This window comes from Eucyclogobius newberryi, unplaced genomic scaffold (assembly GCF_026437365.1).
Source record: "Eucyclogobius newberryi isolate DKJ021-1_F unplaced genomic scaffold, fEucNew1.0.hap1 SCAF_13, whole genome shotgun sequence".
NCBI lineage: Eukaryota > Metazoa > Chordata > Actinopteri > Gobiiformes > Gobiidae > Eucyclogobius > Eucyclogobius newberryi.
Window position 1 is genome coordinate 6,782,569 of NW_027315757.1, and position 126,179 is coordinate 6,908,747.

General features: G+C 44.0%; 5 protein-coding genes and 1 long non-coding RNA gene across 7 annotated transcripts in view; 4 read left to right on the plus strand and 2 right to left on the minus strand.

Annotated features, from left to right (window-relative positions):
• Window positions 1–4,766: 4,766 nt before the first annotated feature.
• LOC140357893 (uncharacterized) lies at window positions 4,767–55,940 on the plus strand. Its single transcript, XR_011926680.1, has 3 exons — window positions 4,767–4,937; window positions 55,735–55,766; window positions 55,810–55,940. It is a non-coding gene; the product is annotated as an uncharacterized lncRNA (long non-coding RNA).
• On the plus strand, window positions 5,058–35,105 carry LOC140357765 (myosin heavy chain, embryonic smooth muscle isoform-like). The gene is made up of 12 exons (XM_072442282.1): window positions 5,058–5,138; window positions 6,668–6,883; window positions 17,196–17,408; window positions 22,997–23,206; window positions 28,339–28,500; window positions 29,657–29,785; window positions 30,129–30,217; window positions 30,595–30,718; window positions 33,194–33,402; window positions 33,475–33,582; window positions 33,850–34,023; window positions 34,914–35,105. The coding sequence occupies exons 1-12, from the start codon at window positions 5,058–5,060 to the stop codon at window positions 35,071–35,073; spliced, it is 1,875 nt and encodes a 624-aa protein (XP_072298383.1). The 3' UTR covers window positions 35,074–35,105.
• Window positions 41,489–53,275, minus strand: LOC140357766 (uncharacterized). The gene is made up of 7 exons (XM_072442284.1): window positions 53,080–53,275; window positions 50,980–51,684; window positions 50,750–50,887; window positions 42,930–43,554; window positions 42,359–42,686; window positions 42,033–42,246; window positions 41,489–41,941 (listed from the first exon to the last, which is right to left on the minus strand). Exons 1-7 carry the CDS (start codon window positions 53,273–53,275, stop codon window positions 41,628–41,630), a joined length of 2,520 nt encoding a protein of 839 aa, XP_072298385.1. The 3' UTR covers window positions 41,489–41,627.
• A 1,714-nt stretch (window positions 55,941–57,654) lies between the features above and the next one.
• LOC140357794 (myosin heavy chain, embryonic smooth muscle isoform-like) lies at window positions 57,655–77,798 on the plus strand. Its single transcript, XM_072442310.1, is given in 12 exon segments — window positions 57,655–57,660; window positions 60,245–60,493; window positions 61,282–61,494; window positions 62,164–62,376; window positions 63,472–63,633; window positions 67,753–67,878; window positions 69,750–69,838; window positions 70,238–70,361; window positions 71,284–71,492; window positions 71,565–71,672; window positions 71,945–72,118; window positions 77,316–77,798. Coding segments are annotated over 12 exon segments (1,833 nt in total). The 3' UTR covers window positions 77,476–77,798.
• Window positions 77,799–84,968: 7,170 nt separating this feature from the next.
• On the plus strand, window positions 84,969–90,442 carry LOC140357886 (serotonin N-acetyltransferase-like). Of its 2 annotated transcripts, XM_072442435.1 has the most exons (4): window positions 84,969–85,079; window positions 85,421–85,652; window positions 89,203–89,357; window positions 89,746–90,442. In XM_072442435.1, exons 2-4 carry the CDS (start codon window positions 85,499–85,501, stop codon window positions 90,154–90,156), a joined length of 720 nt encoding a protein of 239 aa, XP_072298536.1. In that variant the 5' UTR covers window positions 84,969–85,079; window positions 85,421–85,498; the 3' UTR covers window positions 90,157–90,442. The 2 variants fall into 2 exon arrangements, with proteins under 2 accessions (XP_072298536.1, XP_072298535.1); XM_072442434.1 differs by lacking the exon at window positions 84,969–85,079 and having other exon boundaries at window positions 85,278–85,652.
• A 2,617-nt stretch (window positions 90,443–93,059) lies between these two features.
• The window catches only part of LOC140357887 (envoplakin-like), a 34,821-nt gene continuing 1,701 nt past the window's right edge, over window positions 93,060–126,179 (minus strand). Inside the window, exons 2-22 of the mRNA XM_072442436.1 lie at window positions 119,797–119,896; window positions 114,509–114,663; window positions 113,746–113,869; window positions 110,807–110,938; window positions 110,014–110,055; window positions 108,950–109,111; window positions 108,119–108,226; window positions 105,769–105,864; window positions 105,491–105,601; window positions 103,776–103,922; window positions 103,438–103,592; window positions 103,231–103,328; window positions 102,482–102,654; window positions 101,617–101,795; window positions 100,573–100,711; window positions 99,395–99,588; window positions 98,484–98,634; window positions 98,325–98,408; window positions 97,664–97,807; window positions 96,829–96,921; window positions 93,060–96,745 (exon numbers count right to left, since the gene is read on the minus strand). Of these exons, the coding sequence (XP_072298537.1) occupies window positions 93,194–96,745; window positions 96,829–96,921; window positions 97,664–97,807; window positions 98,325–98,408; window positions 98,484–98,634; window positions 99,395–99,588; window positions 100,573–100,711; window positions 101,617–101,795; window positions 102,482–102,654; window positions 103,231–103,328; window positions 103,438–103,592; window positions 103,776–103,922; window positions 105,491–105,601; window positions 105,769–105,864; window positions 108,119–108,226; window positions 108,950–109,111; window positions 110,014–110,055; window positions 110,807–110,938; window positions 113,746–113,869; window positions 114,509–114,663; window positions 119,797–119,896 (6,139 nt within the window). The 3' untranslated portion in view covers window positions 93,060–93,193. The remainder of the gene's footprint in view (window positions 96,746–96,828; window positions 96,922–97,663; window positions 97,808–98,324; window positions 98,409–98,483; window positions 98,635–99,394; window positions 99,589–100,572; window positions 100,712–101,616; window positions 101,796–102,481; window positions 102,655–103,230; window positions 103,329–103,437; window positions 103,593–103,775; window positions 103,923–105,490; window positions 105,602–105,768; window positions 105,865–108,118; window positions 108,227–108,949; window positions 109,112–110,013; window positions 110,056–110,806; window positions 110,939–113,745; window positions 113,870–114,508; window positions 114,664–119,796; window positions 119,897–126,179) is intronic.

Consider the following 126,179-nt stretch of genomic DNA (forward strand, 5'->3'; position numbering starts at 1 on the left):
TAATGGTGAGTCCAGCAGTCTGGATTTTCCCCTGGACAGTTTTGAGATGCAGAAGATGGTTCCCAAGTTTCGCTGTAGATCACAACATCAAGATAGGCAGCAGCAAAACTGGAACATTCCTGGAGAACAATATCCATTAATCTCTGAAAGGTTGCAGGTGACCCATGCAAGCCAAAAGGCATAACTGTGTACAGGAAAAGTCCCAACCCTGGAATCTGGAAAGCAGTGTAGGGTCAAGTGGGACCTGCCCGCAATGTTGTGCCTGAACGCGTTCATTGAACGAAAGTTCATGAACGCGTTCATAATTTTGGTGAACGTGAACTGAACCAACGGTATTACTGCTGACGAACGATAATATGAACGCGTTCATTCTGGTGTCTGTGAACGGTACCTTTGTTCTTTTTATTTTCTTTCAATAAAGTGTCAGATTTCTAGAGACTTCCAGGTGAATAACACACCGTTAAGTTGCCCAAAAAGAGCCTGTGTCTGGCAAGTGTGAGAGCTCCAGAGTTGTAGAGGCGATAGATTGCGGAGACAGACAGATTTCGCGTGTCTCACTGCGCATGCGCATCAAAACAAAAAGCAGCATTGACGGGACCGCGACGTGTAGTCAACAGAGCAGCAGGAGTCGCCCTGCTACGACCATTTACGTGAGTTTTATGATGAGGTTGGTGAGGATGGGAACAACCTAACATTTATGTGCAAACTTTGCCCAGCAAGTTTTCCCTCATGTTTTTGAGAATACACTGTGGGGCTGAAAGCTGCAACTGCTGCTAGTGTGGTGCTGAGTGGACAGCAACAAATAGAGGAAGGCTGTCTCTTCAATGTGAATGTAAATCCTGGTTGGGTAAGGATTCAAAATTGGATATGAAGATGAAATCTGACACACAGTTTCAGCATTAAACTAATACAATAATTGCTGCCTGTGGTTGTATTTGGACTGTGGAAATAATTTAGAAAAAATATTGCATGATATTGAAAAAAATAACTGAACTAGCTGTGAACTTAGTTAAAAATTTTGAATTATGAACTGAACTAGTTCATTTTAAAATTTGTGAATTATGAACTCAACTAGTTCATGTAGAAAGTGAACTTTCCCAACACTGCCTACCCGTATCCTTTACAGAGGTCCAAGGTGGTGATATATTTTGCTTTGCCTAATCTTTCCAAGAGCTCATCAATACGAGGCATAGGATATGAGTCAAAACATGAAATACTATTGTGCTTTCTCATGTCCGGACAGAATCATAGCTGAGGTGAGTCCTTCTTGGTCACTAAAACAATTGGATTAGACCATTCACTTTTTGATGGCTCGATGACCCCCATATCTAGCATTGCTTGTACCTCTTGCTTCAGTGGTTCCACCAGCCGCTCTGGAATCCTGTAGGGCCTCAAACGCACAGATTTATTTTCTTTTAGCACAAATATGAGATGAGATCAGTTCTACCCGGTCTTTCTTGGAATAGTGAAGAAAATGAATGCTTTTCCTCTGCCACCTGAATTTGTTGCTCTGGGCTCAAGTGCAGTGGGAACTCTTGAGGATTACCTCCTTCCCTCTGGAGTGTCAGGTCAAATCCATCAGTTCCATCAGCCTCTGCCTCAGTTTCTGGGATGTTTCTGATTAACAGAATTTGCGAGCTTGGAGACTCTTGCTCTTTCTCCAAATACAGCTTTAGCAGATTCACATGAAGAATCTGCTTCTTCTGTTTATCAGGACAAGAAATCTCATACGTTACAGGTCCTATTTTCCTATCCACAGTATATGGCCCCTGCCACTTAGCAAGCAGTTTGCTTGGTCCTGTAGGAAGCAATATCAACACTTTCTGTCCAGGTTGCAAGTCTCTCTCTCTGGCATGTTTATCGTACCATACCTTTTACTTACTCTGACTTTCCTCCATGTGCTTCTTTGCCATCTCTCTGTAGTTCTCCAACTTGTCTCACATCTGAAGGATGTAGGAAACGATGCTGTGTGTTGTTGCCTCTCCAGCCACCCAGTTCTCCTTAAACATGTCAAGGGGTCCACGTATCTGCCTACCATAAAGTCAACTCAAAAGGAGAAAAAACAGTTGAGGCCTGTGGCACCTCTCGGTAAGCAAATAACAGGAAAGGCAACCATTTATACCAATCTTTACCTGTCTCATGAATGAACTTCCTCAGCATTTGTTTTAAAATACCATTGAATCTTTCAACTAGACCATCGGTTTCAGGATGGTAAGGAGTGGTTCTTATACCTTTAACTCCAAGCTGGGTATACAGGGTTTTCATCAGGTGAGACATGAAGTTCGTGACCTGGTCCGTCAAGATCTTTCGGAATCCCAACTCTGGAAAACAACTCAACCAAGCACCGAAGCCCAAATTTCACCTGGATAGAACGGAGAAGATAAACATCAGGATACCTGGTTGCATAATCACAGATTACAAGAGCATACTTGCATCCTGAGCTACTCTTTGGTAATGGACCAATAATGTCCATGGCTATCTTCTCGTAGGGAACACTCATTATGGGTAATGGTTGTAAATAACCCCTGTCAGACTTTCGGGCTGGAGCAACAAGTTGACAAGCATCACACATTTTACAGTATTCTTGTACGTCCTTGTACAGACCTGACCAATAGAATCGCTGACTGACTCTGTCATAGGTCTTTGCCTGTCTTAGATGTCCTGCTGTGTGTCTTAAATAGAGAATGAGCTGCCGGTACACTGTAGGAATAATTAACCTAGGTGTTGCTATGTCAGAGATATACAACAGATCATCTTTTAGCATAAATGGATCTCCAGTAACTCCTGACAAACAATTCTTACCCTCCACTGGCACACCATCAACCTCAAAGACTTTCTCAAACAGTGACTTCAAGGTTGGATCATTACTTCGATGCTCTCTGAAATTGTCAGGAATCTGCCTCTCATTATCAATCACTGGGCACCAGTCTGCATTGGTAGTTTGACACTAACAGACACCTTGTTCTTCTCCTGTCTACGCTGATGTCAATTTCAAGGTATGGGTGTGGACTATCGTATATACACCTCAATTATGTCCAATGTCTAGATACTAATTAAATGTACAAAAAACTTAAATTCTCACTTACTGGCAACCCCCTCTGACCTAAAAATACACATTTAAATGGCAAGCGGAATCCCTTAGATATTTAGGTGTGGTGCATAGAGACCTACCAACAATTCTGGAGAAAATTATAATCCTCTTTTTAAAAACAGAAAAAATTATCTTGAAAAATGTAATCTTATCCCATACTTAAATATAAGTCAAAAGATTGAAACTATAAAAACAAATGTTTTGCCCGGATTTCTCTATCTATTCCAGACTCTCCCGATTTCCATCCCCAACCGGCTGTTTGAAGAGTGGAATAAGACAATCTCAAGATTTGTATGGCAAGGCAAACCCAGGAAACCCCGAATCCGAAACGCTACAATTATCAAAAGAAAAAGGAGGTTGGGGTTTACCTTGTCTGAACGATTACTTTGTTTCAGCTCAAATCAGAACGTTGCTGTACTGGTGTGATCCAGAATATAAAGCTCAATGGAAAAATATTGAGATTAGTGTTGTGCCGGGGGTTCCTGCACAGGCCTTGCTGGCAGGTGACATACAGTTGAGTCATTTGGAGGAAGTTAAGAATCCCTGAGTAAAATCTGTGTTTACAACATGGAAGGAGTTAATCGAGAAATATTAACTAAACAAAGATGTTAAAATCTTTAACTGGTTGGCTTATGACCAAGATTTGGTACCAAATAGATCTGACCTGAGATTCAAGGTTTGGATTACAAAAAGTATAAATGTTTTTTAACAGATTGTAAAAGATAATCAAATAGATTAGAACATGCTGAAATAATCCTTTGGCTTGGAGAAACAATAGGTTTTTACCTATATATATACTATACTATATATATATATATATATATATATATATATATATATATATATATATATATATATATATATATATATATATTAAAAAGATATGGGAAGGAGAGAGTGGTCTTGTTTTGACAGACAAACAGGGGGAAATGTTTGTACATCCCAGTGGAAGACTACAAAATCACATGTTTGGAGAGAGTTTTGTTGGAAGAAAGTATCACGTTTGTCATAACACCATGTCATGTTATTCACAGGGAGGTACAGACTGTTGGAGGAATTGTGGCAGCAAGGAGGCAAACCACTACCATGTGTTTTGGGACTGTCCTGTTGTTCAGAAGTTTTGGACTGAAATTTAAAATGCACTGCAGACAGTTTTGGACACGACATTCCACTAAATTTTTTAACTATGTACTTGGGCCTAAAATCTCCTGTCATGGACACAGTGAATAGATACATTTGGAATGTGCTGAAAAAAAGGACTGGACAGACTTGATAAAAGGAATTAGACTAATGGAAAAAAATAACATTTGAACTTAATTTGGAAAAAGACAAATTTGACAGACTCTGGACTTGTTGAGACTGTTTTTTTACTTGTTTAAATGTTTAGTTGATGTTTGTTTTTGTGTTTTATTTTGAAAAAATCAAAAAAATCAGATATCAACAAAACTTTCTGCACAATCTGTCAAAATCTTGTTTGTATTGATTGTACAGTTTGGTGTGTCTAGGTGTTTTTTAAGGTCCTTATCTTGATGTCTCTGTGGGAGAAAAATACTTTTGGAGAAAACAGCCTTTGAAGTTAACGTCCCATATAAACCTGTGGATGCAAAGGATTAAAAAAGTTGTTTTGCCCAATACATTGGCACAATCATGTCTATTCGGATTTGGTTACAGTTCAAGGCCAACCTGGAGAAGACCAAGCAGAGCCAGGAGAGCGCCAACAAGGAGCTGTGTGTGGAGGTGAAGAGTCTGCAGCAGGCCAAAGGAGAGTTTTTGCACAAGAGGAAGAAGCTGGAGGGACAACTGCAAGAGCTGACGGCCCGAGCTGCAGAGGGAGAGCGGGCCAGGGGTGAGCTGGCTGAAAAAAAACACAAACTACAGGTAAGACACTTTAGACTTCTTAGATCAAGTCATTCTTACTCACTGAATAAGAATGAATGAGTCTTCTTGTTGCAGACAGAGTTGGACAATGCTGGAGGACGCAGAGAGGAACAGGATTAAGACAGCCAAGGACGTGGCTGGGCTGGAGGGTCAGCTGCAGGACACTCAGGTAATGGATCACAAGTGTCAGTGGGAATAGATGGGAGGGGAGTCAAAACTGTGTACTGTTACTTGAAAATTGCATTACTCAATTGAAAGGGTTAAAATTAAAACATTGAAATTCAGCTCTGAGTCCATTATTACTTCTAAATTTGTTACTTTGTTTACAGATTTTAGAGAGAGGGACTGAGGTGATTGCTAACACTTTGTTTCTGTGGGACAAAGACGATGATTTCGGTCTTGAGTTCCGTTGGAGAAAGTTGTTTTGCATCCACACACTGATCCGTTGAGGGCAGTGACAGAGTGAATCGACTGGTCCATATTCACCTGCCGTCAGTGACACATAGATCTGTGTCGTCTGCATAATTGTGATAGGACACACCACTGTTTTGTATAAACTGTCCCAACGGCAGCATGTACAGATTGGTCCAAGGATTGACCCTTGGGGCACCCCACAGGTCAATGCCAAGCTCTCAGAGACACAGTCACCAATCTCAACAAAGTATTTCCTGTTTTCAAGGTAGGACTTCAACCAATTTAATGTTTTAAATGGGGTTGGCTTGAAAACAGTGATTGTAAGGACAAAATGGTAATTATTATTCATTTTTTTCTTACCTAGCTCTGACATTCATTGAATGACACAGAATGTACACAATAAAAAATAATTTAACCATAATTTCCGGCCTTCTATGTTCAACTACTGTTGTTGTGTTACTTTTAATGGCAGTTGTCAGCCAACTGAAAAGGTGCATTTACTGCCACCTTTTGTAGTTGTACGTCTTCCGTAGTTGTAAGTCTTCAAAGTATGTGTTTTACGCTATGCTGAGAAAAAGAGAGAAAGCGCCTTCATAGCTTCTTCATAGCATACATCATTTTGTTGTTCTTCTTCTTCTTTGGTGTTTGATGGCAGTTGGCATCCAAGTGTTACATTACCGCGACCCACTGTAGTTAGACTTTAGACTTCATTCTTTGGAATTCATTCTTTGGACTTCATTCTTTAGACTTCACTCTTTACTTTCTTCTTATAAGTTGTGTTGTTGTTGTTGCCTTTAGCGGCTGCTCATGTTGTTGTTGTTTTTGTTGTTGTTGTTGTTGTTGTTGTTTTATGGCGGTTGGCCGCTCATGAGACGATATAAAGCATATGCCAAAAGAATGTGTTTGCATTTGATTCCTTTCCGCTTTGTAATATAAAGCGTATATATATAAAGTATATGCGTATGCTCCGTGCAGAAAGCAGTCTGTGTGTGAAGTTCATGAACCCGCAGTGGTAAAAGTGATCCACAGTGACGAGAAGTAACGTCAGTGCGTCTTCTCCTTGAAACACTGTATTTACCTCAGTGAAGTGTCAATTCTGCTCGGCCCCAGAGGCTGTGGGGGGCGTGCATACTTTTTTTTGGTTGTCATTTAGAGGTGTTTTTGAATCTTATTTAGTATTTGAGAAAACTAGATCTTACTGAAAATCAGTAAGCTAAACACACTTACAGTCCTGCTTTAAATGGGGTTGACTTGACATCACTTGTCATTTGTCCTGTCTTTTAGCTGTGCGAGAGCAAGAAGAAAGACGACGTAGGAACTATCGAGGCTTTGGAAGAGTGCAAGAAGAAGCTGCAGAAGGATTTGGAGATGTCCAACCTGTGCCTGGAGGAGAAGACCATGGCCTTTGAGAAGATGGAGCTAGAGGACATAACTGTGGACCTGGACCACCAGAGACAGATCGTGTCCAACCTGGAGAAGAAGCAGGAGATGTTTGACCAGGTACAACACTAGGGCAGGACGAGATGGCTTAACAATTTTTATCTCACGGTATAAGAGAGAAAATCTATGATAATGATTTAAGTTACAACAAACAGACTGGCTTAATATGGCTTTTATAATATTTGTCATTTTTATCATAATGTTCCTAATTTTATATCATCCCCAAATAGAACACATTATTAACCCAGCGATATGATATGACCCAGCCCTTTACAGTACCCTACACTTACACCATCACTTTGGGAACATTTAAAAGTGCTACTTAAATGTTAATGTATTGTTTCACTAGCAAGGACCACAACCCCAGCTACGATGCAAAGTGTTTATTGGCAGGCGAAAAACATGAACAACACAAATGTACAGAAGTTGATGCCGTTTTGGGGCTTCTTGCGATGAGGGCTGAAGGCTCCCGGGCCTCGATACCCCCAGTGTTGGGAAAGTTCATTTTCTACATGAACTAGTTCAGTTCATAGTTCACACATTTTAAAATGAACTATTTCAGTTCATAATTAAAAATGTTGAACTAAGTTCACAGCTCAGCTCAACGAGTTCAGTTATTTTTTTCAATATTATGCAATAATTGTTCTAAATTATTTCCACAGCCCAAATACAACCACAGGCAGCAATTATTTTATTAGTTTAATGCTGAAAATGTGTCAGATTTCATCTTCATATCCAATTTTGAATCCTTTCCCATGTGTTGCTGTCCATTCAGCACCACACTAGCAGCAGTTGCAGCTTTCAACCCCACATTATATTCTCAAAAACATGAGGGAAAACTTGCTGGGCAAAGTTTGCACAGAAATGTTAGATTGTTCCCATCCTCACCGACCTTATCATAAAACTCACGTTAATGGTCGTAGCAGGGCGACTCCTGCTGCTCTGTTGCTGCTTTTTGTTTTGATGCGCATGCGCAGCGCGGTGCGACACGCGGAATCTCTGTCGCCGCGATCTATTGCCTCTACAACTTCGGAGCTCTCACACTTGCCAGATATAGTCTCTTTTTGGGCAACTTAATGGTGTGTTTTTCACCTGGAAATCTCTAGAAATCTGACACCCTATTGAAAGAAAATAAAAATAACGAAGGTGCCGTTCACAGACACCAGAATGAACTCGTTCATATTATCGTTCGTCAGCAGTAATACCGTTCGTTCAGTTTGCGTTCACCAAAATTATGAACGCTTTCATTGAACGAAAGTTCATGAACGCACATTAGGCACAACACTGGATACCCCCATCTTAGAGATGAATTAGAATAATTAGAACAATTTAAAAGAGGGTGGGAGGGAGGGGCACGAAAATCATGAACTTAGGTGTATGTGATCTGGATGATTAACGGCGCAATGGACGATTTTTCGGCGATTTGAGAACGCAGGCGGCACTTCCCTGTGCGGACTGATACAATACACACGTGCGTTTGTTTATTAGCGCGACGGATCGCATCACATCTCTCGTCTCCCGTAGATTTCCGTCTTCTTCTGCGTCAGCTCGAACAGTCTTTCTCCGTCTTCATTTTGTCCCGTACACTGAGGGAACTATATTATGATAGATCAATGCGCTTGGACACGCGGAAACTTGGGGACGATTCGCACGCGGCTGCAGGTGAGCGGTAGGTGCGTTTTATGATTGATACGTGGCAGGACTAATCGGCAGTCCACGCCACGAGGAAACAAGACTCAGATTTGGGCCAAAAAAATCGTCCATTCAACCTTTAAGTAGTGTAGCCGCAGGAAGGGGCGAGATTTGGGGCTTGTCACAAGGGGATGATCTGCATGGTAAAGTTGGGATGACCAAGCTGCTGTTTGGAGTATGAGGAGAAGGTTCCTTGGACGAAAGCCCCAGTCTGGGAACTCCCAGAACATGACAGGACCAGCATCCCGGTGCCCGAAGAGGTGGCATCCCGATGCCCAAAGAGGGAAGACGCAGCATCCCGGTGCCCGAAGAGGGAAGACGCAGCATCCCGGTGCCCGAAGAGGCGGCATCCTGGTGCCCGAAGAGGCGGCATCCCGGTGCCGAAGGGGCGGCATCCCTGTACAGTGACTCTGTGACGTTTCCAAAACTGACTAAAAACCAGAAAGACCAGGCTGTTTCTTGGAACAAACTTGGTGCAAAGCCTAAACGATACAAAGATAACGTAAAGTCACCTAAAATACAGCTCACAAACAGATTTTTACCACTTTCAGAGGCGGAATTAAATGAAAAAAGGAAAATTTACGTGGCCAAAATACAGCAAGGAGGATCTGTGCTAAGCGTCAAGGTCAGACGGGGCGATAAGTCACGTGACGCATGAAAAGATAAACACATTTTCTTTTACAAGCGCCACTGTTTCTGAGATAACGTCACTCCTTCCAAATGTTATGGCTAAGCATGGAGGAGCTAAACAGTTTATTGTGCACGTGGGTGCAGTGGACATGCGGCGGGAACAGACTGAGGTTTTGAAAAAAGATTTGATAAAGTGGAAATCAAAACATTCATAAGTGGACCTCTACCAAACATCGACATCGATGAACAAATTTCAGCTGAACACATGGCTGTCCAAAGAGTGTGCACCGAGAGGACTACATTACATTGAGAACTTCTATCTATTCTGGAAACAAGAGGACCTGTTTAAGAGAAATGGCCCCCACCTATGCAGAGGTGGAGTGAGGGTGCTGACAGAGAACCCTGGACAGGGTCCTGAGCAGATAGTTAGAGAAGAGAGGAATGAGAGAAGAATTCCTGCTCCAACAGCCAGAGACCGAGCCAATGTTTCAACATCAACAGCACCACAACCACAGCCTCCACCAAAGGATTCATCAGCAGCCGCTCCACCACCACCAGCAAAGGATTCAGCTCCAGCTGCTCCACATTCACATCCACCGCCTCCAGCGAAGGACTCATCAGCAACAGCACCACAACAATCTTCAAAGGCCTTGGACCCATCTGTGACAGGCCCAACAACATCCCTGTCATCGCCCCTGCCTTCAGACCAGCCCTGGGTTCCCCCTACAACATCAACTCCCACTAGAGATTCCTCATTCTCCTTCTCATCTCCACTCTCACCCATGGGCCTTCCCAGCCATTTTGAATGTCTGATCAAATCAGGCCTTAAGATGGCTCCACTCACGCCCAATATAGCAAGATCAAGGGCTATGTCAATACTTATCAACTCTTCCCCGCACAAGCCGACTGCACCAACAAAAGCCCCACCACCCACCCCACCTCGCCTTTCACCTGGTATCTCCCATAAATAGGATGCACTGGGTCTCAGCGTTGCCGGGACTTATTGTCATATTAGAAATCAAACCAATGGCCCTATGTAAAAATAGCCCCCCCTAGTGCTATTTCTGTAGTCACATCACACAGATGGAAAAACAAAATGCGAGTCAGGCCCAATCTGAGAAATTTGATTAATATTCCCAGTGAAGAGATAAAACCCAGTCCCACTGAAACTAGTCTGAAACTTGCTGTGCTAAATGTCAGATCCTTATGTAACAAATCAATCCTAATTAATAATTTTATTTCTTCTTATAATCTTGATTTTATGTTTTTAACTGAAACATGGCTTGACAAAAACACAGGAAATGTAGTTCTGATAGAATCTGCCCCACCCAACTTTAAGTTTGAATCTGAAATATGTCGGTGTAATCCCTCATTCGTCCAGGCGTGTTCCATAGTAGAAAAAGCTTCAGTTGTAGTCATCTGGACTCAGTTTGAAAAAATAGACGTTTCGACTCTCATCCAAGAGTCATTGTCAATAACAGAATTTAGGTCGAGAACTCCGATATTAATACTGTTCTGTGGTAAGACCCGCCCAATGGGAGGAGCCTTCCTGAAGTAGAAAGAGTTGTTTGTTTCAACAGAAACTCCCCCTTGTATCTACCGAGCTAGCCTATTCAGAATCTTAATGGGCTGTTAAAACCTCTTTGTCTTTGTGAGACCCTGGCTCAACCACCCTGAGTACCTGATTAGCATCTGAATGTCCTTTACCTTTCCAGGGGTTCAGAATCCCATTATAAATAACAGGAAGATGAAACCTAAGCCCTCCATTTCTGTTGGCATAGCTCCAAAACTGTGGCTCCGCTATGTCGATGATACTTTTGTAACAATTAAGAAACAAGAGCTGGAAACCTTCTCTGATCACATCAATGCGGTGGACCCACATATTAGGTTTACAAGAGAAGACGCTAAGGAGAATCGCTTGGCCTTTCTTGATTGTTCCACGATCAGAGGAGAGGACGGGAAACTCCAAATAGAAGTATATAGGAAACCTACACACACGGACCAGTATTTGCTCTTTGGTTCCAACCACCCACTACAGCATAAGCTGGGGGTGATCAGAACCTTACAACACAGAGCTCAAGGTGTGCCCACCAGCTCAGAGGGCAAGAAGAAAGAGGAAAAACATGTCCGAAATGCCCTCTCAGCCTGTGGTTACCCCGCTTGGGCTCTCAACAGAGTGAAGAGAACCAAGAAGCAGGACAAAAGGGAAACTGAACAGAGAAGGAAGGGTGTTTCTATCCCTTATGTGTCTGGCCTGTCGGAAAAACTGCAGAGAATTTTTAGACAACACGAAGTCCCTGTTTATTTTAAACCAGGAAACACTTTAAGACAAAAACTGGTTCACCCAAAGGACAAGTTGCCGACTCAAAAACAGCAATGTAGTTTATTCGATCCAATGCAGTGAAGAAAGTTGTAAAGAACGTTACATAGGTGAGACGAAACAGCCTCTACACAAGAGGCTTTATCAGCACAGAAGAAATACTAGTTCAGGACCACAGAGCACTGTGCATCTCCATCTTGAAGCCTCTAATCACTCGTTTGAAGACGGTGAGGTGAAGGTTTTAAGCAGGGAGAAAAGATGGTTTGAAAGAGGAGTCAAGGAAGCTATTTTTGTTAAAAAAGAAAGACCTTCTTTAAACAGAAATGGAGGGCTTAGGTTTCATCTTCCTGTTATTTATAATGGGATTCTGAACCCCTGGAAAGGTAAAGGACATTCAGATGCTAATCAGGTACTCAGGGTGGTTAAGCCAGGGTCTCACAAAGACAAAGAGGTTTCTAATAGCCCATTAAGATTCTGAATAGGCTAGCTCGGTAGATACAAGGGGAAGTTTCTGTTGAAACAAACAACTCTTTCTACTTCAGGAAGGCTCCTCCCATTGGGCGGGTCTTACCACAGAACAGTATTAATATCGGAGTTCTCGACCTAAATTCTGTTATTGACAATAACTCTTGGATGAGTGTCGAAACGTCTATTTTTTCAAACTGAGTCCAGATGACTACAACTGAAGCTTTTTCTACTTTGAATCTGAAACACGAGAAAACAAAAAAGGGGGTGGAGTCTGTGCTGTCTTTAGAGATGAAATAATTACCCGCAGGTTGTCTTTTGGGGTGTTTTCATCATTTGAGTATGTATCCTTTAAAATGGAGCTAAAACGGTCTCCATCCATTCTCTTCATTGTTTTATACAAGGCTCCTCAGCACTGCCAAAGTTTTATTGATGATTTTACTGAGATGCTTTCAGTCGTGTGCACAGACTTTGATGGTTTGGTCATTACAGGTGGTTTCAATGTGCATGTTGATAATATTTGTGACAGAAAAGCTAAAGAGCTTGATGCTGTCCTTGAAACCTTCAGTCTTACTCAGCATGTGAGAGGCCCCACCCACAGCAGAGCCTTCCTGAAGTAGAAAGAGTTGTTTGTTTCAACAGAAACTCCCCCTTGTATCTACCGAGCTAGCCTATTCAGAATCTTAATGGGCTATTAGAAACCTCTTTGTCTTTGTGAGACCCTGGCTCAACCACCCTGAGTACCTGATTAGCATCTGAATGTCCTTTACCTTTCCAGGGGTTCAGAATCCCATTATAAATAACAGGAAGATGAAACCTAAGCCCTCCATTTCTGTTGGCATAGCTCCAAAACTGTGGCTCCGCTATGTCGATGATACTTTTGTAACAATTAAGAAACAAGAGCTGGAAACCTTCTCTGATCACATCAATGCGGTGGACCCACATATTAGGTTTACAAGAGAAGACGCTAAGGAGAATCGCTTGGCCTTTCTTGATTGTTCCACGATCAGAGGAGAGGACGGGAAACTCCAAATAGAAGTATATAGGAAACCTACACACACGGACCAGTATTTGCTCTTTGGTTCCAACCACCCACTACAGCATAAGCTGGGGGTGATCAGAACCTTACAACACAGAGCTCAAGGTGTGCCCACCAGCTCAGAGGGCAAGAAGAAAGAGGAAAAACATGTCCGAAATGCCCTCTCAGCCTGTGGTTACCCCGCTTGGGCTCTCAACAGAGTGAAGAGAACCAAGAAGCAGGACAAAAGGGAAACTGAACAGAGAAGGAAGGGTGTTTCTATCCCTTATGTGTCTGGCCTGTCGGAAAAACTGCAGAGAATTTTTAGACAACACGAAGTCCCTGTTTATTTTAAACCAGGAAACACTTTAAGACAAAAACTGGTTCACCCAAAGGACAAGTTGCCGACTCAAAAACAGAGCAATGTAGTTTATTCGATCCAATGCAGTGAAGAAAGTTGTAAAGAACGTTACATAGGTGAGACGAAACAGCCTCTACACAAGAGGCTTTATCAGCACAGAAGAAATACTAGTTCAGGACCACAGAGCACTGTGCATCTCCATCTTGAAGCCTCTAATCACTCGTTTGAAGACGGTGAGGTGAAGGTTTTAAGCAGGGAGAAAAGATGGTTTGAAAGAGGAGTCAAGGAAGCTATTTTTGTTAAAAAAGAAAGACCTTCTTTAAACAGAAATGGAGGGCTTAGGTTTCATCTTCCTGTTATTTATAATGGGATTCTGAACCCCTGGAAAGGTAAAGGACATTCAGATGCTAATCAGGTACTCAGGGTGGTTGAGCCAGGGTCTCACAAAGACAAAGAGGTTTCTAATAGCCCATTAAGATTCTGAATAGGCTAGCTCGGTAGATACAAGGGGAAGTTTCTGTTGAAACAAACAACTCTTTCTACTTCAGGAAGGCTCCTCCCATTGGGCGGGTCTTACCACAGAACAGTATTAATATCGGAGTTCTCGACCTAAATTCTGTTATTGACAATAACTCTTGGATGAGAGTCGAAACGTCTATTTTTTCAAACTGAGTCCAGATGACTACAACTGAAGCTTTTTCTACTTTGAATCTGAAACACGAGAAAACAAAAAAGGGGGTGGAGTCTGTGCTGTCTTTAGAGATGAAATAATTACCCGCAGGTTGTCTTTTGGGGTGTTTTCATCATTTGAGTATGTATCCTTTAAAATGGAGCTAAAACGGTCTCCATCCATTCTCTTCATTGTTTTATACAAGGCTCCTCAGCACTGCCAAAGTTTTATTGATGATTTTACTGAGATGCTTTCAGTCGTGTGCACAGACTTTGATGGTTTGGTCATTACAGGTGGTTTCAATGTGCATGTTGATAATATTTGTGACAGAAAAGCTAAAGAGCTTGATGCTGTCCTTGAAACCTTCAGTCTTACTCAGCATGTGAGAGGCCCCACCCACAGCAGAGAGGCCCCACCCACAGCAGAGAGCACACGCTAGATCTCATAATTACAAAGGGGGTAAATATTTCAAATGAAAGGTGGTCGATGCTGCTCTGTCTGATCATTTCTGTGTCTTCTTTGACCTGTCTGTTTTTCCCAAACCACCAGCTGGTCCTGCAGTTGTTCAGAGGAGACACATAAATGATGGCACAAGGTGCACTGTTTATGGAAATGATAAACTTTGAAAATGTCTCATGTTCTAATGTAAATGATTTGTTGAACTCTGTTACATCTAGTGTTTTGAATGTTCTGGACACCATTGCCCCTATGAAGGCTAAAATGGTTAAAAAATAAGCAGAAGGCGCCGTGGAGAAATGATGATTCGGTCAGGGCACAGAAAAGGGAGTGCCGCAGGGCCGAACGGAAATGGGGCAAGTCAAAGCTCCAGGTTCAAAAAGAGATTTACAAAGAGAAGCTGAACATGTACAACCTCATTTTATGTAGAACTAGGGAAAGATATTTCTCTGAAATTATTACAGATTAACAAACCCTCCAGCTCAGCTGCCCTTAGAACTAATTTCCACATCCAAGTGTAATGAGTTTGCATTATTCTTTAATGACAAAGTTCAGGGCATTAAGAATGCTATAAATCCCACAGGGACTGGGTGGGCATCACTGGCACTGCCCTAAACTGGCTAAGGTCCTATCTGGAAGACAGGAAGTACTTTGTTGAAATTGGTAGCGGTGTCTCAGACCACATGACCCTGACCTGTGGAGTGCCCCAAGGGTCAGTCCTGGGTCCCCTTCTGTTCAACCTTTACATGCTGCCGTTAGGTCAGTTGATACGCAGTGAAAATGTGTCCTATCACAATTATGCAGACGACACTCAGATCTATGTTTCACTGTCGGCAGGTGAATATGGACCAGTGGATTCACTCTGTCACTGCATCCAACAGATCAGTTTGTGGATGCAAAACAACTTTCTCCAGCTGAACTCAGACAAGACTGAAATAATCGTTTTTGGCCCACAGAAACAAAGAGAAAGTGTTAGCGTCACCTCCAGAGTCTCGCTCTAAAACCTACAAACCAAGTTAGAAATCTGGGGTAATAATGGACTCAGACTTGAACTTTAACAGGCACATCAAATCAATAACATCAGCAGCTTTTTACCATTAATCAAACATTGCCAAAAATATAGTGTCTAAACCAGATTTGGAGAGACTTATCCACGCATTTGTCTCCAGTAGATTAGACTACTATAACGGCTTGCTCACTGGCCTCTCCAAACGAGCTTCAAAACAGCTGCAGTTCATCCAGAACGCTGCTGCTCGGGTCCTGACCAGAACCAGGAAGTATGATCACATTAGTCTTGTTCTCAGGTCTCTGCACTGCCCCCTGTGGCTCAGAGAATAGACTTTAAAGCAGCTCTGCTTGTGTACAAGTCTCTCCATGGCCTAGCACCAAAGTACATCTTGGACATGTTAGTGCCATATGAACCATCTCGCACTCTAAGGACCTCAGGGACCGGCCTCCTGCTGGTGCCCAGAGTCAGGACAAAACATGGACCGGCCTCCTGATGGTGCCAGAGTCAGGACTAAACATGGGGAATCTGCATTTCAGTTTAATGCAGCTAAAATCTGGAACAGTCTTCGTGAAGATGTGAGACAGGTTCTACTCTGACAATGTTCAAATCGTAGCTAAAAACAGTTTTGTTTAGCTGCACATATGACTGAAAGGATTTTTCCTTGATTTAATTAGTTTAAACAATCAGTTGGATTGATTTAAAAGGGAGTTGGACTCCGAAACACGTTGGACGTGTAAAAGTATGTACAATCAGTTGGACTGATTTAAAAAGGAGTTGGACTTCGAAAACACGTTACCCTCTGTGGCTAGTTTTTTTTTTTTTTTTTTTTCTATTTAGTTAATTTTATTGTATTTCTGTTTTTGTCATTTCTTTGTGATTTTAATGCATGTTTCCTGTTGTGTGAAGCACTTTGAATTGCCTTGTGTATGAAATGTGCTCTACAAATAAACTTGCCTTGCCTCTCCTGTGCTGGGCGGGGTGAGGCCTGGGTCGGGCCGATGCATCGGAAAGAACGAGGTTGAGCTAATCCATAGAAAGGTAAGGAACAGTGTGTTTTCGAGCGAGGGCTCCCGCCGCCGTGGAGCGTGTGCACGAAAACCATGAACACAGGTGTATGTGATCTGGATGATTAAGTAGTGTAGCCGCAGGAAGGGGCGTGGTCCTGCTCCCGAACTTAAGATAACAAACTTATCTTCATATCGATGTTTTAAATTCTGCTGTGTTGAATTATGTATTTCAATAATCACTCATAGTATTGTACAGTCTTACCAGTATTGGGTGTAACTTAGTACTGTAATTAAATTACAATTTTAAGTTACTATGTAAGTTGTGAAAGGAATGTAACCTTCCTCTGCAACAAGCGTCTGATACAGTCTAAACAAGGAGCAGATTGAAAGTGCTAAAAGTGTCAAACCCACAGATATGACTTGTACTTCTACTGTGAGGCGAAGCTCAGAGGCTGAGAAAAGCAGAATATATTTCCCATTCTAATGATGATCCTAGTGTTATGTCATTTCACACACTTTAAACAACTAATTTGTTGTGTGTCTCTGTGGTTTCTACCATCATGGCACCTCGACCATTTGCCAAATGTCACTTTCCTCTCTCTCCCCATTTCACGCTGGAGCTGTCTAATCTATTCATGCCTTTGGGACAGAAATCTCTTCTATGTTTATCTGTAGTATCTGTGTCATGAATGCAGTGGTGTAGAGTGTGTCTAAAAGAGTTGGCCGTGCTTCTGTCTTGTGCAGATGCTGGCTGAGGAGAAGAGCATCTCGGCGCGGTACGCAGAGGAGAGGGACCGCGCAGAGGCTGAGGCCCGAGAGAAGGAGACCAAAGCCCTGTCCATGACCCGAGCACTGGACGAGGCTCTGGAGGCCAAGGACGAGCTGGAGAGGCTCAACAAGCAGCTGAGGGCCGAGATGGAGGACCTGATGAACTCCAAGGACGACGTGGGCAAGAACGTGAGTCTGGAAAAGGCACTTTTTACAGATGTGGATTAGAGGCCGTTTCTACTTTTCCCTCTTATTGTTCCTACATTGGGCATATGTTTATGAATTACAGACACCTGTCTGCCCCAATGTGGTCCTGTTATTTCAAAAGATGCAAAAGACATTTGTCATTGTATTTCTTGGTAAGACAAACATTTTTGAAACAAACCTATGAACTATGAACTATTTTAAATACTTCTCATGCATATACTGTGGAAGTGTCCCTGGCTAGGACCCTACACTCTCCATTTCCATCAAGGAATGTGATTAGAGCTGTATTCAATATCTGCTTTACTTACTTTACTTAAGTAAAGTTGATTTAGCATAACATGTCTCCTTGAAGAATATAAATCTTACTTATTCAGAAAAAGCCAGTGTGGTGCCGGAGATTGATTCTTGAGGTGCGTTGAGTCGAAGAAGAAGGAAAACTCGCTGACACTTTGTATTTTAGAAGATGCTTTAATCACAGAAAGCAGCATCAATTTACAGACAGCCGGCATGTGCCTGGGAACTTCAGTTTGGCCGAGATAGAAGAACCCTGAACAAAGCTTTCACCAGATATTTATAAACCTTTAACCCAAAGAAACACCCCTCAAAACTGACCTTTGATCCAAATGAGCTTGACGATGAGCCCCCAATCTTCCTAACCGTGCCCAATATACGCCATTCTTTTGCACAGCTCTTTCCTGCATAAACAATGGACCCGCTGCAACTGTATTCCGGTCTTAAAAACAAGTTGCCCCAATCTTGCCTAACCATGTAGGAATGTACGCCCTCAACTCGACTCCTCAGCGCACACACATAAGCATCCCTGTAGCATGTTCTTAGAGGCCCTCCGCCGAATACATTGTCAGAACATTACAGAGCGGAAACCCACATTCCTTTGCAATGACAGATGAAACACATCGTGTAGTTTAATATACCTCACCAGTGTTACAACCATCACATTAAAGATATATATATTGACAAGTTTTATATAGAACTGACTGCTATCACTCTTGTAATGGCTGATTTTACAATGTGTTATGGTATTTAGTAGACAAACATAATTCTAGGAGATATGGTCATGTATTTCTCAATTTCAATTTATTTTTGTAAGGCCCAAAATCACAACAACAGTTGCCTCTGAGGGCCGAATCAACAATGTCTGTGGTGCGATGGAGTCAGACAATGTCTGTGGTGGCGAGGGACAATGTCCCAGGGTCCTCTGTCCTTAGACTCTCCTTCTCGGCCAGGAAAAACTACAAAAAAAACCTCTTTGGGAAAAAAGCGTAGAAACCTGGAGGAGTTCCAGTGAAGGAGAGATCCGACTCTCACAGACGGACAGACGGACACGAGGGAGACTGGAGCTGGACCCACTCTTCAGGCAGATGAGGGACCGACTGAGGCGAACTGGACCCACTCTTCAGGCGGATGAGGGACCGACTGAGGCGAACTGGACCCACTCTTCAGGCAGATGAGGGACCGACTGAGTCGAACTGGACCCACTCTTCAGGCAGATGAGGGACCGTCTGAGGCGAGCTGGACCCACTCTTCAGGCAGATGAGGGACCGACTGAGGCGAACTGGACCCACTCTTCAGGCAGATGAGGGACCGACTGAGTCGAACTGGACCCACTCTTCAGGCAGATGAGGGACCGTCTGAGGCGAGCTGGACCCACTCTTCAGGCAGATGAGGGACCGTCGGAGGCGAGCTGGACCCACTCTTCAGGCAGATGAGGGACCGTCCACACAGGGCAGGGACCACTTCACCAGGGGAGGGGCATCTGGGTCCACAGGTCCTCAGGAGTGAGAGAAAGAAAAAGAAGGCGGTGAACAGTTTGCAAGTGGAATCAAAAAATAAATATTGTTTGATAGCATAAGTAGTCAGAAGAAGAAGAGGATAGTGCTCAAGCTGTCATACTTCCCCCAGCATAGTTACTCCTAGGGCAGCGTAGCTAAAGCTGTGGGTTTATGTTTCTGTTCCTAACTAGTCTGACCATAAGCGATTTCGAAGAGGAACGTTTTAAGCCTGGACTTAAATGAAGAGACTGTGTCAGCATATTTAACATGGGTCGGGAGCTGATTCCATAACACAGGGGCTTGGTAGCTAAACGCTCTACCTCCTACAGTACTTTTAGAGACTCTTGGCACCACCAGAAGGCCGGCATTCTGAGAGCGAAGAGCTCTGTTTGGATGATATGGTTCTATAGCATCTTTGAGGTAGGATGGGGCCATGTCATTTATGGCTTTGTAGGTCAAGAGTAGAATTTTGAATTTGATTCTAGACTCGACGGGGAGCCAGTGAAGAGACTTCAGCACTGGCGTAATGTGCTCTCTTCTTTTTGTTCCTGTTAGTAATCTTGCTGCTGCATTTTGAACCAGTTGAAAGCTTTTTATGGAGCTTTTAGGACACTCTGCAAGCAGGGAGTTACAGTAGTCTAATCTAGTCGTTACAAATGCATGGATAAGTTTTTCGGCATCACTTTTAGGCAGGATTCTTCTGATTTTGGCTCTTGTTGCGCAAATGGAAATAGGCTGTTTTACAAGCTTGATTTATATGAGCTTTAAATGAGAGCTCCTGGTCAAATAAGACTCCAAGGTTTCTTACAGTAGAACTGGAGGCTACACTGACATTGTCCAGTGTGGCTATCTGCTCAGATAAAGCGTCTCGTAGATGCTTAGGGCCAAGCACAATGACCTCGGTTTTTTCAGGGTTAAGAAGCAGGTAGTTTAGTGTCATCCAGGTTTTTATCTCCTTCACACAAGTACTAAGTCTGTCTACTTGATCGCTCTGATCAGGTTTCATTGATAAATACAGCTGAGTGTCATCTGCATAGCAGTGGAAGTTAATGTCATGCTTTCTGATAATGTTGCCTAATGGCAGCATATAAAGAGTAAACAGAATTGGACCGAGTACCGAACCCTGTGGCACACCGTAAATTACTTTAGAGCATGGTGAGGAGCTCTGGTTTACATTAACAAATTGGAACCTATCAGATAGATAGGATTTAAACCAGCTGAGGGCTGTTCCTCCAACACCTACATCACATTCTAACCTCTGCAGTAGAATGTTGTGGTCGATGGTGTCAAACGCTGCGCTGAGGTCCAACAGAACCAGGATTGAGACCAGTCCATCGTCAGCGGCTAATAACAAATCATTTGTGACTTTAACTAGTGCAGTTTCAGTGCTGTGGTGGGCTCTGAACCCTGACTGGAAAACTTCAAATAAGTTATTGTCCTGCAGGTGGCGACAAAGCTGTTTTACTACAACTTTTTCAAGGATTTTAGAGACAAAGGGAAGATTTGAAATAGGTCTGTAGTTTACCAATAGGTCGGGATCTAGATTAGGCTTTTTCAGAAGAGGTTTAATGACTGCATGTTTGAAGGACTGTGGAACATAGCCACTTTCGATTGAAGTATTTATTATATTAAGAATAGGGTCTATAATTAGGGGAAGAATGTCTTTGAGGAGTCTGCTTGGGATGGGGTCTAGGACACAAGTTGAGCTTTTAGAGGACATAATGGCTGAAGTTATCTCTGCTTGATCAACAGCTGTGAACCTTTCTAAGTTTACAGGTGGATTTATATGGGACGTTAGATTTACAGCTTGGGCTAGTTCAGGGCTAATAGAGGGGGTAATTTCATCTAATTTATCTCTGATTGTTTTTATTTTATTGTTAAAAAATAGGAGGAAATCATCAGAGCTGAGTGTAGCTGGGAGTGAGGGCTCTACTGCACTGTGACAGTTTGTTAGCCTAGCTACAGTGCTGAAAAGGAATTTAGTGTTACTTTTGTTGACTTCTATTAGACTTGAATAATATCTGGTTTGGGCCTTACGCAGAGCCTGCTTATAGGACAGCAGGCAACTTTTCCATGCTTTTAGGGATTCTTCTGTGTGAGAGCGACGAAATAATCCCTCTAACTTTCTAACTCTTTGTTTATGTGAACGCAGTTCTTGGTTGTACCATGGGGAGGCGCGCTTTGGCCTAATGACCTTCTGTTTTAACGGCGCGACAACGTCAAGAGCAGACTTCAGAGAATTCATGGTCAAGTCGACACATTGATCACTTAAACTGGGACTAAAGCTGTTCTCAGCAGGATCACATGACGTGATCACATGACGTGATCACATGACGTGATCACATGACGTGATCACATGACATGTCACTGAATATTGGCTCTATTATTTCTTTGAATTTTGAGATAGATTTTTCAGATATTGTCCTTTTCATTATAACTTTATTTTGTGGGACTGGATGATCTTTAAGAATAAACTGAAAGGTAATTAGGAAATGATCTGACAATATAGGGTTTTGAGGGAGGACAATGAGGTCACTAATCTCTGTTCCATACGTTAGGACAAGATCCAGAGTGTTCTTGTGAGTGTGAGTCGGTTTATTTACATTCTGAGTGAAACCAATGCTGTCTAACAAGGCGCTGAAGGCATTACTGAGAGCGTCATCACTCATGTTCACGTGGATATTAAAGTCTCCAACTATAACTATTTTATCCCAGGCTAACACTAAGTTTGATATAAAGTCAGAAAACTCTGTTAAAAACTCTGAGTAGGGACCAGGGGGTCGGTAGATAACTATGAACAAAACTCCTTTTTGGTTTTTCATATTTGGACATGTGATCGACAGCATAAGGCTTTCAAATGAGTGAAATGCATTGTTAGTTTTAGGGCTCATGAGTAGGCTTGAGTGGGAGATCACTGCCACACCACCACCTCGGCCTGTGCTCCTGGCAGTCTGAAAGTTAACATGGCTGGGTGGGGTGGACTCATTTAGTCTGACGTAGTCGTCTTGTTGAAGCCACGTTTCAGTTAGAGCTAGAAGATCTATGTTATAGTCACTAATTAATTCATTAACTAAGAGCGATTTGGAGGAAATTGCTCTAATGTTTAGCAGTCCACATTTTAGGTGTTTATTCATTTGTGTATTTGTGATTGTTATTTTCCTTAAGTTATTTGGTCTGACGCCTGAAATATTTTTTCTGAGATGTGAGTTTTTGGCATTATTTGTACGAGGGACACGAGGGACACGAGGGACACACACAGTCTCTATCTGTCTTGAATCTGAACACTTCACATGTAACAGAACGGGCGAGAGTTCAGCGACAGAGGAGCGTCTTGAACTGCTGCTCTGCGCCCGGGGCTCATCCCTAGATGGTCACTTAACACGACTAAGACTATCGGTCAAATTCCGAACTAATCGGGATGTACCCTCCGAAGTCGGATGGATGCCATCCCTGCGTATGAGCCCGGGCTTTCCCCAAAACGCACTCCAGTTATCAATAAAGACAACATTGTTTTGAGGGCACCATCTGGATAACCAGTTGTTGAATGCTGAGAGACGGCTGTACAATTCAGCATTGATCCGATTGGGCAGGGGACCAGAAAATATTACAGTGTCCGACATCGACTTCGCTAGGTCACACACCGCGGCTACAATTTCTCTCTCCTTTTTTTTACTTGACATTTTGAACCAATCCAGTTTCCATTTTCCTAACCTAATTATAAAATCACTTTGTTTAACCTCTCAATAATCTCAAGACATTGTCCCCCGTGTCCTCGGGTAGGTGGACAAGCTGCAGAAGTCGAAACACATCCTGAAGCAACAGCTGGAGGAGATGGAGACTCAGGTGGAGGAGCTGGAGGATGAGCTGCAGGCCACGGAGGACGCCAAGCTGAGGCTGGAGGTCAACATGCAGGCTCTGAAGGCCCAGTACGAGAGGGACCTGCAGGGGAGGGACGAGCAGAGCGACGAGAAGACAGCACTCCTCAAACAGGTGCTTACTGTCATGAAATCACTTATTCATGGGAGTCGACTTAAATGTCTTTTATTGCGAGGATTAAAAGAGCATTAGACAGAACTGAGTAATCTGTGTACATTTTGGTTAAAGGGTGCTACTTCTTATGTCAACAAGCAGCGACAAGCTTCAACACAAAACAGTGGTGCCTCCTAGTGGAGCTCATAGTAATCATTAAATCACATTAAATCACACACTCTTTAGCTGATTCCCAAAAAAACTGCGTAAACATGGGAAACTTTTGTATATAATCCCAAAAGAAGAAATTGTGATTAAACTTCTAATATAGTCCAAGCCGTGTTATTTAGTACCATTTAGTAAACACCATCAGAACATTTGAAAACGATGACAATTGGATTGGCTTTTTTTATTTTTTAACTTTCCAATAACTTTAACTAAAGGTTTGTACTGTTAAACAGCAAAAGACATTTCAATTTAAAACATAGTCCTTACACCTAGTAGTTGGCTTAAGAACTTGACCAGTGGAGGATCTCTTTGGGGAGGAACCTGAACTGGGAATAGTAGGAACACCGGGCACAGGTGCATTAGTGGCAGCAGGCACGCCACCTGGCTCAGGCACTTCTTGTAAATGCCTCCTGTTCCTACGAGCAACAGTTCCTTGGTCAGTTTGGACAATGTAGGATCTGGGCTCTGCTGCTGTTGCAATGACTTTCGCTGGTATTTTCCAACCCTTTTCCCCGTCCAACTTCACTGTAACACTCTGGCCTAGCTGCAGTGTTGACAAAGGCCTGGCTGAATGACGCTTGTCGTAGAAGAAGCGGTGGGCAGATTTAGTCTGTTGGTCTTTCAGTCTTACTGCTTGGTGATCAACTGCAGTTTGACGAAGCTGATCCCACAGCCAAGCATGAGCTGAGCTGGGCTGTGACCTGTTTGGAGTGATTGGAGTAGCTCTGTAGCTCAGCAGGGCGAGCTGTGGGTCTGGTTGTTGCAGAATTCTCTTGGCGATGGCAACGCTCCTTTTAGCCGCTCCGTTCACTTGCGGGTAGTGAGGACTGGACGCCGTGTGCTGGAAGTTGAGGGTCACTAGCTCTAGCGGAATACCCCACCTCGCAAACATGCACTTTAGTTTTGAAACTAATTGGTAACTGCTTGTGGTAGAATGTGGAATCTCAACGTAGCGTGAATAATAATAATAAGTTAGTTGCTACTAAATAGGTTTTACTGTCCTGCATAAACAAGTCAGCTGCTTTTTTCTGCCAAGCACCTTGCGGTAGGGGTGTGGTAATCAGTGGCTCTTTTCGTTGAGTTGGTATATTCCTCATGCAAAACTTGCATGAGTTGACTAGCGCAGCAATGTCTTTCCCGACACCTGGCCACCACACTGACATGTTCGCTCTTTTCCAGCACTTTGAGAGTCCCTGATAACCCACATGTATTTGTGATAGTAGTCTTTTGCATTGAAAGGGGAATAACAATGCGGTCATCATGCATTAAAAGTCCACTGACTTCTGACAGGTGAGCTCTAACTGTATAGTATCTGAGTAGGTTGTGAGGCAAGTGCGACAAATCGGAGGGCCAGCCTTTATTTGTGTAACGAATCACTGTTTGCAGAACGTCATCATTGCTTGTGGCCTCTCTTATTTTCTTTAGTCTGTCTTTAGTAATTGGCCTTGTTTCAATCACTGCCTGAACATAAGCTTTTACCTCGTGCTCAGTGTCTGAAACAGTACAGTCCTGCAGGGGGTTACGAGACAAAGTGTCAGCCACAACAAGCTGCTTTCCGGAACATGAACAGCTTCTGGGTTGAACTTCATCAAGCGCATCAAAAGTCTCCGACACCTAACCGGGCTTGTGATCAGTTTGTCATACAAATCTGTCCATGCTCTGCAAATATCTCCAAAACCGCTCACAGGCTCACAGGCTTTTTCTATCTGAGAGTACCTGCATTCAGTCTATGTCAGTGTCCTTGAGCAAAAGGCGACCGGGCGGAATCCCTCGTCTTGTTCCTGCAGAAGTGCGCCTCCTAAGCCATAACTACTTGCGTACGCACTTACAGTGGTCGGTCTCTTTGCATCGTAGTATGCTAAAACAGGTGCTGTAGTCAACATGTCTTTTACTTTTTTGAAAGCTCTCTCTTGTGCGTCTCCCCATGTCCACAACGTTTCACTCTTCAGCAGAGAGTTTTTGGGGTGCATTATTGTTGAAAGGTCAGGAATTTCCCAAAGTAGTTGATAATCCCAATCCTCTGCCGCAGTTCATCTATGTTTGTTGGGCTGGGAAGCTCTGCGATGGCTCTTACTTTCTCAGTGTCCGGTTTGATGCCATCCTTCCCAATGATGTGTCCAAAATAGTTGATCTCAGATTTGCGAACTTCAGACGATCAGAAACTTCAAACAATCAGAGCCGGAAGCTCTGATCGTTTGCATCATGGTTCGAAGATCCTGGTCATGGTCCTTCTTGTCTTTTCCATAGACCAGGATGTCGTCCATCACCACCGTCGTGCCAGTGTGATCTTTGAGAAGTGTGCTCATTTTCTGATGAAATATTTCTGGAGCAGCCCCCTGGGGGCGCGGCGCCAGGCCGTGTGGATCCACGCGGTAAGCTCCATTTTATTGGAGTTCGGGCCGAGCTGATCGCGTCTATGTCCCCATGTGTGACATTCATCGATGTTCAGGGGTCAAAAATGCCAGAGTATGAACATGAAGAATAGGAATAATAGGAATAAGAAACCAGGGGAAGAACAATAGACTCGAGCATTCCATGGAATGAACATTCCATTCCATGGCTCGAGCCTAACAAGAATAAAGTCTTTACTACACACATGTAGTACTTTTACGCAAGAATGCAGACACTCGCAATGGCTTCAGCCATTGCACATTATCTAGTTAATTTTCATATTTATATTTAAAAGGGGCACCATCTGAAGCTTGTTCAGCAAAACATTAATACCTACTTAGTCTCATTCTCTGAAGGGGAGTACACGATTCATTGACTGACAATTTTATAAAGATCAATACAAAGGCTCTATAAACCAGGATGATTTTGTGTGGTTTAATTAACAAAGATATAAAAGCAATTAATCATATATTTGGTTACACAGGCTGTGCCTGGGCTCAACTTAGTTAAAAGAAATGCTGATATTAAGAATTAAGTTTTGATTAATTCCAGTAAAATAATTGAAGGAAACCTGACTTTAATGCCATTCTGCCAGTATCAGCCACTCTCAGGTCTTACCTGTCCAAGGAAGGCTCAGATGTGGATCAAGGCCTCCTCAGAGCTCTTTGGATCCTCAGAGCTCTTTGGGTCTGTATGGGTTCTTTGATGAAGATGTAGCTTCAGCCTTTGCTGAAAACAAGCAGAAGTTCAGATCAAGAAGCCGAAAAGGAAGAGAGGGAGGCAGAGGCTCTCCTGGTCTTTTATCTGACCTCGGAGGTGTGGCCTAGAGTGGGAGTGACTTATTCTCAATTTGGACAAATTTTAACTGAAACCAGCAAAATGACATGTAACTATAACAAATGCTGCAACATCGTCAATGAGCACACATCATTAGCAGGTGATGTGGAAGTACATTAAGTACGACATGAACACATTTCAAACACAGTTCTTATGGCAAACTAAACTAAAACATGATTTAGTTACAAGTTTAGATCACACAGTAAGCATTAAGTCAGTTTAGGTGTGAAATATAGTAATTAAGTCAAGTCAATTAATCCTGAGAAACTTTCCATCCTGTCCTTTATCAGAGGTGTTGACCCAAAGGGGGTAGGGCTCTGGTGAAGACAGTGTGCTAGTCCATGGGAGGGGTGGGTAACATTCCTTTAGTCAGTCAACATTTTGCTTGTTTATTGTCTTTCAAAGGTCTTTTGGGGACATAATGGGTCCCCTACAACAGGATATACTGAGCTACAGTATTTCTACTAAGTCCTCATATTTCAAGCTTTCCTTTTTATTAATTTTGGCTTGAAGTGCATGTGGCAGGTTTTCTTGCCTCATTACATGACTTTGTTTGATATGTTTTTCTTTTTATAAATGGGATCCGTGCACAACAACAGTTGGCTAAGCTAACCACAGCTAATGGTAACTTTTATCGAAGATTGAAATATAAAATAAACAACTAATTCAATTAAAGACCTATAAACTCAGAGTTCTGAAATGTTGCCCGTTATTTCAAGTAGGAATTCCGAGATGTAGAGCAGTACAAGAGTGTTTCCGTGTGAATTTACATCTCCGGGATGACTGGAACAAAAAACAGGATCAAAACACAAAATTCTATCCAAAATGCACATGGAACAGGTTTTTCTGAACGTTTGAACTTTAAAATTGAACAAACTTTAAGCTAGGATAAACTAGATAAAATGTTCAACATTATAATAATGTTGACAATATTTTAACTAGATTGATTGTCTAAACTTTAATTTGTGCTCTTTGTGTCAGTATGAAAACTAGAGCTGGGGTTTCCAAACCCAAATCCTTTTCAGGCCAGGCCCCTAAAAATGACCGAACATCTGAGCCTTCCTTGCTATTTGAAATTGCCATCTTAGATCATTTAGGTTTGTTTGAGTGGCTTCTTGTTATTTTATTTATTTATTGTTGTTTGGTCAAAACAAAAAGTTCTCATCATCCCAAGCACAAAAAATAAATAGATATAACAGATTTATTATTTGACCAGGTGTAGGCAGAAGCCAAGGCCTTATTTCACTAAAATGTACTGTTTCCAATAAAAATATGTATCATGTGCATTGTCATTTTAAAATGACATCTTCCAAGTCATCTCGTGACCCCCAACTCTTGGGACCCCCACTTAAGTAAGACATGTATACAATATTTTGGCTGAACACATTTTTTTATCTATAAGGGACATTTCTGTTACACAGGAGTCTTGGGTATTACAATAAATATTCAAATCAAATCAAATCAATTTATTTTTGTAAGGCCCAAAATCACAACAACAGTTGCCTCTGAGGGCCACAGGGAGAAATGAATCAACAATGTCTGTGGTGGCGATGAAGTCAGACAATGTCTGTGGTGGCGATGAAGTCAGACAATGTCTGTGGTGGCGAGGGACGATGTCCCAGGGTCCTCTGTCCTTAGACTCTCCTTCTCGGCCTGCAATAACAGTAACGTGGTCTTGGTGAATGTGTGTGGGTCAGGTGCGGGAGTTGGAGGCGGAGCTGGAGGATGAGAGGAAGCAGAAGGCTCTGGCTGTTGCAGCCAAGAAGAAACTGGAGATGGACCTGAAGGATGTGGATGGCCACATCCAAGGAGCCACCAAGGCCCGCGACGAGGCCATCAAACAGCTGCGCAAGATACAGGTATGCACCTGGACTACCCGCTACTGCAATCCTGTCAGCTGCTTTTGAACAAAGGAACAGTAAGCCGCACAGGTGGCCACCTATTGTTTACACTGAGATTGAATTTACACAGTTATTTCAGATGCTTTTTTTACTCAGTAGTACGTCGGTGTAATCACTCATTTGTCCCTGGTACTACACTCAAAAATAGTATGAAAAACATGCATTCTTCCTGTAATATTGCACATTCTTGTTGTGTCATTGTACCACTTCAACCTGAATATATGTGTGTTAGGGTTACGGTTAGGGGTGCTTTGTGGTGGTCAGAGAGGTCTAGGTTTGAACCTACTTTCGTTTTTTTGTTGCTTTGAAGCTTCAATACATCGTTGTGGCAGTAATTGTTTTGAAATGGTAAAAAACTCTCAGCAACGAGCATTAGGGCAACATTAGGCGGCGAGTGCGTGCGCGGAGCACGGCGGGTGCGTGCGGGGGAGCACGGCGCACCGTGGCCAAAACCTCTGGAACTCTTGATATAAATCTGCTGCGTCCCAGTCAATTTTCGGATGGTCAAACTTAATCATCATGGCTACGCAGGTACTTTCTGTACTTGACAGTTTTCTGACACCATGTAAAATACTTGTATTGTATGTTTAGCCGAGCCAGGTACGAGGCGAGAGTGTTTATTGAACATGTGCAGGAACTCCGGAAGTACCGGTACGGACTGCCGTAGGGACATAATACGCGATTGCGCAATACATTACACACTGCACCCACGTGCACAATCAGCTGTTTAACTCCTCGATGTTTGGCCAAAACCTTAGGAATGAGTGACGTTATCTCCGAAACAGTGGCACTGGGAAAATATTGTATTTTGATTTTTTCATGCTCAAAACTCTCTGCATCAAATGCTCAAAATGCACTTCCTGGACGCACCTCCACATAGTCTTTGAATGTAAACTGGACGCTTTGACGCTGAGGTTTGAACACTTTCGGATAATTCTGTTCTGCTCCAAAGTGAACCAGTGGAAATATGTCAATAGACACAGAATGCAAGCCATGTTTGTCTAGTGGCCCACCACAAAATGCTTAGCTCCAAATGTTATATTAATCCAATGCACTTTTAAATTGTTATTATTTAGACTGGAAGCATCTGATGATCATTTCCTCATGTGTTCAGGCTCAGCTGAAGGAATACCAGAGGGAGCTGGAGGACACCAGAGCTTCTCGAGATGATATCTTCTCCATGGCCAAAGAGAACGAGAATAAGTTCAAGAGCCATGAGGCCGAGGTCATGCAGCTCCATGAGGTTGGAGGGCTTTTTCAAAAGAGGATATTTTTTATGCAGTCGTCAAGACTTTGTACCAACATATCTGGTTGCCGTAAACATTAAGGTTTTCAAAAACATGGACTGTTAATAATAGGATTTTCTATTCTTTCGTTCTGCTTATTAAAGTACTTTTGAACACCTTAACATTGGAATTCAAAATGTTTAACTAAATAAACATGACTACACTGCTTAGAAAAACAGCTCAGACATGCCCTCTGCTGGCAACAGTGAAGAGTGTGACGCTCTTTAAATGATGCAGAATACAGTTGCTGTGTGGAAGCTGGTCATTACAGATGTATAATTCTGCCCTCGCCCTGTTTAGGACTTGGCTGCATCTGAGCGAGGAAGACGTCACGCAGAGCAGGAACGAGACGAGCTCCAGGACGAAATCTCCAACAGCACCTCTGGAAAGTACGCAGCAAATTCCTTCTTTATCTGTGCATTGAAAAGACTTTGGATGGATAAAAAGGGTTTCACTCAACATACATTTTATACAAACTTTTTTTTTGTTCAATGAAGAGCAGCAGCCAGTTTTATATAAAAGTTCCCTTAGTTTTTTTTTTTTGTGACGGTTATAAAAGATAGATGATATGATATACCAATTGACTTTAATATGTGGTGTTTCTTTATCATTAGATTTCTCAAAGTTCTATTTAGATTGATTTGTGCATATTTGAGGAAATCCTGCATTGTCCTCAAACTGAGACTCGAGTGCTCCGAAAATTCTTTGATCACCTACCCCCTATCAAACCCAAACAGCAATTATTCTGCTTCCTGATTGTTGGCAGGTTGGCTCTGTTGAAGGAGAAGCTGTGTCTAGAGGATCGTATCGTTCAGCTGGAGGAGGAGCTGGAAGAGGAGCAGGCCAACATGGAGCTGCTGAATGACCGCTTCAGGAAGACGACCTTGCAGGTCAGTAGTCAGTATTATGTCTGTGGCTCCTACAGCAATACAAGCTTTAGTGTTTTTACTGTGTTTAACAAAGGTTGATTTGTCGTTTGGTTTAGTATTACAGTAAAGGGCACATTTTAAATACCCAGACCAGTTCCCCGGCATTAAAGTCCTTTCCTTTGGCTCTGATGTCAAAGTTCATTTTCTACTGTATTCCCGCCTTCTGCAGATGGTCACGTGCAAAGGCATGAGCTGTCTCAATCTGGTCCTGAAGCCTCCTTGCATATTCTGGACCCGGTGGGACTGCTGGCGTGTCAGGGGGTCTACCAAAACACATTTCTGCTGGCGTCCGCAGCTCTCGGCCCAGTATGAGTAGGGCAGGGGTGCACAATGTGGAGTCCTGGGCCGAAGATCTGTAGGCCAGTAAAACAAGGAGAAGATGGATGTTCCAATCTCTCTGATCTGATCTGCAGTGATGATGGCGAATTGTTTTACCAGAGTTCTGTTAAGACACTCAACTAGCCCATCACTTTAAGGATGAAGTGGGGTAATCATTCCCATCCGGATCACACATAGCAGAGAAAACATCAGACTCAAAGTTTCTTCCCTGGTCACTGTGGATGACCTCAGCTGCCCCAAACCTGGAAAGCATCCCCCCCACCAGGGCGTCTGCCACAGTTTCTACTTCCTGGTCTGGAATGGTGAAAGCTTCCGCAGATTTTGTAAAATAGTCCATGGCAAAAAGAACATAACAATTGCCCTTATCAGTGGAGGTGGCCCATTATGTCTACTGCCACCCTCTCCATAGGGGCCCCCACAGCTAACTGCTGAAGCTTGGCACAGGACTGACCAGGGGGACCCTTGTATGCGGCACAGAGGTCCTCTACGTCCCTTCTAAGTTGGCCCCAGTAAAACCCTTGCCGGAGCCTGCAAAGGGTTTTTGTGATTCCAAAGTGTCCTGCACCAATAGATCCATGACAAGCCTTAAGTAAACTTGTTGAATATGTCTTTACTTGCTTAAAATTAAAGTTGTCTGAGGAGCTACAGCTAAAAATCAAATGAAACTGTGTTGAAAAGATGAGCCTAGTCTAAAAGTCTCTCCAAACACTCTCTTGTCATCAGCTTAATTTAGTGCATGTTTTGGTGACAGTTGGTGTACCTGAAGTCGGTGTCCAGTGGATTACATTTCATTGTGTCTTTGAGCAAGTCAGTCCACCTGCCATGGCCCCAGTGTCTGTGTTCACTGATTTATAAATGTGGTTCCTTGATTTCCAACCATCCATCCATCTTCCGCTTATCTGGAGCCGGGACGCAGGGGCAGCGGTCTAAGCAGGGACTCCCAGGTTTCCCTCTCCCCAGACATTTCTTCCAACTCCCCCGGGGGATCCCGAGGCATTCCCAGGCCAGCTGAGAGACATAGTCCCTCCAGCGTGTCCTGGGTCTTCCTCGGGTCCTCTTCTCGGTGGGACAGGCCCGAAACACCTCCCCAGGGAGGCGCTCAGGAGCGCCTCCCTGGCCACCTCAGCTGGCTCCTCTCGACGTGGAGCAGCGGCTCTACTCCGAGCTCCTCCGGTGTGACTGAGCTCCTCACCCTATCTCTAAGGGAGCGCCCAGCCACCCGGCGGAGAAAACTCATTTTGACCGCTTCTATCCGCGATCTTGTCCTTTTGGTCATTACCCAAAGCTCATGACCATAGGTGAGGGAGGAACGTAGATTGACCGGTAATTCGAGAGCTCAGACTCAGCTCCTTCTTCACCCCAGCAGAAGATGCAGCGACCGCATCACTGCAGCCGCTGCACCGATCCGCCTGTCAATCTCACATTCCATCCTTCCCTCACTCGTGAACAAGACCCCGAGATACTTGAACTCCTCCACTTGGGGACTCCCCACCCACCTGGAGAGGGCAAGCCACCTTTTTCCGGTTGCGAACCATGGCCTCGGATTTGGAGGTGCTGATTCTCAGCCCAGCCACTTCACACTCGGCTGCAAACCGTCCCAGTGCATGCTGCAGGTCCGGGTTTGATGGAGCCATCAGGACAACATCGTCGGCAAACAGCAGATATGAGATCCTGTGGTCCCCAAACCGGACACCCTCCGACCCCTGACTGCGCCTAGAAATTCTGTCCAGAAAAACTATGAACAGAACCGGTGACAAAGGGCAGCCCTGGCGGAGTCCAACATGCACTGGGAACAGGTCTGACTTACTGCCGGCAATGCAAACACAGCTCCTGCTCCGGTCATACAGGGACCGGACAGCCCTGAGCAAAGGGCCCCGGACCCCGTACTCCCGGAGTACCCCCAAAGAGACACGGTCGGTAGCCTTTTCAAGATCCACAAAGTAAATGTGGAGTGGTTGGGAAAACTCTCATGAACCCTCGAGCACCCGATGAAGAGTATTGAGCTGGTCCAGTGGTTCCTTGATGTAAAGAGATTTAGTTGTAGAAAAGTGACATGACAATCAAAAGTAAATGATGTGGTTTGCCCGGTGGCTGCAGGTGGACTCACTGATCAAAGACCTGAGCGCAGAGCGCAGCAGTTCCCAGAAGAGCGAGAACGCCCGACAGCAGCTGGAGCGGCAGAACAAGGAGCTGAAGGCCAAACTGAGCGAGCTGGAGGGAGCAATCAAGACCCGCTTCAAAGCCTCCATCACAGCCCTGGAGCTGAAGATTGGACAGCTAGAGGAGCAGCTGGAGCAGGAGGCCAAGTCAGAGCCGTTATCACCAGTCTAGTATATGTGTGTGTGTGGGACAGGCGTGTAACAGGCGTGTGCTTACAGGGAGAGATCAGCCGCCAACAAGATGGTGAGGAGATCTGATAAAAGGCTGAAGGAGGTGTGCATGCAGTTGTATGACGAGCGACGCCATGGAGACCAGTACAAGGAGCAGGTCTGACCACTGCACAAACTACCATTCTGTTTCAATTATTACGTTGTAGTGTTTATGATCGTAAAGCCATAGTAAACTACATTTCAACAATGAGTACCGTTGTAACCTTTCCTAAAATCAGTCACATCAAAATTCATCCGTCGATACTTGTGATTATTTAGAGTATTATTATTCAAGTGACCGACATTTATCCCACAAACTGTTTCTAGTTTGTGATCACATTACCTCACATCATGCTATGTTACTGATGCATTTGCTTGTGTGTCGCTGGAGAAGGCGAACTCCTGGCTGAAACAGCTGAAGAGGCAGCTGGAGGAGGCGGAAGAGGAGGCCACTCGATCCAATGTGTCCTGGAGAAATGTGCAGAGAGAGCTGGACAATGCCACGGAAGCCAGCGACGGGCTGACCCGAGAAGTGCACACAATCAAGAACATGCTCAGGTACGACTCATGCTGTTAACACGTCCCACAGCATGAGCAAGAGAGGACAGGTCAAATGCTCAACATAAAGGAGATGTCAAAAGTGTGTTTAAAGGTCCCTTATCATGCAAAATCGACTTTTCAGAGCGTTTAACCTTCTTACAGTACTATTGGTTCCTCATATGTGTGCCCAAAGTGGTTTTTGGATTGATTCCGGCAGTTTTTGTCTAGAGAAAAGTCCTTTCCCTCAGATGAGCACACCGACCTACCTACAGGATGAGTCATCCTGTGGGTGCAGCAGCACCTGTTTCAGTCCATCCTCCAGGAAGCACTCTGTACCTGACTTTATTTTATTTATTTATTCATTCTTTTTTATGTATATATGTTTTCTTATAATTTATGAACACATAAAAACAAACACAGACAAAGAAAAACAAGACCAGAGACATGAAGCAAAAACAGTGGACATCAAACCAATAAAAAAAAAGATGAAATCATTGCTCACAAAACCCAAAGAAATTATCCCATTTTGTTTAATGTCTGCCAAATGTATAAATTTTCAAATTAAGTCATGTAATCTTTTCCATTTTCTGAATGTCTATTTGTATCTTAAAAAACAAAATAAAATTGCCTTTTTGGAATGTCATGAACATGAACTATAACTAATTACAGACTTTGAATCTGTGCCATTTAATACATAAAATAATTACATTTCTTCCTTTAAAGTCTAACTTGTGTTCCAAACCACATGATTTACTGAGGATTGTGGACTCTTCATTCAAAAACCCCAAGAATATCATTGAAGATTAGACATGGCTGCATCTCAAACTCTCAATTTTTCAATTCATTGCCCATCCTTAGCTAATGCTAATGCTAATGCTAATTATAAAGGTAATGCTTCTGTTGTCCAGGCGTGGAGGCCCCATCTCCTTCTCCAGCAGTCGCTCTGGCCGCCGGCAGCTGCAAGTAGAAGGCACCTCTCTGGAGCTGCTCTCAGATGAAGAGCTGGAGAACAAGACCTCAGACAACAACGCCAACGAAACCCCTGCTACCCAGCCCACCCCAGAGTAACCCCGGCGACCCATCCCACTCTGGAGTGACCCATCCCACTCTGGAGCGACCCATCCCCCCCCAGCTTTACTTTCCTTTCCCTCTGCATGACTCCAGGAGTGATGGAGAAGAGAAGCATTTACTGTTGCCTTAAGGTTCAGATTCAACTTTCATTTGAGCCAGTTTCCTGCTTGGATCGTTTCAGTAGTTGCTACGGGTTACGGCCTGTGGACACACACCTGCACGAGATGCAAAGTGGACGCCTCCAGTGGACCAGTGTTTTAGGGGTTTAGCCCTTAGTGGTACGGCACATGTCGCCATGGCATCATTTGTTAACCTTTAAAAAGAAATGTATTAATTTGAATTACACTTACACATTATTTAGTACAAAATAAAAGTATAAGTGTAAGTGAAACTCATTATTTTCTGTAACCATTCCGCTCTTCTGTTATTGCATGTGTATAAAAATGACTAGAATGAATTAATGGGTACTTGACGTCATTCCGTTAGGACTTTAAATTACTTTTTAAATAAGGCTTTCCCTGAAAGGGGCGGTACCCTTTCCATGAAACACTTTGCACGGTGCCAAAGGCGGTTAGCGCTTTTGCCTCTCAAGAAGGAGGTCATGGGTTCGATTCCCGGACCAGACCAACATGATCTCTCTGGGTGGAGTCTGCATGTCCTCCCCGTGTTATTGTGGGTTCTCTCCGGGTTCTCCGGCTTTCTCCCACCGTCCAAAGACATGCATGTGTTAGGTAAAATTGTTAACTCTAAATTGGCCCTAGTTAATGAATGGTTGTCTGTAATGTCTCTGTGTTGGACCTGCGACGAGTTGTCCACTGCCCATTGTCCAGGGTTTAGGGTCTTTGTTTTTTAGGTTTTTTTTTTTAACAAAAACACTCAAATGTCTTGCGGTGTGTAACACTTTTCTTTTAAATATGCTAGAATGAGTCCCTTTTGTTAGAGACAGAGGTGCTGTACCTAGGGATGCAGACCTAAACCCACGTTCAGGTTCAAGTCCGGATTCGAATCCAGAGGTTCAGGTTCAGGTCCGGACCTAATGAGTCCGGCTGAACTCATGCCATTTTTGCATAATGTTATAACAGCATAACACAAGCTACTTCGCTAAATTAAGTTGAAGACACTTGAACAAGGACGACTATCAAACACAAGGCTTAACTGCAGACTGAAATAAACTCAATTTATCTGGTTTATTCACTGCTTATTAACAGAAGTTACAACTTACAAATCACAAGCTGCTAGCTGCTAACACACATTCATGTGTTTTACGAGAGGAACAACTCCTGAACAAGAGCATGTTGAGTATTAGTATTAGGGCAGCTGTTTCAGCTGATACTATGTTTGTCAAGTGTGTTACTGGTTTGACTGGGCTGTTCCCCACACTTGAAGTTTAATGCCTTTAGATACATTTCCACTCTTTAATTTTGCAGATCCATTGGCATCAAAGTCATTGCAGTATCATAAATAGAATATGAAAATATTTTACACTACACACAATACATCATATTAACAGCATTAAACACAAGACCATATTTAACAACTGTAGAATACAAATACTATTACAAAATATAAGCTACAATTAATGAATCCAGCAATTAAACAATATTACTTTGACTTAGTATTTACTTAGATGTATAAATATGTATATTGCACATTAACCCACTGAAATAAATGCTACACCACAACATAACAGTTATTTTATTCATATTGTAGCGACCCTAGTCTCTAGTGCGTGCGGTCTCTGGGGCGGAGCTAAGAGCGGCTCAGGAGACGAGGTGGTTTTTGATGTTCCTGTTCCATCGCCATGGTTACGGCCAACAGTAACCAACTCTGTTCAAGAAATAAAGTGACAACTTGTGAGCACTAAACCAGCATTACTGACCTGAGCGAGAAGTTACAATATTTACACCCAAACCAAAGCACAACCCGCTCCTTTAACGTCTTAAACCAACTCACGGAGCGGCACAAGCGGCGACGCACGCGGCGGCTTAAAACGCTTCAATTAAGCCAGCGATCTTCCCGAATGTTCGGTCTCTCGCGTCTTTAAACTCATTGCGCCGGCTTCAACTTCTGCCGCGCGGAAGACGCGTGCGTCGCTGATGCTCCGGGCCATTGACAGCGATGTCAGTGTTTACGTCTTTTCTAGCGTGAATTTCGCGATCTATGGAAGGTTTAGGATGGTTTCGATTCTCGCACATAAAGGATATAGAATGTGAGTGGTAGATTTTTAATGAGTCCAGAACGAATCACCGGGGTTTCGTTTTTCTGGACCTGAACCGAAACGTTTTTATAAGTCCGAATCCGGTCCGTCGTAGCGGTACGCATCCCTAGCTGTACATGATTTTTACTGTTTTGAAACGTGAACAAATTTTAAACTTTTCACAGCTCCACTTGTATCGCTCTCTTACCTAATGCATTCCCAGCATCCGAAATATTCAACATGAGTTTAAAAGCACTTTTTAAGACACTGAGCTAAGGAGTTTACTGTAAAGCTAACAAACATTAGCATGCTAAGTTGCTTTTCCTGCTTCTCAGAGAATAAAGTGCTGTGGTCTTATTTTCATACAAATAGATGTTTTACAATATCTGTCCTGGGGCAAAGCAGATTTTACTTTATTACATGCAAAGAATCAGGTTCATAAACTAGTTCTGTTTCTAAACGGTGAAAGTCAGCTACAGCGCCTTTAAATAAGGCTTTTAGCCCCCCACGCACATGCGCAACCTCTCACAACCTGCGTGTTTGGCACTGACATTATTCCTCTGTCATGTTTCATTCATAACAAACCCACATGTGCCGCGCGCGGAGGCGCGGCTCTGTCCGCGCTGCTGTTTCGTTTACTTTGCTGCATATTTTGGAGTACTTTGATACACTGATTTTAAACAACGCCGTGACTCTTGTCTGCCGCGATCTCACAACCTGCGTGTTTGGCACTGACGTCATTACTCTGTCATGTTTCATTCATAGAAATTATACAATCATCATTTATTGTTTGTATTATTTTTATTGTAATTTTTTTTTCCTTGTTAAGAATATAGGAGGTTTTGTTTATAAGAGTGTTTCTATTAAGAGTGTTTTTAAAGCTTTCTATAAGTTATGTTCTTTTACTTCTGTATCTACTTGTGTTATAATGTCCCCATTGTGTGTGGCATACTTACAAGTGCATTTATTGGTTGTTTAGCTATTCTCATAATTAATAAAACACAGTTTAAATAAATATGACTAATTAGAGAGCAAAAAGAAATAGGGGGAGATAAAAGCAGTTCATCAGAGGAGGAGAAATCATTTGCCTTGACCCCATCAGCTAAAGTAAACACACGGGAGAAGAGGAGAAGTGTGATTCACGGTGGCCTTTCCTCAGAAGTGTGATTGACAGTGGCCCCCCTCAGTTAAAGTAAACACTGATGCATCAAACTGAGAGCAGAACAATGAACGGGAGAAGAGGAGAAGTGTGATTCATGGTGGCCTTTCCCCAGAGGTGTCATTGACATTGCCCGTGTGTGCCCAACTGAACAATGGACAGGAGAACAGAAGTGTGAACAAATGGACTTGGTTTAATTCCAAACACAGTGAAAGTACCTCACACCTCACACAACAAGACAGAAAACCCAGGTTCAATGCAGTACGTACAGTACATACAGTATTTACAGGTGAAGAAAATAGCCCAATATATTCAATTCCCCAAAAAATTAAAGCGTTATATACAATATTTACAAGTGCGTTATATACAATATTTACAAGTGCGTTATATACAATATTTACAAGTAAGATAAGATAAGATAAGATATTCCTTTATTGTCCCACATGGGGAAATTTCATTGGTGCAACGCAGGTAGATACAGAGATAGATCCAGAAGAACAGATCATTTATAGGAAGTCTGAAAAACACTTTCAGTAGAAGATCTCCTATAAATAAATAAAAACTCCCATAGACAAATAAATAAATAAATACATAAATACCATTGCATGTAACGCAAAGTGCGTTATATACAATATTTACAAGTGCGTTATATACAAAATTTACAAGTGCGTTATATACAATATTTACAAGTGTGGGACCCCCCTAACTATTTGGGTGGGTTTCTTAGACGGTCCTTGAGGCGCCACTGCTCAGCCCACCACTGTTCCACAGTTTGGCCCCCAGAAAAACTGGCACAAAAATCTACCTTGCCATTGAAGCTGTGCCCAAATGCCTTTGTTTTAGACTGCCCACACTTTGAGCACGTGTTAAAGGCAACTTTTCTGACATATCGTCTTTTAAAGTCCCCCCCTAGCTTCTGCTTCAGCCTTGCGTCGCCTCTTACGCTGTGTGAAGCGGGACACAGTCAGAGGAGGATCTCCTGCAGCACTGGGCGCAGCACTGGGCGCGGGCGCTGCTGAGGGCGCTGCTGAGGGCGCTGTTGAGGGTGCTGTTGGGGGTCCAGCAGCCGAAGGGCCAGCACACAGGTTAAGTGACAGGAGTTGTGCCGGCACTGGTAGAGGAGCTGGTGCTGAAGTGTTGGGCTGTACAGCTGTGGCACTGGCAAGTCGTTTTGCCGGCCCCGGCCTCAGTTTAGGAGCCTGTCCCACTCTGTTCGAAGGGAGAGCAAACCCATGACGGGGCCGAGATGTGGAGGGAGCCTCGTCCAGCCTGTCCTGATGTGCAGGCAGCTGTGAGCTGGACTCAACAATGCGCTTCTCTGCCACGCCCTGTTGGAGGACACAACATTCCTGGGTTTGCTCCCTCTTTTGAAACCTGCAATCACAACATAACATCCTGAGTACTCATGCACTGTACTTTGACCCAAATCTAAAACTGCTGGACTTACCACTGACGAAGTGTCCTCTGGCTTATAACAAACAGCTGCAGAGTGGTGGTCTCCATCACCGTCGGGCAGTTCAGCATCAGATCCTTGATGTGGGTGCAGTCGTCAATTATTTTTTCCCACCGAGGTGTGTACACTCCACGCCTCTTCGTTGGGGACCTGTGCAGTGCACACAGTTTGATGCACAGGGCCTCAACCAATCGGCTGGTGCTGGGCCACTGGGCCGGCCCCCCCAGTTGAGCGACGAAACAGCTCTTCACGCTCTCCACACCCGGTGTTGCGCTGCTGCCCTTGGGGGCCTTGAAGCGTCCCCGGGCCAGCCTGTCCTGGTGTCTGGGCTGGTAGCTGATCCTACTCTTGTCTCCATCAGAGAGAGAAGCCCACAGGCGGATAGTGTTTGTAACCTGCTGCTTGTCCAGGTACGCCGCCCCAATCAGGGACATCAGGTGCTCCGCAAGATCCTGGACCTTATCCCAGCCAGCAGCACCATCAGGCCCAAGAACTGGAGCCTGTAAATGCAGACAATACAATATACTAACATTTAGTTTACTACTTCACATCCTGTCCCGCTTCAAAAAGAGGTGTAAAATGAGACTTTAATAAATGTACTTTATGTGTACATAGGTTGAATAAATGCTGTTGTGTGAGGGTCGTCTAGTATTCTTAACTATAAATATTCTTAACTATAAATGAAGTACTCACTGAAGGCTGGTCTCCCACACTGGACTCCGGTGAGGATGGATCCTGGGCAGGAGACTCCGGTGAGGATGGAGGTGAGGCGCTGACTCCCTCTGCCTGGTTGGATGTGGAGGGCTGTGGCAAGGCTGTCCTGATGTAGGAAGCTGGGGGTCCAAGGCTTGGTCCTCCGGCTCAAACAGGACAGGCACCGTGAAGTCCTCTGTGTCCTCCTCCACAAAGCCTTGGTCCTGTGCCACCTGCTCGTCCTGCAGCCGGTCCACGAGCATGTCCTCCTCTGCAGGGGTCTCCACAGTCAGAGACTGAGAGACAGAGACACCTGTCTGGCTATACAGGTACTCTATACCCAGCAGCTCGCCTGCACAAAACATGCCCATAACAGCAGTTAAATTACATTCAAGACATCAATAATATACATCACTATACATGAAATATACATTATCGTGGTAGCAATTACAAAAAAAGTTTAAGAGCTTTAATACATATTTTCTCCATGCATCGTTTCCTCAGTGTCTTACCTGTGTAAGCCCCAGGAGGACAGTGGTTATCAACCAGGGACATCCCCAGGACCATTCGGCTGAGCCTCTCCAGAGCTTCCTTCTAGGTGCTGTTGTAGGTCCACAGGCTCTGTCTCTCCCCCCTCAAGGGGTTCTCCATCCGGTCCTCGTTCCAGCTCATCAGGCCTTCCGGGAGATAGGCCTGGAAGTGGACGTCGCTGGCACTTGTCCCTTGTTAAAACAAACAAAGAACATTTACATCATCAATTCAGATTGAAAATAAGAGCAGACTTTGCCTAAAAGTGATGCCCCACCGGGAATGAAGCGGTTCAGGTGGAGGTGGAAGGACTCCAGGGAGGTGGAGCCGCGGGAGCAGCGATATGTGTTGAGCTCCACACCTCCCTTCTTCAGGGTGCCCGTCCTGGATACAGGCAATGTGCCTCCGCTGGTCCTTCCACATCTGCTGGATGCGCTCATGGTTCAGCAGTGGAACGCCCAGCGTGTCCCGCCCTGCATCACCGTCCAGCTCATCGATGAGCGCCTTGATCTCCCTGGCGGTCACCTCCACTCCCCTCGTCCTCCTCCGGCAGTGCAGTGCCAGCTCCCTCCTGCCGATCCGCTTATTGATGGCCTTCTCCGACACAGCTCCCATCCCCGCGGCCAGGAGCTCCCCCTGCTTAGCCCGGCGCAGAGCTGCCACATCCTCCAGGTCCCACTCGAAGATGCAGCTCGAGAGCCGAGCCATGAAAATTCCATAGAGCTGATGAGTCCTGTGTTGACTCCAGCGGCGAAACGCAGCATGAAGTGCCAGATGTCTAGGCGGATTTGGAGCTCATCCCACTCCAGGAACATGGCTCTGATCTGGGACCGATCTGTTTTGTGTTGCATTGAACAATCAAGACAAGTTCCTTTGTTTTTTAATTTTGTTCATTGACAATGGAAATAAACATATTGTGGACTGACCGTGTGGGCTGCAGCAGTCTCTGTCCACGTACATAATGTCAGGGGGATTCACTCCTGCCTCCCTGTAGCGCCGCATGAGCCCCGCTGCCATGGGCCACAGTCTGTGCCCCTCTGCCACAGTGAGCACCGAGCACAGAACCTGGCCGTACTCGTTCCCCACGCTGGTGCACCAGGCTGCGGTATTTGCGGCTGCTCCAGCCAGCTTTTTGGTCACCTGAAATGCAAAAGAAAAAGAAAATATTAGAGTTACAAGTGTAATTATGAGTCATTCTTATGCGTGTTTACACCAATAACACATTTCACAGCAAGAATGAAATGAGTCTTACCTTCTTGGTGGAGTCCATCTTTAGGACGGCGCCAAACACAGAGGTGATACTTGCTTTGACCTCATCCAGCCGGGTCAGCACGTCCCTGCAGTAGACGTTCAGCAGCCACTTAGGTTTGGGGAGGGCAGGGAGGGGCGGAGGTTCAGAGAAGGCCGGATGCTCCACAAGGTCAGAGCAGACGAACGGTTCGCACGCCCTGAGGTACTGCAGCGCGTGGTCAACCCACACCTCGCTGTGCTCCTCGTTGAGCTTCTTATAAAGCTGCGTCACACTGTTGCCCTGGGTCCTCTCCTGCATCATCCGGACCACACGCATGTCACACGTGTACCTGCAGAAAGTTAACACATTGGATTTAATGTCATACATTCATAAAGACAGCTAGAGTATTTATTGTGTGAGTGTGAGCTCGTCTTTGTGGGGTTTTAGTATTTAATGATGTATTCTTAATGTTACTCACTGAATGGACAGAACTTTTTGTTGTTGTAAATGTTGAAATTACAATAAAGTTTGTAAAAGTAGTGCAATGCATTGTGTTTACTAGTTTATATTCTAATGATAAAAGGTGTCATACCTGTAGGTCAGGATGGCGGGAAACATGTAGCGGTGCCCCATGTCCAGCTGCTTCAGGACCTCCTCAGACCAGCCCGGGTACTTCTTTTTGCACCGCTTGCACTCCAGATACTCTGTGGCCATGTTGTACCACCCGTCTATGTCCAGGACCCGGCGCACCGTGCGGTACAGACCGGCCGCGGTCAGCCTGTGATTACCACAGTTGGGCTGGACACAGACGAGTGGAATGGACCACATTTTCAAAGGCATCCAGAGGAACAGCGGGCGGCAGAAGAAGATGTCCGCAGAGGCAGGAGGCTGCATGTGGATCGGCGGTGCCTGAGGAGGGTGCCACCAGAGCTTCAGCGGGGTAACGAGCTCTCGCCTCCCTGTTCTGGGGTTGGCTCTGAACAGAGACTTCCTGATCCAGTCGTGCTGGAACGGGGGAAGCTGCTCAGCCCAGCGGGAAGGAAGCTCTGGAGTTGGATGGGGCACAGTAGATGGTGCCCGAGGAGCGGGCACAGGAGGTGGTGCCTGAGGAGAAAGCACAGGTCGTGGTGCCCGAGGAGCGGGCACAGGAGGAGGTGCCCGAGGAGGGGGCACAGGAGGTGGTGCCCGAGGAGCGGGCACAGGAGGTGGAACAGGATCTAAAAAGAGGGAACAGGCAATTAGTTTAGGCTACGTGAAGATGCTCAGCGCTCACTATTCATTAAGCACTGGACAGCTCCTAAACAGTGACCACAGCATGAATCATAGTTAGGCAGGATGATGAAATGAGTCCCATATTGATGTTATGAAGCACCACTGGTGAAGGGTCATTACAACTATGCAGAAATGAAAGAGAAAGTGAATTAAGAATGTTAGACATTCTATTGACAACATTCTGCCATCACACTCATTCCAGGGAAAGTGAATTAAGATGGATGTGCAGCTGTTAGGCCATCTAATGACAACATTCTGCCACCACACTCTTTCCAGGGGTCCAAAGGATGTGGGAAATAAACACTTGTAGTATAGTGTAGTGTACTACACCTGTAGTTTTCCTTTTTGTTTGGAAGAAATGCACTCAAGGAACGCATGTAGTTCAACACTTGTCCATTTCTCTGTGTTGTGAAATAAAAGACCATTTTATGAATTCATATCAGTTATTATACCACAGAAATGTTAGTGAAGCATTTGTGTTAAATACCACACCTTTAGGGAGTTGTTCCTCAGCCTGTGGCCTGGGCCTGTCTTCAGGCAGATGAGGGACCGCCCATACGGGGCAGGGACCACTTCACCAGAAGAGGGGCATCTGGGTCCACAGGTCCTCAGGAGTGAGAAAAAGAAAAAGAAGGCGGTGAACAGTTTGCAAGTGGAATTAAAAATTAAGTATTGTTTGATAGAATAAGTAGTCAGAAGAAGAGGATAGTGCTCAAGCTGTCATACTTCCCCCAGCATAGTTACTCCTAGGGCAGCATAGCTAAAGCTGTGGGTTTATATTTCTGTTCCTAACTGGTCTGACCATAAGCGATTTCAAAGAGGAACGTTTTAAGCCTGGACTTAAATGAAGAGACTGTGTCAGCATATTTAACATGGGTCGGGAGCTGATTCCATAACACAGGAGCTTGGTAGCTAAACGCTCTACCTCCTACAGTACTTTTAGAGACTCTTGGGACCACCAGAAGGCCGGCATTCTGAGAGCGAAGAGCTCTGTTTGGATGATATGGTTCTATAGCATCTTTGAGGTAGGATGGGGCCATGTCATTTATGGCTTTGTAAGAGTAGAATTTTAAATTTGATTCTGAACTCGACAGGGAGCCAGCCTCCACTCCTTTGATAATGGTAACATTAAATTTATGAATACATTTGTTTTCAAATAGTAGGTTATTATCCAATTGAATCAATCTTTAATCGCTACTGTGTGAGGATATTCACGTCACCGCACAACCTATACATCAACACATGATTATCACTAAAACATCAACACACGAACGCATCACTTATTTCAACAATTTACCTATTCAACCAATTTATTTATTTCAACCTCTTAACATTCTCTCATAACTTTTCACCACTCCTCTCAGCGATGATATGTTGTCTTCAAAGGTGTTGATATGTTGTGATGTTTGGTTCAACGTTCTCCTTTGATATCCTCAATGTCCACTCCAGTTATCGTCCATGTTCATTGTCCCTTTTAACAGCATTTCGGCGGCGTCCTGGGAACAAAAATATCTGACCAGTATCTTGCAAATTTTCATGTAAAAACATCCTCCAAAAAGTGATTATATATTTTTTTATGTGAAACAGAATATAGATATATGAATGTGATAACATAATGTCTGTCTCTGATTGAACCACGGGATTAAACATTTACTTTTCAGACAAGACAACTCTGCTTTATTATTTTATTAAGAGATCTTTTCCACAACAACAGCTAAACCAAACAGTTTTTAGCTTGGATTTGAACATTGTCAGAGTAGAAGCCTGTTTCACATCTACAGGAAGACTGTTCCAGATTTTAGCTGCATAAAACTGAAACGCAAATTCCCCATGTTTAGTCCTGACTCTGGGCACCAGCAGGAGGCCGGTCCCTGAGGTCCTCAGAATCCGAGATGGTTCATATGGCACTAACATGTCCGAGATGTATTTTGGTGCTAGGCCATGAAGAGACTTGTACACAAGCAGAGCTGCTTTAAAGTCTCTTCTCTGAGCCACAGGGGCCAGTGCAGAGACCTGAGAACAGGACTAATGTGATCATACTTCCTGGTTCTAGTCAGGACCTGAGCAGCAGCGTTCTGGATGTACTGCAGCTGTTTTACAGCTCGTTTGGAGAGGCCAGTGAGCAGGCCGTTACAGTAGTCTAATCTACTGGAGACAAATGCGTGGATAAGTCTCTCCAAATGTGGGTTGGCACAATACTTTTGATTTTGGCAAAGTGTTTTAGATGGTAAAAAGCTGCTGATGTTATAGATTTGATGTGGCTGTTAAAGTTCAAGTCTGAGTCCATTATTACCCCCAGATTTCTAACTTGATTTGAAGATTTTAGAGCGAGACTCTGGAGGTGACCACTAACACTTTCTCTTTGTTTCTGTGGGCCAAAGACGATGATTTCAGTCTTGTTTGAGTTCAGCTGGAGAAAGTTGTTTTGCATCCACAAACTGATCTGTTGGATGCAGTGACAGAGTGAATCCACTGGTCCATATTCACCTGTCGACAGTGAAACATAGATCTGAGTGTCGTCTGCATAATTGTGATATATTTTCGCTGCGTATCAACTGACCTAACGGCAGCATGTAAAGGTTGAACAGAAGGGGTCCCAGGAGGTTGGGGTTTACCTTGTCTGAAAGATTACTTTGTTTCAGCTCAAATCAGAACGTTGCTGTACAAGTGTGATCTAGAATATGAAGCTCAATGGAAAAAATATTGAGATTAGTGTTGTGCCACGGGTTCCTGTTCAGGCCTTAGTGGCAGATGACGAACAGTTGAGTCATTTGGAGGAAGTTAAGAATCCCTGGGTAAAATCTGTGCTTGCAACATAGAAGGAGCTAATCAAGACTAAACAAAAAGATGTTCAAAAATCTTAAACTGGTTGTCTTATGACCAAGAGTTTGCACCAAATAGATCTCACCTGTGATTCAAGGTTTGGATTACAAAAGGTATACAAGTTTTTTTCACCAGATTGTAAAAGATAATCAAATGAAAAGCTTTGATATGCTGAAAGACTCATTTGGCTTGGAGAAACAAGACTTTTATTGGTTTTCACCAATTAGGTACAGTAGGAAGATGTTTGTAAATCCCTGTGGAAGACTACAAAATCACATGTTTGGAGAGAGTTTTGTTCGAAGAATGTATCACGTTTTTTCCCCAACACCATGTCATGTTATTCACAGGGAGGTGTTAAATGACATGGAATTGACATGGCATTCCACTCAATTTTTGAACTATGTACTTGGGCCTAAAATCTTCTGTCATGGACACAGTGAATAGATACATTTGGAATGTGCTGAAAAAAGGACTGGACTGACTTAAATTGGAAAAAAAACACATTTGACTGGCTCCGGACTCCTATCATATCATACTTGTTATATTTTTTTTTATTGATGTTTCGCTCTCTGATCATGTTCTTGTTTGTTTTTGTGTTTCATCTTTTTTATTTTTTTGTTTGTAGTGATTGTACAGTTTGGTGTGTGTAGGTGTTATTTTAAGGTCTTTATCTTTACGTCTCTGTGGGAGGAAAATACTTTTGAAGAAAACAACCTTTGAAGTTACAACGTCCCATATAAACCTGTGGATGCAAATGTAGCATATGTGAGAATATGCCACTGGGCTAGATCAGAAGGTTCGACTCAGGGAGGTGCATGTAAGCAATAATACAAAAAACAGCGAATCAAAGTGCGGCTGTGCCTTATATATTTACAGTGACCAACATACCAATATTTACAATATATACAATCTGCAGATTTCCAATGGTATACTGAAGCGTATTACAATTTCTGGTGGTATCAATAACAATCCAAGTTTCAATAATGTTCAGTGCAAGACATCCAAGGTAGAAAGCACACACACTCATAGTAACACTTGCACATCTCAATGAAAATAGTACAAATGTCCATAAAAGAAGAAACCGAGTTCTTGTATTGTCCAAAAATATATCGCTGTGACTGAGGGGAGAGTTCGCAAGGTGTGTGGTGTCTTTCGGGTGGGAGTGGACGGCTGAATCAGCCCCTACCATACCGCAGGTGGCTCATGTTGGAAAGTTTGTAGTTTTGTAATGTTCAGTGTTCAATTCTGGTTCTGGGTCCAGGCTGGTCTCAGCTCGCCATCAAGTTAATCCTTCGTTCTGGTACCCCACTGGGCACACCTGGCCTGCGATCAATAAACAGGTCCATCAGTGTAATACCCAACATTTAGCTAGCTTCTAGGTTCTTTGGTTCATCTCTTTAAATTACAAGTAATGCAGTAAATACTTATTACATTCAGTTGTACAAATACATTTAAATAAACACTTGAATAAATACTTGTTTAGATAAATAATCTGTTGGCACGGCAATGAATATATATATCAATAATCAAAGCAATATGCATCACAACAAGAAGACACAGACAGACAACTCAGACGGACTCACCAAATTCCACGTTTTCCTGCGCGCTACGAGTCCAGCATCAGCGGCGGTTGATAAAGCGTCTATTAACATACACGAGTTTAAAACCGGCGACATTTAAGATGATTAAAAAGCGTTTTTGTTGCAAAGCGTACCTGGTCCAGCCGTCCTGTCGCCTCTCCCAACACCGTGCCCGGAGAGGCACACAGGAAGCTGATATTGAACCGGCAAGCGCGTGATTGGCTAAAGTGACGCAGTGCGTGCGTGACGCGCAACATACGTAAACCACGTGACAAGAAGGGGTATTGGGAGTTGTAGTTTTTTTCCTATTTGCAATAAAAGTACGTGGGTTACATCCTCCCCGCCTAAATTCGTGCACGTCCCGGTGCATGTTCGACAACGAGGAACGGTTATTTACTACTGACAGCCAACACATCAGAAAGACTATGCAACAATGTTTGGACTACTGAGATCAATGGATTACCACGAGCGTAATATTGGAATGTTAGGTGGTACTCTACGTCGTTCTGAACGTCTAACAGTAGTGTCAGGCAAGTCAGTGTCAGGCAAGTCAGTGTCAGGCAAGTCAGTGTCAGGCAAGTCAGTGTCAGGCTTTGGTGGCTCTACTAGAGTGACTACATCTGGAGGACCTTCATCGGTGGAATCGATTGAACTTCCTTCAGAATCAGGTAAGCTAGTGCTTTCAGGTAGATGCTCTTCATTTACAGGTTCAGTTCCAAGGGGTTCTGGTAAAGTTTCTTCTACTTCCAAATCCAAAGTTGGGTGACTGCACTTAGAGGGACTTGATCCGTGTTGGGTGTCAACCTCAACGGGCAGTGTCCTTTGGTCATCAATGAGTAAAACAGGAGCGTGATGTTTGTCTACGGTGAAGTGCATAGTTGGTGGACTGACACAGGGGATCCAATTATCATGGCCTTCATCCTCAGCAGCGGAGTTTGCGAGATCGTCAATGTTTTTATGCTGTCGAGTTATGGGTCTACGGACCGGTGAGTGCTCCAGTGATGAGTTATCACTGTCTGTGAGAAGACTGCATGGAAGAAGCAGGTCTCTATGTAAAGTCCGTGCAGGTCCATCATTACTTTCAGGTTTGACTTTGTACACTGGAAGTTCTCCAGCTCGATGGACGACAACATAAACTCCTTGTTCCCATTTATCAGACAGTTTGTGCTTTCCTCTAAGGCGTACAGTTCTCACCAGGACTCGGTCCCCTGGCACCAGTGCAGATGGAATCACACGACGATCAAACCGTGCTTTGTCTCTGCCTGCAGATTTTGAAGCGTTGTCAGAGGCAATTTTGAAACTTTCTTCCAATCTTGATTTCAGTGATTTGACATACTGCAAGTGAGTTTTGTGCTTGGTCTCACGCACAGGAAGATTGAATGCCAAGTCCACAGGAAGGCGAGGTGTTCTCCCGAACATCAGCTCGTACGGGGTGAAACCGGTAACCTCGTTCCTGGTGCAGTTGTATGCGTGAACCAGTGGTTTTACATATTCCTTCCATTTTGTTTTCTGTTTTGTTTCCAGTGTTCCCAACATTGCAAGTAGTGTTCGGTTGAATCGTTCAACTGGGTTTCCTCGTGGGTGGTTAGTTTAGACTCAAAATCTGTCCCCTGGTCTGTGTGGATTCGCTCGGGGATGCCATAATGAATAATGAAATTCTCCCACAAACATTTGGCTACAGTCTTTGCTTTTTGGTTAGGTGTGGGGATGGCAAATGCAAATTTTGTGAAATGATCAGTCAAGACCAAAATGTCACGGGTGTTGCTGGTGTCAGGCTCAAGACTCAGGAAATCCATACACAAAAGTTCAAGCGGACGTGTTGCTTTAATGTTGACAAGTGGAGCAGCTCTTTCAGGCAGTGCTTTCCGACGGACACAACGACCGCAATTTTTGATCTTTTGATCCACATCTGCTGCCATTTTCGGCCAATAAAATCTTGTTCGTACCAGGTCAAGGGTACGTTCAATCCCCATGTGACCCATGTCATCATGAAGATTTTTCAGAACCACTGGACGCAGTTCTTCAGGGAGAATAAGTTGATACGCAATATTTTCATTATCTCGCCTCTTCCTGTACAACACTCCGTCCATCAGCTCCATCCTTGACCATTCTCTTAACAAGAGTGGCAGTTCAGGGAGTTCAGCCCTTGCGGTTGGCGGAGGCTTTTCACCCGTTTCGAGCTGATGGATTAACTCTCGGATGCATGGGTCAGCGTGTTGCTTTTCTTTAACATCGAAGGCAGGAATGACTGGCAAATGGTGTATACCTCCAGAGCAATAATCGTCCGGAATAGTGTCAGCTGTGACGGACATTGACTCCACATAAGTGAACCCTTGGTCATGTGTAGAGCGGACATAATGACCTTGGCATATGGCATTCACAATGTCTTCTGAAATCACTTCAAAGTCAGCGGCATGCCGAGTTATGAATTGATTTACAATCTCATGGTCTTGCAGGATGTCGTCACTTGAAGAACAATGAGGACGTCTGGAGAGAGCATCTGCGTCTTTGTTCTGTGTTCCAGCCCGGTATTGGATTTTGAAAGAATAGGTAGACAAAGCAGCCAACCAACGATGTCCTGTAGCGTCCAGTTTAGCAGTGGTGAGGAGGTAGGTGAGGGGGTTGCTGTCAGTAACCACTGTAAAGTTTGATCCATAAAGATAATCCTGAAATTTTTCCGTTACACTCCACTTGAGGGCAAGAAATTCAAGTTTATGTGCGGGGTAACGGCTTTCACTTTGCGACAGTCCACGGCTGGCGTAGGCGATGGCCCGAAGCTTCCCCTCCTGCTCCGGGTACAACGCTGCTCCCAGTCCCGTCACACTAGCGTCCGTATGGAGAATGTACGGATGAGTTGGATTTGCAAAACCAAGCACTGGAGCAGTGGTCAGCTTTACAATGAGTGCGTCGAAAGCGTCGTGGCATTGGCTAGTCCACCTTTCCCCGAATGGCTGGTTCGGACTATACAGTGATGATTGTGGTCTAGAGTTCTTTGATTGCGAGCTGGTGGGTATCCACGAGTCAGGTCATTTAGTGGTTTGGCAATGACGGCGTAGTCTCGTATGAATCGGCGATAGTATCCGGCAAAACCCAGAAATGATCTTAATTGCTTAAGTGTCGTGGGAATTGGCCAGGTTTTTATGGCTTTGATCTTTTCTGGGTCTGTTTCCACACCATTTTCAGATACTATATGTCCCAGATATCGGACAGATGTCTGGAAAAAACGACATTTCTCTGGTGATAATTTTAGTCCATATTCCCCCAATCGCTTAAGAACTCTAAGAAGCCTCCGCTCATGCTCCTCCAAAGTGTCAGAAAAAATTATCAAATCGTCTATAAACACCAGCACCTCTTTCAGGTGGAGATCTCCCATGCATCGCTCCATCAAGCGCTGAAAGGTGCTGGGTGCGTTTGTAATCCCTTGTGGCATGCGATTAAACTCCCAAAACCCAAGGGAGGTCACAAATGCAGTTTTCTGTTTGTCCTCCTCATCCATCTCTATCTGGTAGTATCCACTCTTTAGATCCAGCACGGAGAACCATTTTGACCCAGTGAGGGCAGAAAATGATTCTTCAAGATTTGGTAAAGCATATGCATCTTTAATGGTTTGAAGGTTCAATTTGCGATAGTCTATGCATAACCGCACATCACCATTTTTCTTCCTCACCACCACTACAGGAGACGAGAAAGGAGAAGTAGATTCCTGTATGACTCCGGCCTCAAGAAGGTCACGTAGATGGCGTCTGACTGCTTCGATATCCTGTGGGTGAATTGGCCGAGCACGCTGCTTCACCCGTGTGGAGTCGTGAAGTGGGATCTTATGCTTTACAGTAGTGGTACATCCAAAATCTAAGTTATGTTGAGAAAATACCTCCGAAACAGTGTTTAGTCTCTGTGATCCTCTCTTTCCATTCAGCTGAAAGAGGCGAATCTCCAAAGTTGATGTTTAATTTGGATGATGGAGTTGTAGAACGGTTTGTCACCTGATGTTCGGTTAAAATGCAATGATAGTCCTCTAAATCAGCAATCACACTCAGTGGGGGGATAAAAGTGTCCCATTCGGATTCATTTGAAATTACTACCGGAACCTTAAATGGAGGTAGAGCTGGAAGCATGATGAGACAGCTGCTGACGTATATTCCACCAGGCAGAGCTGAGGCAGGATGTTGCAAAAGGACACTGTGGCTGGGTGGTGGAGAAGAGACTTTAGCAGAGCCCTCGATGACAATGGTGCGACCCGCCGGAACGCACACTGGTGCCTTGTTGTTAAGTCTCACAACGCCTATTTTGCCATAGTCCTTGCATTGCTGTAACAGCTGTAATGTCTTTAAAACCGCTCTATAACCCTGGGCATTCGGCTGGAATGCTGAATGACAGCACTGTCCATATAGTGTCTCTAGTGTGTTCATGCCGATGAGGAGAGGAGTTGCGATGTGTGGGCTTGCATCCGGAACAACTAATGAAAGTGTTGAAACAACTTCCTTTTCGCCCACAAAGTCTTTAGAAAACTCAACGGAGAGCTCTATGTACCCAAGGTATGGAATGGTTTGTCCAGCAGCATCCTCAATTTGCAGAAGATCATGGAGTGGCTGGATCGGTTGTTCGTAGAGGTGTTTATTGTAAAAGGATGCAGATACTGTGGTCACCTGTGACCCTGTGTCGAGCAGGCACTTATGGGTTTGACCAGCAATACTGACCTCTGCAGTGCATCGGGATCCAACAAGCCCACAGGGAATTTTTGGTAATAACCCCGGACCAGTTTGCTGTGAATTAACACTGTGAATATTCCTTTTCTTTGCGGGACAGTGGGGGTCCTGCACAGCTCCTGTATGTCCCTCCACAGGAGCTGAGATTAGTTTAAATGTCCATTGGTTGCCTGATGGCACCGCTGCCATTTCTGTTTCCTCTCATTAAACTGTTTACGTTTTGTATTTACAAGCTCTTCATTTGGTTGATTCTCACACTGTGGTCGGATATGTCCATCTTCACCACATCGGAAACAAAATCCAGGCTTGGGGCTTGGAGACGATGAATAAGATGTAGTCCGAGCAGGTCTGGAATTTTGACTTGACTGCTGGACTCTTGGAGTAAATGAGTGGTGGTTCGACTGGGTAACCCGGGAAACAGTCAGCGCAGCCAGTTGCTGTTGTACCTCAGCCATTTGCTTGGTGAGCGTCGACAGGGCAGCAGAAACATCACTTCCTTCGACGGCGAACTGTGCTTGAGCAGCGACACGTCTTGATGTCCCAAGATGTTGTTTCATCCTCTGCACCTTACTTGCTTCACGATCTTCTTCAGTCCTCAATAGTAACAACAGCTCCGCAAAAGAAGGTGGGTTTGATTTCCGCTGTTTTAGCTGGAGCTCAGAAATAAGGGTATTATCCCAGCACCCCCTGCAGAATTGGCTCAGCAGGTGCCTGTTGATGTCCCTTGGTTTTACTCCTCCCCGCTTTACAGCAAGACTAAGTGCTACTTGCAGTCGCTGTAAATAGACGGATGGCTTCTCACCAGAATCTTGCAAAGTGTCCATAAACTTTATGTAAAGTTCTTCCCCATCTTGTACAGTTCCAAAGGCAGAATCTAAATGTTGAATAAATATTTCCGCAGGCAAATCTGCACCGAGATGTTTCAAAAGGTCCACAGCAGGCGGCAGTAGGCTGTCAAGGATCTGCCGTGTTCTTTGCATTTCAGATGCAGCAGGGTCTTTCAAGATAATATCCACACTCGAACGCCATGCGTCGTAATCCACTTCATGCTGTGGTCGGGGGGTTCTTCCGGAAAACATTCGTAATCTGTGTGAAGAACGCACATCATCACTTTGTCCCATTCCAGCTGCAGCAGGTGTGGTAACCTGTTCAGAATCAGCAGCCATTTTGTATTGTGGTGGTGTTGAGGGATCAGCCATTTTGAATTCTGTGGGGCGTTCAGGTTTAACAGTGCGCATCTCAGCAACTGTTTCACTTATTTGGGTCATTAATTCTTGTAAAACGTCAGTAAAGTCCTGGCCAGACAATTTTGCCACTTCTTTTAAGTCAGCTAAATAAGTCTGTGTCTTATCACAACCTACATTAGCTGCATAAATCTTGGATAAACTCTCCACACAATATTCATTTTCCTCTGGTTTAAACGTGTAAGGCAGAATAGGTGTTAACAACTCAAACGCAGAACCAGTTTTAAACTCAACCACTAATTTCTTGTGAAATTCACTTTCGGGTGAATGTACTTTAACTGAGCGTTCTATGGCCCCGTATTGTAGCAGGAAGTCTTCCACTTCCTCTGTATCACAATTCGGTATCCCGCTCACTAGCACTGAGTTAGGAATTTTAACACCGAGTGAGTCCAACACATTCATTATTGATTTAATTTGGCGAGTCTGAATGAAATTAAATTAACTAGCAATGTATCATGTACTTAACATGACCTCCTGGCTAGCTCGCCATGTTTTTCTTATGTAGCATATGTGAGAATATGCCACTGGGCTAGATCAGAAGGTTCGACTCAGGGAGGTGCATGTAAGCAATAATACAAAAAACAGCGAATCAAAGTGCGGCTGTGCCTTATATATTTACAGTGACCAACATACCAATATTTACAATATATACAATCTGCAGATTTCCAACGGTATACTGAAGCGTATTACAATTTCTGGTGGTATCAATAACAATCCAAGTTTCAATAATGTTCAGTGCAAGACATCCAAGGTAGAAAGCACACACACTCATAGTAACACTTGCACATCTCAATGAAAATAGTACAAATGTCCATAAAAGAAGAAACCGAGTTCTTGTATTGTCCAAAAATATAGCGCTGTGACTGAGGGGAGAGTTCGCAAGGTGTGTGGTGTCTTTCGGGTGGGAGTGGACGGCTGAATCAGCCCCTACCATACCGTTGGAAAGTTTGTAGTTTTGTAATGTTCAGTGTTCAGTTCTGGTTCTGGGTCCAGGCTGGTCTCAGCTCGCCATCAAGTTAATCCTTCGTTCTGGTACCCCACTGGGCACACCTGGCCTGCGATCAATAAACAGGTCCATCAGTGTAATACCCAACATTTAGCTAGCTTCTAGGTTCTTTGGTTCATCTCTTTAAATTACAAGTAATGCAGTAAATACTTATTACATTCAGTTGTACAAATACATTTAAATAAACACTTGAATAAATACCTGTTTAGATAAATAATCTGTTGGCACGGCAATGAATATATATATCAATAATCAAAGCAATATGCATCACAACAAGAAGACACAGACAGACAACTCAGACGGACTCACCAAATTCCACGTTTTCCTGCGCGCTACGAGTCCAGCATCAGCGGCGGTTGATAAAGCGTCTATTAACATACACGATTTTAAAACCGGCGACATTTAAGATGATTAAAAAGCGGGTGTTTGTTGCAAAGCGTACCTGGTTCAGCCGTCCTGTCGCCTCTCCCAACACCGTGCCCGGAGAGGCACACAGGAAGCTGATATTGAACCGGCAAGCGTGTGATTGGCTAAAGTGACGCAGTGCGTGCGTGACGCGCAACATACGTAAACCACGTGACAAGAAGGGGTATTGGGAGTTGTAGTTTTTTTTCCTATTTGCAATAAAAGTACGTGGGTTACACAAAGGATTAAAAAAGTAGTTTTTCCCAATACATTGGTTACAATCATGTCTATTCGTATTTGGTTACTTGCAGTTCAAGGCCAACCTGGAGAAGACCAAGCAGAGCCAGGAGAGCGCCAACAGGTGAGCTGGCCGACAAGAACCACAAACGACAGGTAACAGACTTGTTTGAAGACTGAATGAGTCTTCTTGTTGCAGACGGAGTTGGACAATGTGTCGGCCTTGCAGGAGGACGCAGAGAGGAACGGGATTAAGACAGCCAAGGACGTGGCTGGGCTGGAGGGTCAGCTGCAGGACACTCAGGTAATGGATCACAAGTGTCAGTGGGAATAGATGGGAGGGGAGTCAAAACTGTGTACTGTTACTTGAAAATTGTATTACTCAATTTAAAGGGTTAAAATTAAAACATTGAAATTCAGCTCTGAGTCCATTATTACTTTTAAATGTCTTACTTTGTTTACAGATTTTAGAGAGAGGGACTGAGGTGATTGCTAACACTTTGTTTCTGTGGGACAAAGACGAAGATTTCGGTCTTGAGTTCCGTTGGAGAAAGTTGTTTTGCATCCACACACTGATCCGTTGAGGGCAGTGACAGAGTGAATCGACTGGTCCATATTCACCTGCCGTCAGTGACACATAGATCTGTGTTGTCTGCATAATTGTGATAGGACACACCACTGTTTTGTATAAACTGTCCCAACGGCAGCATGTACAGATTGGTCCAAGGATTGACCCTTGGGGCACCCAACAGGTCAATGCCAAGCTCTCAGAGACACTGTTTTCAAGGTAGGACTTCAACCAATGGAATGCTTTAATGGGGTTGGCTTGAAAACAGTGATTATAAGGACATTCTTCAGACTTCCTAAACAATTTTTTTCGACATATTCTTGATTTGTTTTTACCTAGCTCTGACGTTAATGGAATGGCATGGAATGGAAACAATAAAAACTAATTCAACCATGATTTCCATCCTTCTATGTTCAACGGCAGTTGATAGCCAACTAAAAAGGTGTATTTACCACCAACTACTGTAGATGTACGTCTTCTGTAGTTGGATATCTACAAAGTATGTGTTTTCCATTATATCAGGAAAAAAAGCAAAACACAAGAAGAAAAAAAGGAGAGAGAAAGAAAGAGAGAGAGAAAAAAGAGAGAAAAAGCCTACATAGCTTCTTCATAGCCTACATCATGTTAATCAGTTAAACAATAAAGGCTTATCTTATCTTGTTGTTGTTGTTGTTGTTGTTGTTGTTGTTGTTGTTGTTGTTGTTGTTGTTTTATGGCGGTTGGCATCCGAGTGTTGCATTACCGCCAGACTTTATTCCTCAGACTTTGTTGAATCCTTTAGAAGTTCTTCTTCCATTATCTTATCTTTATTGTTGTTGTTGTTATTGTTGCCTTTAGAGGCCGCTCATGTGACGATATAAAGCATATGCAAAAAGAATGTGTGCATTTGATTATTTTCCTCTTTGTGACTATATAAATCATATGCGTATGCTTCATGCAGAAAGCAGTCTGTGTGGGAAGTGTGACGACGGAGCTAAACTGAAGTGCTGTAACTGTGGGGAAGAGCATAGCTCTGCCTACAGGGGGTGCAGGTTTAGCAAAAGAGCTGCTGAGGTGCAGAAAATTAAGGACTCTCAAGGTACATCCTATGCCGATGCAGTCAAGAAAGTGTCAAGTAAAGAGGTGCAAGTAAATACAGTGAGAGAGGCCAACGCTGCTCACAAACAGAGCGAAGTGAGAGAAGCCAGCGTTGCTCCTAAGTGTGAAGGTTCCAAGTGTGGAGGTTTCAGAATTAATGAGAATACCTTGGTTGTGGATAGAGAGGTTTTTTTACTCTTTATGGTGGATGTTGTAAACTGTGCTGCTCAAACTCAAAAGAGAACTGAAAGGATCAGGATCATTACTAAAGCTGCAGGAAGATTCCTTGGAACCAAAGAACTTGAAGGGGCAGAAATAGAAAACAGGCTAAAGGTGCTAAATGGGAGACAGAGTGAAGGAAGTCTACTTTTGGGGAATCAGAGTGATCAGAGTAAAGAAATGGAGGTAGGGGCGTCGCTGGTCTCCTGTCCTCGCCCAATCCAGTAGATGCACGGCTGCCAAGCAACTACATCAGTGGAAATATCAAAGCCAAAAGAATGAAGCCTAAAGAATAAGCTGTACGGCGGAAGCATCAATAAAGTCTAAGTCTCGTAAAACGCCATAGAAGAAGCTTCCATAAAACACCAAGGAAGCAACTACAGCCTCACACCCGGTCTGGAGAGACGGGAGATGGCGGAGGAGAGTGGATCGGGGATGGAAGACGTTCTGGACGGCGTGGAGGAGCAGCCTTTTCTGCCTGCACGTGCCCGGAAACGTAAAAAGTCCCTTAGCTCGTCCGAGGGTTCTGGGAATGAGCAGCAGGATGAGGCTGAAGCTATTGATGTCCGGGGTGAGAGCAGAGACTGTAAGGTGATCATAAAGCTTGCACAGGATAGTGCATCCTTTAAGGAGTGGAATTCAGTGGCATTGTCAAAGAGCCTAACTGTAGCTGTGGGAGTGATCAAGAGTGCGAGTGTCCTTAGAGATGGCTCGCTGCTGGTCGTGTGCAAGGACGCGGCTCAGCAACGGAAGGCGATTGGAACTAAACGTCTGGGTGGAAAGGACATTCTTGTGTCTAATGCTGAAAGAAACACGGTCAGAGGAGTTATCGTAGGTGTCCCTACGGCGACGTCTGTGGATGAAGTTAAGGAGAATTTGACGGGAGTTACTGTGGTGGACGCTAGGCGTTTGAAGGTGACCCGGTTTGGGGTAAGATGTGACAGCTTGTCGGTAATGGTAACACTTGAAGGGAGGTGCCTGCCTAGTAAGGTGTTCATTGGGTACATGTGCTATAGCGTCAGGCCATATGTTCCGCCGCCCCTGCGTTGCTTTAAGTGCCAGCGCTTTGGGCATATTGCAGCGGTCTGTAGAGGGAGGCAAAGGTGTGGTAAATGTGCAGGAGATCATGAGTATGGGAAGTGTGACGTGGGTGCAAAACTGAAGTGCTGTAACTGTGGGGAAGAACATAGCTCTGCCTACGGGGGATGCAGGTTTAGCAAAAGAGCTGCTGAGGTGCAGAAAATAAAGGTCTCTCAAGGTGTATCCTATGCAGATGCAGTCAAGAAAGTTTCAAGTAACGAGTTTAGAGTAAATACAGAGAGAGGAGCCAGCGCTGCTCCCAGCCAGGGCGAAATGAGAAAGGCCAGCGTGGCTCCCAAGAAGTGTGAAGGTTTCAAGAGTGGAGGTCCCAAGTGTGCAGGTTCCAGAATTAATGAGAATACCCTGGTTGTGGATAGAGAGGATTTTGTACTCTTTATGGTGGATGTTGTAAACTGTGCTGCTCAGACTCAAAGCAGAACTGAAAGGATCAGGATCATTGCTAAAGCTGCAGGGAGATTCCTTGGAACAAAGGAGCTTGATTGGGCAGATATAGAAAACAGGCTAAAGGCGCTAAATGGGAGTCGGAGTGATGGGGGTCTGCTTGTGGGGAGTCAGAGTGATCAGAGTGACGAGATGGGGGTGGGGGTGGTCTCCTGTCCTCGCCCAGTCTCGTAGACGCACGGCTACCAAGCGGCGACATCAGTGGACATATTAAAGCCTATAGAATGAAGCCTGAAGAATAAAGCTGTACGGTGGAAGCACCGAACGTCAAAGAAGGAGAGGAAGATGAAGAAGAGTCTCCCTGGAATAAAGCCGGTCACAAAGACATATCATGACCTCATGGGCTTTGTAACACCAAAGCAATGGAAGGAGTACTTTTACGGACTACGACAGAGTCTGAGGACTACGACAAAGTCTGAGGAATAAAGTCTGGCGGTAATGCAACACTTGGATGCCAACCGCCATAAAACAACAACAACAACAACAACAACACAAAAGAAGGAGAGGAAGATGAAGAAGAGTCAGTCCTGGAATAAAGCCAGTCGGAATCTGAAGAATGAAGTTTAAAGAAAAGAATAAAGTCTAAAGAATAAAGTCTGGCGGTAATGTAACGCTTCACTTGGATACCTACCGCCATAAAACAACAACGTCACTCGGATGTCGACTGCCATAAAACAATAACAACAGCAACAACAGTCTAAGGAATAAAGTCTGGCGGTAATGCAACACTCGGATGCCAACCGCCATAAAACAACAACAACAACAACAGTCTGTGTGTGACGATATAAGAAGATCCAATTCTTTAGAAGTCTGACAGAATAAAGTTTAAAGAATAAAGTCTGAAGTCTTAGATGTACAACTACAGTAGGTGGCGGTAATGTAACAACTTGGATACCAATTGCCATCAAACACAGAAGAAGTTCATAGACCCGCAGTGGTAAAAGTGATCCACAGTGACGAGAAGTAACGTGAATGCGTCTTCTTTTTGAAACACGGTATTTACCTCATGAATTGTCAATTCTGCGCTCTCCCAGAGGCTGTGGGGGGCGTGGATACTTTTTTTTGGTTGTCATTTAGAGGGGTTTTTGGATCTTATTCAGTATTTGAGAAAACTAGATCTTACTGAAAATTTGAGGGCTCAGGTAAACACACTTACAGTCCTGCTTTAAATGGGGTTGACTTGAAAATTCAGTTTTCCATTACTGTTGTCATTTGTCCTGTCTTTTAGCTGTGTGAGAGCAAGAAGAAACTGGAGGATGACGTAGGAACTATCGAGGCTTTGTAAAAGTGCAAGAAGAAGCTGCAGAAGGATCTGGAGATGTCCAACTTGCGCCTGGAGGAGAAGACCATGGCCTTTGAAAAGATGGAGAAAACTAAGACCCGCCTGCAGCAAGAGCTAGAGGACATAACTGTGGACCTGGACCACCAGAGACAGATCGTGTCCAACCTGGAGAAGAAGCAGAAGAAGTTTGACCAGGTACAGCACTAGGGCAGGACGAGATGGCTTAACATTTTTATCTCACGGAAAAAGAGAGAAAGTCTGTGATAATGATTTAAGTTACAACAAACAGACTGGTTTAACATATTATTAAGCCAGCAATATGATATGACCCAGCCCTTCACAGTACCCTACACTTGCACCATCACTTTGGGAACATTTCAAGTGCTACTTAAATGTTAATGTATTGTATAGATGTTTTAAATTCTGCTGCGTTGAATTATGGATTTCAATAATCACTCATAATAGCATAGTATTGTACAGTCTTACCAGTGTTGGGTGTAACTTAGTACTTGTAATACTTAGTTACTGTAATCAAATTACAATTTTAAGTTACTAACAAAATAGTAAGGAATGTAACCTTCCTCTGCAACAAGCGTCTGATACAGTCTAAACAAGGAGCAGGTTGAAAGTGCTAAACGTGTCAAACCCACAGATATGACTTGTACTTCTACTGTGAGGCGAAGCTCAGAGGCTGAGAAAAGCAGAATATATTTCCCATTCTAATGATGATCCTAGTGTTATGTCATTTCACACACTTTAAACAACTAATTTGTTGTGTGTCTCTGTGGTTTCTACCATCATGGCACCTCGACCATTTGCCAAATGTCACTTTCCTCTCTCTCCCCATTTCACGCTGGAGCTGGCTAATCTATTTATGCCTTTGGGACAGAAATCTCTTCTATGTTTATCTGTAGTATCTGTGTCATGAATGCAGTGGTGTAGAGTGTGTCTAAAAGAGTTGGCCGTGCTTCTGTCTTGTGCAGATGCTGGCTGAGGAGAAGAGCATCTCGGCGCGGTACGCAGAGGAGAGGGACCGCGCAGAGGCTGAGGCCCGAGAGAAGGAGACCAAAGCCCTGTCCATGACCCGAGCACTGGACGAGGCTCTGGAGGCCAAGGACGAGCTGGAGAGGCTCAACAAGCAGCTGAGGGCCGAGATGGAGGACCTGATGAACTCCAAGGACGACGTGGGCAAGAACGTGAGTCTGGAAAAGGCACTTTTTACAGATGTGGATTAGAGGCCGTTTCTACTTTTCCCTCTTATTGTTCCTACATTGGGCATATGTTTATGAATTACAGACACCTGTCTGCCCCAATGTGGTCCTGTTATTTCAAAAGATGCAAAGAAATTTGTCATTGTAATTATTGGTATCACAAACACTTTTGAAACAAACCTATGAACTATGAACTATTTTAAATACTTCTCATGCATATACTGTGGAAGTGTCCCTGGCTAGGACCCTACACTCTCCATTTCCATCAAGGAATGTGATTAGAGCTGTATTCAATATCTGCTTTACTTACTTTACTTATCTAAAGTTGATTTAGCATAACATGTCTCCTTGAAGAATATAAATCTTACTTATTCAGAAAAGGCCAGTGTTACAACCATCACATGAAAGATATATATATTGACAACTTGTATATAGAACTGACTGCTATCACTCTTGTAATGGCTGATTTTACAATGTGTTATGGTATTTAGTAGACAAACATAATTCGAGCAGATATGGTCATGTATTTCGCTTTCCTTTTTTTAACTTGACATTTTGAACCAATCCAGTTTCCATTTTCCTAACCTAATTATAAAATCACTTTGTTTCATCTCTCAATAATCTCAAGACATTGTCCCCCGTGTCCTCGGGTAGGTGGACAAGCTGCAGAAGTCGAAGCACATCCTGCAGCAACAGCTGAAGGAGATGAAGACTCAGGTGGAGGAGCTGGAGGACAAGCTGCAGGCCACGGAGGACGCCAAGCTGAGGCTGGAGGTCAACATGCAGGCTCTGAAGGCCCAGTACGAGAGGGACCTGCAGGGGAGGGACGAGCAGAGCGACGAGAAGAAGAGAGCACTCCTCAAACAGGTGCTTACATTTGTCACTTCAGTTAGCAGAGCACGTTTGAACCATTTGAAGGACTGAAATATGAACTACTAAAATAAAAAAAAAAACATGCATTTCATAAATATACAGAATATACTGAGCAACAGTCTTTCTACTAAGGCCTCATTGTGACTCTGCAGAGGATTTTTATTTCTTTGTTTGGTAGGATTTTCTATAATAAATGGGATCTGTGCACAGCAACAGTTGGCTAAGCTAACCACAGCTAATGGTAGCTTTTATCGAAGATTGAAATATAAAAAAAAAAAACTAATTCAATGTTAAATTAAAGACCTTTTAACTCAGGGTTCTGAGGGTCTGTGATTTCAAGTAGGAATTCCGAGATGTAGAGCATTACAAGAGTGTTTCCGTGTGAATTCGCATGTCAGAATCTGAAGACGATTTATGCACATGGAACAGGTTTTTTTGATCGTTAAAACTTTAAAATTGAACAAACTTTAATCTAGGATAAACTAGATAAAATGTTCAACATTATAATAATGTTGACAATATTTTAACAAGATTGATTGTCTAAACTTCATTTTAATTTGTGCTCTTTGTGTCAGTATGAAAACTAGAGCTGGGGTTTCCAAACCCAAATCCTTTTCAGGCCAGGCCCCTAAAAATGACTGAACTGGGTCCCCCACTGCTATTTGAAATTGCCATCTTAGATCATTTAGGTTTGTTTGAGTGGCTTCTTGTTATTTTATTTATTTATTGTTGTTGTTTGGTCAAAACGAAACAAAAAGTGCTCATCATCCAAGCACAAAAAAAAATAGATATAACAGATTTGCTATTTGACCAGGTGTAGGCAGAAGCCAAGGCCTTATTTCACACAAATGTAATGTTTCCAATAAAAATATGTATCATGTGCATTATCATTTTAAAATGACATCTTCCAAGTCATCTCGTGACCCCCAACTCTTGGGACCCCCACTTAAGTAAGACATGTATACAATATTTTGACTCCCAACACATTTATTTCTCTATAAGGGACATTTCTGTTACACAGGAGTCTTGGGTATTACAATAAATATTGCAATAACAGTAACGTGGTCTTGATGAATTTGTGTGGGTCAGGTGCGGGAGTTGGAGGCGGAGCTGGAGGATGAGAGGAAGCAGAAGGCTCTGGCTGTTGCAGCCAAGAAGAAACTGGAGATGGACCTGAAGGATGTGGATGGCCACATCCAAGCAGCCACCAAGGCCCGCGACGAGGCCATCAAACAGCTGCGCAAGATACAGGTATGCACCTGGACTACCCGCTACTGCAATCCTGTCAGCTGCTTTTGAACAAAGGAACAGTAAGCCGCACAGGTGGCTACCTATTGTTTACACTGAGATTGAATTTACAGTTATTTCAGATGCTTTTATTGCTCAATAGTACGTCGGTGTAATCACTCATTTGTCCCTGGTACTACATTCAAAAATATGAAAACATTTCTTGTAATATTGCGCATTCTTGTTTTGTCATTGTACCACTTCAGCAGGAATATATGTGTGTTAGGGTTACGGTTAGGGGTGCTTTGTGGTGGTCGGAGAGGTCCAGACCTGTTCTCAAGGGAGAACTTCACTGCAGTCTAATCTCTGATTTATTGCTATACCAGGTGAAACATAGATTTGAGTGTCGTCTGCATAATTGTGATAGGACACATTTTCACTGCGTATCAGCTGACCTAACGGCAGCATGTAGAGGTTGAACAGAAGGGGACCCAGGACTGACCCTTGGGGCACACCACAGGTCAGGGGTATGTGGTCTGAGACCAATTTCAACAAAGTACTTCCTGTCTTCCAGATAGGACCTTAACCAGTTTAAGGCAGTGCCATTGATGCCCACCCAGTCCTCTAGTCTCTGTAAGAGGATCCCGTGATCGACAATGTTAAAAGCAGCACTCAGATCTAACAGAATTAAGACTGAGGCTTTGCCCGTGTCAGTGTTCAGGCGGATATCATTTGTCACCATGACAACAGCAGTCTCAGTGCTGTGATGAGGTCTAAAACCTGACTGAAAAACATCAAATGAGTTGTTTATTAAGAGGAAATCTGTGAGCTGTTGGTAAACAACCTTTTCAAGGACTTTGCCCCAAAATGGCAGATTAGAAATGGGCCGGTAATTACTCAGTACTGCAGCATCAAGACTGCTCTTCTTTAGGAGAGGCTTTATGACCGCAGTTTTCAAAGACATTGGGAATGTTCCAGATTGAAGCGACTTGTTAACTATGTGAGTGAGTGGTGCTAACAAACTGTTCAGCACAGACTTTAGAAATCTGGTGGGTAACACATCGAGGCAGCATGTAGATGAACTCAGACTGGTGATGATCTCATGGACAGTTTTGTCAGTTACTGGTGCAAAGTGAGTTAGCTCTAAGTGTCTAGGTGGTTTTAGGGTGATTTTTTTGCCTTGTGGGATTCATAGCATTCTTAATGCCCTGAACTTTGTCATTAAAGAATAATGCAAACTCATTACACTTGGATGTGGAAATAAGGTCTAACGGTAGCTGAGCTGGAGAGTTTGTTAATCTGTTTACTGTGGCAAACAGGTTGTTACTGCAGCTTCCAATTATTTCAGAAAAATATCTTTCCCTAGTTCTACATAAAATGAGGTTGTACATGTTCAGCTTCTCTTTGTAAATCTCTTTTTGAACCTGGAGGTTTGACTTGCCCCATTTCCGCCCTGCGGCACTCCCTTTTCTGTGCCCTGACCGAATCATGATTTCTCCATGGCGCCTTCTGCTTATTTTTAGCCTTCATAGGGGCAATAGGGGCATCAAAACACTAGATGTAACAGAGTTCAACAAATCATTTACATTAGAACATGTGACATTTTCAAAGTTTATCATTTCCATAAACAGTGCACTTGTGCCATCATTTATGTGTCTCCTCTGAACAACTGCAGGACCAGCTGGTGGTTTGGGAAAAACAGACAGGTCAAAGAAGACACAGAAATGATCAGACAGAGCAACATCGATCACATTAACATTTGAAATATTTACCCCCTTTGTAATTATGAGATCTAGAGTGTGTCCTTTGCTGTGGGTGGGGCCTCTCACATGCTGAGTAAGACTGAAGGTTTCAAGGACAGCATCAAGCTCTTTAGCGTTTCTGTCACAAATATTATCAACATGCACATTGAAACCACCTGTAATGACCAAACCATCAAAGTCTGTGCATACGACTGAAAGCATCTCAGTAAAATCAACCAATAAAACTTTGGCAGTGCTGGGGAGGCTTGTATAAAACAATGAAGAGAATGGATGGAGACTGTTTTAGCTCCATTTTAAAAGATACATACTCAAATGATGAAAACACCCCAAAAGACAACCTGCGGGTAATTATTTAATCCCTAAAGACAGCACAGACTCCACCCCCTTTTTTGTTTTCTCGTGTTTCAGATTCGAACTTAAAGTTGGGTGGAGCAGATTCTATCGGAACTACATTTCCTGTGTTTTTGTCAAGCTATGTTTCAGTTAAAAACATAAAATCAAGATTATAAGAAGAAATAAAATTATTAATTAAGGGTGATTTGTTACATAGGAGTGCACGGTGGCAAAGACGGTTAGCGCTCTTGCCTCCCAAGGAGAACATGGGTTCGATTCCCGGTTCTCTCCGGGTTCTTCGGCTTCCTCCCACCGTCCAAAGACATGCATGTGTTAGGCAAAATTGGTAACTCTAAATTGGCCCTAGTTGGCCCGACGACTGTCCAGGATGTACCCCGCGTAAGTCCCAAAGTCACTGTGATAGGCTCCAGTCACCCGCGACCCCGAAAGGGAACAAGCGGTAGAAAATGGATGGATGGATGGATGGATTTGTTATATAAGGATTACATAAGGATCTGACATTTAGCACAGCAAGTTTCACAGACTAGTTTCAGTGGTACTGGGCGTTATCTTTTCACAGGGAATATGAATCAAATTTCTCAGATCGGGCAGCCTGACTCGCATTTTGTTTTCCCATCTGTATGATGTGACTACAGAACTAGGGGGGGCTATTTTTACACAGGGCCCCGGGTTGGTTTGATTTGGAATATGACAATAAGTCCTGGCAACGCTGAGACCCAGTGGATCCTATTTATGGGAGATAGTTTGGGAAAGGCGAGGGGGGATGGGTGGTGCGGCTTTTGTTGGTGCAGTCGGCTTGTGCGGGGAAGAGTTGATAAGTATTGACATAGCCCTTGATCTTGCTATATTGGGCGTGAGTGGAGCCATCTTAAGGCCTGATTTGATCAGACATTCAAAATGGCTGAGAAGGCCCATGGGTGAGGGTGGAGATGAGAAGGAGAATGAGGAATCTGTAGTGGGAGTAGATGTTGCAGGGGGAACCCAGGGCTGGTCTGAAGGCAGGGGCGATGACAGGGATGTTGTTGGGCCTGTCACAGATGGGTCCAAGGCCTTTGAAGATTGTTGTGGTGCTGTTGCTGATGAGTCCTTCGCTGGAGGCGGTGGAGGTGAATGTGGAGCAGCTGGAGCTGAATCCTTTTCTGGTGGTAGTGGTGGTGGTGGAGCGGCTGCTGATGAATCCTTTGGTGGAGGCTGTGGTTGTAGTGCTGTTGATGTTGAAACATTGGCTCGGTCACTGGCTGATGGAGCAGGAATTCTTCTCTCATTCCCCTCTTCTCTAACTATCTGCTCAGGACCCTGTCCAGGCCCAGTCCAATGCCTCAGAGCGTGGAGCAGGTTCTCTGTCAGCACCCTCACTCCACCTCTGCATAGGTGGGGGCCAATTCTCTTAAACAGGTCCTCTCCTTTCCAGAATTGATAGAAGTTCTCAATGCAATGAAATCCTCTAGGACTGCCATGTGTTCAGCTGAAGCAGCGGGTTAAACTTGTTTATCTTCCTGGTGATGTTTGGTAGAGGTCCACTAATGAATGTTTTGATTTCCATTTGATCAAGCACGTCGAATAACTTGAAGAAGTCTCTTTTCAAAACTTCAATCTCTTCCCATCGTATATTCACTACACCCACGTACACAATCCGCTGTTTAACTCCTCGATGTTTGGCCAAAAACATTAGGAAGGAGTGACGTTATCTCCGTAACAGTGGGGCTGGGAAAATAATGTATTTTGATTTTTTCATGCTCAAAATTGTCCGCATCAAATGCTCAAAATGCACTCCCTGGACGCACCTCCACATAGTCTTTGAATGTAAACTGGACGCTTTGACGCTGAGGTTTGAACACTTTCGGATAATTCTGATCTGCTCCAAAGTGAACCAGTGGAAATATGTCAATAGACACAGAATGCAAGCCATGTTTGTCTAGTTGCCCGCCATAAAATGCTTAGCTCCAGATGTTATATGAATCCAATGCACTTAAATTGTTATTATTTAGACTGGAAGCATCTGATGATCATTTTCTTTTATGTTCAGGCTCAGCTGAAGGGATACCAGAGAAAGCTGGAGGACACCAGAGCTTCTCGAGATGATATCTTCTCCGCCAAGGAGAACGAGAAGAAGCTTAAGAGCCTGGAGGCCGAGGTCTTGCAGCTGAATGAGGTATAGAGCTCATTCACCGACGTCACAAAACCACGTGATCGCATACGTTGCCGCCCCCTTGTCATACGTTGCCGCCCCTTGGCCATCACTTGTTGCGTTCCTTTGCACTGATAGAGCGTGGAAATTGATCTCAAACATAAATTATGGAGGCCCCAGTGCACAAACTCCTTAGATGAGCTACACAGAGGTCGATATTTAGAAAAGCTGCGATCAATCAACTCACTAAATCACCGACTCTTCCAGATATCTCCAAGCCCACTGGTCCAATGGTTCATAAGTCCCAATTTTGAACAAAAGGTCTACGCCTGGATAAAATTTATGTTAATTCTACAGCGTTTATTCTCCGGAGCTCCAGCGCAGGCAGGCGGTGCGTGAGTCTACATGCCCGGGGTTCAGCGCACCTCCACGGGGCTGAACAGCTGTCAGCCACGCGAGTGAGTGACAACTGATAGAACACCAGATCAACAAAGAGTCTACGCCTAAATAAAACTGATGTTAATTCTACAGCGTGCGCAGAACAGATATATATAGATCTATATCTATATATATATATAAAAGTCTATGTCCATCGCGCTCTTATTTCTGTGTTTCTCGGTATCGGATAGAGCTTCTCTCCGTTTATTTTCCTGGTTGCTGCACTCAACTGCCACATGTACCTTCACCATTTTGATTATTATAAAGCGTGCAATATCATTAATGAAGTTTTCGGCCTCTTTGAACCGTGTTTCGTCGTAAATCGAAGCAGACAGACTGCGGTATAGAATGGGCTTGTATAGGTAGACACGCACTGAGGACAGCCAACATGGCCAAAAGGGCCTGGAGGAGCGTGGGGGGAGCGTGGGGGGCAGTCGTGTGACGTCACGTGAATGACCTCTATAGTTAGAGGGCTTTTTCAAAAGAGGATAATTTTTACTCAGTAGTCAAGACTTCTAACCAACATATCTGGTTGCCGTAAACATTAAGGTTTTCAAAAAATGGACTATTGTTGGTAATATTTTTCATTCTTTCGTTCTGCTTATTAAAGTACTTTTGAACACCTTTGCATTGGAATTCAAAATGTTTAACTAAATAAACATGACTACACTGCTTAGAAAAACAGCTCAGACATGCCCTCTGCTGGCAACAGTGAAGAGTGTGACGCTCTTTAAAGGTCCCATAACATGCAAAATCGACTTTTCAGAGCTTTTAACCTTCTTACATTGCTATTTGTGCTTCATATATGTACCCAGAGTGTTTTTTTATTGATTCCCGCAGTGTTTAGCTATATTACAGACTATCTCCTTTCCTCAAATCTCCAAACTGACGGGGGGTGTCTACAAGACACCCCCCGACATAACCCCAGGCACGCGTCATCATCCCCCCTCACCCTCCCTCTCCACCCGCCTATATATATAGATCTATAGATATATCTGTTCTGCGCACACTGTAGAATAAAAAACAGATTTATTTAAGCTCAAAGTAGTGTTGATCTGAAGTTCTATCGTTTCTCACTCAGTCGCGCAGCAGGAGCAGCGCACGGCGGAGCAGACAGCTGTGGGGCTACGTCACGAGTGGGCGGGGCACACACGCGCTCTGAGACTACGTCACGGGTTGGGCGGGGGAGCCAGATCGCTCTTCACAAGGGTGGGGGCGAATATCAAACCAAGCAGTTTGCATTTCCGGGTCGGTGAGGGGGTCCAAGGTCTGGGTGATATTTCTTAACTATTGTGTTAAGGGTGTTGCACAACCCTTATTATTATCAATTATACACTTAGGATAGACTACGAAACGTGAAAAAAAGCATGTTATGGCACCTTTAAATGATGCAGAATACAGTTGCTGTGTGGAAGCTGGTCATTACAGATGTATAATTCTGCCCTCGCCCTGTTTAGGACTTGGCTGCATCTGAGCGAGGAAGACGTCACGCAGAGCAGGAACGAGACGAGCTCCAGGACGAAATCTCCAACAGCACCTCTGGAAAGTACGCAGCAAATTCCTTCTTTATCTGTGCATTGAAAAGACTTTGGATGGATAAAAAGGGTTTCACTCAACATACATTTTATACAAACTTTTTTTTCTTAAATTAAGGGGACATTTGAGCAGCAGCCAGTTTGACATAAAAGTTTTTAATATTTTTTTTTTTTAGTGTGAGGGTTATAAGACAGAGATGGATTTTAAAAGTAGACATAATGTGAGATATTAACCTTGCTACAACAGCGTTTCCTCATCATTAGTTTATTCAAAGTTGTATTTGTGTATGTTTGAGTTTATCTTGTAATGTCCTGCAACTGAGGCTTGAGTGCTCAGAAAATTCTTGTGATCACCTACCCCCTATCAAACCCAAAGAACAGCACTTATTCTGCTTCCTGATTGTTGGCAGGTCGGCTCTGATGAAGGAGAAGCGGCGTTTGGAGGCTCGCATCGCTAAGCTGGAGGAGGAGCTGGAAGAGGAGCAGGCCAACATGGAGCTGCTGAATGACCGCTTCAGGAAGACAACCCTGCAGGTCAGTAGTCAGTATTATGTCTGTGGCTCCTACAGCAATACAAGCTTTAGTGTTTTTACTGTGTTTAACAAAGGTTGATTTGTCGTTTAGTTTAGTATTACAGTAAAGGGCACATTTTATGGTAAATTGCCTTTTTTTTAAACTTTTCAATAGTTTCCTCATTTAGACATACCTAGAGTTGCATTTAGCTTCATTCACACTTTCAGTAATCCTGTTAATGAGCTCTTCTTTTCTGCTCCTTCTCGGAGCCTCACAAAAACACAAAGGTCAAAGGTAGAGAGGTCTCTTGTGCTGTATTTAAGTCCATAAATCATCACAGACTCATTTCTGACTCATATCACATTGATTAAAACTGCATGATTACATTGGCATGTCGGGAAAGCTAGCTTTTGTTTATTTCGCTGTGGCAATTCCGTCTGCTTCCAGTAGATAGAGTGCTAACACAAATCCTACAGAAGGAACATCTGACTGAGAAAAAGTTGTGTGTGGTTTTCAATAAATATATTATTTAGATGCCACAGCAGAGGTACAAGAGCATGTTTTAAAGAAAGTAAAAGAAAAAACCTAAATAATTGTCTTTTTAAATATGTCTTTACTTGTTTGAATTAAAGTTGTTTGAGGAGCTACCGCTAAAAGTCTAATGAAACTGTTGAAAAGAAGAGCCTGGTCTAAAAGTCTCTCCAAACACTCTCTTGTCATCAGTTTAATTTCTTGCATATTTTGGTGACAGTTGGTGTACCTGAAGTTGGTGTCCAGTGGATTACATTTCATTGTGTCTTTGAGCAAGTCAGTCCACCTGCCATGGCCCCAGTGTCTGTGTTCACTGATTTATAAATGTGGTTCCTTGATGTAAAGAGATTTAGTTGTAGAAAAGTGACATGACAATCAAAAGTAAATGATGTGGTTTGCCCGGTGGCTGCAGGTGGACTCACTGACCACAGACCTGAGCGCAGAGCGCAGCATTTCCCAGAAGAGCGAGAACGCCCGACAGCAGCTGGAGCGGCAGAACAAGGAGCTGAAGGCCAAACTGAGCGAGCTGGAGGGAGCAATCAAGACCCGCTTCAAAGCCTCCATCACAGCCCTGGAGCTGAAGATTGGACAGCTAGAGGAGCAGCTGGAGCAGGAGGCCAAGTCAGAGCCGTTATCACCAGTCTAGTATATGTGTGTGTGTGGGACAGGCGTGTAACAGGCGTGTGCTTACAGGGAGAGATCAGCCGCCAACAAGATGGTGAGGAGATCTGATAAGAGGCTGAAGGAGGTGTGCATGCAGTTGTATGACGAGCGACGCCATGGAGACCAGTACAAGGAGCAGGTCTGACCACTGCACAAACTACCATTCTGTTTCAATTATTACGTTGTAGTGTTTATGATCGTAAAGCCATAGTAAACTACATTTCAACAATGAGTACCGTTGTAACCTTTCTTAAAATCAGTCACATCAAAATTCATCCGTCGATACTTGTGATTATTTTATTTAGAGTATTATTATTTAAGTGACCGACATTTATCCCACAAACTGTTTCTAGTTTGTGGTCACATTAAATCACATCATGGTATGTTACTAACGCTTTTGCTTGTGATTTGCTGGAGAAGGCGAACTCCCTGATGAAACAGTTGAAGAGGCAGCTGGAGGAGGCGGAGGAGGAGGCCACTCGATCCAATGTGTCCTGGAGAAATGTGCAGAGAGAGCTGGACGACGCCACGGAGGCCAGCGACGGGCTGACCCGAGAAGTGCACACGCTCAAGAACAGGCTCAGGTACGACTCATGCTGTTAACACGTCCCACAGCATGAGCAGGAGAGGACAGGTCAAATGCTCAACATAAAGGAGATGTCAAAAGTGTGTTTAAATGTATGTGAGCCATTTTAATGCTAGATTACTATCCACCGTTCTCACCTAATGGTTAAAGTTACAAAAAAGTAATTTTGTGCGCGAAAAGGCGCACCGGATTATAAAGTGCACCATCAACTAATGGTCTACCATGAGTACTTGTCCATACATAAAGCATATCGGACTATAAAGCACATAAGATAAACAAAACAGACTTTATTTAACGCGTTCAACTCATTCAGATCAACATTGTTCAACATCAAAACACACTCTGCTACCGCTAAAAGACACCTTAGCATATTCACAACTCCCAGTCTCGTTCAGTTGCAACACGTAAAATACAACACAATACACTCACTTTTTCAGTTCATTCCTCGTCCACAAATCCTTAAAATTCTTTATCTTAAGTGTCCGAGTTTAACAACGTTGTGCTGGATGCCGCAATCCAAGGATCCATCTGGAGTCACGCTGCAGTTCAGTGATGATTTGAGCCTTGTAAAAGCTCTGACCATAGTTGACTTATGCTTTCACCTACCCCCTATCAAACCCAAAGAACAGCACTCATTCGGCTTCCTGATCGTTGGCAGGTCGGCTCTGATGGAGGAGAAGCGTCTAGAGGCTCGTGTCGCTCAGCTGGAGGAGGAGCTGGACGAGGAGCAGGGCAACATGGAGCTGCTGAACTACCGCTTCAGGAAGACAACCCTGCAGGTCAGTAGTCAGTATAATGTCTGTGGCTCCTACAGTAATACAAGCTTTAGTTTTTTTTGTGTATTTAACCAATGCTTATTTGTCGTTTGGTTTAGTATTACAGTAAAGGACACATTTTATGCTAAATTACCATTTTGGGAACTTTTAACCACCGTTTTCTCTTCTAAAACATACCAAGAGTTGCATTTAGCTTTATTCACACTTTCAGTAATCCTATTTACGAGCTCTTCTTTTCTGCTCCTTCTTGGAGCCTCACAAAAACACAAAGGTCAAAGGTAGAGAGGTCTCTTGTGCTGTTTTTAAGTCCATAAATCACCACAGACTCATTTCTGACTCAAATCACATTAATCAAAACTGCATGATTACAGAGAATGTTTTGTTTATTTCGCCGTGGCAATTCCGTCTGTTGCCAGAAGATGGAGTGCTAACACCAATCCTAATGAAGGAACACCTGACTGAGAAAAAGTTGTGTGTGGTTTTCAATACATATATTATTTAGATGCTACAGCAGAGGTACAAGAGCATGTCAGAATCAGAATCAGGATAGGGTTGATTATTTGTCAATGAAGAAGCAGCATCACAGAGAGGGAGAGGAAGAAGCTGGACAAAGTCATCAAGAAGTCCAGCTCTGTCCTGGGCTGTGCTCTGGACTCGGTGCAGGAGGTGGGGGACAGAAGGGTCCTGGCTAAACTCGCATCTATGCTGGACCATGAGTGTCGCCCCCTGCAGGACACTCTGTCCGCTCTGGAGAGCAGTTTCAGTGAGAGACTGATCCACCCTCGCTGTGTGAAGGAGACGTTTCACAGGTCTTTCGTTCTGCTGCTGTCAGACTTTATAACAAACACTGTTAGTCCTGAACATGTGTCTTACCTATGTGCAATACTGACATAATCATGTGCAATACTGACTTAACCATGTGCAATACTGACTTAATCATGCGCAATACTGTCATATTCATGTGCAATTACTGTCATACTCTACGCAATAATGTCATATTCATGTGCATAGAACTGCTGTAAATAAGAGTGTTTACTGTACCACTATGATTACTATTACTTTGTCTTATGTTTTTATATTTTATTTTTATTTTTCATTTTTGGGTTAGGGTTTTTTCTATTCCCTATTAAGAATATGAGAGGTTCTGTCCATAGGAGTTTTGTTTATAAGAGTGTTTTTCTATTAAGAGTGTTATCTTTCTGTATCTACTTGCGTTGCAACACAGAAATTTCCCCATTGTGTGGACAAATAAAGGCATATCTTATCTAATCTAATCTTATCTTATCTTGCCCGGTGGCTGCAGGTGGACTCACTGACCACAGACCTGAGCGCAGAGCGCAGCAGTTCCCAGAAGAGCGAGAACGCCCGACAGCAGCTGGAGTGGCAGAACAAGGAGCTGAAGGCCAAACTGAGCGAGCTGGAGGGAGCAATCAAGAGCCGCATCAAAGCTTCCATCACAGCCCTGGAGCTGAAGATCGGACAGCTGGAGGGGCAACTGGAGGGGCAGCGGGAGAAGGAGGCCAAGTCAGAGCCGTTATCACCAGTCTAGTAAGTGTTTGTGTGTTTGGGACAGGCGTGTAACAGGCGTGTGCTTACAGGGAGAGATCAGCCACCAGCAAGATGGTGGGGAGATCTGATAAGAGGCTGAAGGAGGTGTGCATGCAGTTGGATGACGAGCGATGCCATGGAGACCAGTACAAGGAGCAGGTCACAAACTACCATTCTGTTTGAATTATTACGTTGGAGTGTTTATGATCGTAAAGCCATAGTAAATTACATTTCAAGAATAAGTACTGTTGTAACCTTTCTTAAAATCAGTCACATCAAAATGCATCCGTCTATACTTGTGATTATTTTATTTAGAGTATTATTATTTAAGTGACCGACATTTGTGATCACATTACCTCACATCATGCTATGTTACTAATGCATTTGCTTGTGTGTCGCTGGAGAAGGCGAACTCCTGGATGAAACAGCTGAAGAGATATCTGGAGGGGGCGGAGGTGGAAGCCACTAAATCCAATGCGTCTCGGAAGAAGCTGCAGATAGAGCTAGATAACGCCACGGAGGCCAGTGAGGGGCTGACCCGAGAAGTGCACACATTCAAGAACAAAAACAAGCTCAGGTACGACTCATGCTGTTTACAAAGCGGGAAGAGAACGACCGAGCAGACACACATACATATACTCTCTACAGTCTCAGGGCCCCCTTTGCACAGCCTACACCTTGGGTCTTGTCTGGTGTGATAGATCTGGGCCTCTATTGATCTGGTGCTCAGGGCCTGTTCCTGTGCCCTCATGATCAGGGCCTCTGTGCTGTCCTTCAGATCGGCTCTTTATAGCCATTGGTAGGATTTTGTGATATCAGCCACTTCAGTTATGTTCCGGTGGTACATCCCATGTAAGGGCTTGTCCTCCCATGATGCTCCCTCCAGCACCTCATCATCCTCTGTTCCCCATTGTCTGAGACATTCACTGAGCACGTCATCTGTAGGAGTCTTGTCTTGATGTACTTATGGATCTTGGACGTTTCCTCCAGGATAGTGGCTCTCACGCCCACTAGTACCCAACCTCGTTCCTTACACCATGGAAAAGAAGGTTGGAGGCTAAGATCAAGACAGCTGGGAGAGAGGTGACCCAACTGTCTGAGGCCCAGAAAGGTTCAATGCGAAAGCAAGTACCCAAGAGGTACAACCAGATGCCCATACCTGAAACACTCGAAACTGCCAAACAAAGACTCCAAGCCTTGGCCAGCCGCCTAAAGAGGTACACAAGAGAGAATGAAGCCAGGAGAATAAACAGGTTGTTCTCGGTCTACCGGCAAAAGTGTACGCTCAATTGCAGGGTAATAACAGCAGAACAGACCCACCAAAGCTGGAAACTGAATAGTACTGGAAAGGCATATACCACAACCAAGAGTGGCTGATGGCTCTGAGAGAGGACCACAGCAACATCCCTGAGTAGAATCCAGTTACCATCACTGTGGCAGACATACAGGGAAGAGTCTCAGGCATGAAAAATTGGACAGCACCGGGCCGTGACATGATACAGGCATATTGGCTCAAGAAACTCACCTCACTCCACGAGCGCCTAGCTGTCCAAATGAACACACTGCTAAGGGACGGAACTCACTCTGAATGGCTAAGCGAAGGGCGTACGATCCTGATCCAGAAGGATCCCTCAAAAGGCACAGTCCCGTCCAACTATCGGCCAATAACCTGTCGCGCCACAACATGGAAGTTCCTCTCGGACATAATGGCAGCTAAGATAAGTGGGCACATGGATCACTACATGAGAACTGCTCAGAAAGGCATTGACAAAAATACCAGAGGTGCAAAACATCAGCCCCTGGTAGACCGAACAGTCGCACGGGTCTGTAGAAACCAACACACCAACCTGAGCACTGCCTGGATTGATTACATGAAAGCATATGACTCAATGCCACACACTTGGATCATTGAATGCTTGGAGTTATACAGCATCAATGGGGCTCTAAGAGCCTTCATAGGGCATATACCAAGGTGATGCGCTGTCCCCACTGCTGTCTGAACCCCCTCAGCCAACTGATGACTGATGGCTATGGATACCGACTCAGGAATGGGGCTACCATCAGTCACCCCGTCTACATGGTTGACATCAAGCTGTATGCTAAGAGCGAGCGGGACATTGACTCCCTGATCCACACCAACAGGATCTACAGCTCAGATATCGGAATGTCATTCGGACTAGAGAAGTGTGGGCGGATGGTGACTAAGAGAAGGAAAGTGGTCCACACAGGGGGGTCTCACTCCCAGAAGGACAGTTACAAGTACCTGGGAATCCCACAGGCAAATGGCAACCTCGAAGCGGTAACAAGGAAAGCGGCTACGGCCAAATACCTACAACGAGTGAGGTAAGTCCTCAGAAGCCAGCTCAATGGCAAGAACAAGTCCGGGCAATAAACAGCTACGCCCTGCCAGTGATCCGATACCCTGCAGGAATAGTCAGTTGGCCAAAGGAGGAGATACAGACCACAGATGTTAAGACACGAAAGCTCCTGACCATGCATGGAGGGTTCCATCCCAAATCCAGCACCCTGAGACTGTATACTAGCTGTAAGGAAGGAGGCTGAGGACTAGTGTAGTGTCTAGTTTTTGTAATGTCATGAACTTAAACTATACAGACCTTTTTATCGGTGCCATTTTATACAAAAATAATTACATTTCTTCCTTTAAAGTCTAACTTGTGTTCCAAACCACATGATTTACTGAGGATTGGCTGTGGACTCTCCATTCAAAAACCCCAAGAATATCATTGAAGATTAGACATGGCTGCATCTCAAACTCTAAATTTTTCGACTTATTGCCCATCCTTAGACTCTCCTGCGAATGCTAATGCTAATACTACTTCTAAAGGTAATCCTAATGCTTCTGTTGTCCAGGCGTGGAGGCCCCATCTCCTTCTCCAGCAGTCGCTCTGGCCGCCGGCAGCTGCAAGTAGAAGGCACCTCTCTGGAGCTGCTCTCAGATGAAGAGCTGGAGAACAAGACCTCAGACAACAACGCCAACGAAACCCCTGCTACCCAGCCCACCCCAGAGTAACCCCGGCGACCCATCCCACTCTGGAGTGACCCATCCCACTCTGGAGCGACCCATCCCCCCCAGCCTTACTTTCCTTTCCCTCTGCATGACTCCAGGAGTGATGGAGAAGAGAAGCATTTACTGTTGCCTTAAGGTTCAGATTCAACTTTCATTTGAGCCAGTTTCCTGCTTGGATCGTTTCAGTAGTTGCTACGGGTTACGGCCTGTGGACACACACCTGCACGAGATGCAAAGTGTGGAGTGAAGCACCTCCAGTGGACCAGTGTTTTAGGGGTTTAGCCTGAGTGGTACGGCACAGGTCGCCATGGCATCATTTGGTAACCTTCAAAAATAAATGTATTTGTTTGAATTAAACTTAAAATGTAAGTGTAAGTGAAACTCATTATTTCTGTAACCATTCCGCTCTTCTGTTATTGCATGTGTATAAAAATAAGGTTTTCCCGCCTTCAAAATTCCATTCAATAGTGCACAATAATCTTCTATGAATTACTCATAGTTTATTCATTCAATTGTGTTCCATTTGTTTTTTGACTAGTCTCAAATGTCTTGCGGTGTGTAACACTTTTCTTTTAAATATGCTAGAAGTCCCTTTTGTTAGAGACAGAGGCGCTGTACCTGATTTTTACTGTTTTGAAACGTGAAAAACAGAACTATTTTAAACTCTTCACAGCTCCACTTGTATCGCTCTCTTACCTAATGCATTCCCAGCATCTGAAATTTACACATGAGTTTAAAAGCACTTTTTAAGACACTGAGCTAAGGAGTTTACTGTAAAGCTAACAAACATTAGCATGCTAAGTTGCTCTGCTTCTCAGAGAATAAAGTGTCGTGGTCTCATTTTCACACAAATAGATGTTTTACAATATCTGTCCTGGGGCAAAGCAGATTTTACTTTATTACATGCAAAGAATCAGGTTCATGAAATAGTTCTGTTTCCAAACGGTGAAAGTCAGCTACAGCGCCTTTAAATAAGGCTTTTAGCATAAATATGAGAATATATCAATTATTTACTGAAATCCCACCTTTGGCTCAACTTTAAATCTGAAAAAGATACAAGATGTTTAATGCTGTAATCCAAAGTGTGTCCTGTGGAGTGACATGAAAAATGACACATTTAAAAAGACAGATACACAAAAACCAGAACGAGCTGATCTGTCATTTCTGCTCCAGGACGAGCTCTGGGTTCAGAGTTTAAGCTACAGTTCAAAACAAATCATTCTATTCTTACTTTTGTAAAATCCCTACCTTTTTGAAAAGGTTTATTTAACCAGGTAATAACCCATAGAGTTCGAAACCTCTTTTTCGGGGGTGACGTGGGGCAAAGTAAAGAAATAACAGCACACTGTTAAGTTCAATCTAAGAAAACAGACACAATGTGGTTGTATGAAGAAGAATTTATTACCCTAACAATTCACAGGCTAAAACAAACAAAAGCGTAAACCATCACTCATGCACGTCGTTCTACCAGGTGCTCTGCTTGGAACTCTTTCCCTCAAGCATTTAAGGCCAAGAATATGAATATTCATTAAGGTTGAATCTCTGGGACCAGTATTTTTCCTCAGAGATGGTCTTTCGCTCTCCATTCCTAATATGGTCATTGTGTTCAGGAAACAGGTGGTATTACTTCATCTGAGACAGATAACAGTTGGCCTTGTGTAAGAGAAAGAAGCAAGACAGAGCAAGAATATATTTGCAGTTTGCGTATGAAGCCAGTATTACAATATTAGAGGTTTACTAATGCATTGCAATATACAATGTTTATTAATGACAACATTTCCTCTCTTGAATTCCATTAGGAGTTCAAACTTCTATTAGCGTGACAGAGTATTCTTCATGGGGTTCTGTAACTGGGAGGAGAACATATTCTCCTTTCAGAGGAGCAACAGCTCTGGTGATGGCCTTAAGTTCTTTCTTTGTAGGTAGGAGATTATTATTATATATGTTTTTAATCTATGCAAAGTGGAATTTTGGTCTGGAGGTTCATAGACAATCTAGTCAAACGTAAAATTCTCTAGGAGGTGTCCAGTTAGTCTGGTCATATTGGACCTGTATCCAACCTTTGCATAAAATGTATTGTCAGTCTGGGATATATTTGTTTGATGTCCAATGTTTTCAGATGCTTCCCACAGAAGAATGCCTATTACTACTATACATCTTATTAAAACGATTACTACATAAACCAACCTCATAAACCAACCTCCCTCTCTTGGACTGGGGAATACCCAATACTCCTGAGGAAAAAAAAGGAAATGTGTGTGTTTCCAATCTGGACTCTGGAGACTTGCACTTGTATGCAGACCACAGCCAGGTGGCTCAGAGATCTACTGAGTTTTAAAACCAGCGCTCAAACAGGGTCTACAACACAGAAATGTTTAGCAGAAGCACAGGAAAACAATAAAATCTAAAAAGGTTATTTGGAAGAAATGTTCTTTAGAGGCAGGGGTAATCTGAGATAGATTACATCACAATTCGCCTTTTTTCCACCGGTTGCCCTGCAAACGGTCTGTCTTACTGCAAACAGAGCAAGAGGTAATGAATCAAGCCAATTCATGCCAGTGGTAGCCATAATTTTGCCAAACGTAATTTTAGAGCGCCATTGAAATTTCCTTTGGGACTGGGGACAATAAACTGTGCCAAAAGATATATGCTTCTGGCCAGTGGGGGAATTAGTCAGTAATAGTCAAAAGGAAACATTTGCCACAAACTCTGGTACTCATGTCAGTAAAATCAATGGTAATTTCCGCTCCAGGCCATGTAGCGCGGACAAAATTGCCCATGACAGATTTCAGAGTGGCTTTTGGATTGAAATTTTGACGGACAACACAGGAATTACAATGGGTATGGTAACCCATATACGATGGGTCATTTGGGGGTGGTACCAGGGTTTGAGGCGAACATTCATGGCAGTGGGGTGTGACGGACCATGGGCTTCAGTTAATGCAGCGTCTAGCAGAGGTCCAGGGAGAAGAACAGGCTTCCCTTTGGGACCCTGCCAGAGGCCAGTTTCATCTTGGTAACAGTGATAAGAGTGTCCAATTAGCATGATTTTCAGACGAAGAGACAGCTCGGGCTTTGACAATGACGTCAGTAGATAATGTATCCGACAGCCGTCTGAGGCGATATAACCCGCCGCTCTCTTGGCAAGGCAATTTGCGGCCTTATTGCCCCTGGAAACAAAGTCCTGGCCCTTAGTGCGGGCAGGGCATTAAACAAAAGCAATAGCTGAGGGCAACAGAAGCACAACATCTGGCCTTTCGATTAAATCTTTAGCTGTTTTGAAATTATTTCTTCTTCATTCTGCCAAGTGAGTGACTATGACGCCCACGGCGTGAGCAGAGGCCGAGTAGATGGTCACCGGTTATTCAGCCTCAGTAATTCAGAGTCCTCAAGAGTAAACACAATAGCCAAGATCTCTACACGCTGTGCAGATGAGCAGTAAGAGAGTGTGGAATAACACCAGTCAACAAAAAAATGTCCTTCCGCTTTAACAACAGCAGCGGCCGCAGACAGGCAGCCGTCAGTAAAGAAAATCAAGCCTTCAGTCAGTGGTTCAAAAGAGAGGTCGGATCGTACCATGGCCAAGGTCTTACTAAGTCATGAGGAGAACCCTCACAAGCGAGGTTGTCAGCCATGTTGACACCCTCTGCAGAAAATTCAGTCCAGTCCAAGGTGGCAGCGTTGTTCTTCATTAGTTTCTCACAAATAAGTGCACGCAAAGAGGCAATGACCGACATATAGTCGGGTATGAACAGGCAACTGTAGCCACAGAGGCTAAGAAAAGAGAGCATGTGTCCACAGTCATGGGTTTAGGATGGGTCAGAATCATGTTATGTTCAGGAGAAATACAATTACCTACACTAGGCACTGTTCATCCTAGGAACTTCACAAATCTCCTACAGCATTGTAGCTTCTTCTGGGAGACTTTTAAAGCCGCACTTGTGAGGCCTCAGCAAGACATGTTGGTGGAGGACAGACACGTTGAGACAGGAGATCATCCACATACGGCATCAGTATGACATCCTCTGGCAGCTGAACAGGTGGAAAGCACTTTCTTCAGCACCTGGTTTAAGATTCTAGGACTTAATTCAAACCTTTGTGGCCATCTAGTGTATTACAATTTTGCACCCTTGTGGGTGAAGGCATAAACATGTTGGACCTCAGAAAAAGGCATTGGCTAACTCAATGGTTGTAAACCACGTGTGAGACGGTTCCAATGTCTGCAAACTCCTGTACGGGTCGGGTACAGGGGGCATGGGTCTGTGACAAATTTTCCTAAAGTCATAAACTGGTCTAAATTTAGAGGGGTCCATCTTAGGTACAGGTAGAATAGGAGTGTTCCCGTTGGATGATGATAGTTCCATCCCACAAGCAGCTCACAACAAAGACCATGTCTCTGTAACTGGGGGTAGTTCAGTGGGATGCCAATCATTAACAAAGGTTAGTCTTTTAGTCATTGGTCCTAAATCTTTCACCTGATGAATCGGTGAGACAGCCAGGGACACGTGTGCCAGACATTCAATTGTTCTTTGATCTGCAGCTACACCTTCTTTTCATACCAAAATTTGATCACATGCTATAGTCCAAGTATGTCCGGAAATGTTAACATCACATTCAGATTGAAATACTTCATTATTGAACCTAGTTAAAACAGAGTGCAATGGAGGGAGTGGTGGTGTGTGGTAGGATGCCAGAGTGTCAACCCAGGGTCTCCATGCCAGGTACTGTGCAGCCACGCCTTCTGTGGTGTCAGTCAGGTGGGTCCAGTAAATGTCAGCAAAAGTTGGTGTGTCTTGGTCATGCATTAAGTATTGTCCTGTAGCAGTACTAGCAGTGCAGCATACAGATTGTCCGTCCGGAAATGCAACAATTTGTTAGCTCTGGATCTGATCATCTAGATCTGACCTGATCTACATGCCTTTTCATAACTTGACCACTACCAACACTGAGAAAAGAGATTAGGAACAGTCTTGTGAGGCAGTAGGTCCCCCTCATATCCTTTGGCAGCCTATGGCCTGTGACCTGAGCCTTTAAAAGGAGGTTCAGGTTTAACGCTCCGGTACGCAGTCTCGCTTCTTAAATGTCTATTTTCATTTAAAGTGCTCTAATTTGGCCCTGATTGCAGTGCGTGACGTTAGGTGCAGGCTTTGTGCGCGCGGGATTCCTCCCAGCCGCGGCGCTGCGGCGCCTCATCCATATAAAGATCGGTAAGCATGGTTTGTCCAAATTAAATGCAATCTTAAGACTTCTGCTGTCTTATTAGTTGCTGCTTTATAACATTTTGTGCTCGTGTCTACGGGAACCCTTGTTGTCTGCCCCAGGCGCGCATGGTTCACAAAACCTCAGTTAAATGATGTAGAAAAGGCCTTTTTGTCAGCTCCATGGTCAGATCACATGATGTGCTGTCTGTTGTAAACACCGCACTTTCTATGCTCCCGCCCACTTTCTACATGCAACCAATCATACATCAGTTCAACTAAAATAACCAATGAAACGGGTAAAGAGAACAAGCTTTAGACCTGCTTTAGACCTGCTTTAGTCCTGTTTTAGTCCTGCTTTAGTCCTACTTTAGTCCTGCTTTAGTCCTGTTTTAGTCCTGCTTTAGTCCTACTTTAGTCCTGCTTTAGTCCTGCTTTAGACCTGCTTTAGACCTGCTTTAGATCTGCTTTAGTCCTGCTTTAGTCCTACTTTAGTCCTGTTTTAGTCCTGCTTTAGTCCTACTTTAGTCCTGCTTTAGTCCTGCTTTAGACCTGCTTTAGACCTGCTTTAGATCTGCTTTAGTCCTGCTTTAGTCCTGCTTTAGACCTGCTTTAGACCTGCTTTAGATCTGCTTTAGTCCTGCTTTAGTCCTACTTTAGTCCTGTTTTAGTCCTGCTTTAGTCCCGCTTTAATCCCGCGTTAGACCTGCTTTATTCCTGCTTTAGACCTGCTTTAGTCCTGCTTTAGTCCTGCTTTAGTCCAGCTTTAGTCCTGCTTTAGACCTGCTTTAGACCTGCTTTAGTCCTGTTTTAGTGCTGCTTTAGACCTGCTTTAGACCTGCTTTAGTCCTGCTTTAGACCCGCTTTAGACCTGCTTTAGACCTGCTTTAGACCCGCTTTAGTCCTGCTTTAGACCTGCTTTAGTCCTGTTTTAGTCCTGCTTTATAGTTTACCCATGTTTTTTTCTAGTAGATATGGTTTGTTTAGTCTTGGTTTAACCTGGTCTTGTCTTAGGTCTGCTTTGCACTAGTCCAGTCATGTTTCTTGTAAACACTGTGTTTGTATTGTCTGGGTTTTAGTGCTTTTGTCCTGTTTTAGTCATGTAATCTTGTTATGATATTTTGACCTCTCTGAAATTAAAGTCCTGTTGATTTCTGATGTTGAAATGTGCCACTGTGAGCTGTTTGTGGATCTTATAGAGATAAAACATTGAATTGTTGTGTGATTTTGCAGTCCGGCCCCTGGACCATAGCCCCCCGAAAAATCTGGCCCCCTGGAAACTATAATTGAAGCCCCCTGGCCTAGAGCCCTGCAGCCCACAGAACTAGCTCCTTATCACAGAGATTTAGGAAAGATTATCAGGCCATGTGGTGGATTGGTGTCTCTTCTTTTGCAGAGCCAGTGGGCCCTCAATAATGTGAAGTTTGGGATCATAACTAGGCCCCAGGTTCTTCACCTCGACTCCCAGCTCTGTTAAGTCATCGGTATAATCTGAGATGCACCGCTCCGTCTTTGCTACACGTCTGTTCACTCCACCCAGGTCTCATGTCCACCTCTATCGCACTGAAACGTCTCTGCTCTCATTGACGCCATCTCACGAAGCAACGCATCTCCACCACTCGCTCAAACGTTATGCCCCCGCTCAAAGGCCCCTGCTCAGAGGCCGGCATCGTGTTGATTTTTGCTTACACAGAAGATGTTGAACTTTGTGTCAGGTTTTGTTTCATGTGGATCGGCCCAGCAACTGCAGAAATATGAACCAGGTTAACAAAACCTGATCACTGATACAGAGTCTGAGTGAGGAGGACTAAACCACCTGTGTACCTCCCTGTACCATACCATAGTTTGGGAACCACAAAGATAAGAAAGCAAGACTCGCTCCTGCTACTGTTTACTTTGTTTCAGAAATTGGGGGTGGAGAGGGGGGATAATGACACGTGCTTGCCCTTATGACGTGGTCTTGCCCCACCGCCCGTCAGTTTGAAAATTCGAGGAAAGGAGATAAAGAGTCTGTAATATAGCTAAACACTGCGGGAATCAATCAAAAAAACACTCTGGGTACATATATGAAGCACAAATAGCAATGTAAGAAGGTTAAAAGCTCTGAAAAGTCGATTTTGCATGTTATGGGACCTTTAAAGGGCAATAATGGAGCGTCTGTGCACCACAATGAGAGAAATGTAGGGCTATTTTACAGAGACTTAGGTTGAAGCATTAATCAGTCTGCACTTGTTGCACATGGCCCATGTCCTCAGAACATTTGTAATGAGTGCTGGAAACGGCGGTTAATCTTCATCACGTGACTCATAGTAATAAGCACTTGATAATGATCCAGTCTGCAGTTCTTGTGCGCGCGCGGGAGCCTGGGGCCACGACACAGGAGCCAAGTCTGAGGAGCAACACGAGCAGGTGAGTGTCCATCCAAATGTAGTACAGGCTGTGAGAGGCAATAACGTCAATAACACTAAACACGTCTTATTGGGCTGAATATAAAAAAGAATAGTCGCCTGATGGTTTGTTCCGGTGTCTAATCACAGTAAACTGAGGCTCTAAGTGGGCGGGGGTGCTGGTCATAGTGGTCAGGGATCAGTCATGGTCAGTGAGTGCTCTGGTATTGTTCGGACAGCGCGCGCTAATTGCAGGGTCCAATGTTTGCCCTTTTGAGAAACAGTCACATGCAAATGAGGCGCATGAATCACGGACAGACGCGCGCCGGGATAAATACGGTGTAACGTGTGCTGCCGCCGCAGGCCCAGAGGAGGCGAGCCTGCAGAGCACCGCGGAGCCGCACGCACCTCAGCGCACACGTCTGGACCGCAGCGGCGCGGATGATGCCCGTAGAGAGCGCGCAGCCTTTCATCAAACCCATGCAGTCTTCGCCCTCCGTGTCCCCCATCCAGAGGAGGCACACGCTCCCGGCCAGCGAGGTGCGTCCCCTCAACACGCAGGACGCCATCAGCGTGTTCGAGATCGAGAGAGAAGGTGAGAGAACAAGAGCCTGTCAAGAGAACTGCCTGCAAAGTTCTGTGAGGAGAGCAGAACATGAGGGTTTCATCCTTGACTTTTAGAAGTTGGAGTTTAGTGCCATTGATAAAACTAAGGTCCGTGCGTAATGATTGTACTTTGAAATGATTTGTTTTGTATCTAAGTATTTGCTCTATTTCAAAAAGGACCACAAAATCCATTGGGTCATTTGATAGAATCTGCGTGCGTAAAAGTGTCCATTACGCACGCTCGTCCTGAACATGTCCTGAACATGTCCTGAACATGTCCTGAACATGTCCTGAACATGGTCCTGAACATGTCCTGAACATGTCCTGAACATGTCCTGAACATGTCCTGAACATGGTCCTGAACATGTCCTGAACATGTCCTGAACATGTCCTGAACATGGTCCTGAACATGGTCCTGAACATGGTCCTGAACATGTCCTGAACATGTCCTGAACATGTCCTGAACATGTCCTGAACATGTCCTGAACATGTCCTGAACATGTCCTGAACATGTCCTGAACATGTCCTGAACATGTCCTGAACATGGTCCTGAACATGTCCTGAACATGTCCTGAACATGTCCTGAACATGTCCTGAACATGGTCCTGAACATGGTCCTGAACATGTCCTGAACATGGTCCTGAACATGGTCCTGAACATGTCCTGAACATGGTCCTGAACATGTCCTGAACATGGTCCTGAACATGTCCTGAACATGGTCCTGAACATGGTCCTGAACATGTCCTGAACATGTCCTGAACATGGTCCTGAACATGTCCTGAACATGGTCCTGAACATGTCCTGAACATGTCCTGAACATGGTCCTGAACATGGTCCTAAACATGTCCTGAACATGGTCCTGAACATGTCCTGAACATGGTCCTGAACATGGTCCTGAACATGTCCTGAACATGGTCCTGAACATGGTCCTGAACATGTCCTGAACATGGTCCTGAACATGGTCCTGAACATGTCCTGAACATGTCCTGAACATGTCCTGAACATGGTCCTGAACATGTCCTGAACATGGTCCTGAACATGTCCTGAACATGGTCCTGAACATGGTCCTGAACATGTCCTGAACATGGTCCTGAACATGGTCCTGAACATGTCCTGAACATGTCCTGAACATGGTCCTGAACATGTCCTGAACATGGTCCTGAACATGTCCTGAAAATGGTCCTGAACATGTCCTGAACATGGTCCTGAACATGTCCTGAACATGTCCTGAACATGTCCTGAACATGGTCCTGAACATGTCCTGAACATGGTCCTGAACATGGTCCTGAACATGTCCTGAACATGGTCCTGAACATGTCCTGAACATGTCCTGAACATGTCCTGAACATGGTCCTGAACATGTCCTGAACATGGTCCTGAACATGTCCTGAATATGTCCTGAACATGGTCCTGAACATGTCCTGAACATGGTCCTGAACATGGTCCTGAACATGTCCTGAACATGTCCTGAACATGTCCTGAACATGGTCCTGAACATGGTCCTGAACATGGTCCTAAACATGGTCCTGAACATGTCCTGAACATGTCCTGAACATGGTCCTGAACATGTCCTGAACATGGTCCTGAACATGGTCCTGAACATGTCCTGAACATGTCCTGAACATGGTCCTGAACATGTCCTGAACATGGTCCTGAACATGGTCCTGAACATGTCCTGAACATGGTCCTGAACATGTCCTGAACATGGTCCTGAACATGTCCTGAACATGTCCTGAACATGGTCCTGAACATGTCCTGAACATGGTCCTGAACATGGTCCTGAACATGGTCCTGAACATGTCCTGAACATGGTCCTGAACATGTCCTGAACATGGTCCTGAACATGGTCCTGAACATGTCCTGAACATGGTCCTGAACATGTCCTGAACATGTCCTGAACATGGTCCTGAACATGTCCTGAACATGGTCCTGAACATGGTCCTGAACATGTCCTGAACATGGTCCTGAACATGTCCTGAACATGGTCCTGAACATGTCCTGAACATGGTCCTGAACATGTCCTGAACATGGTCCTGAACATGTCCTGAACATGTCCTGAACATGGTCCTGAACATGTCCTGAACATGGTCCTGAACATGGTCCTGAACATGGTCCTGAACATGTCCTGAACATGGTCCTGAACATGTCCTGAACATGGTCCTGAACATGTCCTGAACATGGTCCTGAACATGGTCCTGAACATGTCCTGAACATGGTCCTGAACATGTCCTGAACATGTCCTGAACATGGTCCTGAACATGTCCTGAACATGGTCCTGAACATGGTCCTGAACATGTCCTGAACATGGTCCTGAACATGTCCTGAACATGGTCCTGAACATGTCCTGAACATGGTCCTGAACATGTCCTGAACATGGTCCTGAACATGTCCTGAACATGTCCTGAACATGTCCTGAACATGTCCTGAACATGGTCCTGAACATGTCCTGAACATGGTCCTGAACATATCCTGAACATGGTCCTGAACATGTCCTGAACATGGTCCTGAACATGGTCCTGAACATGTCCTGAACATGGTCCTGAACATGTCCTGAACATGGTCCTGAACATGGTCCTGAACATGGTCCTGAACATGGTCCTGAACATGTCCTGAACATGGTCCTGAACATGTCCTGAACATGGTCCTGAACATGTCCTGAACATGGTCCTGAACATGTCCTGAACATGGTCCTGAACATGTCCTGAACATATCCTGAACATGTCCTGAACATATCCTGAACATGGTCCTGAACATGTCCTGAACATGTCCTGAACATGTCCTGAACATGGTCCTGAACATGTCCTGAACATGGTCCTGAACATGTCCTGAACATGGTCCTGAACATGGTCCTGAACATGGTCCTGAACATGTCCTGAACATGGTCCTGAACATGTCCTGAACATGGTCCTGAACATGTCCTGAACATGGTCCTGAACATGGTCCTGAACATGTCCTGAACATGGTCCTGAACATGTCCTGAACATGTCCTGAACATGGTCCTGAACATGTCCTGAACATGGTCCTGAACATGGTCCTGAACATGTCCTGAACATGGTCCTGAACATGTCCTGAACATGGTCCTGAACATGTCCTGAACATGGTCCTGAACATGTCCTGAACATGGTCCTGAACATGTCCTGAACATGTCCTGAACATGTCCTGAACATGTCCTGAACATGGTCCTGAACATGTCCTGAACATGGTCCTGAACATATCCTGAACATGGTCCTGAACATGTCCTGAACATGGTCCTGAACATGGTCCTGAACATGTCCTGAACATGGTCCTGAACATGTCCTGAACATGGTCCTGAACATGGTCCTGAACATGGTCCTGAACATGGTCCTGAACATGTCCTGAACATGGTCCTGAACATGTCCTGAACATGGTCCTGAACATGTCCTGAACATGGTCCTGAACATGTCCTGAACATATCCTGAACATGTCCTGAACATATCCTGAACATGGTCCTGAACATGTCCTGAACATGTCCTGAACATGTCCTGAACATGGTCCTGAACATGGTCCTGTGCTTGCAGCGTTCATCTCCGTGTCCGGGGAGTGCCCTCTGCACTTGGATGAGGTGCGTCACTTCCTCACGCTGTGCCCGGAGCTGTCCATGGGCTGGTTCGAGGAGGGACGTTTGGTGGCTTTCATCATCGGCTCACTGTGGGACCAGGAGCGGCTCGCAGAGGTGAGACAACCATCAAGAAAAGAATCATGTCATTAATAACTGGGAATATTCTGCCCATATTGGTTTTAGAATATGGTTCATGTTAAGAGAGCATTCTGGACTTGTACTGAGGGTTTCCTAAGTCACGACCCTCAAAATAACAACCTGTTTAATGTCAATAAAGTTAGTGAACGTGTCCAAACATTTCAAATTTGTATTATTGTTTTATTTATTTATATATATTATGTATTGATGACTTGATACTGCATGAGCCTCTGAAAATGTACTTTTTCTGATTAGTTTAAAAGGTATGTGTGGAGTGGAAGTGTATTAAAGTTGTGTGTAAAACATAAAAGTTCCATATTCACAGTGTAACCCCTTGACTCTGTGCCTCTGCTGTCTGCTGCAGGAGGCCCTGACCCTGCACAAGCCGCGGGGCTCCACAGTTCACATCCATGTTCTGGCGGTGCACAGGACCTTCAGACAGCAGGGCAAAGGGCCCCTCCTCATGTGGCGTTACCTGCAGTACCTGCGCTGCCTGCCGTATGTGCGCCGCGCCGTGCTCATGTGTGAGGACGTTTTGGTGCCTTTCTATCGTAAATCAGGCTTCAGGTCCCTGGGCCGCTGTGCCATCAGCGTGGCCAACCTCACCTTCACCGAGATGTGGTACCCAATCAGCGGACACGCCTACATGCGCCGCAACAGTGAGGCCATCCGCTTCCCCCAGGCACTCAGCGTGCACCCCCCACTGAGTGTGCCCCCTGCCCTGAGCAAGCCCCTGGCCCAAACCGAGGAGAGCAGTGAGGCCAGCGACGTATGACCCTCTCTGTGATCACAGCACCAGAGGCTGTGGAGCTCTCTGTATGTCACACCGTGAACGTCTGTACTTTCAAAGACTGTGTCACTGAGTTGATCTCAGTTTAAGTTTCATATTAGTTCTTATGTTGTACTTTTAGAAATATTTCGTTTGGATTTATTCTGGCTACTTTTTCAACCTGTTTGTTGTTTTGTCACACATGACTTGATTGTAAAGGTGCATCTGTGCACAGTATTTACACTGGAGTTTGTAATAAACACATTTAGAGTGGGTCAGATCCCACAAGTGATGACACTGTGTTGTGTGTTGAATGTAAAGGTGTAGCGGTAATGTGTGTGCGTGGCTGCTTTGAGGGTAAGCTGCTGTCTGCTTACCTTTGTCACTCCCACCTGTGCCGCTGACGTCAGAGCGCGCTCTGATCGCTTTAGCCGCAGTAAACGCCCAGGATTTACTGCGTTAGCCTGTGCTCATACCCTCTGCCCAGAGGGGTCAACGTCCTCATTTAAGCTGACCCACTGGGAAGACTGGACACCACACCTTCTCAATGACCACGCTGATCACTCCTTATTATTACATTAGTTCTATATACTCTTGTGTCTGTGGTGGTGGGGGCTGTGCTTGTCTTGTGTGTAACCGAGCAGCTGAGCCTCTGATGGGGGAATAATCTGTGCCCTGCCCCTGACTCACTCACACACGTCTAATCCACTAACGGGCCTCTCCTCACAGCAGGGGCCAAAGGACACTGCAACAGCAACTTTGATTATAACATAACAAAGCACACTATGGACATGGAAGCTGAGCCACAGTGGCCCAGGAGGTGGACCAGAAAGTTTGTAGTGTGAATCATAGTTGTGACAATGTTCAAATGGTCGTCATGTTCACCATAGCAGTAGATGTAGTGCGATAAGCAGCAGTGGTATGAACCTCTCTTCAGATCTCAAGCTGGATCCTGGTTGAGTCCACGTGTGCATCTGGGAATTAAACTGACCATGACCTCCTTCCATACACCATTTAAGATCCAGTGAAAATCCCCATTATTGCGTTTTGTTTAATTGTACCACATATTTTACTGATGTGATTGTACGCCTGGCTCATGGTTCTAACATTCAGAGATCTCTAGATTATAGCAATTAGTGACACAAACCAAAGCATGTAATTACTGTATTATGTGCAGCACTCAAGCAAGCTAGTCACAACCATTTGTTTTCATAGTACACGTCATTCACCAGTCACTCAATGGATAATGTGAGGGGACATTGTGGAGAGCGGTTGGCCCTGTGCTCTTTGGGGACAGTTGGAGAGTGTGTCCGTTAACCTCCCGTTTACCGACAGTCAGGGGGGCAGCGGGGCAGCAGGTCTCCAGACCGGCTCGTCATGTCCCGTAATCCCCCAGAGTCCTCTCCCTGACTGGGTAATCTGTCCCGCAGACGGCCCCCAGTGTGTGACCCTTCAGAGGTTAGGCACTTCTCAGATACTCGCCCATGAACCTGGCAGCAGGTTCAGAATGAGCTGCCTTGTATGTTTTATACAGAATGCATTCAGGAGGGATAAATGTTCACTAAAATTATTACTGAATGGACACAACGAAATGGGATATTCCATTATGTGTGATGTGGACCATTTTCTTATGTAAATTTGCAGATTTGAGGTGTAGACGACTGGACATATTCTGATCATTAGCTTTGTCACAACATTAGTGATTAAGTGTGTGGATTTTAATTTTGATGTATAGTTAGATGTATAGTTTTATGAAAACCTTGTTAACCTCGTCAATCGAAGAATTTAATAATAGTCCCAAATTTTCATCACATTCTAGTGGTTCTAAGAGTTGTGTTCCAGACATGTCGTTATTTGGCAAGTGTTTGGCTTCAAGTTCAAGTCAAGTCCCAAATCAATATCTAGTCCAAGTCCCCTACTTTAGGTTCGTTCAACCAAAAGAGAAAGCGAAAATGGTTTAAAGACATACAACACACACACACACACACACACACACACACACACACACACACACATACATACATACATACATACATACATAGACCATAACAAATGTGGCTATTAGCTTCTGAATTTGATTGTTGTGATGCCATTGAGGTTTGAAAAGTTTGAAACTCTATATTCTATACAATCTGAAAAAAAAAAAGAAATACAATATATCTGCTTAAAATCAAAGTGACCTAACCATTTTTGTTTATTTAAATGGATCCCATTAGATTGCATGGGTTTCAGCTTCCTGTGATAGGCAACATTTCACCACTTTTCACCATTAAAAAGATTTAGTTTGAAATAGTTCATTGCTAGGCCTGTATTAGTCTAATTTATCATCATCATTCTGAACCCAGTTTTCCCCTGTGGCTGAAGTTCATCAGACTGAGGTTTCCGGATAGTTTCTGGATAGTGCCACCTGTAGATCGGTGGCATGTCTGGCCTGGTTGACCTCAACACAATACATGTGTGAGTCACTAAGCCCCTCTCGTTCTTTAATCCATCATTTCTCGCGTGAGTCACTTTAGCGGCACTCGGCTGAGGGCGTTCTGCAGCAGGGGCATTTTCCACAGGGGCTTCACGCAAATACCTTTAGTCAACAAGACTCGCCATTCACAGTCAATGCCTCACACACAGATCAACTGTTTTAACTGAGTAAGCCATGATTCAGGACAGGACATTCTAATAGTTTGAGTTGTTTTCAGATTTTACGGTTCCATCTAGGATTGAATCAGCCAGAAACATCAAATGGAAATATGCAGTAAAGTTGAACAGGATAATGCTCCATTATTCTTCAATATAAATCCTATTAAAATCAGTAATGCAACGTCATTGTAATGCTATGTCTTTCTTCGTTGAAATATCAAATATTATGTCATTATATCATATGCACTGTTCATGAATAATCAATGACAAAAACAGCATAAAATTATACATTTTAATCTTCCAAAGTTAGCAATATAATACAGAGCTTAAAAGCACACCCTGAAACAACATGGCATCTAAAAGATTTTACAAAAGTTAATTCATAAAGCAAAAAAACAGTTCTTTAAACTCAAGAAGTCATGACTCTGGTGGCAGAGGCAAACTTGAAGTTGGAGTATGCGGGTGCGTTTGATTCAGTGGAGGCGGCGGGCAGCAGCAGAAGGCCAGTGCTCACATCCTTCTTACAGCGCGCCATGGCCTGTTTGTAGCTGATCTTCTCTTTGGTGATGGGGTCCAGCAGCTCTTTCGTGTGGCAGGACTCGTCTTGCAGATGTGTGGCCATGTTGTCATCAATCAGTTTGGAACCCAGAGCCTCTTGGATGGAGAGACGTCCAGCTTTAGCAGGGTTCACCAAGCCTCCGGTCAGGTACTGCGCCTCCATGTACCTCTTGGCATGCTCCTCTGTGATGTAGCCCTTTTGTGCTGCTGGTCCCACAGCCAGGCGCTCCTTTGTCACAGGGTCCTCCACTCCAGTGAAGGCCTTCTGTGCGTTAAGCAGTTTGTACATCTGGCTTTGGTCGATGAGGCCCTGTTGAACAGCTTTGTGCACGGACAGTTTGTCTTTCTTCATGAGGTCCACGAGGCCTCCGCTGGCCGCCTGAGCTTCCAGCAGCTTCAGAGCCGTGTCAGGGTCGATGATTTGCCTGGTGAGGGCGCTCCTCACGGACATGCGGCTGTCGGTGGTGTTATCGTAGATGCCGGAGATGGGGAAGAACTCGTCTCCTGCCGTCGAGTTGGAGGTGGAGAGGTTCTGTGCGCTGGTGCTCAAATGGTTGTTGAGGTTGGTGAGACTGCCGTAGGAGGAGAGGTTGGTGAGACTGCCATAGGTGGAGTGCCTGGAGGTGGGTGTGAGAGGCAGTGGAGAGCTAGGGACAGTTTTGGTGGGGGATCTCAGTAAAGGTGATGGAGGTGGAAGTGGAGGGACAGGCACTGCGTTGGTTTCTCCTGCGACCAGAAGGGCAAACTCAGCTATGGACATTTTTCCGTCCCTGTATCGAGCCAGGTCATACTCGGTGAGACGGCCGGACAGTAGAGCGTCTTTCACAGAGTATTGTTTGCCACTCTTGCGGTTGTGCAGGATGGTGGTGTCAGAATCTCGACCAGTGGAGGTGATCTCTTCCCAGTCGCACTCCAGCTCGGCCAGGTGGATGTACTGCTCACGCCCGATCAGACCCTGCATGTAGGCTTCATACGGAGACATGTTTTTGCCCGTATCTGGATCCAGAATGGAGACTCTGGTAGACATGTTGGTCTCTCTGGTGTGTGTTTCCGTCTGGTCTTCCTGCTGGATGCTGTTCTGCAGTTCCATCAGGAGCGTCTCCCTCTGGTGGATTTTGTCTTTCTCACTCAAGATGTCCTTCTCCAGCCGTTGGATCTCAGAGTTTGTCTTGAGGCTCCTCTGGCGTGCCATCAGGCTTCTCTCGCTCACAAGCTTGGTCTGCTGCTGGAAGGTGATGGTAATGCTCTGCCGCTGTGTCTCCAGGGCCTTGAACTGGCGTAGCAGATCCTCCTTCTCTCTTTGAAGCGCTTCTTTATTGGTAATCAGAATGGTCTCCTCCTGTGTGACCACAGACTTAGATGAGATCAACTGGTTGATCTTGAGGGTGAAGCTCTGCAGAGAGTCTTCCACATTACGCCTCTTGTTCCTCTCCTGTGACACCTGGTCTCTGAGAAGATCTCTCTCTGACTCCACAGCTGGGTCTTTCTCCACACGCACCACCTCTCTGTACACCACCTTCTCAGTGGATTTCTCCTTCTGTAAGATTTCCAGTTGAATCCGCAGGCTACGTATTTCTCTTTCCAGACGGCTTATTTCATTGTGCTGGGTCTCTAGGTTGACACGTATGCCATCAGTAAGTTTCTCCAGATTGGGATCCCTCTCCACCTTCAGCACCTCTTCAATGATGATCTTTTCTTCAACTGGTGGAGCAGTAGTCTCCAGCTCCAGGATGCGAGCCTTAATCTGCCGTAGCTCTGCCTCTGCCTGAATCTTCTTCTGCCTGTCATCTGTCTGAGCCATCATGCTCTCCTTCTGCTGGAACAGTGCTCGGAGCTGACGCACCTCTAGCTCCAGCTTCCTTCTGGTCTTGAGCTCATCGTCCATGGTCCTGTTTAGTTTTTCATAATCCTGGATCTGTTTGGGATCCTTCTGGAGGCGTACCACCTCCTGTGTGATGATCTTCTCCTCAGGCTTCTGTCGCTCCAGAGTGATGTATGTGTGCTGCAGTTCAAAGAGGAACTCCTCAATGGTGCGACGCTGGTGGATCTCATCCCTTAGATTTCTCCTCAGCCTGTCACCCTCTTTCAGAAGCAGTGGGTCATCTTCATATTTAATCAGCTCCGTTGTAACCAGCTTGGTCTCCACCTTGGACTTCTCCTCCTTCAGCTGATCTCTCTCTTTGCGGAGGCGTATTAGAAGCTCCCTAGTTGAATCCACATTGCTTTGTATGCGGGATACTTGGTTGTTGAGCCTCTGCAGCTCCCGCTGAACCTCTGGGCTCTTCTCTTGTTTGATCACCTCTTGGGTCACCTCCTTGTACTCTATCTTGGGTTTCTGAGACCGTACTGTTGACAGTGTTGAGGTGATTGTGAGGATCTCCTTTTCCATCTCTGAGCGATTACGGTTCAAGTCCTGAAGTTCTTTCCTCAGACGCACCAGCTCGAGCTCTGTTTCTGGATCCACTCTGTACAGCTCATTAATGATCTCCTTGGTCTCCACTTTGGGCATGAGCTTATCTACTTCACTATAGCGCAGCTGCAGCATGCTCAGGTCCTTCATTAAGATAACGTTCTCATCCTTCTCCTCCTCCAGGGCAATGCGCAGTTTCTTGGACTCTGTCAGCATATCTGGGTCCTGCTCCACTTTCTTGACCACTTTGGTGACTATCTTTGGTTGGATGGTGGGGATAACCCGCTCCAAAGTGTTGATCTCACTGCGCACACTGAAGACGTTCTCATTGAGGAGCTGACACCTGGATACCTCCTGTGCCAAATCGTTCTGGAAGATCAGGACGGACTTAAGCATTTCGGGGTCCTTCTCCAGACGCACCACCTCCTTCTTCACTACCTTCTCCCTGAACTTAGGCTTCTGCTGGGTCAGGACTGTAAGCTCAGTTTTGACATGGATTGTCTCTGAATTTTGTGTGTTGAGCTTCAGACGGATCCTTTCCATCTCCTCTCTTATCCTCACCGCTTCCTTGTCTAGAGCCGGATCCCTCTCGTACTCCGTCAGGACCTTGGTGATCAGTTTGGGCTCGACTTTGCTCAGCTCCAGTTGAAGGGTGGTCATCCTCTGAGTCATGATCTCTATTTCAGTGCGTGTTTTTGTCCTCTTCAGAGATTCATCCTGGATCCTCCTCCTCAATGACTCCAGTTCCACCTCCAGCTTGTGGTCACGGTAGTATTGCACCACCTCCTTCTCCTCCACCCTCTCAACGCCTCTCCTGCTCTTCAGAGACATAAACCTCTTGGTGTAGTTCTCCAGGTTAGACTGGGCATGCATGCGTCTGGCAATCTCATCACTCAGTTCTTTCTTTAGGCCATCGCTGGCCTCCAGGTCCTTCTGCTGGGTCTGGAGCTGTTGTTGTTGAATGACAACCACGTGATTGACCATGTCCTCGTTCTAAAACATAGGAGTGTTTAACAGTCATTGGGAAGACATTGCAGGTGTTTAGTAGGTTGTAGGCATTTTTGTTGGAAACATACCCTGGCCTTGATGTTCTTTGTGGTGTTCAGCTGGTTGAGGAGCTGGTTGTTCTTGGCAGATACTTCAGAATATAGATTCAGCAAATCTTTTTCCTGTATTGAAACATGAGGATACAAAAGCTGAATAGAAGAAGTTAAATACAGCATTTGTGTTGCATATTCATTTATATCTGCAAATGGATGTCCTGGACCATCTGCAGCCCATTCGTGGGTAGGAGTGGTTGTGGTTCCTTGAGGTTTCTAATTTTTCCCACAGGGTTTTTTGTAGTTTTGCCCTCTAAGGACAGGGGCTGCGCTGGAAAAGTTGGTTCTCTTTTATTGTCCATTGACTAATGTCCAATGACTAATGACCCGGCAGCTAATGAAAAAGAAAATAATAATGTAGAGCAGGGCAATATGGGGTAATATGTATATCTTTATATGAAAGACAATTTATGATAACAATGTAGGTGATGGCCATATTTGTGCTGACTGATTTGATACAGTTTAAAAAGGACTCATATCATGACTTTCTTAAGTTTTTAACCTATTTGTTATTCCCCCAACAATCCACTCGAAATGTTCTTAAAGGTCGTGCATCAAGATCTCGGGGCAAGCTATGTTTGTTTTTCTCCCCTTTGTAATTCCCTCTGCAGCCGGTAGATAGAGCTCTAACTCAATTCCTGATGTGAAGTTAAGTGTGCTTTATGTACAAACATGACATGTCAAAGTAAAAGTAAAAGTGCAGGTCAGCAAGGAGATATGACAATATAAAAAATGCTGGCCCTTCCTGTTTGGAGCCCTCAGGATGTTCAAATACCTGTGTTAAAACATTTTGTGGAGTGTATTTGCATACCTGCTTCTGAACAGCCTGGGCCATTGTAGAAGGCTGCCGTTTGTTCAGAGACAGTACTTCCTGTTCATCCTCATCTTCGTCCTCATCCTCCTCATCTGGACCATACAGAGTCTCCCTGTAAGTGCTGGACTTAGATTCATACGTCTGTAAAGAATATAAATTAAATTTTCAGGTATAAATCTTTATTGTTGTTCTGTCCCGTCATTTGGTCCATATAGGATCTGTTCTCTCACAGTTTACGGATCTCTAACAACGGAGCTGTACATGTGCTGACCACTGGGGGCAGTAGTGAACACAGCGCAACAGTGGAAGCAACTACAACAAGCTCTGAGCGCCCTCTGGTGGATGTTTACCAGAACACTGCCTTGACATTAGAAACGGTTGGAAGTTTAAATAAAGCTACTGTGACACGCTTCAATTGCTGTTTAAATGCGAAAGTTGAGCATAAATTAGTAATTCACTTATGTCATTCATATTTAAATAATGCACAAACATATGATATTTTCAAAAGGTAAAATGATATCAGTTAAAATTATTTCATAAAGTCAACATAAAGCTTATGTCCCTTGAAGAACTAAAAGCACAGTGTCTGAAAACTGCTCCAGTACTTCCAGTAAATTGAGTAAATGTAACTGATCTGAACAAAGATACTTGGACTCACATTGAGGAGGTTTTGCAGATCCCGAGACAGATCCTGTACTCGGTCTAGTTCTGCAGACTTCTTCTGGACGTCCTCCACCACTCTCTGCACAGCACACACACAAACACATGAGTACATGTCCACTGTTTTGAGTTATTTAATGTCCAATAGCACGCTCACCATTTGAGAGTAGTGTTTGGAAGAGATCTGACCGCTGTCGTCAGTGGGATTTATCGTGTTGTTGGGTAAATTGAAGAGGAAGAAATCCAGAGACTGACTGGCATTCTGGAAGTCCTGGTTTTTATTGGTGGCCTCCTGTGCCAGAGTCAACCTGGAAGATACACAAGTGACTTAGTTTGGGTTTATGAATGCACTGTTTTTATAATACACTTGTAATCAGCTATGATGAGGCAAAGTAACTTAATGTCCTATACATGGTTTTCAGACTGATGAGAGATTATGACCGTTACCATAGCGATCAACTATTTATACATACATAATAGTATAAGTCTGAAAAGGAAAAAGTTGGAATCAAGTTGACTTTACAAACTAGATAAAATACATAAAAGTTACGATTATAAAATGTACAAAAAACTAATATTTAACTGTTTAGCAAACACGTTTAGGAGTTCCTTATTCAATAACAGTTCAGAAGTTCAAAAAAAGACAGAGAAAAGGAATTAAAAAAAATAAAAATAAATGAAGGAAAACGGAGAAAAATTTAACTATGGTAAAAAGGGGATGAAACTGACTGTTTTTAATATCGACTTTTTAGATTACCGATATTTTTTATGTTTTGTTTTTTTTAAATGCATATATATTTACTTATTGGGTATGTTTTGTTTTGTTACATATATGAAGAAGATGTGATACAGTAAAGTAAAAAAAGAGTCTATAACAATAATCATAACACCTTCATATGTTCAAATCAAGAAGAATAACCCCGATTTGACAGGTCACTGGCTAAATCCACCTGTCACTCCCTGAGAACATGAGGATGATGACCAATAGGAGGAGTGGGAGGGGCATGTGTCTTGTAAGGCCCATGTAAGGGTCAGTGTGGCGGTCAGGGGACGTGTGAGCGCGCGTACCGGTCGTGCAGCTGCGTGTTGACGGTGCTGAAGCGGTTCTTGAGCACTTTGACCTGGCTCTCCTGTCGGCGGATGTCGGGGCAGTACTCGCTGAAGTTCTGCTGGAGCGAGCTGCACGCCTGCTCAGTCAGCTCCAGCTCCTTCCCCAGTTTGTTCAGCTCGTCCTTCTTCGAGGCTGTGTCCTTCTTCAAAGTCTGACCAGCAAAACAAAATCAGAAAGAAAGAGAGAGAGAGAGAGAGAGAGAGAGAGAGAGAGAGAGAGGTCTTTTTCAAAAAAATTCAAAATTTTTCAAATTTTTTCAAAAAATGTCAAAATTTTTCTAAAATTTTCAAAATTTTTTCAAAAATGTCAAAATGTTTCAAAAATTTTCAAAAAATTTCTAATTTACAAAATCAAAAGGGAATAGAGTAGCTCAAAATAAACCAGAAAATAAAAATGTGTCCCCCAGTGTGTCCGTCCTATCTCTCCCGCTTGTTCATTTTGTCCAATCTTGGCTCCGCCCCTTTAAATTCTCCAGGTATCCATCATCATCATTTCTATTGCAGGTGTTTTCTGTTCTAGATACACGGTTTTCAAGCCAAATGGAATGTGAATGTCAAAAACAGTGATTTATAAATGTTTCAGCTGCTTTTCATCGGTGCTATTTCATTCTCAGGTAGTCACAATGCTTACTTTTGAAATCAATAAAATGATAAATTGGAAATGGACCTCCAAATCTGTTCAAAAATACGACTTACTCTGGCTTGACAAATGTATATGCCATAACATAAACTATACAAAAAGTCGGTACCACTTTTTAATAACTACAACCTTCTCACTTAAATAATAAAGCTTGAACAAATAGTGTATTTAGCATGATTTAAACTTAGTAACTATAAGTATGTTTTTAGAAGTTAAGGTATTAATTAAGTAGTTATTAAACCTGAATCATTAACTATTTATTAACTATTTCTTCATTATAATCAAGTCTTTTGTTCATGTTTTTTTATTCATGTGTAGTTAGTCTTTTTTTGCATTTTTTGAACCTTTTTAGTTTTGTTCAAATTGTTTTGTTAATTGTTTAGAAATGACACCTTACACCTTATGTCTTCTAACGATTATTTATGATTAATTGACTTATTTGTGTGCATTTTTATCTACTTTCTGTACAAATAAACTCCCCTCTCTTGAGACGTACCTGCAGTTGCTGGATGCGAGCGGGCAGAGCGTTAGGTTTGTTCTGAACGACTCCGTCTTTCGCCAGCTGCTCTTCAAACCCAGACACGAGACCTTCCACGTTCTGCATGTGCCTCTCCAGGAACAGCGAGGAAGAAGCTCTGTGGACACAACACAGATCAGACGCCATCTTTGAACTGCAGTCATTGGGTTGAGAAAGATAACGTGTAAAACAGCATGAGGTGGTGCTCAATGTTACTTCAGGAAAAGTACTAACTTACTACTGGAGCCAAAAAGTGAAGCTTTTAAGTGTGTGTTTTCACAGAGATTTTAAGTGTTAGTTGCTGTGATTTTGATAAAGAATTGTGTAGTTTAGTCCTGATGTAGACCTGGTTTTGGTCTAGACCTGGATTTAGTCCCAGTTTAGTGCCAGTTTTGCTGTGGTGTGTTATAAGTGTTGACACATGAAAAAACTATTAAGACATATTTAAGTAAGACAATTTATTCAGGGGTTTATTTTCTTCTTTTGTGTCCATGTATGCGTATATATTTTTTCAGTTTTTTTTTTCTTTTTCTTTATTTACTTTTTATGGTGCTTTTCGTCTTAAGAATTAGAAAAAATTAAATCTGCCAGAGAACCATGAAGCTAGCTCTTTATCATTGGATTAATCTTTGTCCTTTTTACAATAATTGATCTGATTGTGTCCAACTCTAGTATTTCTGGTGTATTTCTGGTGTATTTCTGGTGTATTTCTGGTGTGTTTCTGGTGTATTTCTGGTGTATTTCTGGTGTATTTCTGGTGTATTTCTGGTGTGTTTCTGGTGTATTTCTGGTGTATTTCGGGTGTATTTCTGGTGTATTTCTGGTGTATTTCTGGTGTGTTTCTGGTGTATTTCGGGTGTATTTTGGGTGTGTTTCTGGTGTATTTCTGGTGTATTTCGGGTGTATTTCGGGTGTATTTTGGGTCTGTTTCTAGTGTATTTCTGGTGTATTTCTGGTGTATTTCTGGTGTGTTTCTGGTGTATTTCGGGTGTATTCCGGGTGTATTCCGTGAGTGTGACTGACTTCTTCTTGTACAGGTCCATGAGTGCGGCGATGTCGTCGATCTTGTGGTTGACTTTGCTGAGCTTCACGGGCAGAGTGGAGGTTGTGGGCCCCAGGGGATTCTGGGAAGTGATGGGCTGCATGTCCCTCTGCAGAGCCGCCTTCTCAGACTCCAGCTTGTTCAGGGCCTGGGCGCTTTTCTGTTGCACAAACATAAGCGCTGTCAGTGTGAGCCGTGTGAAAGTCCTGAGTCAGTACTTCACTTTGGCTTTTTCAAAAATGCTTCATTGTATTGTACTTATTAAAGTACTTTTTGGACACTATAGTTTACATTTGTATGGAAGTAGCAGTAATCATTCATCATTCACCAACATTAGTGAATATGTTTAAAGCAGAAACAGACATGCAAAATGATTTATTTTTACTTCAAGTGATAAAAACAACAAAAAAATTTTCTCAAACTACATTAAAACAAATGTGTTTATCTTTTAAAGGTGTAAAACTGTGGAATTTTCGGGAGAAAGAATCAAAAGTTTGATTAAATAGTGGTAGATCATAAATATTTGTTAATAAAGTAAATAATGTCTCTGAAAATCTATCTTTTTCATGGACGAAATACGTTTTAGTGAAAAAAAAGATGAGTTTTTGTTTGTATCTTTATGTTTTATGTCTAATCTGTACTTCTACTTGAGTCATCATAATAAACCATGTCTGTTAATATCATTTTCACAAAGAATACTGACTCCCTCTGCTGGCAGCTGTGGGGAGTGTAGGTTAGACATGATGTGAAGTGCTCTGAAGGATAAGGCAATGAGTTAATGGACATATAATAAGTGGATTTATCACGATACGTCTCCTTTAACGTGATACAGTGAGCGTGCAGTACCTCGTGCTCCTGCAGGCGCGTTGCCAGGTCCTGGGCCGGGCCGCGGTTGTCCAGGGGCTCTCTCAGTCTCCTCAGAACGTCCTTGTGGATCCGGTCCAGGGCTTCGTTTATCCGGTCCAGCTCCGTCACCATCTCTTTGGCCTTGGGATCTTCAGGAGCGCTGGATATCGTAGCTGCGCCGCAAATCAAAAACTCATTGTGATTCAAGTTGGACAGACTTTGGCCAACAGAAGAACCCTTAGTTAGATCTATGCTTTGACCAGCAGGGGGAGTGATAGTGCCAGTCTGGACTTTACTTTAATGAAGACAGAATGAAAATGGAATACAGGTCAAAGAGTAAGAATTAAGCTTTAGAAACAGGGTCATTCTCGAGGTCAGTTACATTTAGGCTCCTGGACAATCAAACCTACAGTCACAATGTGCAAATGTCTGTGGCTTTGAGTGACCTGTGCTCTGTTTATGGTAAATGTACGGTTAGTCCTTTCTGACACACACAAGAAAACACATAGAACTTCCATTTAAAATCTCTAGATGGCACTACATGTCCCTGACAGCGCCACAACCTCCAACATCTCAGCAGGACTTAGTAAAAAGTACAATATTACTCTAGTCCTTTTTGTAGTGGTTCAGTGCTTCTCCCCCTCTGCCATGTGCAGGGGTTTATTTAGTTTGACAGTTATAATACTTACATTTATGTTTTTAATTACAAAAAAAAGTACTGAACACACACACTGGTGCCCCGCCCTGACCTGCTCTCTGCTGGGACACCTTCTCCACTGTGGGGGTCTTCAGCGAGGACAGCAGTTTGGCCCTGCGCTCCTTCAGCTCCGACAGCTCCTTCTGGAGGCTGGACACACATTGAACTCCAATATTAATACATTTCCTCCTCTGTGATGTCCCACTCTGGGTCTGTTTCAAACGTGAGGGTCAGTCAGAGTGGAAGTGCAGTGTCGTACCTGTCCACTTTGTTGAGGGCCTCTTGGTCAGGGCCCGGCACCATGAAGCAGGCCCCGGGCAGCTGGAGGACTTGGCCCCTGTCGTTCTTCACCGCCCAGGTCTTCACATCTGCATTAGACTTGAGGGTCAGGTTCTGCCCACGTGTCACTGAGCCCTGCAGGAAGACAGAGGACACTGTCTATTATCAACAATAACCTGGAATAACAAGCTCATGTGTGTATTGTGTATATGTATCTCATATCTGAATGAGTTAAATGTTAGTCATCACCATATTTCAACATGTATCTGTTTGATGATGTATATAAAAATCAATAATGCACTTGTAAATGATGTTTACCTGTGGCACTTCCCAGTTGCAGAGCGACACCACAGGGGTGGTGCTGGAGGGGGTGCTTCTCCTCTCCTTCAGGGGGACCACAGTCCGGCTCAGGTCTCTGAGAGCAGACAGACGCTGCTCGTTCCTCTGCAGCGCCGGATCATCTCCCTGCAACAGTCACACATGTGCTCAGTACTCTGAGCGGACACACACGATCTGCATACACGAGCTGCATACACGAGCTGCGCAGAGGAGCTGCATACACGAGCTGAACACATAAGTGCAGTGACAGTATACATGCAGTGGCAGTATAAGTGCAGTGGAAGTGTAAATACAGTGACAGTGTAAATACAGTGACAGTATACAGTATACATGCAGTGACAGTATACATGCAGTGACAGTATACATGCAGTGACAGTATACATGCAGTGACAGTATACATACAGTGACAGTATAAATGCAGTGACAGTATAAATGCAGTGACAGTATACATGCAGTGAAAGTATAAATGCAGTGACAGTATACATGCAGTGACAGTATACATGCAGTGACAGTATACATGCACTGACAGTATACATACAGTGACAGTATACATGCAGTGACAGTATACATGCAGTGACAGTATAAATGCAGTGACAGTATACATGCAGTGACAGTATACATGCAGTGACAGTATAAATGCAGTGACAGTATACATGCAGTGACAGTATAAATGCAGTGACAGTATAAATGCAGTGACAGTATACATGCAGTGACAGTATACATACAGTGACAGTATACATGCAGTGACAGTATACATGCACTGACAGTATACATGCAGTGACAGTATACATGCAGTGACAGTATACATGCAGTGACAGTATACATACAGTGACAGTATACATGCAGTGACAGTATACATGCAGTGACAGTATACATACAGTGACAGTATACATGCAGTGACAGTATACATGCAGTGACAGTATACATACAGTGACAGTATACATACAGTGACAGTATACATGCAGTGACAGTATACATGCAGTGACAGTATACATACAGTGACAGTATACATACAGTGACAGTATACATGCAGTGACAGTATACATGCAGTGACAGTATACATACAGTGACAGTATACATACAGTGACAGTATACATGCAGTGACAGTATACATACAGTGACAGTATACATGCAGTGACAGTATACATGCAGTGACAGTATACATGCACTGACAGTATACATGCAGTGACAGTATAAATGCAGTGACAGTATACATGCAGTGACAGTATACATGCAGTGACAGTATACATGCAGTGACAGTATACATACAGTGACAGTATACATGCAGTGACAGTATACATGCAGTGACAGTATACATACAGTGACAGTATACATGCAGTGACAGTATACATGCAGTGACAGTATACATGCAGTGACAGTATACATGCAGTGACAGTATACATACAGTGACAGTATACATGCAGTGACAGTATACATGCAGTGACAGTATACATGCACTGACAGTATACATACAGTGACAGTATACATGCAGTGACAGTATACATGCAGTGACAGTATACATGCACTGACAGTATACATGCACTGACAGTATACATGCAGTGACAGTATAAATGCAGTGACAGTATACATGCAGTGACAGTATACATGCAGTGACAGTATACATGCAGTGACAGTATACATGCAGTGAGAGTATACATGCAGTGATGAAGCGTGTGTTCTAACAGGAGCAGTACCTCTATAGACAGCACCATCTGCTGGTTGCTCTTGTCCTTCAACACTTTGGGGTCCAGGTTGGAGTGGAGCCTGTGCAGCGAGTCAGACAGAGTCTCTGCTTCCAGCTGGAACTGGAGTAACAACAGTGTTAGTACTCTGTGTGGGTGCTCAGTATTCTGTGTGGGTGCTCAGTACTCTGTGTGGGTGCTCAGTACTCTGTGTGGGTGCTCAGTACTCTGTGTGGGTGCTCAGTACTCTGTGTGGGTGCTCAGTACTCTGTGTGGGTGCTATGGAGTACCTTCTTGTAGTCCCGGATGTTGTCCAGGTGCTCCTCTTGGGCCAGGCACAGGTTGAGGAAGCGCTGCCACTCTGTCTGGATGTTGTTCTGACATTCCTTTGAACAAACATGTCAAACCAATTCAGTGTTTTGAGAAACAAAAGGTCGACTAGTTTGTTCTTTGATTTTTTTATTTCAATTTCATATTTAAATACTTGACGTCATGGACATTTTTGGTATTATCACTTTCTAATTAATGTGTTTCTTCCTCCAAAATGTAACTCAACAGAGAAACAAATATAAACGTTTTCTATAAAGAACACATATGTCGGTGTAATCCCTCATTCGTCCAGGCGTTTTCCATAGTAGAAAAAGCTTCAGTTGTAGTCATCTGGACTCAGTTTGAAAAAGTAGACGTTTCGACTCTCATCCAAGAGTCATTGTCAATAACAGAATTTAGGTCGAGAACTCCGATATTAATACTGTTCTGTGGTAAGACCCGCCCAATGGGAGGAGCCTTCCTGAAGTAGAAAGAGTTGTTTGTTTCAACAGAAACTTCCCCTTGTATCTACCGAGCCTATTCAGAATCTTAATGAGCTATTAGAATCCTCTTTGTCTTTGTGAGACCCTGGCTCAACCACCCTGAGTACCTAATTAGCATCTGAATGTCCTTGTCCTGGTCCTCTACCTTTCCAGGGGTTCAGTATCCCATTATAAATAACAGGAAGATTAAACCTTAGCCCTCCATTTCTGTTTAAAGAAGGTCTTTCTTTTTTAACAAAAATAGCTTCCTTGACTCCTCTTTCAAACCATCTTTTCTCCCTGCTTAAAACCTTCACCTCACCGTCTTCAAACGAGTGATTAGAGGCTTCAAGATGGAGATGCACGGCGCTCTGAGGTCCTGAACTTGTATTTCTTCTGTGCTGATAGAGCCTCTTGTGTAGAGGCTGTTTCGTCTCACCTATGTAACGTTCTTTACAACTTTCTTCACTGCATTGGATCGAATAAACTACATTGCTCTGTTTTTGAGTCGGCAACTTGTCCTTTGGGTGAACCAGTTTTTGTCTTAAAGTGTTTCCTGGTTTAAAATAAACAGGGACTTCGTGTTGTCTAAAAATTCTCTGCAGTTTTTCCGACAGGCCAGACACATAAGGGATAGAAACACCCTTCCTTCTCTGTTCAGTTTCCCTTTTGTCCTGCTTCTTGGTTCTCTTCACTCTGTTGAGAGCCCAAGCGGGGTAGCCACAGGCTGAGAGGGCATTACGGACATGTTTTTCCTCTTTCTTCTTGCCCTCCGTGCTGGTGGGCACACCTTGAGCTCTGTGTTGTAAGGTTCTGATCACACCCAGCTTGTGCTGTAGTGGGTGGTTGGAACCAAAGAGCAGATACTGGTCCGTGTGTGTAGGTTTCCTATATACTTCTATTTGGAGTTTCCCGTCCTCTCCTCTGATCGTGGAACAATCAAGAAAGGCCAAGCGATTCTCCTTAGCGTCTTCTCTTGTAAACCTGATATGTGGGTCCACAGCATTGATGTGATCAGAGACGGTTTCCAGCTCTTGTTTCTTAATTGTTACAAAAGTATCATCGACATAGCGGAGCCACAGTTTTGGGGCGGAGCCTGAGAAAGAGGCCAGTGCCTTCTTCTCAAAGTGCTCCATGTACAGGTTGGCCACTATGGGAGAGACGGGCGAGCCCATGGCACAGCCATGAATCTGTCTGTAAAATTGTCCCCGGAATTGAAAGTAAGTGGTGTTCAGACAGATGTCCAACAGTTTACATATGTGTTCAGGTGTCAGTTTGGTCCTTGACAATGACTCTTGGATGAGAGTCGAAACGTCTATTTTTTCAGTCCAGATGAGTCCAGATGACTACAACAGAAGCTTTTTCTACTAAAGAACACATAGTTTCAGAAGTTGTCATTCATTTCATTGGATTATTAACAGAAAACACCCAAATGTCCTGCTGTGAGGCACTTAAGATAACATAAAGATAAGACTGTGTACATTTGCCACTAAAATCACACCTTTATCTTGATTAAATATAAGACATTTAATCCAAAGTGTGTCTTGCGGTGTGACATGCAAAAACACATATTTAAAAAGACAGTTACACAAAATCCAGAAGGAAAGTAAAATATTTCTGTTTATAATTTGCATGTCACATTGTAGGACAGTTACACCCCCAAACGTCCAGTTTAGGGGCTGTAACATTTACTAAATTATGCAGCAACCTCTTAAAAATGACAAAAATGCATTTGCAGTCAAATGTTTCATGCACGGTATTTATTTGTGTAGAAATAGACCGTTTTCCTCACACAATCTTTATTTACATATTTTCTTTCGTATGACTTCTATCCTGATGAAGCTCTCACCTTGATTGTTTCTTTGGCTGGATGTCCTGCTTGGATGAGGCGATCTCCTTCTCCCTGGAGCTTGTTCACCTCCAGCTCATGAGCCTGGAGATTACTGCTTTTGAATTTCTAAAGAAAAAACAGGAAAGACACATGTGTAAATACTGTGACCGGAGCTGCACGAACATGGACCGGCAGCTAGTCCATTGATTTCCTTTTAGTAATATGTTTAATCTTATAACAATCTTTTTGAATGTTGAGTTATGATTTATAGTATGTATATGTACACGATATTGTATAGATTTGATCACTTTGGTAGTTGATTTTGTCATAGATTTAGTTCTCATTCATCTCGTTTTTCACAATTTTAGGGATTTTCTATCGATGTTTTTTTCTTGTTCAAGTCCTCATTTGAGGACAGAGTAGAAACTAGGAACTAGGAACTAGGGCCACACTTTGGGGACTTTTTATCTTACACTGTGGGGCAGTTACATGGACACAGTAGCTTCAAAAACTTCAATTCTCAAACTAAAACTGTGAATATTTGTGATTTATTGTACTGATGAAGAATGGAAACACATAAAGCATAAAGTCTGTTTGGAGAGAATGTAATATTTTATTTTATAACCAAGTGCACATTACTCACAGGGAAACACCAGAGTAACTGTGGCTCATCATAATCATAATAAAGTGTTTTATATTTCGCCTCTGTGCGAACCAGAGCAAGAGGGACAGGGGAATGTATTGTTTTTGGTCCTGTTCTGTGCGAGAAAACCTTTTGTTTTAGTCTGTGAGCGTCCTTTGTTGACAGAAAACACCATGAGAGTGTGTTTAAAGTGGGCGCACACTGACCTCATACTCGGTGCGCACTCCTGCAGGGTCCGTCATGCGGTCGCTCCAGTCCCTCTGCAGGATCCGCTCCTGCTGAGACGACAGGTACACCAGCTCCTTCCCACAGCTCTGCATGTACTCGTACAGGCTGGAGAGGTGTGCACGCCGCTGCTCCGAGTTCTCCTGCACAAACACACCACGTCTCCACGGTTACGCAGAAGTACAGATGTTGTATTTACACATACTGGATGAGCTTGTGTGTCGTTCCCAGTTTGCCATCGTATGTGTCTTTTTGAACTGGCAAATTACAACAATGATTATTTTTACTGAATTAAAACATAATTTTGTGAACTTTATTAACAATTTGTGAGTCTTACTATGAAGGAAATTTAGAGTATATAATTTCTAGTAATAAATGCTACAAAAAGAGTGGGTTGAAAAGGTACTATTTATGCACATTTGTGATTCATTTTACAAACATTTAAACATGTTTTTATACATTTAAAGATATTTTTACACCCTCTGAATATTGTTATAGGGATACTAGGATATATATAGGATATATATAATACTGCCAAGTCTAACTATAGAGTATTACATTTTTGACATAAATATCCCAAGAGTATGATCAATATTGCTTGTGTATTTGTATGCTTCCCAGCATTATTCAGTAGGATTCCTGCAACTGAGGCTTGAGTGCTCAAAAATTCCTGTTTTCACCTACCCCCTATCCCCGCCCATTTCCCCCTGTGCACTATGCATTGTTATTTTCATGTAGACTGCAGGGTTCAGGAATGTTGTGTAGCCATTTTATTTTGCCAATAATAAAACAAAGTAAATAAAACGGTGAAATACGACTATAAAGAGGCGGGGCTTATCAATTACAGGTATGTTGTTGTTGTTTTTTACAGGAACTCAATTGTCCCATTTCTATTACTAAGTCATTTTGAATCAGTTTTGCAGTTTACAATGAACAAGATGTAAAATAATGTTCTACTTATGTTAGAGTTTATAACTAAGCACTCTAAAAACATCATGATACTTCTCCTTTAAGTTAGACGGATATACACAGCGGCATTACTCACGCAGAGCTGGTCGTATTTGTTCTTCAAAGCAGTGTACTTGTCCTGGGGGCAAAAATACAGGCGTTTTCTCAGTAATTACGTTCACTTTCTCTACATTCAGCACTAAGAATGGAGAATACCTCTTTGTTTAGGAGACTCGTTAAGTCCCTTTAAGACCCACTGACAGACAACCATTCAAACAAAATCACACTGTGTACTTTAGAGACACACTTTCCCCTACACGGGTTGTATTTGGACAAAGACGACACCAGGAGTACGCAAAGAGAAGCCATGGAAACACAGGCAGGAAAAAGAATGTATAGGATTATTGGTGTTGCCTTTATTGTGTTTTATTGTTTCTTTTTTATTCCTGTTGTGTGTTTTATTTCCCAATGTGCAGCACTTTGTAAACTGCCTTGTTCCAAACTGTGACATGAAAATGAAGTGAATCGGATTGGATAAGCTGCTCCCACAGCTTGGAACACTTTTTCAAACAGATCTGAAACACTCTAAAAAACAAAGAGTGAGAATCCTATGATTTTTGTCTTTGTTTTTTAAGGAATTTATTTTCTGCTCATATGCTTTATTGGACAGGACAGTTAGCATGGAATGAGGCTGCGAGAGAGAAGGACATGCAGCAAACTGTCGGAGCTGGATTTGAACTCAAGAATGATTGTCACCTCCTAATGGTGTTTTCAAATGCAGTCCTGTTTGAAATGTCTACAATGTTCTTATTCTACTGTAAATGTGTAAATGTTCTTGTGATGTGTGAAATGGTGACATTTGGTGACGTTTGTTTGTGGGCGGGGCTGACCTGTGAGAGGGCGGAGCCGGGCTGGAGCTGGGCGCTGTAGGCCTCGATCTCCTGGTGCAGGATGCTGTGAGCGGCCATCTGCTTCTCCACATCGGACAGATTAGGACCGAGCTCCTGAGTGTCCAGCTGCCTCTGCGAGACAAAAGGAAATGAGTTGTTTTAGTCATTTTCTCACTAAAGGTGGTATATACTGACGAGCGTGTAGAGGCGGAGTCTGTGGAGTTAAGTTAGGGCAGGGGTGTCCAAACTTTTCTCAACAAGGGCTGCATTTTGAAACTTAAACGGGGCAGAGGGCCACAAACAACCAAACAATGTCGAATTTGATGAATGACAAAGTGAATCATTCGAAATTTTGCATTTGACGTAATTGCGATGAGCGTCCACACCTTTAATTAGACCTTGAACATTAATATTAGGTTGTATAACATCAATATGCCTAATTTTTTCCAATTTTACAGTAAAAAGTACTACTTTTTGTTGTTTGGGCCGACATAGCAGGAAGCTGGAGGGCCAACAAAAATTGGTCTGAGGGCCGCATTTGGCCCCCGGGCCCTAGTTTGGACATGCCTGAGTTGGGGAAACTGCGAACATGAAACTCCAACACATTTTGTTGTTCTACATGATACAAATACAGATATTTAACATATAACAATTTGCAAGAATTGTATTTTTATGCGTGTATGTTTTGGTATGTTTTTTGAGTGATGGCATGATGGGTTTTTGGTTGAAAAAATATATAAAATCCACATTTTTGTGTCAACTAGAGACAATACTCAAATTTCACTTGATATTGAGATTCAAATTGTGATTCCCATAACAATAATGAATAGATTGTAGCTTTCAACACAACATAATGGTAGTTTCTTTAGTGTATTCTACTGCCTTGTGCTGGTCCTTGTATTGATTAAGACCACTGTAAAACTATTCAGGAACTATTTTGTCTTTTCAGTATTCATACTTTTCAAATATATATAGATGTATTTTCATCCTGTCGACCTATCGCTGCCTCTTTTTTCTGTATAAAAATGCAGCAGAACCCTCTCCTCCTCAGCCTCTCCGTCCCCTCCTCCTCAGCAGCAGAACCCTCTCCTCCTCAGCCTCTCCATCCCCACCTCCATCAGCAGCAGAACCCTCTCCTCCTCAGCCTCTCCATCCCCACCTCCATCAGCAGCAGAACCCTCTCCTCCTCAGCCTCTCCATCCCCACCTCCATCAGCAGCAGAACCCTCTCCTCCTCAGCCTCTCCATCCCCACCTCCATCAGCAGCAGAACCCTCTCCTCCTCAGCCTCTCCGTCCCCACCTCCATCAGCAGCAGAACCCTCTCCTCCTCAGCCTCTCCGTCCCCACCTCCATCAGCAGCAGAACCCTCTCCTCCTCAGCCTCTCCATCCCCACCTCCGTCAGCAGCAGAACCCTCTCCTCCTCAGCCTCTCCGTCCCCTCCTCCTCAGCAGCAGAACCCTCTCCTCCTCAGCCTCTCCGTCCCCACCTCCGTCAGCAGCAGAACCCTCTCCTCCTCAGCCTCTCCGTCCCCTCCTCCTCTGCAGCAGAACCCTCTCCTCCTCAGCCTCTCCATCCCCACCTCCATCAGCAGCAGAACCCTCTCCTCCTCAGCCTCTCCGTCCCCACCTCCATCAGCAGCAGAACCCTCTCCTCCTCAGCCTCTCCGTCCCCTCCTCCTCAGCAGCAGAACCCTCTCCTCCTCAGCCTCTCCGTCCCCACCTCCGTCAGCAGCAGAACCCTCTCCTCCTCAGCCTCTCCGTCCCCTCCTCCTCTGCAGCAGAACCCTCTCCTCCTCAGTCTCTCCATCCCCACCTCCATCAGCAGCAGAACCCTCTCCTCCTCAGCCTCTCCATCCCCACCTCCATCAGCAGCAGAACCCTCTCCTCCTCAGCCTCTCCGTCCCCACCTCCATCAGCAGCAGAACCCTCTCCTCCTCAGCCTCTCCGTCCCCACCTCCATCAGCAGCAGAACCCTCTCCTCCTCAGCCTCTCCGTCCCCACCTCCGTCAGCAGCAGAACCCTCTCCTCCTCAGCCTCTCCGTCCCCACCTCCGTCAGCAGCAGAACCCTCTCCTCCTCAGCCTCTCCGTCCCCACCTCCATCAGCAGCAGAACCCTCTCCTCCTCAGCCTCTCCGTCCCCACCTCCGTCAGCAGCAGAACCCTCTCCTCCTCAGCCTCTCCGTCCCCTCCTCCTCAGCAGCAGAACCCTCTCCTCCTCAGCCTCTCCATCCCCACCTCCATCAGCAGCAGAACCCTCTCCTCCTCAGCCTCTCCATCCCCACCTCCATCAGCAGCAGAACCCTCTCCTCCTCAGCCTCTCCATCCCCACCTCCATCAGCAGCAGAACCCTCTCCTCCTCAGCCTCTCTGTCCCCTCCTCCATCAGCAGCAGAACCCTCTCCTCCTCAGCCTCTCCGTCCCCTCCTCCTCAGCAGCAGAACCCTCTCCTCCTCAGCCTCTCCATCCCCACCTCCATCAGCAGCAGAACCCTCTCCTCCTCAGCCTCTCCATCCCCACCTCCATCAGCAGCAGAACCCTCTCCTCCTCAGCCTCTCCGTCCCCACCTCCATCAGCAGCAGAACCCTCTCCTCCTCAGCCTCTCCATCCCCACCTCCATCAGCAGCAGAACCCTCTCCTCCTCAGCCTCTCTGTCCCCTCCTCCATCAGCGGCAGAACCCTCTCCTCCTCAGCCTCTCCGTCCCCTCCTCCATCAGCAGCAGAACCCTCTCCTCCTCAGCCTCTCCATCCCCACCTCCATCAGCAGCAGAACCCTCTCCTCCTCAGCCTCTCCATCCCCACCTCCATCAGCAGCAGAACCCTCTCCTCCTCAGCCTCTCCATCCCCACCTCCATCAGCAGCAGAACCCTCTCCTCCTCAGCCTCTCCGTCCCCTCCTCCATCAGCAGCAGAACCCTCTCCTCCTCAGCCTCTCCGTCCTCACCAGTTTGCTGTCGAGCAGTGGGCCCCAGTCGATCTTCTGCTTGAGCTCCAGGCCTGGGACGGTGTCGTAGACGTCTCTGTAAACGCCACAGTCGTTTGCCCAGCGCTCGTGGAGGTTCTTCACACTGGAGGAAACACACGGATCATCAGTGTTTCAGGACCAGAAGGTTCAAACCTCTTGTCTTACAGTAAGTTGTGTTCAAATGACGCTCACATGGATCATTTCTTATGGTTTATGGTTAAGTTTGAGGTGTTTTTTCTGTCAGTACAAATTATTAGTGAAGTGAAATTATTCTTTATAGATATATTGTTTATTATAATGTTGAAATGTTGAGCTAATATTAGATTACACTGGTTTGACTGTAGTCACATGTAAGGGCCAACCGGGGGCCCTTGGACCTTTTCTTAATTTACGTGAGAATTGACAAACCCCAACAAATGGCCAGTCTTCTAGATCTTTCCTCTGTGTAGAGCTCAATCCAACATCAGAGCTGTCCAAAACTAGAGTTTTAGCCTCCAAAGGGTTCAGGACTGGGCTCCACTGGCCACTACTGGCCACTACTGGGCTCCACTGAGATCTGTTTAATGCATATTGTGCAACATTCCAGGGAAAGAACTATCATCTCCATGGTGACAAGAAGAAGTTACACAGTGCACCTTTAATGTAGCACGTTTGTGAGCTGCAGAAGTATTCCATGGTGTCTTACTGATATCTCCTTGTCAGTATTGAACTGACGAATGACCCTGAGTGTGTTTGTTCTTACTCTCGCTCGATCTCTTTGACCTGTGGGTGTCCCAGCTTCTTGGCCCTGTCCACGTCCATGAAGAGTTCCTTGAGCAGCGCCTCGGCATCCCCCAGTTTCTCCGCGCTCTCATTCTGGTGCTGAAAGGGTTGGTTCTTCACTTCACGCTCCTGATCCTGCAGAAACAATCAAACGGTCAAAACAAGGGCTCGGTCAGCAGAAGCACTTAGAAGGCCAGGAATAATCAGAGAAATGTGAGCGTCAAAAACACGAGGAGAAGCTGCTGCATTTGGAAGACAAAGTACTGTGATTTTTTACATTTCAAACTTTTGATCTTTAACACTTCTTTGCATCGTGAACAATCAGAAAGAAATCAGATTACTCTCATCAGAGGGAAATTGTACATGACATTTCATCTAATAATCGGAAAGCTACAGAAATCGGATTATGATCAATGTTAAGTGTGAGAGTAAAGATTCACACTTCACATCTGGTCCTGGTTTAGACCTGGTTTAGACTTGGTTTAGACCTGGTTTAGACCTGGTTTAGACCTGGTTTAGACCTGGTTTAGACTTGGTTTAGACCTGGTTTAGACCTGGTTTAGACCTGGTTTAGACCTGGTTTAGACCTGGTTTAGACCTGGTTTAGACTTGGTTTAGACCTGGTTTAGACCTGGTTTAGACCTGGTTTAGAACTGGTTTAGATCTGGTTTAGACCTGGTTTAGAACTGGTTTAGACCTGGTTTGGTCCTGGTTTAGTCCTGGTTTGGTCCTGGTTTAGTCCTGGTTTAGTCCTGGTTTGGTCCTGGTTTGGTCCCGGTTTGGTCCTGGTTTTGTCCTGGTTTAGTCCTGGTTTAGTCCATGTTTAGACCTGGTTTAGTCCATGTTTAGTCCTGATTTATCCCTGGTTTGGACCTGGTTTAGTCCTGGTTTAGTCCTGGCTTAGTCCTGGTTTAGTCCTGGTGTAGTCCTGGTTTAGTCCTGGTTTAGTCCTGGTGTAGTCCTGGTTTAGTCCTGGTGTAGTCCTGGTTTAGTCCTGGTTTAGTTCTGGTGTAGTCATGGTGTAGTCCTGGTTTAGTCCATGTTTAGACCTGGTTTAGTTCATGTTTAGTCCTGGTTTATCCCTGGTTTAGTCCTGGTTTAGTCCTGGTTTAGTCCTGGTTTAGTCCTGGTTTAGTCCTGGTTTAGTCCTGGTTTATCTCTGGTTTAGTCCTGGTTTAGTCCTGGTTTAGTCCTGGTTTATCTCTGGTGTAGTCCTGGTTTAGTCCTGGTGTAGTCCTGGTTTAGACCTGGTTTAGACCTGGTTTAGACCTGGTTTAGACTTGGTTTAGACCTGGTTTAGACCTGGTTTAGACCTGGTTTAGAACTGGTTTAGATCTGGTTTAGACCTGGTTTAGACCTGGTTTAGAACTGGTTTAGATCTGGTTTGGTCCTAGTTTAGACCTGGTTTGGTCCTGGTTTAGTCCTGGTTTAGTCCTGGTTTGGTCCTGGTTTGGTCCCGGTTTGGTCCTGGTTTTGTCCTGGTTTAGTCCTGGTTTAGTCCTGGTTTAGTCCTGGCTTAGTCCTGGTTTAGTCCTGGTGTAGTCCTGGTTTAGTCCTGGTTTAGTCCTGGTGTAGTCCTGGTTTAGTCCTGGTGTAGTCCTGGTTTAGTCCTGGTTTAGTTCTGGTGTAGTCATGGTGTAGTCCTGGTTTAGTCCTGGTTTAGTCCTGGTGTAGTCCTGGTTTAGTCCTGGTGTAGTCCTGGTTTAGTCCTGGTTTAGTTCTGGTGTAGTCATGGTGTAGTCCTGGTTTAGTCCATGTTTAGACCTGGTTTAGTTCATGTTTAGTCCTGGTTTATCCCTGGTTTAGTCCTGGTTTAGTCCTGGTTTAGTCCTGGTTTATCTCTGGTGTAGTCCTGGTTTAGTCCTGGTGTAGTCCTGGTTTAGACCTGGTTTAGACCTGGTTTAGACCTGGTTTAGACTTGGTTTAGACCTGGTTTAGACCTGGTTTAGACCTGGTTTAGAACTGGTTTAGATCTGGTTTAGATCTGGTTTGGTCCTAGTTTAGACCTGGTTTGGTCCTGGTTTAGTCCTGGTTTAGTCCTGGTTTGGTCCTGGTTTGGTCCCGGTTTGGTCCTGGTTTTGTCCTGGTTTAGTCCTGGTTTAGTCCATGTTTAGACCTGGTTTAGTCCATGTTTAGTCCTGATTTATCCCTGGTTTGGACCTGGTTTAGTCCTGGTTTAGTCCTGGCTTAGTCCTGGTTTAGTCCTGGTGTAGTCCTGGTTTAGTCCTGGTTTAGTCCTGGTGTAGTCCTGGTTTAGTCCTGGTGTAGTCCTGGTTTAGTCCTGGTTTAGTTCTGGTGTAGTCCTGGTGTAGTCCTGGTTTAGTCCATGTTTAGACCTGGTTTAGTTCATGTTTAGTCCTGGTTTATCCCTGGTTTAGGCCTGGTTTAGTCCTGGTTTAGTCCTGGTTTAGTCCTGGTTTATCTCTGGTTTAGTCCTGGTTTAGTCCTGGTTTAGTCCTGGTTTATCTCTGGTGTAGTCCTGGTTTAGTCCTGGTGTAGTCCTGGTTTAGACCTGGTTTAGTCCTGGTGTAGTCCTGGTTTAGTCCTGGTGTTGTCCTGGTTTAGTCCTGGTTTAGTCCTGGTGTTGTCCTGGTTTAGTCCTGGTGTAGTCCTGGTTTAGTCCTGGTGTAGTCCTAGTTTAGACCTGGTTTAGTCCTGGTGTAGTCCTGGTTTAGTCCTGGTGTAGTCCTGGTGTAGTCCTGGTTTAGTCCTGGTTTAGTCCTGGTGTAGTCCTGGTTTAGTCCTGGTGTAGTCCTGGTTTAGTCCTGGTGTAGTCCTGGTGTAGTCCTGGTTTAGTCCTGGTGTAGTCCTGGTTTAGTCCTGGTGTAGTCCTGGTGTAGCCCTGGTTTAGTCCTGGTGTAGTCCTGGTGTAGTCCTGGTTTAGTCCTGGTGTAGTCCTGGTTTAGTCCTGGTGTAGTCCTGGTGTAGTCCTGGTGTAGTCCTGGTTTAGTCCTGGTGTAGTCCTGGTGTAGTCCTGGTGTAGTCCTGGTGTAGTCCTGGTGTAGTCCTGGTTTAGTCCTGGTGTAGTCCTGGTGTAGTCCTGGTTTAGTCCTGGTGTAGTCCTGGTGTAGTCCTGGTTTAGTCCTGGTTTAGTCCTGGTGTAGTCCTGGTGTAGTCCTGGTGTAGTCCTGGTTTAGTCCTGGTGTAGTCCTGGTGTAGTCCTGGTTTAGTCCTGGTGTAGTCCTGGTTTAGTCCTGGTGTAGTCCTGGTGTAGTCCTGGTTTAGTCCTGGTTTAGTCCTGGTTTATCTCTGGTTTAGTCCTGGTTTAGTCCTGGTTTAGTCCTGGTTTATCTCTGGTGTAGTCCTGGTTTAGTCCTGGTGTAGTCCTGGTTTAGACCTGGTTTAGTCCTGGTGTAGTCCTGGTTTAGTCCTGGTGTTGTCCTGGTTTAGTCCTGGTTTAGTCCTGGTGTTGTCCTGGTTTAGTCCTGGTGTAGTCCTGGTTTAGTCCTGGTGTAGTCCTGGTTTAGACCTGGTTTAGTCCTGGTGTAGTCCTGGTTTAGTCCTGGTGTAGTCCTGGTTTAGTCCTGGTGTAGTCCTGGTTTAGTCCTGGTGTAGTCCTGGTTTAGTCCTGGTGTAGTCCTGGTGTAGTCCTGGTTTAGTCCTGGTGTAGTCCTGGTTTAGTCCTGGTGTAGTCCTGGTTTAGTCCTGGTGTAGTCCTGGTGTAGTCCTGGGGTAGTCCTGGTGTAGTCCTGGTGTAGTCCTGGTTTAGTCCTGGTGTAGTCCTGGTTTAGTCCTGGTGTAGTCCTGGTGTAGTCCTGGTTTAGTCCTGGTGTAGTCCTGGTTTAGTCCTGGTGTAGTCCTGGTGTAGTCCTGGTGTAGTCCTGGTTTAGTCCTGGTGTAGTACTGGTGTAGTCCTGGTGTAGTCCTGGTTTAGTCCTGGTGTAGTCCTGGTGTAGTCCTGGTTTAGTCCTGGTGTAGTCCTGGTGTAGTCCTGGTGTAGTCCTGGTGTAGTCTTGGTGTAGTCCTGGTGTAGTCCTGGTTTAGTCCTGGTGTAGTCCTGGTTTAGTCCTGGTGTAGTCCTGGTTTAGTCCTGGTGTAGTCCTGGTTTAGTCCTGGTGTAGTCCTGGTTTAGTCCTGGTGTAGTCCTGGTTTAGTCCTGGTGTAGTCCTGGTGTAGTCCTGGTTTAGTCCTGGTGTAGTCCTGGTTTAGTCCTGGTGTAGTCCTGGTTTAGTCCTGGTGTAGTCCTGGTGTAGTCCTGGGGTAGTCCTGGTGTAGTCCTGGTGTAGTCCTGGTTTAGTCCTGGTGTAGTCCTGGTTTAGTCCTGGTGTAGTCCTGGTGTAGTCCTGGTTTAGTCCTGGTGTAGTCCTGGTTTAGTCCTGGTGTAGTCCTGGTGTAGTCCTGGTGTAGTCCTGGTTTAGTCCTGGTGTAGTACTGGTGTAGTCCTGGTGTAGTCCTGGTTTAGTCCTGGTGTAGTCCTGGTGTAGTCCTGGTTTAGTCCTGGTGTAGTCCTGGTGTAGTCCTGGTGTAGTCCTGGTGTAGTCTTGGTGTAGTCCTGGTGTAGTCCTGGTTTAGTCCTGGTGTAGTCCTGGTTTAGTCCTGGTGTAGTCCTGGTTTAGTCCTGGTGTAGTCCTGGTTTAGTCCTGGTGTAGTCCTGGTTTAGTCCTGGTGTAGTCTGATCATCATCTTTGAGGTTTGAACAAAGCCAACATTTCAGACAAAGACAAGAACATTATTAACAATTTAAGAGAAGGAAAATATACACATTTGCGACAAACCTTTTAAAGTATTTCTGACACGTATGTACTAAAGCCACTATTTATTTAAACAAAAAGCACTGAGAGGATCTGAGTGTAATCCATATAATCTTCAGCAAAAATATTAAAATGAATAGTTATTATACCTTTAGTTTTATGTTTATGTTTTTTATGTGTTTCTCTTTGCTATATTTAAAGTTGTTCCATATCTGACTTTCCATATGTTTCAGCTTCAGTTAAGTGATATTTCCAGGACTTTTAGAGTATTTTGTTCTAATTTTGCCATGTATAAATAAACATTTTGCATAAATTAAAACCCCGCTGAACTGAATGACGTCATAATCTCAGATGGTGGGCGGGGCCTGGGTAACTCTGTGGGAGATTGACAGTTTTTGAAAGAAATCTCCAAACGTCTGATCCACAAACGTTGAACCACGTCACGATTAGTTTGGGACGGAGAAGGATCCTGTCTTTGCAGTTGGATAATGGCCCCGCCCTCTGAAGCTGCTGAGAACCACCACAGAGACGTTGAGCTTCATGTCAGTGTCTGTTCCATGTGGCCGGTCAGACTCACCTTGGCCAGCAGGTTTTCTGAGTAGAGGATGTCCTTCTCCACCTTGTCAGCACATATCTGCATGCGGCTGATCACCTCCTTCAGCTTAGCAGCATCAGCCCTGCAGCAAAGGTCACGAGGTCACAGAAGGTGGATGCAGGAGTCATTAAAACAACATCATCGGAAATGTTTCACAGTATAAGTAACTCACTTTTAGAGGCCAGAGTGGAGTTTTGTTGTCAGCGTAAAGCTAGTAGCACCTAGCATGCTAACAGCGCACTTCCTGGTTCTTGAACGATAAAATGCTCTAGATGCACACAGCGGTCTAATTTTGACTCTAAGTCAAACATGAAATCTGCATAAACTGCTCTGATATCAGGAGAACAACTCAATCTTTACTGTGGCGCTCTTAGTTAGGACCGGCTGCTCGTTATAGAGTCTGTATAACGCCATGGCAACGCTGTGTGATACAAGCAATAAATGTGTGCTGAGGTCATTTGACTTTACTACATGGAAAAGAAAATTGGTACAAAACTAATTCTGGAAAGTGTCGCGATCCCAATGAGTTTTGTCTTAAAAAGCACTGAAATTCTACAAGAAAGTGTTAAAACTACAGAGGATTTGAAGAGGCTGCTGCCATTTTTGCTCCACAACAACACGAACTGATTTGATTATGAATAATATGAACAAGTACGAGAAAGTATTTCAAAAATGTATATAAACTTGATTTGAAAAAGGTAATTAAAAAGATACCTCAGTCAGCATCGATATATTGAGATTTGGCATCTGCTGTATATCCGATCCCATCATTATCTTTTATGTCTCACTGATTTTAATTTCATTGTTAAAAAATAATCACCACAAATCATATTCTAAATGATTAAGAGGCGGCGGTGAACTCTGACCTCTGTTTGAGACGTATTACACAAGTGTAAAAGTGATTACACACACACACAGTGAGTCAACATGTCAGCGCAGAGGTGTGTTCTTCACGGTGCTTTACTCTGCGATATGAAACTATTTCTCCTGACACACCCGGGCTCTTATGGAGGAGGGGGGGATCCCGGGGGCCCCGCCCTGCCGCGGCCGTCAGGAATGCGGTCGGAGCGGCGCGCGCATTCCTCCAGCGGTCATGTGTCGCTCCTGTAGTACTACAGGAGTGTGGGGTGTGGGGGCCGGCGCAGGGGCCTTTATGGCCTGCAGGGGGAGGGCGGGGCCTTAATGGCGCCCGTAATAATAGGCTTATCTCGGCCCCTGAGCAGGTCCAACAGGGAGCGGCCCTTTCATCACAGACACACCATTACTCACAGCAGCTGGAACCGTGTATTACAGCAGTTGTGAGGAGTAGAAGTTAAAACATATGGACAATTATATATATTAAACATTCACAATATTATCAGTTTTTCTATATCATTTCCACTCTTTAATAGTGAGAGATTTGGTTCCAAAATATGGGAAATGATTGCGATATGTGATATGGCTGCTAAGTACTGCGATATTGATATTACTGCGATATTCGACTATATTTTTTACACAATAATTTCAGTTCAAAACAAATACTTGACTAAATGCGGCTGGTTTAGAATATCAATCAAGCTTATTTTATTGTTTTTTTATCTGTACATTCCGGTCAGATGCAGAACCTTGGTGTTATTGCAATATATTTAGTTATATATATACTTTGTTGCAACATCAAGGGCTTATCAGTTCTGCAGATTTGAACAGGAAGTGAATGGACCTGTTTCTTTCACGTTTTGGATCAATAATGCGGTTTACACTGAACAAAATGTAAAATGATGATCTCAAAAGTGTCACAGTTCAATATAATACAAACTCCTTGAAAGAAGTATACGTCTCCTTTAATATGTCATGCGCCTTTTGATTGACACGTGTTCAAATGATGATTGGATGAAAAGTCGCTCTCTGTTTTGGACCGAGTAGAAAAACAGAACCTGATCAAAGTTCTGGCTTCTCACGCAAAAGTGACACAAGCCAGCGCTATGACAACACTCAGGAGCTTCTCAAACAGCCGCACTCATTGTTTCAGCCGGAGAAAGTCAACACAGAACAAACTGCTCTGCTCCAGCGAACATGGAAGAGGCGGTTTACACCTGATTTAACTCTGAAGTTTGGATCGCTTCAGTGCAATTTATAAAACTCACACAGCCAAAAATGAAGATGTAGACGAGCTGGAAAGACTTGAAATTCAAATACTCATCTTCATTTCTGTCGTTTTTCTTGATGATTAAATACATCATCTCATATTTCAGGATAAGTTATTGGCCAATTTTCTGTCAGGAAACTACGTGTCACATTCATTTTGTCTTTGTCTTTAGTTATTTTACACAAAGACAAGAATAGAAGAGGAAAAATAAATGCAGTATAAATTAAATGTGATTTTCTTTCTCTACAGTCAGATAATTCAGCTTGGTATATTAAAACAAAACGCATTTAAACGAAATAAAAATCAACATTCATAAATTCTAAATTCTAGTATTTCTAAATATGATCGTTTTAATTATAAATTATAAGCTTGATATAATGATTTTGCAGATCTCCAAAACTATAATAGTGATATGATCCTTTTATCCACCAGTTATAGGCTTGTTATAGACCTGTTATAGACCAATTATAGACCAGTTATATACCTATTATACACCTGTTATAGACCTGTGATAGACCTGTTGAACACCTGTTATACACCTGTTATAGACCTGTTATTGACCTATTGTAGACCTGTTATAGATCTGTTGTAGACCTGTTATAGACCAGTTATAGACCAGTTATAGACCTGTTATAGACCTGTTATACACCTGTTATAGACCTGTTATACACCTGTTATAGACCTGTTATACACCTGTTGTAGACCTGTTATAGACCTGTTATACACCTGTTATAGACCTGTTATACACCTGTTATAGACCTGTTATACACCTGTTATACACCTGTTATAGACCTGTTATACACCTGTTATACACCTGTTATACACCTGTTGTAGACCTGTTATAGACCTGTTATACACCTGTTGTAGACCTGTTATAGACCTGTTATACACCTGTTATAGACCTGTTATACACCTGTTATACACCTGTTGTAGACCTGTTATAGACCTGTTATACACCTGTTATAGACCTGTTATACACCTGTTGTAGACCTGTTATACACCTGTTATACACCTGTTATAGACCTGTTATACACCTGTTATACACCTGTTATAGACCTGTTATACACCTGTTGTAGACCTGTTATATACCTGTTATACACCTGTTATAGACCTGTTATACACCTGTTGTAGACCTGTTGTAGACCTGTTATAGACCTGTTATACACCTGTTATACACCTGTTGTAGACCTGTTATAGACCTGTTATACACCTGTTATAGACCTGTTATACACCTGTTGTAGACCTGTTATACACCTGTTATACACCTGTTATAGACCTGTTATAGACCTGTTATAGACCTGTTATAGACCTGTTATACACCTGTTATAGACCTGTTATACACCTGTTGTAGACCTGTTATACACCTGTTATACACCTGTTATACACCTGTTATAGACCTGTTATAGACCTGTTGTAGACCTGTTATTGACCTGTTATAGACCTGTTATACACCTGTTGTAGACCTGTTATAGACCTGTTATACACCTGTTATAGACCTGTTATACACCTGTTGTAGACCTGTTGTAGACCTGTTATAGACCTGTTATACACCTGTTATACACCTGTTGTAGACCTGTTATAGACCTGTTATACACCTGTTATAGACCTGTTATACACCTGTTGTAGACCTGTGATAGACCTGTTGAACACCTGTTATACACCTGTTATAGACCTGTTATTGACCTATTGTAGACCTGTTATAGATCTGTTGTAGACCTGTTATAGACCAGTTATAGACCAGTTATAGACCTGTTATAGACCTGTTATACACCTGTTATAGACCTGTTATTGACCTGTTGTAGACCTGTTATAGACCTGTTGTAGACCAGTTATAGACCTGTTATACACCTGTTATAGACCTGTTATTGACCTGTTATACACCTGTTATAGACCAGTTATAGACCAGTTATAGACCAGTTATAGACCTGTTATAGACCTGTTATACACCTGTTATAGACCTGTTATTGACCTGTTGTAGACCTGTTATAGACCTGTTGTAGACCTGTTATAGACCTGTTATACACCTGTTATAGACCTGTTATACACCTGTTATAGACCTGTTATACACCTGTTGTAGACCTGTTATAGACCTGTTATACACCTGTTATAGACCTGTTATACACCTGTTATAGACCTGTTATACACCTGTTGTAGACCTGTTATAGACCTGTTATACACCTGTTGTAGACCTGTTATAGACCTGTTATACACCTGTTATAGACCTGTTATACACCTGTTATACACCTGTTGTAGACCTGTTATAGACCTGTTATACACCTGTTATAGACCTGTTATACACCTGTTGTAGACCTGTTATACACCTGTTATACACCTGTTGTAGACCTGTTATAGACCTGTTATACACCTGTTATAGACCTGTTATACACCTGTTATACACCTGTTGTAGACCTGTTATTGACCTGTTGTAGACCTGTTGTAGACCTGTTATAGACCTGTTATAGACCTGTTATACACCTGTTATAGACCTGTTATACACCTGTTATAGACCTGTTATACACCTGTTATAGACCTGTTATACACCTGTTATAGACCCGTTATACACCTGTTGTAGACCTGTTATAGACCTGTTATACACCTGTTATAGACCTGTTATACACCTGTTGTAGACCTGTTGTAGACCTGTTATACACCTGTTATAGACCTGTTATACACCTGTTGTAGACCTGTTATCCACCTGTTATACACCTGTTATACACCTGTTATAGACTTGTTATAGACCTGTTGTAGACCTGTTATAGACCTGTTATAGACCTGTTATACACCTGTTGTAGACCTGTTATAGACCTGTTATACACCTGTTATAGACCTGTTATACACCTGTTGTAGACCTGTTGTAGACCTGTTATAGACCTGTTATACACCTGTTATACACCTGTTGTAGACCTGTTATAGACCTGTTATACACCTGTTATAGACCTGTTATACACCTGTTGTAGACCTGTTATACACCTGTTATACACCTGTTATACACCTGTTATACACCTGTTATAGACCTGTTATAGACCTGTTATACACCTGTTATAGACCTGTTATACACCTGTTGTAGACCTGTTGTAGACCTGTTATAGACCTGTTATACACCTGTTATACACCTGTTGTAGACCTGTTATAGACCTGTTATACACCTGTTATAGACCTGTTATACACCTGTTGTAGACCTGTTATACGCCTGTTATACACCTGTTATACACCTGTTATAAACCTGTTATAGACCTGTTATAGACCTGTTGTAGACCTGTTATAGACCTGTTATAGACCTGTTATTGACCTGTTGTAGACCTGTTATTGACCTGTTATAGACCTGTTATACACCTGTTGTAGACCTGTTATAGACCTGTTATAGACCTGTTATTGACCTGTTGTAGACCTGTTATTGACCTGTTATACACCTGTTATAGACCTGTTATAGACCTGTTATACACCTGTTATACACCTGTTATAGACCTGTTATAGACCTGTTATACACCTGTTATAGACCTGTTATACACCTGTTGTAGACCTGTTGTAGACCTGTTATAGACCTGTTATACACCTGTTATACACCTGTTGTAGACCTGTTATAGACCTGTTATACACCTGTTATAGACCTGTTATACACCTGTTGTAGAACTGTTATACGCCTGTTATACACCTGTTATACACCTGTTATAAACCTGTTATAGACCTGTTATAGACCTGTTGTAGACCTGTTATAGACCTGTTATAGACCTGTTATTGACCTGTTGTAGACCTGTTATTGACCTGTTATAGACCTGTTATACACCTGTTGTAGACCTGTTATAGACCTGTTATAGACCTGTTATTGACCTGTTGTAGACCTGTTATTGACCTGTTATAGACCTGTTATACACCTGTTATAGACCTGTTATAGACCTGTTATTGACCTGTTGTAGACCTGTTATTGACCTGTTATAGACCTGTTATACACCTGTTGTAGACCTGTTATAGACCTGTTATTGACCTGTTGTAGACCTGTTATTGACCTGTTATAGACCTGTTATACACCTGTTATAGACCTGTTATAGACCTGTTGTAGACCTGTTATACACCTGTTATAGACCTGTTATAGACCTGTTATAGACCTGTTATAGACCTGTTATACACCTGTTGTAGACCTGTTGTAGACCTGGTTTGGACCTGGTTTGAACCTGGTTCTACTCAGAAGACCAAATATTGACTGTGTACTTGGTGTGAAACGTTGTAAAAAGCATAATTGCAA

Excerpts from the sequence above, each read along its gene's own strand:
- LOC140357765 (XM_072442282.1), top strand. The coding sequence starts at position 5,058 with ATGCTGGAGGACGCAGAGAGGAACAGGATTAAGACAGCCAAGGACGTG. Across the intron at positions 28,501-29,656 it reads AACAGCTGCGCAAGATACAG|GCTCAGCTGAAGGAATACCA; the intron begins GTATGCACCTGG and ends TCATGTGTTCAG. Across the intron at positions 34,024-34,913 it reads ACAATCAAGAACATGCTCAG|GCGTGGAGGCCCCATCTCCT; the intron begins GTACGACTCATG and ends TCTGTTGTCCAG.
- LOC140357766 (XM_072442284.1), bottom strand. The coding sequence starts at position 53,275 with ATGAAACAACATCTTGGGACATCAAGACGTGTCGCTGCTCAAGCACAG. Across the intron at positions 51,685-53,079 it reads TCCAAGAGTCCAGCAGTCAA|TGGTGGTGAGGAAGAAAAAT; the intron begins GTCAAAATTCCA and ends CGTCTCCTGTAG. Across the intron at positions 42,687-42,929 it reads CCCGCCATCCTGACCTACAG|GTACACGTGTGACATGCGTG; the intron begins GTATGACACCTT and ends AACTTTCTGCAG.
- LOC140357886 (XM_072442435.1), top strand. The coding sequence starts at position 85,499 with ATGATGCCCGTAGAGAGCGCGCAGCCTTTCATCAAACCCATGCAGTCT. Across the intron at positions 85,653-89,202 it reads GTTCGAGATCGAGAGAGAAG|CGTTCATCTCCGTGTCCGGG; the intron begins GTGAGAGAACAA and ends CTGTGCTTGCAG. Across the intron at positions 89,358-89,745 it reads ACCAGGAGCGGCTCGCAGAG|GAGGCCCTGACCCTGCACAA; the intron begins GTGAGACAACCA and ends TGTCTGCTGCAG.